At 50.1% G+C, this 138,656-nt stretch overlaps 4 protein-coding genes across 14 annotated transcripts; 1 reads left to right on the top strand and 3 right to left on the bottom strand.

Moving 5' to 3' along the window:
* Positions 1–26,465: 26,465 nt before the first annotated feature.
* LOC122374080 (sorting nexin-6-like) lies at positions 26,466–51,072 on the bottom strand. 8 transcript variants are annotated; one of them, XM_043352616.1, is made up of 12 exons: positions 51,044–51,072; positions 49,706–49,828; positions 49,322–49,423; positions 48,340–48,450; positions 47,864–47,985; positions 47,452–47,575; positions 44,320–44,524; positions 43,426–43,541; positions 32,747–32,929; positions 31,445–31,508; positions 30,084–30,169; positions 26,466–28,759 (listed from the first exon to the last, which is right to left on the bottom strand). In XM_043352616.1, the coding sequence occupies exons 2-12, from the start codon at positions 49,760–49,762 to the stop codon at positions 28,706–28,708; spliced, it is 1,224 nt and encodes a 407-aa protein (XP_043208551.1). In that variant the 5' UTR covers positions 49,763–49,828; positions 51,044–51,072; the 3' UTR covers positions 26,466–28,705. The 8 variants fall into 8 exon arrangements, with proteins under 8 accessions (XP_043208551.1, XP_043208554.1, XP_043208553.1 ...); XM_043352619.1 differs by having other exon boundaries at positions 51,024–51,052; XM_043352618.1 differs by lacking the exon at positions 51,044–51,072 and adding an exon at positions 51,012–51,034.
* Positions 51,073–51,378: 306 nt separating this feature from the next.
* On the top strand, positions 51,379–85,516 carry LOC122374079 (serine/arginine repetitive matrix protein 2-like). 4 transcript variants are annotated; one of them, XM_043352609.1, is made up of 14 exons: positions 51,379–51,444; positions 54,020–57,253; positions 57,628–57,777; positions 58,173–58,381; positions 58,881–59,018; positions 60,495–62,336; positions 62,670–62,789; positions 65,871–65,996; positions 66,416–66,604; positions 67,049–67,250; positions 68,909–69,057; positions 70,634–70,759; positions 71,085–71,195; positions 84,607–85,516. In XM_043352609.1, the coding sequence occupies exons 2-14, from the start codon at positions 54,085–54,087 to the stop codon at positions 84,661–84,663; spliced, it is 6,588 nt and encodes a 2,195-aa protein (XP_043208544.1). In that variant the 5' UTR covers positions 51,379–51,444; positions 54,020–54,084; the 3' UTR covers positions 84,664–85,516. The 4 variants fall into 4 exon arrangements, with proteins under 4 accessions (XP_043208544.1, XP_043208541.1, XP_043208543.1 ...); XM_043352606.1 differs by having other exon boundaries at positions 51,383–51,467; XM_043352608.1 differs by having other exon boundaries at positions 51,389–51,439.
* A 4,682-nt stretch (positions 85,517–90,198) lies between these two features.
* On the bottom strand, positions 90,199–135,189 carry LOC122374082 (globin-like). Its single transcript, XM_043352621.1, has 5 exons — positions 134,829–135,189; positions 106,680–106,784; positions 97,462–97,582; positions 93,269–93,367; positions 90,199–90,819 (listed from the first exon to the last, which is right to left on the bottom strand). Exons 1-5 carry the CDS (start codon positions 135,035–135,037, stop codon positions 90,661–90,663), a joined length of 693 nt encoding a protein of 230 aa, XP_043208556.1. The 5' UTR covers positions 135,038–135,189; the 3' UTR covers positions 90,199–90,660.
* LOC122374081 lies at positions 118,290–121,740 on the bottom strand. The gene is made up of 2 exons (XM_043352620.1): positions 121,616–121,740; positions 118,290–121,495 (listed from the first exon to the last, which is right to left on the bottom strand). Exons 1-2 carry the CDS (start codon positions 121,724–121,726, stop codon positions 118,634–118,636), a joined length of 2,973 nt encoding a protein of 990 aa, XP_043208555.1. The 5' UTR covers positions 121,727–121,740; the 3' UTR covers positions 118,290–118,633.
* Positions 135,190–138,656: the final 3,467 nt, after the last annotated feature.

Raw genomic sequence — 138,656 nt, 5'->3', positions numbered from 1 at the left:
ATTACCACTTAATTGTGCCGCTGACGTCAATAACAAAGTAATCAGTGGGAGATAGCGCAAATAATTCCTTTCCGAGCACCAACGATAGCAATAACGGTCCTTTGACCATCGCATCACGGCGCTACCTGCCTAGAGTAGTTAGGTACATACCTATTTGCTATTCAAGCACTTCTTGTGCGTGCGAAATTAACCAGTGATGAACGAATCTATTCATTGTGGTATGTGTGTAAGTACGGGGACCCGCAGTTGCTATTGTACAGCAACCCTAAGTAAATTGTCCCAGCAGTCAGCACCTTCACAGGAAACGACGATAAGCTGTCAGAGGGCACGCACAGAAAACCTCAGCTGCTCTTGTACAGGGACCGGCAGTCGATATCAATGTTATCGGTTGTTACTGGACAGGACAGACGGCTAGAGTTGGGGTTCGTGTACAGTAGGGTATTTCACATTTTCAAAGTGCCATATTGCGAGTCATATCGATGAACCCCTCAAATGTCATCTGCTCACAAGTTTCTGTGTAAAATTTCACTTCATTCTGATGAAGTTTAGAGGTCGCACATTTCTGCACTTTTCATCTCTGATTTTTTTCTGGCCGTAACATGAGTAGTCTTCCTGCGAGCTGATTTGGTTGAGAAAGCCAGGCAGTGGCGGCGGAATAGGGGTGCAGGGGGTGCAGCTGCACCCCCATCGAAAACATGGGGGTGCAAACATATCTTTTTTGCACCCCCAAAATCCATACAAGGGGCCCGTCGCACCATCCAATACATTTTCTCCTGAAAACCAGTGATCGGGAAACGAACACTGATGTGGAATCATCCGGGGTGTCTATTTATGGTCAGGAGCGCCCCATGCTAGTCGGGGCCTCCACACCGGCTAGAAGTGTCCCGAGCCGCGTTTGGTGCTCCACACGGCATCTGAGGGCCCCCACGACGGCCTCAGAGGGCCCTTTTATGACGATCTCTGAGGGCTCCCACCTGAGGGCTTTGTCCCCTGGGGCCCTACAACGGCCACTAAGGGCCCTCGTGACGACCGCTGAGGGTCCCACAGAGACTCCAGGGGCCACGCTGGCCTCTGAGGGCCCCAATCAATGACGGCCTCTGAGGGCCCTTACGATGATCTCTGTGGGCTCTCACGACGAACTCTGTCCCCTGGGGCCCTATAACGACCACTAAGGGCCCTCATGACGACCGCTGAGGGTCCCACAGGACTCCAGGGGCCCCACTGGCCCCTGAGGGTCTCTACGACGGTCTCTGAGGGCCCTCGTGACGGCCCTAGACCCAACTCAAGTCTGAGGGCCCATTTGGCTTCAGGCGGCTCAGCGACGGCCTCTGAGGGCCCCAACACAACCAGGCTGCGGGGGCTATGCTGGCATCTGAGGGCTCTGCAACGGTCTATTGAGGGCGGCAGGGCCCTAACAACGATGGTCTGCGAGTCGTGGAACTCAACCGGAAGGCGCTGCCCAAGCGCACCAAGGAAGGATGTGCCCCCTTCTCTGTGTAACGAGTTTTGGTGACAAAAGTGTGCGACCCCTAAATATACTTAAATTTGGGTTTCAAGCGTATCAATCGATTCAGTTTTACGGGTAGAGTTGGGGCAAAGTCGATATGGCTGAGTTTTGAACCAACATTATTTTACCATAGTGTAATGAAACACCCTAGTGTACAGTAGCAACTAGCAACTGCGGGTCCCCGTACCTATATGTCGCCTAACATAAATGTCCGTCAAGACAGCCCAGATTCAGCCCAGATTCGGGACACCTCCGATCAAGCTGAAACTTGCACACAACATAGGCCATGGCATGCCCAATCCACAGTCCAAGTCATTCGGCGGCACTCCCAGCCGTTTGACCTACAGAGGTCAGCAAAGGTCACGTGGCCCAAATTTGCACAGCAGATTGTTGTCCACCCAGTTGAGCTACAGCGCTAAAAATGGCACCAATCGACTCGCCAACATCTAATCTTACTTTCCCAACACTCATTTGACCTCTCAAGGTCATGCGATGACCTAAGGTCATTTGTGGGCTATGTCGAAAATACACTTGCACAGCAGTTTTCGAGTAGAGGAATTGACCGAATTCCAAATCAAAGCACATCATCGGGTAGCCCATAGGCCGTAGTAACTTTCCTTAAAAATCGCTTCTCGATATGTGACCCCGTTTGACCTCGGCAGGTCAAAAGGTACAAATAAACGACACTCAGTACGTCGCAGCCCGGATTCAGCCCAGATTCGGGACATCTCCGATCAAGCTGAAACTCGCACACGATGTAGGTCCTGACATGCCCAACCCACAGTCTGAGTCATTCGGCGGCACTCCCAGCCGTTTGACCTAGAGAGGTCAGCAAACGTCACGTGGCCCAAATTTGCACAGCAGATTGTGGCCCACCCAGTAGACCTAGAGCGCTAAAAATGGCACCAATCGACTCGTCAGCATCTAATCTTACTTTCCCAATACTCATTTGACCTCTCAAGATCATGCGATGACCTAAGGTCATTTGTGAGCTATGTCGAAAATACACTTGCATAGCAGTTTTCGAGTAGAGGAATTGACCTTCGGTCAATCTGAAGATCAAACGGGGTCACATATCGAGAAGCGGTTTTAAAGGAAAGTTACTACGGCTTATGGGCTACCCGATGATATGCTTTGATTTGGAATTCGGTCAAACCCTCTACTCGAAAACTGCTGTGCAAGTGTATTTTCGACATAGCCCACAAATGACCTTAGGTCATCGCATGACCTTGAGAGGTCAAATGAGTGTTGGGAAAGTAAGATTAGATGCTGGCGAGTCGATTGATGCCATTTTTAGCGCTCTAGCTCTACTGGGTGGGCCACAATCTGCTTTGCAAATTTAAGCCACGTGACCTTTGCTGCCCTCTGTAGGTCAAACGGCTGGGGGTGCCGCCAAATGATTCGGACTGTGGATTGGGCATGTCAGGAACTACATTGTGTGCGAGTTTCAGCTTGATCGGAGATGTCCCGAATCTGGGCTGAATCCGGGCTGCGACGTATGGAGTGTCATTTGTTTGTACATTTTGACCTGCCGAGGCATAAGCGTAGGAACCATGGGTGCAAGGGTGCAGCTGCACCCACAATATTTATCCAGTGGGTGCAGACAATGTATTCTGCACCCACAATAATCTGAACCAAAAACCCCTTTTTCATCAACACTACTTCCCATGCAGCACGGCAAATTCAGGAAATGTTGCCTACTTACTATCCATCTTTCGAAGCATTTGCTACTGTGATCAGTGATGGTCTTCAAAACTTACATTTGTGCTGAAAAAAGGGAAATGGAGCATGTGATTGAACACATACCGAACCGATGACCCACTGTAAAAATTTTAGCCCGACATCTTCGAAAATGGCTAAGTTGACCGCTTTTACTTTTTGCGGTAGTCAATATTGACAATATTAGCCCTCGAATGTGTGCAGCGTTTTCCAGCTTCTAATGTGTAGGGGGAGGGGGAGGGGGTCGGTCGGACCCCCTGCCGTTCGGCCCCTGATCGAGCTAGAGCTTCGCGGAAAAAACGAGGGTGTTGCCCGTGACGAGAGGAAGCGGATGATACCCAATTTTAAGGTCCTGCTTCATTGGTTGACCTTCCAGGTCAGGTCAATATTCCAAAAGTCGGGAAAATCGGGACCTGCTAGAACTGCGTAAAGTGAAGCTGTTATCGGTTTTTTCGGGGTGCTGATCACAAATATCTGATGTTAGTTTTGATCACAGATGATTTCTTCATGCATTTAGGCCAGATCGGGTCAGGTCAGGTCAGGTCAACCATTAGGCGTCCTACCGGCTATCCATAGTAGGTGTCAACTACCACTGACGGCGTCGTAGAATGTCACGAAAGCACTTAAACTACTTCGTAAACGTTCAAATGGATGCTAAATTCGAAATCAGCCCTATAAACTACCGTAGAAACATGTAAAACTCGAAAAAGTGAACCGAGGTCATCAAAGGTCAATGACCTGACCTGACCTTCAGGTTATCTTCACACCCACCGTGATGCATGGGAAGAACATCATTTCACATGTTTGGACGTCTACAATCACAAAAAGACTGGAAACGCGCGGATAATGTGAGCTGACATACATACGCCAAATCGCGATTCCGGCCGAACATGGTCTCGAGAATCAGGTCACAGGTCAAAGGTCTTTTGGGTCAGGGTCATGAAATTGTTAGAGTAGGTGTAAAACTGATCAACTCGAGGGTACTAAAAGTTTCGTCGCGCTCGGCCGCTTTTTGCGCGAGTTATTTGCGAACAACCATGGGGGGGGGGGGTTCATCCGACCCCCCTACACATGCGAGGATCAATGCTTCCAAATGCACTTATCGGTTGGTACCTTTTCGACATGGTACACCCTCAAAGCTCGTTACGAGCCTTCGCTCGGGTGTCGCCCCCCCCCCCTCACCGGCCATGGCTGGATTTCTGCACCCATGCACCCACAATGTTCCAGCCGTTCCTACGCCCATGTGCCGAGGTCAAACGGGGTCACATATCGAGAAGCGGTTTTTAAGGAGAGTTACTACGGCCTATGGGCTACCCGATGATGTGCTTTGATTTGGAATTCGGTCAATCCCTCTACTCGAAAACTGCTGTGCAAGTGTATTTTCGACATAGCCCACAAATGACCTTAGGTTATCGCATGACCTTGAGAGGTCAAATGAGTGTTGGGAAAGTAAGATTAGATGCTAACGAGCCGATTGGTGCCATTTTTAGCGCTCTAGCTCTACTGGGTGGGCCACAATCTGCTGTGCAAATTTGGGCCACGTGACCTTTGCTGACCTCTGTAGGTCAAACGGCTGGGAGTGCCGCCGAATGACTCGGACTGTGGATTGGGCATGCCATGGCCTACATTGTGTGCGAGTTGTAGCTTGATCGGAGGTGTCCCGAATCTGGGCTGAATCCGGGCTGCGACGTACTGAGTGTCGTTTTTGTACATTTTGACCTGCCGAGGTCAAACAGGGTCACATATCGAGAAGCGGTTTTTAAGGAAAGTTACTAAGGCCTATGGGCTACCCGATGATGTGCTTTGATTTGGAATTCGGTCAATTCCTTTACTCGAAAACTGCTGTGCAAATGTATTTTCGACATAGCCCACAAATGACCTTAGGTCATCGCATGACCATGAAAGGTCAAATGAGTATTGGGAAAGTAAGATGAGATGCTGGCGAGTCGATTGGTGCCATTTTTAGCGCTCTAGCTCTACTGGGTGGGCCACAATCTGCTGTGCAAATTTGGGCCACGTGACCTTTGCTGACCTCTCTAGGTCAAACGGCTGGGGGTGCCGCCAAATGATTCGGACTGTGGATTGGCCATGTCAGGAACTACATTGTGTGCGAGGTTCAGCTTGATCGGAGATGTCCCGAATCTGGGCTGAATCCAGGCTGCGACGTATGGAGTGTCATTTGTTTGTACATTTTGACCTGTCGAGGTCAAACGGGGTCACATATCGAGAAGCGGTTTTTAAGGAAAGTTACTACGGCCTATGGGCTACCTGACGATGTGCTTTGATTTGGAATTCGGTCAATCCCTCTACTCGAAAACTGCTGTGCAAGTGTATTTTCGACATAGCCCACAAATGACCTTAGGTCATCACATGACCTTGAGAGGTCAAATGAGTGTTGGGAAAGTAAGATTAGATGCTGACGAGTCGATTGGTGCTAATTTTAGCGATCTAGCTCTACTGGGTGGGCCACAATCTGCTGTGCAAATTTGGGCCACGTGACCTTTGCTGACCTCTGTAGGTCAAACGGCTGGGAGTGCCGCCGAATGACTCGGACTGTGGATTGGGCATGTCATGGCCTACATTGTGTGCGAGTTTCAGCTTGATCGGAGGTGTCCCGAATCTGGGCTGAATCCGGGCTGAATATGGGCTGTCTTGACAGACATCTAACATAAGCACCTGCACATGCTAGGCATGTCTTCGCCCAAAATTTGGAACGTGATACGGTATTTACCGCATCCTCAAACGCGTCCGCTATACGGTTGATAGGTCCCAAACCTAGGCGCTCTCATCTGACATGGCTTCTCTATTCATGACTATGCAATGTGCCTGATATAAATACAGTCGATCGGGCTGTGTCCGCGCGTGGCACGCGGCTAATGCCCATGTTTAAGCTGCACGATCGGCCGGGCGGCACAGGCGGGATTGTTTATAGGCTTCCCCGGCTTGGCATGTCGGCCGAGCTGGTCATGACAAAACCCGTCAAAGAGGACGTCTTATCCGGCTGGCAGTGGGGCCAGCAAGCTCAGGGCGCTGGACTGTGTAGTACGAGTACGAGTAACTAACAGTAAAACGCCTTTTGGGCGAAGAACGAGCGAGCGAGATAGTGAGCCCTGCACGTGCGCAAGGGCGAGAGGGTACTTCCAACGGGCTTGTACAAAGCACCCTTCTAACCGGTCGCTAGCGGTGTGCCAAATTTGAACGCCATCGGCCAAGCCGTTCCTGAGATCTGGAAGCGGCATTCTGCACGTGTGCACATGCAAGCGGGGTCCAAAATGACTTTTGCACGGCACCCTACTAACTGGTCCCCAACCGTGTACCAAATTTGAGCGCAATCGGCCCAGCCGTTCTCGAGATCTGGGAGCGCTCCCTGCACGTGCGCACGTGCTGTAGCACCCCAACCTTAACACATGCAGATGAATTATCTGATGGAGACCTAACTGTGTACCGAGTTTCAATTCAATCGGCCCAACCGTTGTGCCGTTATTGAGGTTGCAATTTTGGGGGTTCTTAAAAAATGTCCAACTTTACCACGCGCCACGTGCGGTGGTTGGCAAGAACGCATGGTGGCCATCACACCACAGAACTTTTACGTCCAAGTGACATTCAGTAAAGAAGACCGCTTGTCAATCGGATGTCCCGTTCCTAAGATATTAGCTTTTGAAGAGCGTCCCCACGGCCGGCCGGCCGCCGCTCATACTCAGATTTTCCCTTAATTCAGTATGAACTCGCTCGCTCGCTGCGCTCGCTCGCTCGTAATAAGCTAAAGAGTAATACGGTACTGCGAAACCCATAACACCGAGATTTGTAAGGAATGTCTGATTTTCAAATTTATAACCGAAGGTTTGTTGTCAATAGTTAAAACACCAGGGGCGGATCCAGGAAAACTCCAAGGGAGGGTCATGAATCGAAGTGGTGCCCCTACCTACACCCAAAATTAAAAACTCAACGGATTTCGTCCACTTCATTTTGGTGGTGCCCCCATTTTCAGTTTTTTTATTTTTATTTTTTATTTTTAGTCAGTATCTTAACTCTTAGCCACAACCACATTTACCAATTGTAAGCAAGTATATATGAATGTGCTATGTGTATATATGTTGTGGACGCTGAGTAGTGAGTAGAGTACTTACCAGGAACGTTATCAGGTAAGCAAATCGTTGTCAGTCCGACGAACTTGACCCTGGCGTCTAAAGGGTCTGTCCTTGACACTTCAGTTTTGTCAGGGGCACCAAAGTCCTTCCAGGGACACCACAAACCTGTCAGGGGCACCTACGGCCTTGTAGGGGCGCCACAGGCCCGCCAGGGGCACCACAGGCCTGCCAGGAAGCAGGGGCACCACAGGTCTAGCAAGTATACACGACAGGCCTGTCAGGGGCACAACGGGCCTGTTGGGCCCATGAGCACCCCTAGGGGCAGGGGCACCACAGTCCTTCCAGGGGCACCGCAGGCCTGTGAGGGGCACCAGCGGCCTCGCAGGGGCACCAGTCAACACAGGCCTGCCAGGGGCACCACAGACCTGCCAGGGGCACCAGAGGCCTGCCAGGAGCACCACCGACCTCGCAGGGGTAACTTGGGCCTGTCAGGGCCCAGGGGTACCACGGGCCTGTCGAGAGGCACTTCAGGCTTTTCAGGGGCACCATAGTCCTCTCCGGGCGCAGGGGTAGCAGGGGCACCAGAGGCCTGCCAGGGGCACTGCAGGCCTAGCAAGGGCACCACTGGTCTATCAGGGGCACCACGAGCCTGTCATAGCCAGGCATCTCAGGCTTGTCAAGGCCCAGGGGCACCACAGGTCTGTGAGGGGCACCAGCGACCTAGCAGGGGCACCAGTCAACACAGGTTTGCCAGGGCGCCACAGACCTGCCAGGGGCACCACAGACCTGCCAGGGGCACCAGAGGTCTTCCAGGGGCACCACCGGCCTCGCAGGGGCACCTTGGGCCTGTCAGGGGCACCACGGGCCTGCCGAGGGGCACTTCAGACTTTTCAGGGGCACCAGTCCTCTCCGGGCGCAGGGGTACCAGCGGCCTAGCAAGAGCACCAGAGGCCTGCCAGGGGCACCAGCGGCCTAGCAAGGGCACCAGAGGCCTGCCAGGGGCACCACAGGCCTAACAAGGGCACCACGGGCCTGTCAGGGGCACCTCAGGCTTGTCAGGGCCCAGGGACACCACAGTCCTTCCAAGGGCACCGCAAGCCTGTCAGGGGCACCAGAGGCCTGCCAGGGGCACCACAGGCCTAGCAAGGGCACCACTGTCCTGTCAGGGGCACCTCAGGCTTGTCAGGGCCCAGGGGCACCACAGTCCTTCCAGGGGCATTACAAGCCTGTCAGGGGCACCAGAGGCCTAGCAAGGGCACCACAGGCCTGCCACGGACACCACAGGCCTGCCAGGGGCACCACCGGCCTTGCAGGGGCGCCTCAGGCCTGTCAGGGGCACCATGTGCCTGCCGGGGACGCTTCAGGCTTGTCAGGGGCGTTACAGTCCTGTCAGGGCCCAGGGGCACCAGGCCCGTGGTGTCCCTGCTAGGCCTGTGATGCCCCTGGCGGTCCTGTGGTGCCCCTGTCAGGACTGTGATACCCCTGATAGGCCGGTGGTGCCCCTGGCAGGTCTTTGGGCCCCCGGGCCTCAAGGGGGGGGGGGCCATGACCCATGTGACCCCCCCCCCTGGATCCGCCACTGTAAAACACTATTCTTTAGAATTGTGTTTTTCTATTGAAAAACAAATCTGAGTTCCCTGACAATTTGGCATATTCAAGCACTCAGTGTTGATTAGAGTAGGTATCTTCAGAAACTTCAGCTATTATGTTAATCAGTTTTATGTGGTCATCTGGGCGCACAGTATGTGGTTGATGCATGTCGTCGTTCCATCCACATTAATTTAGGATCCCTGTTTAGCTGGTTATTTGTTTGCAAATCTAGGCATACATGGCTAGTTTTATGCTGCATATTGCTACGAATAAAAATAATATACGATCTTCCCTCGATAGTTGCTGGCAAGATACGAAGCTGCGAAGCGCATTTGACAGCAGTGTTGCTTTGATTGATTACGTGATGTGCATCCGCGAGTTCATTCTCACAGTTAATTTCGATCAACTCGCCGATTCTCATGATATACCGCTGTTGGCCAGAGGCGGATCCAGCTCAGAGTTTTTTTTTTTTGGGGGGGGGCAAACCATAGCAATTTATCGATTCTTTCCATGCCTCATCCATAGGCGTAATGTTAAAATTATGCCGTTTGGAGGGGGGGGGCAAATGCCCATTTTGCCCCCCCCCCTGGATCCACCACTGCTGTTCGCACCAGTTAAAGAACAGAAATCAGACTGGTTTCAGCTGCAGGTAAATCAGTAAGTTCCCCATTGGCGGACCATGCACTGAACCGCTCCGCTCTCACCAGCAGCTATATATGTGAATCCGGGTGGATATGGAGCTTCATTTCACGTTAGAATGGATCGTTTGGTTGTAGAGAAATCGGGATTGAACGAAAATGAAGAGATCGCTTCCTTCTCATTCATTGTATTGACTGGGTTGAAACTTGAAAACGGCATGAAGAGATAGGTACTAAAATGAAGGCCAGTCTGTGGATGACGCCGACGGACGACTGTAGACTGATGAGTGATGTCAATGTCGGATGTAGAACTACCATTGACCTCAGTGACCGTATAAGCTGGAGGGTGCGAATTGCGAATTGTGCAGGCTCATCAGCGCCCAAAATGTACCGAAGTCGTAACTTCTACAAAAGGACATCTTGGTAAATATCGTTCTTTTCCTCGACTGCTAGCCGTTTGTAAGCCTGTTCAGAAAAGAATTATGGACGAGTGATTAGAAGCCGAGAAAAGAGACAAAGGACACTCAATATGGTTACTGTCGTTTCTCGGCACAGCTGCCGTTGTGTTTAAATCTCGAATCCTCGCGGTGGTGGGTGGTCCCGTATCGAGGCTGGCCACTTTCTGTCAGGAGCCCAGCAGTCTGTCGCGCTCCGAGCCGATCTTATCGTGTCGGCACGTGTCTCTCTCGGTGTGACAAGACGTCTTGTCGGTGAGATTTGTATGGGAACGGCCACCTGGGCTGGCAGGCGGTCTGTCTTGGGCTGTCCCACGTCCGGCCGATGGGAGTTCAGGCCAGGGAGCTTCGTACTGAACGCGGCGTGACGTGTTATGTGATATTGCAATGGCGACGGAATAAGATGACTTGGTGGTTACTTACCTACAATAAAATAAACGTGATATTATACAGGGACACGTACATATATAAACGCATAAAAACTTTTCAATTAAATGCACATGGGTATCGAATAAAATGTCTGATTTATGACCTTTCAGCTCTTTTAAGTGGCTTAGCAACAATCGGCACGAATTTGAGGATATGCGACCATATTTTTACCTAATAAAAACGTTGAAAAGCTTCATGTGACGTGTCTCATATTCACGAGAATTGAATAAGCTGGTTTCATGACAATGCTTGCTGAATCTTGTAATTCAAATTCATACCAGCAATGCAATCCACCGGTCCAATCGAGCCTGCACTAGTTTGTAGCCCTGCCGAATCTTTTCCAGCGTGCCGCCGCTAACCTATACACCATCCTCTATCGCCTCTGCGCTCCCCGATGAGATTTCCATTTTCCGACCGTCCAATCTGAGCTGTCTCATCGGGAGGAATTTACCGTCCAAGTTGGCACCACACCAGCAGACTGTCTCCAAACACCTTATCATAAATCATACCGGCGAGCGCTCCGGGGTTTGAGCTCAAAGTTTTCGGCTCGGTATTGCTTCCTTTGTCTGCGCTTGTTCACCAGGACGTCCAGCCGTTTTGTCGCAGAGTGCATGGTGATTCGTCCGTGGCGGCACGATGATTTAATTCAGCCTCTGTTCGCCGGATGTTTTGAACATACCAGATCGAATGTCGTACGCCGCGAGTGGTCACTGACGGGTGTGCGGGGGCGTTTTCGGCCATTCACGGGCCCCCGCTACGTGCCGTCGGCCGGTGCCGAGACCCGTGCTGCTGTGGTAACGCTATTGTTTCTGTGCACTCTGCGTTTGTTCTGTACCGGGAACAGGTGGGCAGAGCGAACACTCTGCGAACGAGAGCACGTGCCAGAGGGGAGAGAAGGAAGGACGGACACGTGGAATGTGTGATGGGGAATAACTATGAGCAAGACCGCACTTTGAAGAGAGAGGCTCATTGCCGTTCACGAAATTGAATGCTGATAAACACGTGGCGTGAGAGGAAGGCGGAACGCCAAAATTACATTTTTTTACATGTGTCATAAATATTGCAAAGGAGTTGTGTGTATACTGTATAGCTCTGCTTACATTTTTCTTTTTTAATCTAAAAGCGAAGTTACAGAAGAAAAAGCGAAGTGGCGCGTCCTTGTCCGTAAATGCCAGTTAAAGGTAGTGTGCCACCTTTGAAAGATTTCCCGTTTTATTTTTCCTAGGATAAGCAACTTCTGTTTTTACCTAATATCGCAAAAAAAATCAAAAATGGGCCTGGAATAGTGCTTTTTTTGCCTAAAAGTTTATCGGTTTTTCGATATGTATAACAACTGTAGTGGGCTGACCTGCAAACAGGCGTCGGCAACAATCGCGAATGCGGCGCACATGTGACAATAAGCAAAGGTCATTATAGAGTTACGACGTACGGGAATGAGTTATCAGCTGTCTAATTGTAGACAACACAATGTCGAACTTAAACTGTAAGCCTGTATTGGTATTGTTTCCTTAATTTGGCTGTCGAACATTAATTTATGGTTTGAAATATTATTTTATGTAAAATAATTGACATGAAAAAGCCGTCTCTTAAGTTATGACCTCATTTCACCACACGCAAGTGGCAGAAATGATAATAATCAGCTGAAGCATTTTTCTTGGCCGAAGTCAGAGCGCGCGGCCCGACGCACCACCACCGCACCACAAAGTATGAGCAGAAGCCGCGCCCAAAGCCAGGGCCCCGGTAACGTGAGGTAGCCGAGTCGGGACAGCGTGCGCTGACCCAAGCCGGGGCCGCAGCTTTGGGCGCGGTCTACCGCATCCCCGCGGGCAGCCCCGGGCTATCACATGACACCGGAAGGACGCGCGGCCCCGGCTTGGGTCAGCGCACGCTGCCCCGACTCGGCTACCTCACGTTACCGGGGCCCTGGCTTTGGGCGCGGTCTACCGCACCACCTAACAGGCGTGTTCGAAACCGCAGGAGATGCTGATGAACGGGTTTATCGAAACTTGATTGGATGAGCCTATCGGTAATAGCGATTTCAGTGTGTGCATTTATTGTTCATAGTGGTGTGAAATGTGGCTGGGGTACGACCGACAACTCGTCGGGGCGAATTTCGCACTGGGGTACTCAAAATTTGAAGAATTTAAGACGTTTCCATGAGTTTTGAAGGTATGGATAAGTTCTAAAAATCCGGTTCTCCTTACCTGGGCCATTAACTCCATACGGTCCAGGAAAGCTGGCACACTACCTTTAATGGTAACGCCGCATCCTTGCTCAAACGCGTATCCGCGGTTGGCCTCTAGAGCCACGCCGGCCGGCACTGTCGAGCGGTGACCCGACCTGACCTCGCCGGAGGGTTCGTGACGTCACCAGCGGGCCGCCGTGAGCGGGACGGCTGAGGTCCACTCAACGCGGCCCGGGCGAGTGAAGCGGACCAGCAGCGGTCGCTGCTGTGCACGTTTTCCTCCACCCACCCCTCCAACCATCTGCGTTGGTTTTACTTACCTTCATTTCCTTACCTCGTCGACCGTCTCCTCTCTCTTAACGATCGCCTGGAAGGTGAATAGGATATAAGGGAGAGAGAGACGGCCGGACGATAAACAGCCAACACATGGGTATGGAGCTACGATGCCGCGAAGCGTTACGGGATTAACTAAAGATAACGCCAGTTATCATCCTCCAGAAGGGTGCGACGCGAAGGCCCCGCCCCCTCCCCCGTTCCAATGAAGCACGTCATGACATCAGGGGACAAACTACCCTTTTATCCACATCCGGGGCGAAAGTTGCGACCGCTGCACTGACTGGCATTGTTCAGTGGCAGCATAGTCGCGGGGATTCCTTGGGGATTCCTATGGGTGGTGTCTGTCTCTCCACTCTGCCCCGGCTTCTGTATCCCTTCTGAGTTACACATATCGGTGGGCCACAGCGGATGACGGCTGTTGACGGCTGTTGACAGTGAATGGCGGCTGTTTTCTCAGGGAACCCCGCAGGAGGTTGACGGGTCAGTAGGTACTGGAGACGCCCTCCGTGAACCATAAGGGGCGCTCGGGAAGCACAATCGGACATGCAATCAAACTGACTGAAACATCAAGACGAGTGAAACTCAAGAGGCACCTTTCCGTGTTTCTGTCCTCAGGATACAGAAATCCTTCTCCTCCACGCCGCAACCCCCTTCCGGGCTGGACAGGCAACTTTATCTCATGCGGGCTGCTCCCTTGGAGCGGCACCGCTGCTCCCGAGGGAGCGCACCCCGTAGCCGGGTGCAGTGAGTGCCTTGGGGCTGGGTGGCCTGTCCTCTGGACGGGCTCAGCCCCGGCGACTCACTAGGGTGCCTGCCCAGACCAATGTCTCCCCCCTATATCCTGTCATCCTCCCGGCTCTGAAATGGTCCCATTGGACCGAAAGGGCCTAACCCAATAAAACAAAACAAACAAACAAACTCAAGAGGAGCATTGGTGGAGGAGTATGGTAAAAATGGATGCGTGCAGCCCATTGAAGTTGAATTATACAGACATATAAGTGAAGATTGCGAACTCAGGCATGCATTACTCCTCCCTCTGTTGTACAGTATGTCAATCACATCACCATTAAACGTCACACAGACAAGGAACATATATCGGTTTGTAGCATTACAAGTTGACATTGAAGATGACACGTTGATAAAATGCACACTGAGAGGAGGATTTATCCTTTAATGGTGCACTTTGCCTTATTGCTCAAGTTGCGCTATTGCTTGCAAGGGTGGGCCAGTTAAATCGCCATAATCCAGTTGGGTTGGACGTCAGAGTCCATTTATGTGTGGATAATCCGACACGACTGCCAACTACAGTCGTATGACGCTTGTGAAATAGCGCGGCTATGCGATATTTATCTCGGGTAAAATCGAACATATCAGTTGAGCGCTAGCCTGTCAATGTTAACGGTCGATGTTGTAGGAAAAATTACCCGAAGGACAGATATCTATCGACTTCAAGCTTATTGATTACCGGCTTACGGCTGGCAAAATCGTTACTTGGCGTACCTACTTCTTTCAGAAAAGCAGTTTCGGATGCTGCGGGTTAGGATAGGACATGTCTGAAGGTTTCCTCTAATTGATTAAACTCTAGCATGGCTCTAGCCTCCTGGGATTTTCCCTGTTGTTTTCTTTTTTTACTGTTGGGAATTGCCTGGCAAATTTTTTCTTAGCGCCGGATGCTGCAATGAACTAATGGCGTCCTTCAATCTCCCCTGGATTTGACAGTGATTTACCTGAAGGCTAGATATGAGCATTGAGCATGCATCACTATTCGCCTGGTTATTTGATGCTATGGTGGCACTGGTCTGAGTTCTGACGTTGCAATGCATGCACACATGGCTCCATGGCGAAGGGATAGGCAGGATAGCCACTGTGTAAGCCCAGAAGATAAACACCATAAAGAGTCCGCTTGTCAGGACAATGGGCTATGGCGCGATTCCATGTGAGCTTCACGTTGGATTAGTCGCATGCATGAGCTAAGTCACTAACGGCGAGTGAGACTGAAGATGGATGGCGAGTGACGAGTGACGAATTGCGATGTTTATTTTTCGAAACTATTTTGCAGCTGGCTTTTTAGCAACATCTAAGGGCCATGCATCATCAGTCAAAGATATAAAATTGGGCCTCGTTATAATACATGTTCAAGACTACTATCTTCAGATATGAGGCACCCTTTTTCACACAAATATTGTCCCATACAGTTTGAGGAAGTCTTAAAATTTCATGAGTCTGGCTGACCAGCTTTTTTATATCAACGAATACAAGTGAAGAGGTGGGCGGGTTTTACGCCTCTTTCCCTTCTTACATTACTATATATAAGAGGGTTAGCATTTTCCGTACATGTACGAATTTTAAGGTGAATGAGGATGTGAAGATCATAAAAATGCAAACAAAGTGAGGGAGAGAACAAGCAAATTACACAAATAAAATAGAGAAAGATAGAGGAGTAGGAGAGAGACTCGCTCGTGCTTCTTAGCGAGCGTTTAACGCTCATGCATCGGCCATCGCTAACCTGACCTGTAAATACTAAATCCACACCTCAATTATTTAGTGTTCTCAGCTCTTCGCCTGAAAAAGATTGGTGCTTTTGCAGCCACTTCGCTAGAAATATTGCCGTCAGTCGAGTCCCGACCACGGGCGTATAAATAAACTGGACTGACGATCCCAATGAACCTCCTATGGAAGATAGTGAAGCCGACAAGGCGCCATTTTACGTTGCCAAAAACCCGTGCTCTGAAAGGTCATCGAACTATTACAATTGGAATTGCGTCTAAACGGATGATCGGATCGAGATGCTGGTGGTACCGTTCGATGGGTAATGCTTTGAGGCAGGTGATGATGCATGTCACAGGTCATTCGGTGTCACGTGGCGCGTGCCACGTGCCGACAAAGTCGGGAAGGGCAAAAACCTTTAAGCGACGCTCCAAATTAAACGGTGCGCGGCACAGGTGCCAAATTCACCGGGTCACATGTCCCGGTGTTTGACCATTAACATATGGTATGCTCGGCAGCAGGGGGTGCGGAATGCACGCGCCAGGGGCGAAAAACATGTTTTGAGGATGCATCCTCCGATTCCGGAAAACCTTGACCTAGGCACACCAAATTTGGCACACTGACACTACTGGACGAGCGCTTTAAGGCGCTGTGCAAATAGATGTGCTGGGGTACACGGTGCACGTGCTGTGCACGTGCAAACCTTTTGATGTTGCACTCTGTGTCACATATACGGGCAGAGCGGGTAGCGCTAGCAAGCTCAAAGTGCCAAATTTACACAGGCCACCCAGAATGCATTCCAGCATAGCTATTGAGCATATCTATCTCCTGGTGGACCCCAAAGGTGCGCTCTGCAGTCTGCACGTGCAAAAAATTATCCGCGCCGGGTGGTGGGGATGCTTGGACACCCCATGTATGTTTATGTAAATATCTCGAAAACGGCGTTGTGGAGCGCCGCCGTTTTTAGTACACCCTTTCATGAATCTTTTTCACACATGCTGCATAACTTTCAGACCCCAGTCACTCAAGGTTAGGTCCTCCCCGTTCCGCCACCTATGGTCCATGATGACGACAACAACAACGTTCATCGGTCCCCCTGGTCGGCTCACCATTTAGGTGCTGATCCATTTGAAAATGGGAGATGATATCACTTTTGCCTACTCCAGTAGGTAGTACCCATCACCCTCACGTGAGGCAAAGGACACAAAACATAGACGAGCGGTGTCCCCTGAAGTTCGTTATGTGCTGGTAATAGCTTGGAAGTACCACGGTTTGATAAACAAATCACCAATTATCTCAAAGCAAGAATTGAGAGTAGCCGCAGATTGTTTGATACGGTCTTTAAAACGGCAAACCATTTGTTTTGTCAAATTCGGGCTCCAAAACCTTTAGCTACCCAGCAACGCAAATTTACGCTACCATCGCCCGGTAGCGCAGCATAGGCATCTTCGTTTGCACGTTTGCGCCTGTAGTGATACTGTACCGCAATAACCATTATCTTCATCTTTCACCCATAGATGGCAGTAGCAGAGCGCCTGTATCTATGCTGTGCCGCAGTGCTTTTACAATACGAACGGAGCATTGAGCAAGCGCGGTGTAATACGATTATGTGGTGGCCTGGACCGGTGACCGCGGCCAAGAAGAAATGCTTCTAACTTGACTGAGTAGCGGTAAATCAGCATCTGATATTAAGTTATTATTACGAGACCATGTTTGGCCGGAATAGTGATTCGGCGTACGTCGGCGCGCACTAGCCGCGCGTTTGCTGTCTTTTCTTGGTTTCAAGCGTTCAAACATGTGATATGATGTTGGTCACATACGATATGGTGGGTGTCAAGGTCACGTGAAAATTAGGTCTGAATGACCTTGGTTCACCTTTTCGAGTTTTACATGTTTCTAGGACAGTTTTTGGAGCTGATTTCAAATTTAGCATTCAGTTTAACAACATTTAAGAAGTTATAGTTTTAGTGCCTTCGTAACATGTTACGACGCCATCAGTGGTGGTTGACACCTACTATGGATAAGCTACTTTACTATGGATAATTGATACTTTACTATGGATAAGATACTTTACGTATACCTATATGGTGCTCTTAGTAATCGCCGCCAAAGTTTTAGACCGATTGTTCAGTCTGTGTAGCTATGACAGGCATTATAACTTTTCCTAAGGTAAGGCCACTTGGACGTAACCTGGTGACCAAACCTTGAGTGCCTGGGTCTGAAAGTTATGCAGCATGTGTGAAAAAGGCATGAAAGGGTGTGCTAAAAACGGCGGCGCTCCACAACGCCGTTTTCGAGATATTTACATAAACCTACATGGGGTGTCCAAGTATCCCCACCGCCCGGCGCGGATAATTTTTTGCACGTGCAGAGCGCACCTTTGGGGTCCACCAGGAGATAGATATGCTCAATAACTATGCTGGAATGCATTCTGGATGGCCTGTGTAAATTTGGCACTTTGAGATGGCCAGCGCTACCCGCCCTACCCGCATGTGTGACACAGAGTGCAACATCAAAAGGTTTGCACGTGCACAGCACGTGCACCGTGTACCCAAGCACGCCTATTTGTACAGCACCTTAAAGCGCGTGTCCAGTAGTGTCAGTGTGCCAAATTTGGTGTGCCTAGGTCAAGGTTTTCCGGAATCGGAGGATGCATCCTCAAAACATGTTTTTCGCCCCTGGCGCGTGCATTCCGCACCCCCTGCTGCCGAGCATACCATATGTTAATGGTCAAACATCGGGACATGTGACCTGTGAATTTGGCACCTGTGCCGCGCACCGTTTAATTTGGAGCGTCGCTTAAAGGATTTTGCCCTTCCCGACTTTGTCGGCACGTGGCACGCGCCACGTGACACCGAATGACCTGTGACATGCATCATCACCTGCCTCAAGGCATTACCCATCGAACGGTACCACCATCATCTCGATCCGATCATCTGTTTAGACGTAATTCCAATTGTAATGGTTCGATGACCTTTCAGAGCACGGTTTTTTGGCAACGTTAGATGGCGCCTAGTCGGCTTCACCTGAATGGAGGTGGTTGCGGGTCCAGTTTAATTATACGTCCGTGGTCCCGACGTATTTTTTCGCCATCTCTCTCAGGCCGAAAGCTATTGTGTTCCTCCACGAGGCATACGACATAACTCCCACACACAAGCCCGCGGTCGACAGGCGGGCAGTTAACCTAGACCCACGCTATAATCACGCTTTCATTAGAAATATGATTTCTGATTTGTGACGGAACAAATCTATCTAGCGCTCTCTTCAGATGGTATCGGTAATGACCGCCCCATACGTCGTAAACTGGTCATTCGCCACAATACGTCTTTTCTTGTCTTTTATGCGTGAGTCTCCGGCGTGGCCGTTTCCTCATTCTTCTCGCCACAATCTCGGCTCGCCGTCCACTAAGTGACGCTCCTACGCAGAGCAATCTGGACACACCATCTCGCACTGGGCCCACACGTCTGGAGCAGCGACGGGTCGCTCTGTCGACTAAGACAGTCACAAAAGGCGGCGGCTCGGCGGCTGGCGTGCCGCGCTGTGGCAGCTGCCATTCGGGGCGTAATCGCCGTCCCCGACTCGGCCGCCGCCACCAAAGAGCGATCATATCCACGTGCGGCGCCGGCAGTGACCATTATCGCTGTAAATGGCGCCCTCAGTGCGGACCCGGCCCACCCGGGGTGACGGCAGCCACCCACTTCCTCTCCCCTCCCGTCCGCGGGTCGCTGGCTGACCTCAGCAGAGCAGAGCGGGCTGCAGCAGCGCTGGACGGTTGGACGCCTCAGGACCAGCGCTGGCCGATCGGCGACCTGGGACGAGCGCTGGGTGCCCTAGGGGCAGCGCTGGGTGTCCTCGAACTAGCACTGGATGTTCATTGCTCATCGACCAATGGATCAGTGGCCCAGCGCTGGGCGCCTCTGACCAGCCCAGGGTCTCAACTCTCAGGCCTTCTGACCTGCGCTGGGCGCCGGCCAGCCGTGTCGATTGGCACAGGGAGGCGTTATTGAGACGTACGGCCGGCGCCGGCCCGTCGGCAGCGATGGGGACCGATGGGCGGCCGGCGGGCGGCGCTGATTGCGCGCCACGCTCGTTACGAGCGCGCGCGATTTAGCGCCGCCGGCCGCGCGGTAAAAACGCGCGCGCGCGGCGCGCGCCATTTGTCAAGGCCGTCGAGCGTAGTCGCCGCCGTGACGACGGAGCGATGTCGTCTGCAGAAGAAACCTTGCCGTGATGAATGAAATGAAGGAGAGCCGGCTATTATTCTCAGCGATAGAATGGGATTGAGGCATGACAACACAAACGAGGAATTTCTGGCTCGCGATGTCAGTTCTGTTTCTCTCCTTTGCCCTGTTCCTTTTTTCGATATGTTCTCGGTCTGATGGTGAGCGATGCATTGGTAATTCGCATCAAATCCATTGTTTGACCTTCGGGTTTGACTAGGTATAGGGCTATAGGCGCTGAAATGCGATCCCTGTTCGACAAATCATCGTCAGAATAGGAATGTTTCGCGTTTTTGCAGCGACAGTTGCTCCATCCACAGTTAAGTTCGATACACGTCATTGGTTCCTGCACCCATTTCACTGTCCTTTTGATTTCTAAACCTAATTAATGGTATGCTGCGCGACCGAGCCTCGAGCCGGCAATAACTACCTATGACACGTTGGTATTGTTTTGTAAGGAGCTACGACCTGAAACGATTACCTTGGGAATAAAATACTCGCGAATTATAATATTTTTATTTATTCTAAAGATGGTTAGCGGAGATTGTATGGCTTTGTAGGTTAGGTATAGACACTGCAGTTGTTGAAAATTGCCAGCTGACAGCGAAATCATTTGCCTTGCCAAAAGACATGAATATCTCGGCGGCATGTGACCTCTGAGATCACCGGTATCCTTCAATACACAAGAATGTGAGATAAACATCGAACTGTCATAACTAATCCGACGACAGTGTTCTATTTGTGCTGTCACTCAGTGGGGCTCTGAATTGCTTCAGAGAACTCGGGGCACGAGTTCTACACCTGCGTCACCCAGGGCATCAACATCAGCTTCTTGCTGATAGATCACATCAGCCCCGACTCGGGCTGTCACGACCCTCTCAAATCGCCCCGGGCTACGGACCCATGACCCAGTGATACTGGCCCCGCACCAACTCTGATACCTGGTATAGGGTCGCCTCGGGCGCCAACACCTACCGGGAACTGGAGCCGCGGGACCATGCACGATTATATCGAGCCAAAACGCTACACTGCCAGATACGTGATGCCATCATGATGAACGTTTCCAGGATACGAAGAGGACTGGCAGCCGCGAACTGAGATTAAGCCTGTTGACTGCTCAGCTTAGCTTAAGAACACAACTGCATGGAGACAGAGGGGAAATATTTTCAGCTCTTTTCATTAACACCGTGACAGTTGAAAAACAAAGTTTGCTCGTTTTTTAGCGCCGGAGGTCGTGGCCCGCGGACGGCTGGCGCCGAGACGAAATGCGATGCAAAGCGGGACGACAAACAGCGCCGGTCCGGAACAACAAAGGTGCGGAGACTGGGTGCTGACACCGCCGGCCGACACCGCTGTCCGCGCCCTTTGATCACGTGTCGATTTAATTTTGTTGTCGGCTGGAGCTTCTGAGTTTTTTTCTGGGCGGCGAGACCTGGCGCTCCGACCCCCGCGCGACACAATTCACGATCCTACGCCAAGTCGCACCTAGAGAAAATAAAAAGTAGCTCTCCGACGGTGCTCGTCACTGGAGTTTAATTACACAATGCCAATCACCATTTTATTCCCAGCTCCAAGTTACTAATTGAATAAAGACAGACGAACGCTCATTTAAATGACATGGACTTCCGAAGCTCGAATTATGACGCACATTGGCATTAACTAGTGCATTCAAAAAGCATACCCAACATGCAATACATTCATCTAACCACCTATCCATCATAAAAACAGCCCCATTCACTTTACCGATTTCACACCTGACGTTTATCAGTTTGCGCCGTATACCTACATGTGACAGACATACGCCACGCCAGTCTCCAAGGCACAAATGGCACTTTTTGTTCCACTATCAGCCCGCGCTAACACCGCACGCCGCCACGCTCCGCGAGAATCGGTATGGCGACACGGGCCGGTGTGGTCGCGATAGCGTGACCCCGTGTGACCTCTGGGCCGCTATCAGGAACGGACAGGTGTTACTCGTGGCGTCGGAGTAGACTAGGGTAGACGGGGCGACGACGAGCTAGTGAGAATCGAGGTAGGCTGAACGGGAGGAAATGTGAGCGCTTCAAGCTGTCAGTTTTCTTTGAAGCTGGTGGCATGTCAAGGAAACGGATACTGATTTGTCTAATTGATCTTGATGCCTGATTGAGATAAATTGACATGACCTTTTGAGTTTTGGGTGTCGTCACTGATATCAAAATTCAGAGATACCAATAAGTTGTACTTAAAATGTATACTGTTACCCTTACGAATTGGTGGAAGCTTCAAGGCGATCGTTCAGTCGGTGTAGCTATGGCGAGCACAGAGCAGTAACACCTTCGCTGAGGTTAGGTCACTTGACGTGACTTTGGTGACCTGACTTTGAAAGACCAAGTCTGGAAATTTCGTCACGCTTTGGTATGCAACGCATGGACACAGCGGAAAGTTGAGAAAACACGCAGGCTTTGTTGCCTCAAATCCAGCCGTGCTGTTAACCCGCGGCCTGGTGGGGGGGGGCTATTTTTTGCCCCCCCCTCCAGACTTTTCGATATATCTCCAGAACCGCTGCGCCGATCGTCACCAAACTTTCAGTACCCTCCCGGACATCAATTTTACACATTGTGACCAAAAATTTTTTCCAAAGGCTATGAAATGTTGGCCGGAAATGACGTCAGAGTGACGTCATGTTCTGCCGTTTTCGACCCAAAAAAGGGTTTCGCGGGAAGAGCTATCAGGCCTATAGCTTTGCAAATACAGAAAAATGATAAAGACATAAAAGCTGTAGATTGGACAGGGCTACAAAACTGCTATCTCAGATTTTTGAAATTTTTGGATTTTGACCCCCAAAAATAAAAAAATAGATTTTTTGGATATAATAATCGAAAAATCCAAAAAGTTTTTCGAATTTCGCAAAAACCGGAATATATGTGATAGTCCTTACCGCCTTCCATCCACATACCAAATTTGAGATTGATACCTCTTTTTTTGGCGAAGTTATAGCGAAAAAACTGTTCAAAATTGATGACGTCAAATTTTCAAACTCAATTTTTAGCAATTCTAGACCCCGTAGCGCAAAACAAAGACCACCATTAGACTCCCCGTGACGAGCTGCATCGAATCAATACCCATTTTATGCAAAACTGTCAACTTTAAAATTTGACCTTTTTGGCCTGACCTTGACCTGACCTTGACCTGAACTTCACCAGAAAGTGACCTAAGCCGTACCTGATAGTCTTATAACCACCACCATTGAGTTGGAAATGAAAAATTGGCCATAAAACATGTATCACACAACCTTAGTAAAGTTGGGCTCATGTGACCTGACCTGTGACCCTTGGGCACCTGACCTGTGACCTGACCTGGTACTGCCAGTGACCTCTAATAGCAAAATATCTACTAGGCAACTGACGCCCTACCGCTGATTCTCGACAAAATGCGTTTTCCTCGGTGTTACAGCGCATTCCCTAGAAGACCCAAAAACGGTGAAACATTTCATCTTTGACCTGACCTGTGACGTCATCGGTGACCCCGAGGTCAATGAAATTTGGTTTCCTTCGACAAATTTGACAGGCCTTTCGAACGCCGTTTGAATTTTGCGGATCCGTCCAGTAGTTTCGGAGATACGAGGGGGGGCAAAAAATAGCCCCCCCCCACCAGGTCGCGTTATAAACAGACCCCACCAGGGCGCGGGTTAAAATTAATAAAATTAATTGTCAACCGGATGGATGACAACTCGTTTCACAGTGATCCAGCTAAAATTCAGAGCAAATCAAAACCGGAAATGACCTCATCCGTCCACCGCAGTACTGTGAACGCAAGATGCGCTCACAGTCCATACATCTCCTCCGGCAACTGACTACCGACTGACGAATCCGCCTGCCGCCGCGGCCGGCAGCCGTCCGTGGCGGAGTTACAGCCGGTCTTTATCACCCTCCCAGCTGTCCAGTTCCACGGGCCAGGAACGGGGAGCGCTTCATTGCCACACCTCGTCAACACCTCATTGGGCACCTCATTTACCACCTTCGAGACTACCGGCTGCTCACAACCGGCCGGTACGAACGGGCAGTTTCCACATGGTTCAGAAGCTAAACGCGGTAACGGAAAGGCGTAAGCTAGGTGATTGCAAGTTCAGAACTGAACTTGCAATCAGTTACTTCTCTACTACTTCTCAATCAATCAACTACTTCTCTCCGTAAATGTAGAGAAGTAGTTGCAACTTTGCAACTACTTCTCTACATTTACGGTCAGAAAAAGAGACGGTTACCGCGAGTGAGCAGGCCACTGTCAGGTTTTAAATCGTTAGATAGATTCGAACCGAAATCCACGGTCACTCACGAGCAAGCGGTGAATTTTAGCGGCAGCTCGCCGTTCATTTATTGATGGGCAGACCAGCACAAAAAGACCGCAGTGCTGGGAGTGTTTCTCAACTAACTACGTCGGCATAAACTACGCTCAACAAACCGGCCACATAATAGCAGGGGCGGATCCAGAAAATCTCCAAGGGAGGGGCCATTAGAAACCAGGAGGCCCCCCCCCCATAATCCCACCTGTTGGAGGCCCCATCTTCCCACTTGTTGGCCCCCCCCCCCCCAAAAAAAACTGCGTCTATTGAGCTTATCTAGCTGTTCAGGCAACATCTCAACATCTGTGCAGGCTTGGAGGCCCTCTGTGCAGGTTAGGAGGCCCTGTAAAAGTGGTCATCTCTGTGAGTATAAGAGACCTCCAAGTTATGAAAAGCTTTACCAATCTTCTAACAAAGAAGTCTTCTCAGCTAGTCTTCTAAGAAATAACTAAGTGAGTAGGTTAAAAAAAAAACTCATCGGATTTCGGCCACTTTATTTTCAGGAGGCCCCCTTTTCAGCTTTTTAACTTTTTAACTTTTTATTTTATTTTTGAAAAAAATCGGCCAAGGGGGGGCCATGGCCCCCATGGCCCCCCCCCCCCCTTGTATCCGCGCCTGCATAATAGCAGTACCGCAGTCGCACACGGAACGCTCAATAATTTCCCAAAATTAGAACATCGATCTAACAACCAGCTAGGCGAACTCCTGTCCTCATGTTTAGCACCAAAAACGTCCACCGTAAAATCGTCCTACGTCCTCATAGATAGCCGCATATTGCTAGCCGCAACTTGTCCCGGTGTCAGCGGCCAGGGCTGGTATTTTACCCCAACGTCGCATTGTTTTATCGCCCTCGTCGCGACCCCTGGCGTTGTTTCATGATGTCACCGGGGCCATCCGGCCACCCCGTCGTGGTGCCCACATCCTGTTTGTTGCCGCCATCGACACAGGAAACTCTGTCACCCCCGGTGTGGAGGACATGGGGTCGACAGAGATAACCCCTCTTACGCGGTATGTGAGTCAGGGGTGCAAGTGTCTGATGCGTCAGGAGAGAACGACAGGGAATCAGGATTGTGTCTTCCATAAACAACAGACACATTTCCATGGGGACATGGGTGGAGAACCTACCCCGGCCACCCCGGCCGTGGCCGGGGTAACTTTCAGCCGACCCCGGCGCGGCCGGGGTAACTTTTTCCACTTTTGTAAATCCTAAAAGCTGTCTCCATACGAAAAAAACTGCCATCTATAAAAGTGTCTCTCATTATTCTTATCTACCTTGAAAAGTTCTTGAAAATTTACTTTATTTTCATTTTGGGCCTTTATGTTTTTAAGTCTTTTCATCGCGGAGCCCGACATGTTTCATCAAACAGAAGTAAATCATATTTACGGGCCGCTATCGTAAGATGGCACTGTAATAACATCACAAGACAGGACGAGGGTAATATCAGTGAGATAGAAGGACGAGCTGCTGGGGCTCAAGGCTCCCCCAACTTAACCCGCGCCAGGGTGGTGGCCTAATCGTAACACGTTGAGTCGAGAGGTGGGCTTTTCACACTCCTTCTAACTCGGCTACTGGGCTACGAGGCGAGAAGCGGAACGACGTTTGAAAGAGCGACAAACGTGACCAGAGAAATCTGGTCATGTTTTAGGCAAGCTCAATAATAAAATCACCATAGATCATCAACAGCCAAATTTCTCTGATTTTAGCGTTCTCCGACAACTTTTCTCACAGTTCATGAACATAGCGGAGCTTAAACACTGCAAACAAAACATTCGATTACTCGTTTAAGGCTCGGTCGCGAATAATATTTCAGGTGCGAGCTCAAATCAATAAGAGGGTCAAAACGGTCAAATTTGACATTTTGTTTTGTGTGGGAAGGTTGCAACTTCCACGGAATAAGCTTTGCAAAGGGCATGATGGCATTTTTAGCACGATCATCCAGCAAATTTGACCTGATGACCTGACCTAGCACTAGGTGACATGCATCCGAAATTTTAAGGCGTGTTGCAAAGTTGTTTTTATAATTACGAAATCTTCCGCACCTGCGTGCAGCAGTTTTCCCTAAAAACGTACGCAGACATCCATTATTCTATGCCACAGGTTTGTTGATAACCGTTGACAAATATTTGAGCATCATCGTCTTTCTGACTTTCGGTTGCCGGCCGGGGTAACTTTTTCAAACATTCTCCACCCGTGCATGGGGAGGCTCTAAGAGGGATGTGCACGGCTTCCGAACCAGAAGCAGCGGAAGCTGCGGTGAAGCGTGTGTGGTGTGGTCTGTTCGTGAATCAAACAACGCCAGATGGGGCCGCGGTATCGCGTGGGCCGGTCGCGATTGCACTGCGGTGGGGTCCGATGACACGTCAGTGGTCACCCGTGAGCGAGCGTCTGTTCGGGGTGTTCAGCTCTCCTGTCTCCACGGAGCGGGTTCGAGTGGGTTCGTTAGCGGGAAGACGCAAGGAACGACGGGAGTCGGAGGATATGAAACACACTGCTCACAGCTCGAGTTATATTCTCCGATATACAAGTCAGCTGTCGCACAGCAGTTATGATCATGCACAGCACGGCGCGGCGCAGTTACAAATGTGACGCACGCGACATATCTGGGACGATATCCTCCGTACGAGAAACAGTGTTTTCGAGCGGCCTTAGGCGCTAGCCCAATGGGATACAACTGACGATAGTGACAGCCTCTACGATCAAGGAACGACATATCGGCCAACCAAGAAAGTTTTGCCAGAGTATGCAGTGTTTATATCAAGATAACTGTAAAATAACTGTAATCTGGTAAGAATATGGTTATTTTTAACTTGATATTTGAAGGATGAAAACCCCGTATTGGCTGATATGTCGATACCACTGCGCCAAACTGTTCAGATTTACCGCGTTTCCACGCGACCACACAAAGCCTCCAATCCGCCGTGCGTTAGCCCCACACTGCCATACGCGCCCATTTAGAGTGTAGGACGTACGCGAAGAGCATAGCTCGGCTTCTGGGCAGTGGCCGACGATAGTCCAATATGTCGCCCAATAATGAGAAAACATAGAGTCGCCTGCGCGTTCAAACGCACTGCTTAACGCACCTGTGCAAATCTGGCAAGAAAGAGGCCCTTAGCGGGAGAGGTCATTTCGACAAGCTCTTGTGCACGGCAATTTCCATTGAGCACGTACAGAAGCTGTCAACAGCACACGCATAGCATTAGAAAGAGGATACAGTTCAACAATCAATAACAACATAAGGTAGTGAATAATTGAGCGATACAAAATAAACACACGATTTTGAGACGCATTGCATACAGAAGCATGTAAAGCAAATGACTATCTGCGCAGTACATAATTCAACTAACTCGGAACTTGCCACCAAGCATAGCGTGCGTAACCACCAGCCAGTATCAATAAATATATACGGATATCACATGCAGGATAGTTATCCAAACGCTAACATATATCCCATAAGCAGTCAACACACAGTTGACGCGCAAGCCTCACACACAGGAGTCGCGCATAGAGCTCTTACTGGACATTTGGCAATGCGTGGAACTCCAACCCATAAACGGAAAGCAGCCAACTAAACCAGCCACGAAAATCTTACGAGCTTCTTCGACATGCGTTTGGACACAGGAAGGAAGTAAATCATATGTAACGCCAACTGATTTTTCTGCTCTCGAAAACTGAGAACATCCTGACAGTCTTCAAGTTTGGCTGAATTAACCACAAACCCACTCCACCCGCCCACAAGAATAGCCTCCGCAGTACAGTCGGGTCATCCAGCGGCCACCACCGGAATGCAGCCGATTCCGCCACTCCCGGTGGGCATGACGTCACAGGAGCAAACTGGGCTCGGTCCCACACTCGGCAGACACCCCACCACAGCACGCGTTAGTCCAGTCACAAACCGAACGGGAAATACACCCAGAATCACGCTCTCCGCAGAAGAGACATGATTCGGCACATCAATCACTTCTCCAAACAAACGCAGATGGGCTTCTCGAATGTGGGTCCACCGCAGGGTTCCGTCCGTTCAGCTTCTTGCGATCGTGCGTAGCCACTACCTCTCCCGTGGTTTCAGCCGCATATGACGACCATCCGCTGTGTCAGCGGTGGACGCGCCTCGGCGAATTCCCCCACCCCGCTCGACGGTCTATTCCACGTTAGGGAGGGACGATCCACACATCACCGACCTGACTCAGCCCACAGAGCTCCCCCGTCCGCCCGGCTCACCACCACGGCCGGCCCCCGAGCGTAAGTCAGCGGCTGCTGTGCGTGGGAGAGCCTTCCACGGATCACCGCTCGGTAGGGAAGGCCGATCGAAATCACCAGCAGGGCGTAGCCACGAGTGCGTGTCATGGTTCAACGGAGACGTTAGAGAGTGATGTCATACACAGAGTGACGTCACCGGGAGTAGATCCATGCGTGTTCTCGGTGTGCGGTTTGTGCTGATGCAGTACTTCAGACAGAAAGAGGTCCAGTTGTGTGATACAATCGTCCACAAGTCGATGAGTTGGCGCAGAAATATCAAATAGCTCCTGTTTGCCACGCGCACTGGTACTCGATCCGGTAAATCCGGGCTCGTCAGCGATTTACAAGTCCTGGATTTCCAGCGATCGGTTCCACGTCAGTGTCTGAGGTCCCACGCAGTTCCTCTCACTGAGATACTGCGTCCAGGGCGGTGACCGGGCAGGGAGGTGTCTCTTGGCTGTGTAGGGCCACCCGGCGGTAGGGGCAAGCTCGAGGTCTATGTGGTCGCCTTGAGGGTGGCTATGCAGCCCCGCAGCGTCTCAACTTGTGCCTGGGGATATCCGGCGAGGTGAGATTCGTATTAGTTGGAGATGCCCTGACTGTGCTGATAACGGTAAAGGAGCGTACCTACATGTTTTGAGCAAGACTAGAAATTGCAAAGAATCGTAGTGTTCAAAAAGTCTCCGTGGAACTTTCATTTGTGGCGGACAATGAACATTGGCAGCTACAAGAAGAAAAGTTCGTCACAATTTGCATAAAAAATATGAGTTCAACAGTTGCACCAGTGATATGATTATTGCCTATGGAAACGTGTTGAGACAATTACTTCGTATACGATTGACGCATTTCAATGCGCTCCATTTTGTCACAACAAAAAATTGTTACACACCGAGACGCAAGCGGATTTCAGAGCAAAACGTCCATAAAAAAGCATTTGCGTAAGCCAAAGATAAAAAAGCCATCATTCTAACGAGGTTGGATGCGGGGTCCTGAAAACTGAAGTTGAAGTTGTTTCCTAACTGGATATTTCGGCCATAAGTCTGTGGTTGTAGGCACCTAATTTTGCTATTTTTGCTGCAAACGAAGTCGTTTCAGGTTTTCAACGAATAGCTGAGGGTAGGCGAAACAAATGGAACGCATTTAAATGTTCGTGGATCCATCGACCAAACCAATCCGCTTATTTTCCGAAGTCTGTAATTTATGTAGGTAATTAAGACAACCAATGTATGTGATATTTATACGGGTTGCTTCATCGGCCCGATCGGCCAAGCCCTTCTCAGAGTTTTCGCGTCGCCGCTTTGAAGCCTCAACAGATGGTTCTGTTGTGACACGATGGGATGGATGACACGAGAAATTATGTCTTGGCAGCATCACTAAGGGAGTCGCAAAATTAATCAATTACGGTTGAGACATATGGATGTCGTTACTTTACAGAATCACGTTTAACGTGACTTTCCTGAAGTCAATCTAGGAGAGACAGCACTGGGTTAGCCTGGGAGAAAAACAGCCCCATATAATATTTGCTCAACCCAAACTTTGTTTTTGAAGTTCACTGAGATTACCGGTTGCGATTTCAATACAAAGTTCAACGAACGATGAGCAACAAACAAATTAATAACGAAACACTACACTCAAGAAATTTTAGTGATTCATGCCGCTTTTTCAAAAGTTCCTGATTCTTTCACCAATGGATTCATGAAAAAAGATTGGCTTGTCACTGTTGCCGTTGAGTTACAATAACAAGCACTCATGTTTTTGTCAGCACGGAACTATGGAGAGCGGCGCAGAATTCCAAAGTTGTGTTTGCATACACTTTTACGCATAGATGACCGGTGATACTGCTCTAGTGATAGCGTTCCTTTATGTTGACTTACCTTTGCGTGCTTGATTTCCAGCTCCGAAAGTTCCACTAGGTGCTTCTTAAACGCCTTCACCCTCCGGACTTTGAAGCTTTTCAGCTCTGAAAGCAGACGCCTCCGTCAGTCGTGAAGGAGCTGTTGGCCAGCAAAGTGCGTAAATCAGCGACAACTCTGCGGAAACGGCTCCATCGCCAGCATCCATAACAGCTTTACGGCCGTGTACAAGAACATAAACCACTTCCGACATAATGTGATGACCATTCCGGTTAGCCTGCGAAATGGCGATAACACGCAATACCCACCATTTCACACAAAACACGGGTATCAATCATAAGACACGCCAGCCTGAGAACAATGTACAAAAGCCCTAGCTGTGCCCCCAACCCTGCACTACACCGCTCAGTGTTCGTTCACCCTGGGAAACATTGCTCAACATTCGCCAACAAACTTGACCGCTGCGGTGCCGGGTGCCTTTAAAACTTGCTGCAAACACGACTGCTCTGTGAAAAACAAATACTGCTAGGCAGGGCACGGTCGAGAACAAAGCCTCGCAAATAGCTCCATCGGGCCCGGCGGGAGGGGTCGCGGAGGTAAGTTTAGAGCGCCGCTAAGGGCGGACCAGTGTACCAATGAATCAAAGAGGGGCAGAGAGGGGGTGGGAGCGACTGACCACATAGAAACTGCGCGGTGGAAGACCCCGGAGCGTAATGTTGGCTCTCTGCAGGCCCGGGCACGGCCCGCCCGCCTCGTGTTTAAACATGTGTGTTAGCTTTTACAAGCACTCGTCTCTCACAAGCGTGCACGCCCAAAGACGCAATGTTGGCTCTCGGATGAAATACGCGCGTGCACTATCGGGCATTCTTCCTTCTCAGAGGTGGATGACCTACACGGCAGAGGGCTGAGCCTCCGTGCCGAAATATTTAGGTGTTCGTCAATTCGGGCACAGTTCTGTTTTGCCCCTCTCCAGGCCATTCCGCTTTAGGGCGGAGCTTCGGCATTGTCAGAGCGACCTAATCACTTCTCAGAGGCCTGTCAATGTCCGGTATCTGTCTCATTATCACACAGGAAACCCCGCCCCATTGTAAAATGAGTAAACACCCAGCCCAGTCTACCCAGCGCAACATAGTGATGACGGAAATTTTCCCGCACCGCACTGTAGTGGCGATTGTCCTTCCCTTAAAGTCCCTCTTCATCAACACAGTCTGAGTCCCACCGGTGGCTTCAGTCCCATCTACCGTCCCGAATCTACACTTTGCCCATCAAATATCAAGACAGCGATAACTTTGTTGACCTGTGATCGCATCCCGTCCCATCCTGGCATAGCCTCCTGTCACATCCACTTCCAACCACTGCCACTCTCCGTTCCCAAACCGTACCTTGTTTCGCCCTGGTGGAGATGTGCTCAAACTTCTCACACGCCTGCTGCTGGCCCATTTCAGCCTGCAAACCCAGACACAACACGTCAAAAGTTCGGTAATACAAGCCTCCGAGCAAGCTAGTACCATAAATCATCATAGCAAACGCTCACAATGAATATGTAACACGTGAAAAGTCGCTTACACTTATCCGTCAAACCAAGAAATACAAAGTAACAATCTAAATGCCATTGAAGGTGAAAAGGCTTTGAGCTTGCTGTGCGTTTCGGGAGGCCAACCGAATAACAATTTTCGCAAGAAGGCAGATTAAAATTTGCAAGCACTGACCGCCTGAAGCAGTACATAACCTGCTGCTAGGAGGAATAGTGATCTTGTGGTGCTTGGAGGGAGGGCATAGAACTATGTGGTGCCATGGATACACAGACAGATACAGAACGGGTGGCGACTGGGGTCAGGGAGGAGACAGTGGTCTCTCTGCCAGAGCAAATGCCGGGGGCGCCAGTTGCTGACAGGCTGCAGTGTTGAGGGCCCGGCCGGTCCCGGGGAAAACAATCTGACGAGCCGCCGCAGTCCGGGGGCGGCCTCTGTATGCACAGGTGACCGCCCGGCCGCCGGGCGCTGCCAAATGCCGCCAACGTCATCCCACAGCCACGCCGAGGCCATAGCGAAGAAACACGCCACTGTTTGGCATGGATCGGCCCCAGGTATTTCGTTCAACAATAACACAGCCAATGATTATGCTACGATTCGGACTAACATTCCAGCCTAATTCGGTTTCATCAGAACAATAATTCTCTCAAATGGACAGTTCAAATCACATTGTGACCGAGTTAAGTAAATATAATTCGTTATTCAACTTACGTCCACCACCTCCACAGCCTTGGCAAGCGACGGAAAACAGCCGGCAGCGTTAGCGAAAGAAGCGGCAACAAGACGTGATCATTGTAGTAAAGCAATAACGACGCATTTTATACACGGCACGAGGGACACACAGAAAACACCTGGCCTAAAACAAACGCCTTCATATCTATGTCAGCAGTTGCTCATCAATTCTATACCGACAGTTAGTGTTAAAAGCAAAGTTTGGCCCTCAATAACCCTAAAAGCTTTGCAAAAGCGAACTTAAGCATTTACGGACTAAGCGAAGTTACACAAGCCCCCTCTATAATAGCAAGCAGCTCCCACACGCCCCATGACACTCGACCTCCTCCCCATAGAAGCATCATACACATCCCAAGCCCTCTCCACGCCCCATGCATCACCCCAATACACCTTATCGCCCCTGTTCTATCAAAAACTCACCACCGGCACATCCTTGTTCTTGGCGCGCGCTTTCTCCAGCGCTTTGTTCGCCTGCTCGTAGTCGGCGAGGCAGCGCAGACGGCGGAACAGCAGGCTCTTGACGGCCGTGGCGTCGCGCTGGTAGTAACGCAGCAGGTCGGAGAGCTTCAGGTCCTCGTCAGAGGCCACACGGTTCTCGTTTTTCTGTGGAGAGTGAGGGGGAACATGGGTCAAACGTGGAGGCTAACTCATTACTCATGCACTCTCAGTTTGTTTGTTTGTTTTGTTGGGTTAGGCCCTTTCGGTCGACAAGACCATTGCAGAGCCGGAAGGATGATAGGAATTAGGGGGAGACATTGGTCTGGGCAGGCACCCTAGTGAGTCGCCGGGGCTGAGCCCGTCCGAAGACAGGCCACCCAGCCCCAAGGCACTCACTGCACCCGGCTACGGGGTGCGCTCCCTCGGGAGCAGCGGTGCCGCTCCAAGGGAGCAGCCCGCATGAGATAAAGTTGCCTGTCCAGCCCGGAAGGGGGTTGCGGTGTGGAGGAGAAGGATTTCAGTATCCTGAGGATAGAAGCACGGATAGGTGATGCACTCTCATGGGGCAAATGGGAGATAAGCTATAAGTGACTGGTTCAGTTAGTAAGAAATTGATGGGCTTTTCGATATAATGGAGAGAAGAAATGGACTTTCTCAGATGGCGCTAGACAAGATATCTTGGCTCGCTCCGCGTCGCTTTGGCAATCAAAGTATGAGGGAGAAAATTTGGGGTCGATTGGTGTTCGTCCCGTGTTAATCGGACGTCTAGAAGCTTAGATATTCACGAAAAACTTGTTGAACTTGTCAAAGTACCTGCCAGCTTGCTGTATCACCTGCTACTTGGTAATGTACTGAAAACTTGCTAATATACTGAAAACCAAAGTATTTGGTATTTACTTGCCTAAGTACCGCAAAGAACTTGTTCCTTTCCGACGTTTAAATCCGACGTTTTTAGACGACCAAGGTTGCGAATATGTTTGGTCTCAGTTCGTTTTGATTTGTTTCCAATAAATTATTTGCAATTTGAGTTATGCTTAATTCCAATTCGTAATTCGTTTCACCTACGACGTTTAAATCAGACGTTTTTAGACGACCAATGTTGCGAATATGTTTGGTCTCAGTTCGTTTTGATTTGTTTCCAATTAATTATTTGCAATTTGAGTTATGCTTAATTCCAATTCCTATTTCATTTCACCTACCTATCATTTCTTACGTGCTTTATGCGTCCTACCTCTTTAGCAATTACACATACGTTGAAAGAGCCGGTGGGTGGTTATAATGCAATACCCTGCACGGTGAACAGCTTGCGAGTTTTGCAGCGGTGCGATTGCTGGGGCTTATCGCTGACTGAAAAGGGTAAATACAGTAAATACAGATGGCTGTGTTGGATCCCTTTGCTTTTGCCCAACATTCAGCGTTGGAATTGTGGCTTTACCGTCCCTCTTATTAAAGTTATCTAACTTTTTGTAGCTTCGTCAGGTTAGACACGACGCGCGCGGCGGTATCCATCTGGCGGCCGCTGGCGGAACTACCGCGCACGGCCCGCTTGCCGCACGGGCCTGGCGGCCGCCAGTGGAACTACTGCGCAGGTGGCAGCACCTGCCCGTGGAGAAGCGGCTGGCAATCGGCCGCCCCACTCCCCACCCCGCCCCCACCCAGCTGGCCGCCAGACCGTGGGAACGACTCGGCTCGGCACTGCCGCACGCGCATTCAGCGGCGGCTTGTCGATTTTTCGAGTGTCGGCTGCCGATCTCCCGAGAGCCGGCCACCTGTCAGCCGCCGCTCGGCTCTGTGTTAAGCATATGGGGTATCTCACTTTTCCGAGATCTACGTCAAACTACGTATTTAAAACTACATATTCTACAGCCGAATCTTCAAACTGAGGGTACCTCACTCACAATCGCACGTGAATTCAGCCGCATTCCTGGTCAACGTCTAATGCTGAAGGGATATGTGTGTACGCAGATATCTCGCAGGCCCTAAGAGGAAAAGCTCGCTGCAAAAACTGAGCACTTCAAATAACCCGCAAACCCACGCAAATAGAATAGTTATACAAGATATCTTGGCTCGCTCCGCGTCGCTTTGGCCATAAAAAGATTCGGGAGAAAATTTGGGATCGAATGGTGTTTTTCCGGTGACGATCGGACGTCTAGAAGCTTCGATATTGGCGAAAAACTTGCTGAAGTTGCAAAAGTACTTGGTACTTGCTTGGTACTTGCCAAAGTACTCGGTACTTGCCAAAGTACTTGGTACTTGCTTGGTATTTCCATAAGTACTTGGTACTTGCTTGGTACTTGTAAAAGTACTTGGTACTTGCTTGGTACTTGCGAAAGTACTTGGTACTTGCACTCGCCCCCCCCGTTCCCCCGACTCTACTCCCACACCTACCCCTCGGGATAATTCCGGGTTCGTCGGGTAGGAAAACTTGCCACTCTACTCCCCCCCCCCCCCACAGAGCCATTTGGTATCGATCGGTGTTTATCCCGTGTCAATCGGTCGTCAATAAGCCGAGATATGCACGGCGAATTATTTCAATCGGCGTCGATCAGAATCTTCAGAACGGAGGGACCCACACTCATTTCTGGCCGTATCTCACTTTTCCGAGATGTACGTCAAACTACGTATTTAAAACTACATATTCTACAGCCGAATCTTCCAACTGGGGGTACCTCAGACCGTGGGAACGACTCGGCTCAGCACTGCCGCACGCGCATTCAGCGGCGGCTTGTCGATTTTTCGAGTGTCGGCTGCCGATCTCCCGAGAGCCGGCCACCTGTCAGCCGCCGCTCGGCTCTGTGTTAAGCATATGGGGACGGCGAATTTCTCCCGGAGGGAAGCACCTCGCTCACAAAAGCACGTGAATCAGCCGCATTCCTTGTTATCGTCTAATGCTGAAGAGATATGTGTGTACGCAGCTATCTCGCAAGCCCTAACAGGAAAAGCTCGCTGCAAAAACTGAGCGTTTCAAAAAACCCGAAATCCTACTCAAATGGATATTTAAACAAGATATCTTGGCTCGCTCCGCGTCGCTTTGGCCATAAAAAGATTCGGGAGAAAATTTGGGATCGAATGGTGTTTTTCCGGTGACGATCGGACGTCTAGAAACTTCGATATTGGCGAAAAACTTGCTGAACTTGCAAAAGTACTTGGTACTTGCTTGGTACTTGCCAAAGTACTCGGTACTTGCCAAAGTACTTGGTACTTGCTTGGTATTTGCATAAGTACTCGGTATTTGCCAAAGTACTTGGTACTTGCTTGGTATTTCCATAAGTACTTGGTACGTACTTGTAAAAGTACTTGGTACTTGCTTGGTACTTGCGAAAGTACTTGGTACTTGCACTCGCCCCCCCCCCCCCCGTTCCCCCGACTCTACTCCCACACCTACCCCCTCGGGATAATTCCGGGTTCGTCGGGTAGGAAAACTTGCCACTCTACTCCCCCCCCCCCCACAGAGCCATTTGGTATCGATCGGTGTTTATCCCGTGTCAATCGGTCGTCAATAAGCCGAGATATGCACGGCGAATTATTTCAATCGGCGTCGATCAGAATCTTCAGAACGGAGGGACCCACACTCATTTCTGGCCGTATCTCACTTTTCCGAGATGTACGTCAAACTACGTATTTAAAACTACGTATTCTACAGCCAAATCTTCAAACTGGGGGTACCTCAGACCGTGGGAACGACTCGGCTCAGCACTGCCGCACGCGCATTCAGCGGCGGCTTGTCGATTTTTCGAGTGTCGGCTGCCGATCTCCCGAGAGCCGGCCACCTGTCAGCCGCCGCTCGGCTCTGTGTTAAGCATATGGGGACGGCGAATTTCTCCCGCAGGGAAGCACCTCGCTCACAAAAGCACGTGAATCAGCCGCATTCCTGTGTGGCGCGCAATGCTGAAGAGATATGTGTGTACGCAGCTATCTCGCAGGCCCTAAGAGAAAAAGCTCGCTGCAAAAACTGAGCGTTTCAAAAAACCCGAAATCCTACTCAAATGAATATTTAAACAAGATATCTTGGCTCGCTCCGCGTCGCTTTGACCATAAAAAGATTCGGGAGAAAATTTGGGATCGAATGGTGTTTTTCCGGTGACGATCGGACGTCTAGAAGCTTCGATATTGGCGAAAAACTTGCTGAACTTGCAAAAGTACTTGGTACTTGCCAAAGTACTCGGTACTTGCCAAAGTACTTGGTACTTGCTTGGTATTTGCATAAGTACTCGGTATTTGCCAAAGTACTTGGTACTTGCTTGGTATTTGCATAAGTACTTGGTACTTGCTTGGTACTTGTAAAAGTACTTGGTACTTGCGAAAGTACTTGGTACTTGCTTGGTACTTGTACTCGCCCCCCCCCCCTTGTTCCCCCGACTCTACTCCCACCCCTACACCCTCGGGATAATTCCGGGTTCGTCGGGTAGAAAAACTTGCCACTCTATCCCCCCCCCCCAGAGCCATTTGGTATCGATCGGTGTTTGTCCCGTGTCAATCGGTCGTCAATAAGCCGAGATATGCACGGCGACTTATTTCAATCGGCGCCGATCATAATCTTCAGGACGGAGGTACATACCCACACTCATTTCTGGCCGTATCTCACTTTTCCGAGATCTACGTCAAACTACGTATTTAAAACTACAATTCTACAGCCGAATCTTCCAACTGGGGGTACCTCACTCACAATCGCACGTGATTCAGCCGCATTCCTGTGAGGCGCGCAATGTTGAAGAGATATGTGTGCACGCAGATATCTCGCAAGCCCTAAGAGAAAAAGCTCGCTGCAAAAACTGAGCGTTTCAAAAAACCCGAAATCCTACTCAAATGAATAATTAAACAAGATATCTTGGCTCGCTCCGCGTCGCTTTGGCCATAAAAAGATTCGGGAGAAAATTTGGGATCGAATGGTGTTTTTCCGGTGACGATCGGACGTCTAGAAGCTTCGATATTGGCGAAAAACTTGCTGAACTTGCAAAAGTACTTGGTACTTGCTTGGTACTTGCCAAAGTACTCGGTACTTGCCAAAGTACTTGGTACTTGCTTGGTATTTGCATAAGTACTCGGTATTTGCCAAAGTACTTGGTACTTGCTTGGTATTTCCATAAGTACTTGGTACTTGCTTGGTACTTGTAAAAGTACTTGGTACTTGCTTGGTACTTGCGAAAGTACTTGGTACTTGCACTCGACCCCCCCCCCCCCGTTCCCCCGACTCTACTCCCACACCTACCCCCTCGGGATAATTCCGGGTTCGTCGGGTAGGAAAACTTGCCACTCTACTCCCCCCCCCCCCCCACAGAGCCATTTGGTATCGATCGGTGTTGATCCCGTGTCAATCGGTCGTCAATAAGCCGAGATATGCACGGCGAATTATTTCAATCGGCGTCGATCAGAATCTTCAGAACGGAGGGACCCACACTCATTTCTGGCCGTATCTCACTTTTCCGAGATGTACGTCAAACTACGTATTTAAAACTACATATTCTACAGCCGAATCTTCCAACTGGGGGTACCTCAGACCGTGGGAACGACTCGGCTCAGCACTGCCGCACGCGCATTCAGCGGCGGCTTGTCGATTTTTCGAGTGTCGGCTGCCGATCTCCCGAGAGCCGGCCACCTGTCAGCCGCCGCTCGGCTCTGTGTTAAGCATATGGGGACGGCGAATTTCTCCCGGAGGGAAGCACCTCGCTCACAAAAGCACGTGAATCAGCCGCATTCCTTGTTATCGTCTAATGCTGAAGAGATATGTGTGTACGCAGCTATCTCGCAAGCCCTAAGAGAAAAAGCTCGCTGCAAAAACTCAGCGTTTCAAAAAACCCGAAATCCTACTCAAATGGATAATTAAACAAGATATCTTGGCTCGCTCCGCGTCGCTTTGGCCATAAAAAGATTCGGGAGAAAATTTGGGATCGAATGGTGTTTTTCCGGTGACGATCGGACGTCTAGAAGCTTCGATATTGGCGAAAAACTTGCTGAAGTTGCAAAAGTACTTGGTACTTGCTTGGTACTTGCCAAAGTACTCGGTACTTGCCAAAGTACTTGGTACTTGCTTGGTATTTCCATAAGTACTTGGTACTTGCTTGGTACTTGTAAAAGTACTTGGTACTTGCTTGGTACTTGCGAAAGTACTTGGTACTTGCACTCGCCCCCCCCGTTCCCCCGACTCTACTCCCACACCTACCCCTCGGGATAATTCCGGGTTCGTCGGGTAGGAAAACTTGCCACTCTACTCCCCCCCCCCCCCACAGAGCCATTTGGTATCGATCGGTGTTTATCCCGTGTCAATCGGTCGTCAATAAGCCGAGATATGCACGGCGAATTATTTCAATCGGCGTCGATCAGAATCTTCAGAACGGAGGGACCCACACTCATTTCTGGCCGTATCTCACTTTTCCGAGATGTACGTCAAACTACGTATTTAAAACTACATATTCTACAGCCGAATCTTCCAACTGGGGGTACCTCAGACCGTGGGAACGACTCGGCTCAGCACTGCCGCACGCGCATTCAGCGGCGGCTTGTCGATTTTTCGAGTGTCGGCTGCCGATCTCCCGAGAGCCGGCCACCTGTCAGCCGCCGCTCGGCTCTGTGTTAAGCATATGGGGACGGCGAATTTCTCCCGGAGGGAAGCACCTCGCTCACAAAAGCACGTGAATCAGCCGCATTCCTTGTTATCGTCTAATGCTGAAGAGATATGTGTGTACGCAGCTATCTCGCAAGCCCTAACAGGAAAAGCTCGCTGCAAAAACTGAGCGTTTCAAAAAACCCGAAATCCTACTCAAATGGATATTTAAACAAGATATCTTGGCTCGCTCCGCGTCGCTTTGGCCATAAAAAGATTCGGGAGAAAATTTGGGATCGAATGGTGTTGTTCCGGTGACGATCGGACGTCTAGAAGCTTCGATATTGGCGAAAAACTTGCTGAAGTTGCAAAAGTACTTGGTACTTGCTTGGTACTTGCCAAAGTACTCGGTACTTGCCAAAGTACTTGGTACTTGCTTGGTATTTCCATAAGTACTTGGTACTTGCTTGGTACTTGTAAAAGTACTTGGTACTTGCTTGGTACTTGCGAAAGTACTTGGTACTTGCACTCGCCCCCCCCGTTCCCCCGACTCTACTCCCACACCTACCCCTCGGGATAATTCCGGGTTCGTCGGGTAGGAAAACTTGCCACTCTACTCCCCCCCCCCCCCCACAGAGCCATTTGGTATCGATCGGTGTTTATCCCGTGTCAATCGGTCGTCAATAAGCCGAGATATGCACGGCGAATTATTTCAATCGGCGTCGATCAGAATCTTCAGAACGGAGGGACCCACACTCATTTCTGGCCGTATCTCACTTTTCCGAGATGTACGTCAAACTACGTATTTAAAACTACATATTCTACAGCCGAATCTTCCAACTGGGGGTACCTCAGACCGTGGGAACGACTCGGCTCAGCACTGCCGCACGCGCATTCAGCGGCGGCTTGTCGATTTTTCGAGTGTCGGCTGCCGATCTCCCGAGAGCCGGCCACCTGTCAGCCGCCGCTCGGCTCTGTGTTAAGCATATGGGGACGGCGAATTTCTCCCGGAGGGAAGCACCTCGCTCACAAAAGCACGTGAATCAGCCGCATTCCTTGTTATCGTCTAATGCTGAAGAGATATGTGTGTACGCAGCTATCTCGCAAGCCCTAAGAGAAAAAGCTCGCTGCAAAAACTCAGCGTTTCAAAAAACCCGAAATCCTACTCAAATGGATAATTAAACAAGATATCTTGGCTCGCTCCGCGTCGCTTTGGCCATAAAAAGATTCGGGAGAAAATTTGGGATCGAATGGTGTTTTTCCGGTGACGATCGGACGTCTAGAAGCTTCGATATTGGCGAAAAACTTGCTGAAGTTGCAAAAGTACTTGGTACTTGCTTGGTACTTGCCAAAGTACTCGGTACTTGCCAAAGTACTTGGTACTTGCTTGGTATTTCCATAAGTACTTGGTACTTGCTTGGTACTTGTAAAAGTACTTGGTACTTGCTTGGTACTTGCGAAAGTACTTGGTACTTGCACTCGCCCCCCCCGTTCCCCCGACTCTACTCCCACACCTACCCCTCGGGATAATTCCGGGTTCGTCGGGTAGGAAAACTTGCCACTCTACTCCCCCCCCCCCCCCCCACAGAGCCATTTGGTATCGATCGGTGTTTATCCCGTGTCAATCGGTCGTCAATAAGCCGAGATATGCACGGCGAATTATTTCAATCGGCGTCGATCAGAATCTTCAGAACGGAGGGACCCACACTCATTTCTGGCCGTATCTCACTTTTCCGAGATGTACGTCAAACTACGTATTTAAAACTACATATTCTACAGCCGAATCTTCCAACTGGGGGTACCTCAGACCGTGGGAACGACTCGGCTCAGCACTGCCGCACGCGCATTCAGCGGCGGCTTGTCGATTTTTCGAGTGTCGGCTGCCGATCTCCCGAGAGCCGGCCACCTGTCAGCCGCCGCTCGGCTCTGTGTTAAGCATATGGGGACGGCGAATTTCTCCCGGAGGGAAGCACCTCGCTCACAAAAGCACGTGAATCAGCCGCATTCCTGTGAGGCGCGCAATGTTGAAGAGATATGTGTGCACGCAGCTATCTCGCAAGCCCTAAGAGAAAAAGCTCGCTGCAAAAACTCAGCGTTTCAAAAAACCCGAAATCCTACTCAAATGAATAACTAAACAAGATATCTTGGCTCGCTCCGCGTCGCTTTGGCCATATAAAGATTCGGGAGAAAATTTGGGATCGAATGGTGTTTTTCCGGTGACGATCGGACGTCTAGAAGCTTCGATATTGGCGAAAAACTTGCTGAACTTGCAAAAGTACTTGGTACTTGCTTGGTACTTGCCAAAGTACTCGGTACTTGCCAAAGTACTTGGTACTTGCTTGGTATTTGCATAAGTACTCGGTATTTGCCAAAGTACTTGGTACTTGCTTGGTATTTCCATAAGTACTTGGTACTTGCTTGGTACTGCGAAAGTACTTGGTACTTGCACTCGCCCCCCGTTCCCCCGACTCTACTCCCACACCTACCCCCTCGGGATAATTCCGGGTTCGTCGGGTAGGAAAACTTGCCACTCTACTCCCCCCCCCCCCCCCACACACACACACAGAGCCATTTGGTATCGATCGGTGTTTATCCCGTGTCAATCGGTCGTCAATAAGCCGAGATATGCACGGCGAATTATTTCAATCGGCGTCGATCAGAATCTTCAGAACGGAGGGACCCACACTCATTTCTGGCCGTATCTCACTTTTCCGAGATTTACGTCAAACTACGTATTTAAAACTACATATTCTACAGCCGAATCTTCAAACTGGGGGTACCTCAGACCGTGGGAACGACTCGGCTCAGCACTGCCGCACGCGCATTCAGCGGCGGCTTGTCGATTTTTCGAGTGTCGGCTGCCGATCTCCCGAGAGCCGGCCACCTGTCAGCCGCCGCTCGGCTCTGTGTTAAGCATATGGGGACGGCGAATTTCTCCCGGAGGGAAGCACCTCGCTCACAAAAGCACGTGAATCAGCCGCATTCCTGTGAGGCGCGCAATGTTGAAGAGATATGTGTGCACGCAGCTATCTCGCAAGCCCTAAGAGAAAAAGCTCGCTGCAAAAACTCAACGTTTCAAAAAACCCGCAATCCTACTCAAATGAATAACTAAACAAGATATCTTGGCTCGCTCCGCGTCGCTTTGGCCATAAAAAGATTCGGGAGAAAATTTGGGATCGAATGGTGTTTTCCCGGTGACGATCGGACGTCTAGAAGCTTCGATATTGGCGAAAAACTTGCTGAACTTGCAAAAGTACTTGGTACTTGCTTGGTACTTGCCAAAGTATCGGTACTTGCCAAAGTACTTGGTACTTGTTTGGTATTTTCATAAGCACTCGGTATTTGCCAAAGTACTTGGTACTTGCTTGGTATTTGCATAAGTACTTGGTACTTGATTGGTACTTGTAAAAGTACTTTGTACTTGCTTGGTACTTGCGAAAGTGCTTGGTACTCGCAAATGTACTTGGTACTGCACTTTTGTATGTTTCGACTACCTGGTCTGTTTTGTATGTTTTGAACGTTGTATGTTACGACTTCCATGTATGCTTTGATAAGTGTACGCTGCGGTCTTGTATGCGCTAGACTGCGGTTGTACCGCTAGGTGGCAGCAGCCACCGGTCCGGCCGCCCCAACTGCGGTCCAGGTGGCAGCAGCTGCCGGCAGACTCGGCAGTTTTTCCCGTCGTCGGGCGGTCGGCGGCGAATCTCCGCAACGGAGGGACCGCCACCGAGTTTGTCACGTGAATCAGCCGCATTCCTGTGAGGCGCGCAATGTTGAAGAGTTATGTGTGCACGCAGCTATCTCGCAAGCCCTAAGAGAAAAAGCTCGCTGCAAAAACTCAGCGTTTCAAAAAACCCGAAATCCTACTCAAATGAATAACTAAATGAAGGATAGATCACCAGAGGTCAGGAAAGTCGCTCGACCGGCTACATTATATCCAAATTACAAACATTCCTGTAAAATTACCGTGGAATCAGTAACACCAAATAGAAGAAAAAAATATCAAACCCTACCTTGTTTGTTCGTTTATTGGAACTGCAGGGCGCGCCGACTTCGAAGGTCATTTTGCACACATGCCTAATTTTTCCCAACTTAACGCGCTCCATGCCCGCCAACTCACGCGGACTTTTTCGAAGATGTCAGAGACGACGTGCAGGAAACGGTCGAGCTCGCTGCACTCGAAGGTGCCCAGCTGCGTCAGGCCGCCAGACACCTTGATGTAGCTATCGGCCACGTCTGAAATCATGGACGCAAGGTTCAGTCAGGTCGCTGGATGACGATGCATAGCGCTATAGATATTCATCGGATTACGGTTTTATGTTTAATGCAGGGGATGCATTTTAAAGGGGGATATTCGGCGGGTCACTCGCGGTGCAGACAAAACGCCTAGCATTTCATGAGTTATTGACAAAGATATTCCGCAGGGTTCATGAATGAAATAAGCTGATGTAGCCCTTGATGAACCAATGAAATCCTGTCCCGTAGCTCAGTTGGTAGAGCACCGGACTCCCGGTAGTGAGAGCCCGGGTTCGAGACGCTCCGGCGCACGATATTTGAGACTCCTGACGGGGATGGTCTGCGGTTGGTGGGAGCAGCCGCAGCCAGTTGAAGTCAGTTGAGTGGGACAGACCGTATCCGGCTTTGAAGGGCACGCTAAACTTTGGCATCTAAATTCTCCCGTTACCAGGAATTGCGCGATCGGACGGTAGGGGTCGGGGTCTGCGCAACAAGCTCTGCTTAGCGTGGACTCCGGCTCTGTCAATCCGTCCATTCAAAACATTCGAGCTAAATTTACTTTTTTTTAAATGTAGAAATGAACGAAATTAAGGAGCATAGAACCAATGAATAAACTGACCGCTGACGAGCTCGACGAAATCAAACACCCCATATTTAGCATGTAAAACGATCTATGCATACTGGAAACACACTAAATGATATCAAACGAGAATCGGCCAGCAGGACAGGCTGAGAAGAGGCAGCGGGTAGCCGCCGTGACGGCCGACCGAACACTCACTCTTCCTGGCACGAGTCATACGGTCGGCGCGCTGGGTCGCCTCCTTGATGTGCTCGTGGAAGACGATGACGTAGCTCTTCTCGTGGTCAAAGAACTCATCGACGTCGCGCTGAGTGGCCTGCAGCAGCAGCTCGTCCGTGGTCTTGCTGAAGGACTTCATCAGACCCTCCAGACGCTCCTTGCGGTTACGGCCGCGCACCGACAACTAAACGAACACAGATGGAAGGAGATGTCAGAAGGACGTCGTAGACAGCTTATCATTTTATACGCTACGGCAATTCGAGAGCATATCACACAGTGTTCTAAAATTGGATATTGGTTGGGTGTGCCGATGAAGAAAAAAAAATCCTAGGATGAGAAAAAAGAAGGAAAATAACTGCAGTATTTTTGTAAAATGGTGTAATGCCAATTTTTATGCTAACTGATACACCAGGATTTCATGTCAGGATCTTGACAGGGTGTGGAACAAAAGGATGTGGGTGCATCAACTGTCAAGTGACAAGTGAACTGGCTGTTGGGAATACATGGAACTCTTTTCAGAGATGAAGTAAAGTCGGTCATTCATATTTTAGGGATGAAAATATTTTCCCTATTAGGTAAGATTTGCCATCAAAAAGGCTGAAAAATGAAACACTGTATCACAATCACTTATTTACATTATCCATGACCAAGACTTGTATCAGTATCTAACGTATTCAACCATAGGTATACGAGATGAAGCCGGAGTGCACCCGGCGGGTGCACTCCGGCGGGTGCACTCCGGCGGGTGCACTCGGCAAATAGCACCCGGCGGCGCTAGCATTCACATCATGCTGTTGTTTATTATGGCTACCAGCCGGACGGAAGCTTCGCAGAAAACTTCTGCCATATCATATATCGCTAATCGGCGAGCTGATTAAGAGGGCGTATGTTTACATCTGTGCCTGTGCTCGCGAGCCATATTTAGTATTTACTCCAACTACTATATATAACGGGCACCATGTGAGTAATGGAATCTCATGAATTCTATAAAAATCCAGGTGGAATAAATCCTTCCTTGCCTTATCATATTTCTTGCAATTGTAAATAAATCACTGCAAGGCGAAACTTTGAAAGCACTTAACATCTGGGGCATTCCACGATAGATCGACCAAAGCCGTACACCCTCATATTTTATTTTTTTGCTTAAAATTGGTCTAATGGGTTGTGATGGGCGGGGAAGCCAGCTGTGCCAAGGATTTTTTTCTTCGAACAACGGTTTCCGAGATATAGCCTCAGGCAATTCCTGGAGGTCACGCTGCAACCCTATGTTTGGCGGCTTATAACTCAGAAACTATTGGTTTTCTATGGTAAAAACTTTATATGGTTCAACTCGCAATCAACCAACAAACGTTTTGGCTATCTCGGATTTTCGATTTTTGAAAATTTTGATCACGTGACATCTTGACCTTTTTTTCGAAGAGTGATCTTGATATTTTCCCAACTGAAAGTCACAATTATGTCTGATGACGATTAAAGCCTTATCAATTGTCATTCATATGCGAAAATAAAAAAGTGGCTTTCGCCCTGCGTTGACCTCAGGTCAGGTCATTTTTATGACCTGTCCATTATTACGAGCGGGAGCGACGCGAGATCTCGAGAATAAGGCAAGATAGCGACAAGCGGTAAACGGTACAGGATTCACACGGATAAGGTCTACAATTTTTACGGAGGTCATTTTCAGGTCAGGTTAAAGATGACGTCACAGGGGTAAAAAGGAAGTCAAAATAGTTTTGGCTGTACCTTTTGATCTAATAAAGAAAGAGACGTGAAACAGGCATCATTGTGTTTGCTTTCGCCTAGCGCCAGTTCATTTTGAATTTCAATACCGATGACCTAAGATCAGGTCAATTTCTTGACCACCCCATTATAAGTCAATTGGGAAAAAAATCAGCTCCCTTGTTTTTACACTAAAACGCGTCGGAATTGCCTAATATACCATGAGTGACTTCATATACGACTAACTTTGACTACCTTGAGACCTTTTTTGCTCTTGGTCAATTGTGACGTTGCTCTTGGGTCATGTGACGTCATTAAAAGTCACCAAATGTTTTTTTGCTAATAACTCCTTACAGGTTTGAGATACAGCCGTGCGGATAAGCTCATTGTGTTCAGCTCGTCAAGGCCCATCGAATGATATATATGGTGACCTTAAGGTCACGTGACCTAAGGTCAACTTTTGACCTTGACATTTCGAGGTCAACATACACATGTTTCGATGCGGATCGACGAGAGGATCACGATGGTGCTATTAATTTGTTCCTAGCTGGGATACTTTGAAAGTTATTCGAGAAAAACTTCATATATATGTAGTGCCGCCATTTAGACTTTCTTTTTACCCCTATGACGTCATCTTTGACCCGACCTGAAAATGACCTGAGTAAAAATTGTAGACCTTATCCATGTGTACTTTGTGCCGTTTACCACTTGTCGCTATCTTGCTTTGTTCTCGAGATCTCGCTGTCGCTCCCGCTCGTAATAATGGGAAGGTCATAAAAATGACCTGACCTGAGGTCAACGCAGGCCGAAAGCCACTTTTTTATTATCGCATATGAATGACAATTGATAAGGCTTTAATCGTCATCAGACAAAATTGCGACTTTCAGTTGGGATAATATCAAGGTCACTCTTCGAAAAAAAGGTCAAGACTCAAGATGTCACGTGATCAAAATTTTCAAAAATCGAAAATCCGAGATAGCCAAAACGTTTGTTGGTTGATTGCAAGTTGAACCATATAAAGTTTTCACCATAGAAAACCAATAGTTTCTGAGTTATAAGCCGCCAAACATAGGGTTGCAGTGTGACCTCCAGGAACTGCCCGAGGCTATATCTCGGAAACCGTTGTTCGAAGAAAAAAATCCTTGCCACAGCTGGGTTCCCCGCCCATCACAACCCATTAGACCAATTTTAAGCAAAAAATAAAATATGAGGGTGTAAATTTTATTTATTTTTGGTCGATCTATCGTCGAATGCCCCATCTGCTATAAAACAGGTGCGTGAAAAAATAAATATCCAGAATGTTCGCACCAAGGACGAATATTATAAGTAGGAACAACTGCATGCCATACCAGAAAGTGAGTTGAGTGTTGAAGGCTAGACGGTTCGAGAACTTACATCTTGGTCATACTCCAAGAAGACCTTGAAGTTGTGCTCATCCCTGAACACGTTGTGGTTCGCCAGCCGCGTCAAAAACGTCTCGTGCATGGCCACGGTCTTCTTGAAGGTAGCCAGGTACTCCCTGTTGGTTACATCATTACATGCTGAATTGGTGACAGGATCACATTAAAACATGGAGAAGTTCGAATCGTTAAATACATTCAAATTTTATTTCAAATTCAACTCCAGCCAGACCAGCAAATGTACGAATCAAATACAACAGATTGTGACTTATCTTGATTAACTAATAACTTTCTTGGCCTAAGTCATGGCTGTAGTGTGTATGAAAAATAACCCCCACCACCCTCACAGCCTCAGCCCTCTCGTTATCACACGCGCTTTTCTTCTGCATAAAGTCCACCCGACTCACTGTTCCAATTCCTGCTTCATCTTGTTGAACTCCTCCTTGGTCATGTTACCCTCGCCCTCGCCCAGTTTCTGCAGCTTCTCTCGGGAGGCGTCAAAGTCGGGACGGGGCGGCGCCGGGGGGATCTGGGCGCACGAGACGGGGCGAGTGTCAGCCGGCGAGCAGCGGCGGTGAGCAGAGTGTGTGTAAGAGGCGCGTGAGAGAACGAATACGAAGGAACGCCGTGACACGGCAAGGGGAATTAAAGCGGTTGCTCCAGCTATACCTCTGCGCTACAGTGTTAAAACATACAACTTAACATAAATAACGGTGACAAAGAGCAATTGGGTGAATGATTCAGCTCTCATGGAATTATGGAATATGGAATCAGCTGGGTATCACGCCAATCATTTGTAACCAGCAGCTATGCCGAGTCACGGGATCGTATATTACATATCTTTTAGACCTATGTATATGGGGCCGAGGACCGTTATACTCACGATGAAGCCCGAGTAGCGTTCGTTTTCCTCGAGGCTGTGGTGAAGCCATATGAACTCCTCATGTAGCCGCACTACAGAGAACTCCGGCTTGGCAAAACACGGCAGTGTCGTCTGAAAACGTATGACTCGTCACATCACAAGCGACTGTTTAATGTGGAGCTGTGGCACGCTGACCAGTACCTACCTAAGAAAATCCGTTGAAACAATGCATTTAATTAGTTACGCGATTTGAGGGCATTGCTCAGTGTCCCAAAATTTGTAGATGTGGGTGGGAAGCGACATCCAAATGGAAATCATTTCCACTCTCACCTCCAGTTTTCCAGCCCAATTTTCCACTCCCAATTCCACCGAGAAGGAGCAAATTGTAGATAGATTAATGTTTTTGATCATTTTCCCGCTCTTTTTGGGCCTTACCTGACCGACAATTTTTCACTCTCGTCCTTTTTTTGGTCAGCAATTTTCCCCTCTGACACCCAAGCAAAAATAAAATTTTGGGACACTGGCATTGCTGATGTCAAATTATATCCAAAATACATCCAGGCTCTGGTGGACCGGGAGAAAGAGAGGAGAAGCCAGAACTTAAGTCTTAAAAGTGAACGTTATGGCTTGCCCAGATAAGCAGTGATAAGAAGGGCCCACTGACCAAACGCTCAAACCGTAAGCCATTTCCATCGGAACCAAACCTTATCGCCGGCGATGAACTGACAATGACAATGAGCATTTGTCCTTTGAGAAATCCAACATTTTTCCTACAGCACAGCACCACACCACTGATGGGGACAACCGGCTGCGAAGCCCGATTTCTCATACCTATAAGTTACAATTCGAGAAACTCGTTCCCCGCAGAACAACAGCGGCCTCTAATCACCTCAGCGACCAGATTACAAGCCTTCCCTCACACGCACATACCACTCCAGTTCACAGTTCGACCTCCCATCGACAGTGCGGGGTGAAGTTCCAGCGCCTTCTGACTCTGACTCACCCTCGTGTGGACGGTGAACTTGACCTTGTCACGCTCGCTCAGGGCGTCAGAGATGTCGACCACCAGATCGGCGTCATTCAGGTCCACCGTCTCAGACCGAGTCTGCCACAGCAACGACACCAGTGTGTCAGTCAAAAGACGCAAATAAATAGCATGGAACGGGCAACAAGGGTGCTGATAGCAATTCATCTCAGAAATAAAGCCTATGTCAGTCTAGAAAATTACTGAGTTGTTTTAGACCTAAGCTTCAATGCAACTGTAACAATGATACAAGGTGTTGCCATCGCCCATCAGTATCATACCTCAATTCCATACAGAACTTTAATTACCCATACCATACATATTCCAACAGTTAAAAAATGTCATAAGAAGTTATAACTCTACCTTCAAAGGAACTTCCTTCATGCTGTCAGTCTCCTCATTCACAGTGTCTTCAAGCATTTTGGATGGATTAATTGCAACCACCAGAAGACCAAGAAGTGAAATCAGAAATAACTTTTAAAGTGCCTGGAACATATTCAGAGGTCAGACAATCAACAAAGTATTTTCAGTAGCTTGTGGTGTCATTAGTGGCTGAGACAACCATTTTGTAATGCAACTTGGTGGCAGGAAGTTAGGAGAATCATGTGGAAAATCACTTCAAGAACTTTGCTTCACTTACTCAAATTCCTATGTTATAAGCTGAAATAATTCCACCAAATCTACCATCTGGGTTGGGTCACATTTCCCATCTGTGATCCAATTAACTACAATGAAAACGCTAAGTTATGTCGGCCTATCCAACCACCATCTGAGCTTCACCTATCCCAATGCTCTTTCAACTAGCTTGAGCCAAGCTTGAGCTCAGTTGAAAGAGCATTGAACTCCTGGTGGTGAGAGCTTGGGCTCGGGTTGATCCGATGCTTAGCGTGTGAAACTTGGGGATTGTGAGCAGTTAGTGCCTAGTGAGCACAGCAAAAGCCACTTGAAGTCAGCTGAATAGGAAAGGCTTCATCTGGCTTTGAAGGGCACAGTTGACATTTAACATTGAACTGCATAATTTGTTGGACTCTAAGCCTGCTTTTGTGGAGATTTTCTGGCTGTTTGAATAGCTGGCACAGATTTTGAGATTGAGCCAGTGCACCTCATTGACCTGCAACTTGCAAGCCATACTTTGCAGTATGGGGGACTCAGAGTCAGGACGGGTGGGTTCACACGGTTGGGTTATTACATCATAGACACTGGTTAGTGATTTATGTTTTGAATGTAGAGTATGGTGACTGGTGAGTGAAGTTTTGGTTAGCCCAGGGCCCTGTTCGCTCGCCGTTTTTATATCAGCGTGCTGTCGGTTTTCCCCATATAAGGAAGCTATTGCTGGCGCGGCTTGGCCTCTCACTGGTCTAACGAATAGACCACTTGAATTCGACCAATGAGGAGCCAAGAAGCAGCAGCATGGTCGCAGCCTGCTGATAAATAAACGGGGTGCGAACAGAGCTGGTTAGGTCTTGTCATCTTGGGCCAAAATTTCTTAAATGATCCATTTGAGCCACACTTTATTCATGCATCGGTGCGCCAGCCAAACTTCTACGCACAGAGTTTGGGCACGGAGTTACACCAGACACTTCGGTGCAATCTGCCTGATAATATCACTGACAATGCTTATTTTCAGTCCAGGAAATGCTGGTAAAGCATCAAATCAACCAACACCGACAGCATCACACACACAAACGACACAAAACACACCAAGGCCCTAAAACACATAACACACAAACACATTACGCACAGACACAGGGCCAGTGCAAGGTTCGCATATTGAGATATCAGGATATTACACAAACAGGCTCTGGTTAAAAAAGAATTGACGACTTTTTACCTATTTTGGAATTTATTAGCAACATTCATTTTTAAATATCATATAAATTAATTGTTTATATTATTTTTGTTATTTTTCACATTAAAATAAAGCAAATTTGTAACAAAACTACAAAATTATTAATTATACGTCATTTTATTGGATAAAAAAGATACTTCTTTGCAAAGCATTTGTAGCAGCTGCGTCATATATGTCATGAAAAGCTAAGCATGGTAGGACAAACATTTGGAACATACACAAACATCTCCTCGATTTCGTGCAGAGTTGTTATGTACCGTGCTGTGGAGAAGCAGTGTTGGTATTTGTATTGGGGCGAACATAGAGGATCAGGAGCATTGGGACAATATCTGTGTACCTGCACTCTGCAGGAATCTCATCTTAGAACAAACTTCGATAAATTTAGCGTGGCGTGGGTTCGGCATCCGGAAAATCAATTTTCCGGGATCATTCGGTGTTTTAGGCTGACACCGTGGACATGCCAACGAGTAAAAGAGTTATTACTGAAGCAAAAACAATCTAAAAATATGACTAGTCTGTTCCATATCAAGCTTGCAGTAGGAGTTTCTTTGGCAGATCGCTCCGCTCCAGAACTTGCGTCTTAAAATGTAAGAGCTGTATATACAGAAATCACGCACTGCTTTCAGCAGGGCACTTCGGCTGCAAGCTTGAAACGGACAGAGTATAATTGCATCGATAGTCCCTGCAATACCAAATTATCACCATTGATCCCAGATAATTATCCCTCATGTTCCGTATGTCGAACGTACGCTTGAGCGAAACAAACCACTAAAAAAAATCAAACTTGAACTTGAACTGGGATCTGGCAGGAGTTTGAGGAGCATGAGTTTAGTCTTGGAAGTCAGATTATAGTGGTGGAGTGGTTTTACGTTTAGCATTGGGTGTGCAGTGTGCACTGTGCAGAATGCAGATGGTGGCGGATAAGATTTAATTCCAATATTATATATGGCCCTATTATATATGATATAGGGCCTTGCATTCTAACGCCAGGCTGGAAAACATCCATACACTACAGCGGATGCCTGTGAGACCGTCATGCATCAAAATGTGGCGCAAGAGATTTCGTGCTGAAATAGGGGCATGATTTGTACCAAAAGCTGGGTGCCTTATTCAGCCCAAATTTGGAGAGCATTCTGGTCTAGTCTAACTAGGGGTAAGCTCCTTGCCTCTAGATTCAGCCGTCCGGGCTCAATTCCTGGGCAATGCATGTGGCATTGCAGATGCCTGACCACTTGGAACAGCAAGAGGGTTCCGGTCAGCACCTTGGTCCACTGGATATGGTGCTTAGCCCAAACCAACTAATCGACCAGCACCCAAATCAAGTGACTTATGCAAAATGCATTCATGTTAGATCCCCCATGCTAGAGCATCTGAATTTGTTGATGTTTCCTTGGAAACACAGCTCTAGGGCTGCAGAGTTGATGGATTTTGGTGACTCAGTTTGACTCTGATTCCTGCTTTCAAAAACCAACTCCAAATCCAGGTAGAACTATTGACTCCAACTACTCCATCCCTGACTCTGGGGACCTGGCAGGGCTGCAGAGTTGATGGATTTTTGGTGACATTGACTCTGACTCTGGCTCTGGTTTCCAAAATTGACTCTGACTAGACTCCAGTCACAACTGTCAAATCCGACCGAGTCCAACTCTGCAGCCCTATCCAATACCACAATATGCATAACACACTGTAGCGTTATGCTGTGAAACAGGGCTTGGGCCGGAAATTCCAGGGCCACAAAAATCGGCGGAGTTCGAGGCTGGCTGGCGCCGGCGTGGGCCATGTAGCAGAGCAGTACGTGCTCCAGCACATCAGCCTCTTCTCGGCATACGGTGCAGAGCGCCGCGGGGCACCACTTGTCCGGGCACTGCTGGCACGCCGCGGAGGGGTGACGGCCGATTCGGTGCAGGTGCTGGAGCGAGCGGCCCCAGTAGCCCGCCCTCATCTGGTGCACCGAAACGGCGTCCTCTCGGTCCTCTCCGGGGATGGGGAGCGGCAGAGTACTCCCGAAGATTGGTTTGAACGGTTTGAATAAAGACTCGGGCCAGCACTCGCGCCACTGACGCGAGGTCGCACGATGAACTGCCCCTTTTCCCAGTACCCCTATAACCAAATAGGGCACCTATGGGGGAGCCGATGCAAAGGCTATTCCCCCAAAGACTCATCTGCATCTGCATCTGCCCGGGTCAGCGAGCGGGCGCCCTAAGGCATGGTGTCCTGGGGCAGGGTACCCGCTTGTTTCGCCAGGTAGTCCGCGCGCTCGTTCCCCTCGATCCCACAGTGGTAAGAAGTAAGAACCCACTGTTGGATTACTTCACGGCGCTTGGCGATGTTCAGCAAGGTCTTCCATACCTCCGCACCGATGGGGTAGGTCGGGCGGCTCGCGAGCTGGAGCACGCGACGACTGGGGCTGGGGACGTCTCGTTCTGAGCCCTTTTCAGAGCCGCCCGCAGGTCGAATGTGCTGCTAAATTTACAAGCGTCCCGGAATATTTGGTGGCTGTCATTCGCCGAAAAAATAATGCGGCTGCCATGCACCGAAAAATTCAGCGGCTGCTATGCGCTAAATTCAGCGCATGTGAAGCTACGCCGGATGTCCGCCGAAATTTTCGGCGCAATCCCGCCACTACGCGGGACATATTCGACATAGCGTGTAGGTACCTATTTTTCCAGTCTGGATAAGTACCTAACGTACCTATCTAAGTGGATGACTCACAGGCACAGAGACATGTAATTAATGAAGTATGCATGCAGTAGCTCTTGTGTTTTTTACTGGGGTTCTCGACTGCTGCCGTCTAACAACTAACAGTACCTATTCTGTTTTTGTTTCAGAATGGTATAAATGCTGATGCTCTTGCGTGTGTGAAGTATCCAATGCATGGTTTCTTCATCCAGCAATGTCATCTGAAAATCAAGCTGCAGGTCAGCATTGGAGGCCTCTGCAGTCAACACAAAGTGGTGGCCCTTCATCTGCGCCCGGCAACTCCTTTGGATGGAATAACCAAATGAGAGGTGGCCGTGGACCTGGACCTGGCAGCTGGCAGCGTTTTGCAGGGCCTTCATATCAATTTCCGTTTCGTGGTCATGCTCGACGTGGTCCCGGCCCCGGGAGACCGCCAAAACGGAGACCGCCCCAGTTCTTCAGACCACCCCAAAGCATGTGGGCCCAGCAAATACCTTTTAGGCCGCCTTTCCCAGGGATTCAGTCACACATTGATTTTACTTCTGATTCCATGTGTGATGATTCAGGTTCATTTATGCCTGACAAGCCTCCCAACTGGCAACTGAGACCGCCACAGCCACCACAGAATCATCCACCTCATCAGTCACTGGATGCGCCGTTCTACCGGCGAGAAAAACAGGTGCCCACTACAAGCAACACCAACTCCAAGAAGAAGAAGAAGAAATTATCAACTCCACCAAAAAAAGCATCAAGTGCAATCTTAATCAGGGCCTCCGAACGTCAGAAAGCAAGACATCAGGCCGCTGTCAGGGTGCAAGCAGCACCAAAGGCGTCTCCAGGAAATTCCGCAAAGAAAAATGGGAAAACACCTGCCACCAAGAAGACAAAGAAGGCGCCTGTTAAGTCTGCAGAGCAAGTGGCAGAGGAGACCAGACTGAAGGCCATGAAGACTACTGCCAACAAGATCAAGACGCTGCTGAAGAAGCCCAAGCCGGCAGCGGCTGCAGCCGGCCCTTCCAGCGCCTGGCTGAACGCTCCCGAACAGGAGTCTGCCGCCGGCGCGTCCGGCCCACGATTGTCGCGAAACCTGCTCGGCGAGCTGGAGTTCTCATCGACTGACTGGCAGGCGATCGGATCGGGCGGCCTGGGCGCCAGGGGCGCGGCAGAAGAGGGTGAGGACAGAGAGACGGAAGACGATGATCAGGTGGAGATCATCGAACAGGAGGTGCGGGAGCCGGAGGTCATCTCCATCGCCGGCGAGGAAGAGAGCGATGAAGAAGAGGAGGATGATGGAAAGCAAGATGATGAAGTCGTTGACGAACTGGTTGACGCGGAACAGCCGCGAGAGGAATCTGGTTCAGCAGCGAGCTCAGACGATATTCCATCTGAAATTCAAACGAGGGATGGTCCTTGTGCTGACCAAGCAGAAGACGTGGACTCGTGTAAGGCCTCTGATGCTCTCTCCGCGCCTGGTGGCGATCCTTTGGTGATGCCTTTGGCGAGCGATGCGGGTGCGCTGTCCGCAGCGACGGCGGTGGACTGCGCTCCGAGGGCCTCATCCGACACCTGCGACGGCGCGGCTCAATCGTCAGCAGTCACCGTCAGTAATGAATTAGACGAGTTTGATGCGGCGGATGTCACCATGACGGGCCGGAGCGGCGGCCGGCGGCCGGCAGATCGGCTCAAACACACCAGCTCTGTACCGTCTCCGGCCGTTCCGGCTCTGGACGGAGGCGAGTCGGATAGCTCGGGGCCCGCCCCCTCGCCTCTGCGACTTCCTCGGTTAGAAGAGTCACCGACGCGTGCTCCCGAGGCGGATGTGCCCAGCGGCTCAGCGTCGGCCGCCCCTCGCACGGCTTCCCCACTGTCCAGGTCGTCGCCACGGCTGAGCATAAAGCGCAGACGATATCAGGGCTCTGTGAGGAGAGGCAGAGGTGGTGTCTTAGCGACACAGCGTGGAGGGGCATCGGCGCTGCTATCTGCTGCCGAGTGTGTAACGTCGGCAGAATTTCAGCCAGTGGTGAGGATCAAACGCGAGCCAGGGCTGGATGGTGACGCGATCTCCGGAGCGCGCGGTGCTCTCACGTCGTCCTCTGAGACCGCCACTCCGTCTCGCAACTCGCCAGCCGAGTCGAGGGCCGAGTCCCCCACTGTCGTGGGTGTTCTGTGGACGGAGCAGCCAGCCAGCGGAACGCGCACTCCGCCTCCACAGCCGGCCACCAGAGCACCCACCCCGCCTCCGCAGCCGCCTGTCCAGCCCTCGCCCGTTCGGCGGCCCAGAAAACCACGATCTAAACCGAAAGCTACCCCGCCCTCCAAGAAGACCACCCTTCCTGCCGCCCAACCGGCTCCCAAGGAGCCAGCGAGCAGGACCTCAGAGATGCCAGTCAGTCAGCCCATCGTGGTGGCTTCCGAACCTGATAAAGATGCCGTCGTTTTCATCTCTCCTAGCGCCGACATGTCGTCAGCAGCGACAGTATCATCACCGGCTCATGGCCGCAAACGGCGGGTTTCCGACACGCAGACCTCTCCGAACAGCCAGTGGCGTCTCCCGGTCCCCAGCAAGCGGGTGCGGTCCAACTCTGAATGCTCGGCGCTGGAGGAGCCAGTTTCCTCCCGTCCGCGGCCGGCGCCGACCTCGGGTGCGACCAGTACGCTGATCCGCCGACTAATGCGGATGGGGAAAGAGTCTCTGCGCACTGCGGTGGACGACCCGACCCTGTTACGCTCTCGTCACCTGATTTCCGAGCTGATGCGGACTCACCGCGGGCAGCAGGCGCGGCGGATGGAACAGGAACGGTTTGCTGTCGGTGGTAGCGGAGGCGGTGGATCGCCCGCCCGGAGAGATACGGAGGAAACTCTCCCGGCGGAGGTGCTGTCGGACATACAGAAAATCCTGGAGAAGGGCGCCCCCGGGGAGGACAGTGGGCCGTTACTCACGTCCAGTCCCGTGCCGACTGGCCTGCTGTCCGCCGAGCGGCTGGGTGTCGCCAAGCGAGCCACGGGACGGGAGCCAGTGTCGACCGCGACATCAACTCAGCCGAACCCTACCTTCACCGCTAGCTCAGTAGCTCCGCTGGGCGGCAGTGGACGGGGTCGGGTCGCTCAGTCCGTCGCGGCAGCGTTCGCACGTCGCGCCAGTGAGGCTCAGAAGGAGAAGGCGGCGACAGAAGGTCTGTCGAGACCTGATGAGTCACCTGTAAGGATACGCCCATCCACAGCGGCTGCGGCAGCGCCGGCGCGATCGAGCCCCGTGAGACAGTCGAGTCCTGATGTGGTGGCGGTCTGGGGAGGTTCTCGGACCAGAGCGGACTCTGATCCGGATATCGCGGAGGTGGTGACGGTATCCAGACCTTCCGCCACCAGCACGGCGACTACCAGCGGTGAGTCGAGCAGTTTCTTGCTTTCCCGTGTTCTGCTTTCGTTGTTTCGTGCATTGAGCCACTCATTTTTATGGGTAAACTTTGCTATAAAGTATGTGAAACAATATTTTAGTTGTTAAAGACGAGTTTTTTTTTTCGTTGTTGCCGAGTCACCCGCTTCACCATGAAGCATGGTGACGTTTTCACTGTTCAAAGATGACAACTCTGAAGCCCTTGCTTGGTATGGCGCATCTTTATGCATTTAACCTCCACATCTACATCTTCTGTGTATGCTTCACTATCAGTCCATCACACACTACCCGTCACACAGCTCACCAGGCCATCCCTCCCACCACCACCACCACCACCAACCCACCCCTCTCCGTCTTCAACAGAGGACCGCAGTCGGTTCGCGGCGCTCAACGGCAGCGCGCGGTTCTCGTGTCTGGACGGCAGCTCGAGTCGGCCCGGCTCAGCAGTCAGTGCCAGCGTCCAGGGCCGAGCCCGATCCCCTCCCAGAGTGGTGGTCTCAGCGGCAGCGGCGGGTGAGTGGCATGATACAATGACACGGCACTTTGACACGGATAGTGACGTATGCTATAGTTGGCTAGCGATGCGCAGGTTTATTGGTGTGAACATGCCAAGGCAATCTTGTTTTAGGCTGGATGGTGGATAAGTAAGGGGTATCTGGTTACACAAAAAAAAAGAATGTGTGTCTTACTGATCTAGGTATGGTTGATCCGTTGCGAACTGCCTGAAATTCTGTTGGGCTTGGGAGATTCGAAAATTTTAGTAGGATTGTATGTACCTCACTTTCCACTGCGTTTTTCTTTTTAAATTGTGTTGCTCGCAGGGACACATTTGGATGCACAACGTGCAATGCATTTCCTACTTGCGCTGTGTCTTCAGTCTCACCTCCGATTCTGCCTGCTCCCACCAGGCGCACAGCGCGGCAAGGCTCCGCTGCCGGCCGCCGAGCCATTCTCCGGTCCTCCGCCGTCTCTGGAGCCGCGCAGTATTCGTCCGAACGTCGGCGGCGGGCGGCCCGCCGGAGGAGGCCGAAAGCCTTGGGAGTGTCGCTCGTGCTTCTCGCAGAGCTGGACCAATACGTGTCGCATCTTCAACCGGCATACCACCGTCATTGAGAAGGTAGATAACTTTACTCATGACCAGCTTTTCTACGTTAATGGCAGTTACACATAAATCTAGTATGCTTCACACCAGTATTAACTAACCCACTCTAAGGCAATTCCAGGTGATCGTTGCGGACCCGGAGGCTGAGCCAGTGACCAATGTTGGCTGTCGTATTCCACGACTCTTGTGCCATCTGACGCCCATCGTAGCGTGTGATTTCGAACTGACGGTATGGTTTGATGTTAAGTCAGTCGTGGATCTGTTTCAACAGGCTATTGTTGCAGCAGGATTATTTCAGCCGACGTCTGCATTTTTTGGCCCTCACAGAGCATGCTACTTCTGTCGCATTTGTTGTCCTAGGATGACATGTGATGTCTCAGTTATAGTACATGCAGGTGTTTTCAGACCCAACTGTTTTGTTATTTTGGTGCCCCAAAACAACAGGCCCAAGCTCAGCTGGCTTTCACACCCCCACCTCAGTCGTACCTCACCTCTACCTCACTGCCATTTTCAGGACGTGTACCGCCTGGCCGACGAGCTGTCGTCCCGTGAGCCGGCCTGGGATAACATGCTGCACCTGTCGCTGGTGGAGAACCAGCTGCTGGGGCAGGTGGAGGAGATGGAGGAGCAGATCCTCGCTCTGCAGACCGAGGTTAGTCGCTAGTCTTTCAGGACCTACGGCAAAAATAGTGGTCAGTAGGAACAGGCCATCGCCCGTGCTGGCGGAGGTCAGTCACTCTATGGCATGTCCGGACGTCTTTTTAGAACAGTCATCAGAAGGAACAGATGATCATTGTCCTGCAGACCGAGATCAGTCGCTCTGTGACCTGTCAGGACCTACTGCAAAGATAGTGGTCAGTAGGAGCAGATCATCGTCCTGCAGACGGAGGCTAGTCGCTCTCTGGTCTGTCAGTGTTAAGGATAGGGTTCGGTAGGGACAGATCATCGCCCTCCAGTCCGAGGTTAGTCGCTCTGTCGGGACCTCTGTACAGGATAGTCATGTCAGGTCAGTAGGGATAGATCGTGTCGCTCTATGGCCTGTCCGGACCTCTGTTTAGGTTAGTGGTCAGTAGGAGCAGATCATCGCCCTGCAGACCGAGGTCAGTCGCTTTATGGTATGTCCGGACCGCCGGCTGAAACAGAGTTGGGTGGGTGCGGCGCCATCCAAATTGTAATAGCCATGGATGGGGTGATGGCCGAATAGTTCTGAATGGGAATCTGGTCAGAACGCCTGACTGATGGAGGCATTGTCTATAACCGTCGGTAGGTGAATGGAGAATTGAGAAAAGTTATTTTCCCGAACTCTATAAAAAAAGTCCGTTGAGTCGAGTTTTTGCCCAATTTATCCGTTCGATGGGGCTACGTATCTCGATTGGCGAGTTTTGGGGGCTCCTGATGTAATTGTGCAGTGAATGCAAGCATCTAAAACACCGCAAGCATCTAAATGCTGACATATTTTTAATACGAGACGTTCACGAAGCAACATCACCCCCGATGCGTAGTGCAGACTGCTCATAACCGCATTCTCCGCACTCTAGACCCACCCCCTAATCCCTATTCCAGCTGATGTTATCCGCTAGGCCCTGTCTGACACATGTTACCGGGGCCCGTCTGCCTGCCTTTGTCGGAACAGGTGTGGAATATCGATCGCAATGTTCTGTCATCGACATTATATAAATGACTGTTCACTGGATTCTGAGAAAGATGACGGAGAAAGATTACCGTACTTTGCGTGTTCGGCTACCTTTACCCCTCTGTTGCAAAGGATATTCCTAGTTTTGGGTTACCTAAAATAAATGCAATCCTGCACAATGCACACCATTATGCAATGTTGAGCTCAATCGTGCCTTTATGTAATGTTATTCATCTGTAGCAGGTGTAATCGAATCCACTTAATCTTCGCTTGATGTAATATCATATTCATATTTCAATTATTAAAAGCTTTCACTTACGTAACTTGAAAGTGGATCAGTATGTAATAACGAATATAACGAATATTGTTTATATAAATGGCCATTTCTATCTAGCTATTTCGCTCACTGGTAATATTGCAATTATAACTGATTGCCCTGAATGATACCAGTCTTCACTGAGATGGGTTTTCACACTACCCCTCTCTGCCCCACAGATGCGACGTCTGCGCCAGATTGCCCGCCACATGCGCGACGTTCGCCTCAAATGTATGAGCTCCGGCCGTGACGTACAGCCGGGCCAGTTCGGCCTGCCTCCTGAGGTACAGCAACTGCTGCGGCGACTGGCCGAGCATGCCCCAGGCGCTGCCGAAGGACCGGCGGACGGCGGTCAGGGTGATGGGCCCGGCAGAGGGACGGGGGAGGGGGAAGGAGAGAGTAGAGAGGAGTTGGAGCGCAGACCAGAATCGGGCGACGCGGCGAGGACGACAGATGGTGGTCCTTGTGATCGTGTTGGAGGGGAGGATAGTTGTAATTCGGCTGGGAACGTCGCCTCTGCTGCAGCCGCCGCAGCTCCTACCGCGTCCTCCGCCACAGAAGTGCCACCGCTCCCCGGCGGTGTGCGCGTGAAACAGGAGCCGTCGGAGCCGGCTCCGTCGGATCCCTCCCCGGCGACTGCTCCCACCGAGACGGAGCCACCCTCCTCACCCCCTCGATCGTCCCCGCCGCCGTCTGTTCCACCGACTGCCGCCGTGAAACCGGACCCGGCGGCAGCCGGAGACGATGGTATGGAGGTAGATGAGGACGAGGTCAGTCTGGCACGCGCCATCGTTCGAGTGAGGAACGAATCCGAGCTGAACGAAATGGCTGCTGCGCTTCTCTCGGCTCCTCTTGATCAGGATGAGCCGGAGGATCCTCCGGTGAGTGAGAGACAGACTAGTCAGGAGAGTTACAACTGTCCACCACCGGCTAGCGCTGAAACTGGCGGGCCGGCGGCTATGTCCTACCTGGGACAAATTGACAGCAGCAGTGAGCTATACAAGTCGCTACTGGAGCTGGCGAAACATAACGGTAACACGGTGATGCTGCGAGTGACTCCAGAGGGGACAGCCGTGCCGGCGGGAGAGGGAGAGCGGAGGGAGGAGGAGGGAGAGAGGGATGGAGAAGAGCCGAGGATGAGCGTAGCAGAGATGGCGGCTGTGAAGATGGAGGTGGGAGAGTATGGGGTTGAGACGGCGGAGAGAGGAGAGACGACAGAAGAAAGAGAAACGAACGAGAGAGGAGAGACGTCTGGTGGTAGAGGGACGGAGAAGGATGGAGAGACGACGAAGAGGAGGAAGGGGAGGGAGAATACGACAGAGCGAAAAAATACGAGCAAGAGGAAAGATACTTCGAAGGGAAGAAAGACAACGAACGGCAGAGAGACGACAGATAGAAGAAAAACGGCAGATAATACGGGCATGATTGAAACAACTGACGAAGCTGTAAGAATTGGTGAAGTACAATCTGTTAGTGAGACTAGAGAGACAGAAAGGACTGAGAAAGCTAAAGGAGACCCATGGAAGGACTCTGATACGGTAGTAACATTCAGGGAGAATCAAGGACAAAATGAAGCAGGAAGTAAAAGGAAAAACGAAGATGAAAGCAATCAGACAACGGACAAGTGTCATGACAAAGAGGAATCTCACAAAGATGACACAAGCAATCCCAGCAGTTATCACATCCATAAGAGTAAAAAGAAGAAGAAGAAGCACAAAAAGCACCGACACGCTGAGGGTGATTCCTCCAGCAGCGCCCCATCGGGTGGTTCCACTCCCCACGACCGACGCAGGGCCGTCTCGGTGGAGATCACGGCGGACGTGCGCCGTGCTCCGTCCTCTGGAGGGGATGACGGCAGGAGGGCGGTCTCTGAGTGCGGCGAGGGCGCTCCGCCGCCGCCGGGACACTGCGGCCAGAGGACGATCTCCCAGGAGGAGGGCGCAGAGCTGCCGCCTGAGGCGGACATTGTGGCCACGCGCACCCGGCTGGATGACCTCGGAGTGCCCATTGTCAGCGTTCAGGTGAGGATTACCGCCCAAGGGCTGCTGGCTGTCGTGGTTGGTTTGCAAATGAATGCATTCACTAAGCATCCATTTTTTTTTGTGGTTGTTGGAAGATGACTAAGGAAAATTATGACATTTTTCCGGTTGCTTTGTGTGAGGTAGATTCTTGCAAGTTTATTCTTATTTTTTACTTTGCCAACATTCTGGTATAATATATAAATTAATGAAGCTGTTACTTGCGACTTTAGAATGTATGCAGCTGTATGATTATCCAGATACTGACCGCAGACCTGTTCTCGTTACATTTCCCTCACCATTACCCCGCTGTCCCACTGTGCGCCTCTGTTGCAGCTGCACGCCTCTTACGTGTTCGTGCTGACTTCGGCGATGGTTCTGCACCGGTACACGCTGCCAGCCAGCTTTGTGCGCAGCCAGTGTTCGACGCAGGTGGTCTGTGACACAATCTCGCTCGTAAGTGCCTTCCCTCCCCCTCCCCCCTCCTTATAACTATTCCAATTCAGAACCGCGCACTCGCCTAATTTGCTGTGCTTGCACTGTAGGCTTTCGCAACAACAAAAATATAGCTGTCGTTTTGCTTCCGCTTTGTGCATGACTTTAATTAAGCTTATTTTTTAATTAGGTGCGATATGTGTCACGTAGCTAGAAGGCCTTAGGCACTCATGTATGGTTCCTTTTTTTTCTTTTTTCTTTTTGCTGGTCTGACGCAATGTAGGTATATGTATGTTATGTAATTGATGCTATTTGGATCCCAGCATTACGCTGCTTTGTAAATTATAAGAATATTATGTTTTACTACCTTCTTAGTAATGCATTGAGCTGAACATATATTTGCTCCAATTTGTGGGCTAGAATAGACGGCGCAGCTGGTGGCTAAGAGCAGAGCCTATTGTGGGCTGGCTGGGGCTGCGTTCGCACTAAAGACACCCACCTGTCCTCACGTTTTCCGCAGCTCGCGAGCCCCGAGCCGAGTTCCATCGATACTCCTGTAACTGCGGTGGGTATTACTGGCCTGTCCTCCGTATTCTATGTAAAGTCATCACATTTGTGTCAGCGCTATCGCATAACGTTTGTGGCATCGCATTGCAGATTTGCCATATGGTTCTGGATAGGCTATGGTATGAGAGCGCTGGCCTCAAAAAGACTGGGGCATGGGTTGGGAGAACATTATTGATGCTCTAGGCACAGGATATATAGGCGCTTATATAGTCTGTCGTAGACTATATTCCGTGAGTTGGCTTAGAGGGAGTTTCGTGTATCTCAGGTAGCTTATGCTTTGTCACCCGGATCTTATCCACAGGCTCAAATGACGTCTACGATTGGTGCTGATTTGCATGGATTAAACGAATATTCTTTTTATTTTCGGATATTGTATTTTGTGTAGCTCATTTATAGGTAACAATGACGTGAAATTAAATTCAAAGTGTCAAAGTCACGTTTTAGCAACATCTTCCAGAACATAGCCTAGTCTTTTCGTCCTACCTATCATACGCTAACACCTGCATTTCTTGCTTAAAGGTAGTGTGCCACCTTTGAAAGATTTCCCATTTTATTTTTCCTAGGATAAGAAGCTTCTGTTTTTACCTAATATCGCAAAAAAAATCAAAAATGGGCCTGGAATAGTGCCTTTTTCGCCTAAAAGTTTTTCGGTTTTTAGATATGTATAACAACTGTAGTGGGCTCACCTGCAAACAGGCGTCGGGCAACAATCGCGAATGCGGCGCACTTGTGACAATAAGCAAAGGTCATTATAGTGTTACGACCATACGACGTACGGGAATGAGTTATCAGCTGTCTAATCGTAGACAACACAATGTCGAGCCTTAAACTGTAAGCCCGTATTGGTATTGTTTCTTTTATTTGGCTGTCGAACATTATTTATGGTTTGAAATATGATTTTATGTAAAATAATTGATATGAAAAAGCCGTCTTATAAGTTATGACCCCATTTCACCACACGCAAGTGGCAGAAATGACAATGATCAGCTGACGCATTTTTCTTGGCCGAAGTCAGAGCGCGCGGCCCGACGCACCACGCGTATTTGGAAATTCCGACCTCGACGAGCATCAGAAGCCACCTAACAGGCGTGTTCGAAACCGCAGGAGATGATGATGAACGGGTTTATCGAAACTTGATTGGATGAGCATATCGGTAATAGCGATTTCAGTGTGTGCATTTATTGTTCATAGTGGTGTAAAATGTGGTTGGGGTACGACCGACAACCCGTCGGGGCGAATTTCGCACTGGGGTACTCAAAATTTGAAGAATTTAAGACGTTTCCATGAGTTTTGAAGGTATGGATAAGTTCTAAAAATCCGGTTCTCCTTATCTGGGCCATTAACTCCATACGGTCCAAGAAAGCTGGCACACTACCTTTAATTCCGTATTACACCACATATTATCCGTTTATTCAGTCGCTCACCACCACCTCATTAACCCGCGAGTTGCTGGGGGGGGGGGGCGTTAAACGCCCCCACTTTTTTCGCCGGGCCATAGCACAAAAACGGCGCGCCTGCGGCGCGCAAAATTTTGGGTACTTGTAGGGAATTGATTGAAGTTTATTGTGACAAAGTTTCAAAAAAATCGGTCTGAAAATTTTTGAGTTATCGAGGTTTTAGTGACGTCATGATTTCTGAGTTTTCGACCAAAAACGGCATATGTTCAAAAAATCATATAAAATCACAAAATAGACATACAGACATGCCGTAAACGCCATTAGATTGCCAATACCATGAGCAATCAAATGGCTATCTTCGATTATTGATTATCGTTCCGCATTTTCCAAAATCTTGAACTGAATCTTGGCAATTTCTCGTGACTACTTCACGACCATGATCATGCATTTCTTAAATTGAACTTTTTGAGCCAAACACGTATACACATATGATAAAATGAATGTCACCATCATGTTCTACGCCCCAAATTACCCATAAAACATGTGTCACAGGCTGCGAATATCAGTTTTGATTTTCGGGGATATGTGCCTACCCGGTTGACCTGACCTTGACCCTGACCTATGCTTGACTGACCCCTACATGGAGCTGACACTCTTGTAGGCCTTATATGATGGATTGTGCACCGTTTTGACAGAGTTTATGACGAGAGGCGCCCATTGCGAAGTCCTGAAGTCCATGCTACTGAAAGCCCGATTTCAGGTGTTTAACCTGACCTTGACCCGACCTGTGACCTCAAAATTCAACTTTAAAGTACACATCTGAAGCGTCTCGTCGCGTTCTTTCGTTTGCCGCCTCGTGCGTTTCGCTGCGCCTATTGGTTCTCGAGTTATCAGCTGGGGGCGTTTAACGCCCCCCCCCCCCCCCCAGCAAACGGTGGGTGGCGAAATACCCCAGCAGGCAGCAACTGCCGGGTTAAACCGCCATAATAATTGTCTGCAAGTGTAACATCGGGACAGTTACATGTCCCCTAGTTGGACAGTTTCGTTATCAGCAGTTGGACAGTTTCGTGTCCCCTAGTTGGACAATTTCGTCACCCCGCCCCTGCAGTGACCCCCTCTCTTCTCCTTATGCCCCCAGTGGTCGGCTCCGTCGTCGCTACCTCGCCCTCGGCCCACCTGTATGGCGGTTAAGAAGATCAGCAAGCACGTCTCGGTTCTTATCGGAGACGATACGGGCTCTCTTACTATCCTAGCGCAGGTTAAGGTACGTGTTATGTGCGTTAAGTGTTAGCGGTGTTGGTTGCTCATTATGTAGGAGTTCAGGCACTGCTTGCTATCTTGGAACTGGAAAGTTTGTGTGTGTGATTTGGGGGATAGGGTGGATGTGAGATATTTATCATTTAATTCCGGATGATTGATGAAACTTCGCCACTGGGTTTTACGGTGAATGCCAAAGTGGCGGCTAGTCTGATGACCATCTCATGGGTGAAATTATTGACGATCGTTCGGCTATACTACCAATAACACTTACGGCGGAAAGTCCACTAGGCTAAGAGCTCCGTATTATAGCCCCCTCGATATGTGCGACCGTGCTGTAACTCCGTCGGGGACCCTCACTAGCCCCTCCCTCCTCTCTCCAGCTATCGCCGGGGACCCTCACTAGCCCCTCCCTCCTCTCTCCAGCCGGACCCGCCGCCGCCGCCGCCCGCTCTGCCCGGCTCGGAGAGCTCAGATGCCGCGGCGAATACGTCGACATTCGAGAGCCACTCGGTGCGCCGCGTGCACGTGGGGAGTACCATTAGCTGCCTGTCGCACAAGGCCAACCGGCTCTATATCGGTGGAGACGCCTTCTTCGCTGTGGTCAATGCTGAGGTGAGAGGACTGAGAGGATGAGAGATCAGTGAGTCAGCGAGGAAATCATAAGGGGAAAGGGTGTGGCTTTTACTGTTAGGTTTGCTGTGTTACCCTGATAACCGTGACAAACGATAATCACAATGATAATTTTGTTAGAGGAAATAAGTTTGCGTAAAAGGTGCTGGCAGGAGGTACTGACGGGTGCACAACTGTGCACAATGTCGGGGAGATGAAACGTCCTGTCAACTGTTGTTTTGAAGGGAGTGAATGTGACCTGGGATGACCAAAAGGAATGTTATATTGCCGTTTTTATATTGTTCTTTACTCCGCTTTGATTTTCGAAACGTGGAAGCACAGACAGATTGACATATCTGCCTGCTGTGCCTTTTGTCGGACTGAGACCCGTACAATTACTACACAACCATCTTTCCAGCATTAACGCCCCCCCCCCTCCCCCTGCAGCGTCTGTTGGCGCTGAAGACCCTACCCGAGGAGGAGGGCCGGCCGCTGCCGCTGCGGTTCTGGCCGCCCGGCGACGTGCTGCTCAGCTGGCACCCCGTCCAGGGGGACGTGGGCTGTGTGAGACCGTTCCACCTGGAGGGCTCGTGCCGCGTGGCGCTCACCATCCGCGGCAGGTGCCTCCAGGTCCGGGACGGGCTGGACGGTGAGTGTGGGGGGGGGGGGGGGTAACAGGTGGGGTGAGGAGACAGGGTAACGGGTGGGATGGGCGGGGGGAGGGGTAGCTGAATTAGAAGCTGTTCCCCGTCAGGAAGGAGGAAGGGACAGCTGTGGACAGAAGGGACAGAAGGGACACTGCTTTAGTTTAAAATGGGAAGGATGCTAGATGAGGTAGAGAAATGGAGAATTAATGGGGTCGTGCAAATGTCGGTGTTGAGCGAGAAGAGGTAACTGATTACGGAGCGAGCGAAGCGAGCGGAGTCTTTCCTTAGATTAACGGAAATTTCTGAGTATGAGCGACCGGCCGGCCGTGGTCACGATTCTGCGACGCTTATATCTCAGCAACCACTTGACCGATTTACACGCGGTAATTTTTGTAGGATAGCTTCATTCCTTCTACCAAGTATTGGACTATTGCCGATGCATGTGGGTGACCCCTTATGCACGTGCCATGTGCAAAACGAAGAGGTGTCACTTTTGTAATTGTTGCAATATCTCGGTAACTACTTGGCCGATTGCGCTGAAAGTTGGCATGTAGGTAGGCACCCACTAGGCAATGCATATCCATGTGCCAGAATTGGGGTGCTGCTGCACGTGCGCACGTGCAGGGGTCGATTCCAGATCTCGAGAACGGCTGGACCGATGGCGCTCAAATTTGGCACATGGTTAGGGACCGGTTAGTAGGGTGCCGTGCAAAACTCAGTTGGGACCCATTTTGCACGTGCGCACGTGCAGGGTGCCGCTTCCAGATCTCGAGAACGGCTGGGCCGATTGTGCTCAAATTTGGCACATCGCTAGAGACCGGTTAGTAGGGTGCCGTGCACAAGTCAGCTGGAGGTACCCTCTCGAAATTTCGCACGTGCAAGGCTCACCCTCTCGCTCGCTCCGTTAGTCGCCCCAAAAGGCGTTATACTGGTAGGGAGTTGGTGAGGGAAAGGGTTAGAGGGATAGTAAGTCAGTGTTCGCTGCTCGACGGTGATCGTGGCTTGGGATGATGGTCATGACCGGGAGATGGTGAAGAGGGATATGAAGGAAAATGGAAGTGGAGAGCGGAAATGGAAAAGGTTCTCCGGAACTTAGTTGCTTTAAATATGATGAGCGGTGAAGAGTGTGGATTGATAAGTGGCTATTGGGAACCGAAAATCACGTGTGCTTGGTAAGCAGACCTGGCAATTGCTATATGCATCTTACTTAAATATTGAGCCTTATTTATATATTTATTTATATATTTATTTATTTATTTATTTATTTATTTATGCTATGTCAGCGTCTTTCAGGGAGGCTCGACTATTGTTGTTAACTGAAAATGTATTTGCATGACCTAACAGGCTTTCATCTTTGTGTTTTTGTCCCCAGCGATGAATACTAGCACTCGCGTGTGACCTTCCACTTTGCCGAGACGAGCCTCGGTTGCTAAGGAAATGCTATTATCGCCTTCTTTGTGGCTCCATCGTGCGGAATGAGCTTATTGCGTTGGATCGTCGGGTCACGTCCCGCGTCTGCTGCGCGCGGGACGTGTGACTCCTGACCCTCCCTAATCCCTAGTCTCTACGCTCGTCCAACGCCCACTGTGCCCCCTATCGTCCCCCCCCCCCAACGCTCTCAGCTGCTCAGCTCATTTAACGCCCACAATCTGCCGGTCAGGCGAGCTCCTGTCGACGGTGGGGTCTCAGGTGGCCGACCAGGGCTGTCATCTGGCCGTGCGATGGGGCCACGCGCTGCACACCCTCCGGCCCGGGGCGCCGGCCGTCTCCACAAGACCCTCCTGCTGCCTCAGCGTTGTCGATCTCGAGGTGAGGAGGGGTGTGGCTGGTTTTGTGTGGTATGATAGGATGTGTGGGACTTATGGCTGAAACAGACTCTTTCCGCGTTCAGGAAATCGCAATGCGAGAGCCTATTCAAATACATTATAATTCCTCCCGTATCAATCGCATCCGGGAGGTGCGTACGATTGATGCGAGCGTGCTTCCATGTATTTGAATAGGCTCTCGCATGCGATTTCCTGACCGCGGAAAGAGTCTGTTTCAGGCATTAGGGATTTGAATTATCATTTTGCCTTGTTTTTGGCTTGTGGCGTGATTTTAACTGCCTACATCACACTCGTTTTCATTCGCATTAAAGCCATTCCTCTCCTGGCTGTATTATCGAGGTAGGATTTAGGTCGCGGCGGATAGCTTTGAGTCACAAATCCTATTATCTCATCCGCCAGGTCCGGACTGCCGTATTTATTTATCCCTACGAGTTCATTAAAGTCTGTGATTGTGTGCCGCGTCGGTTAGTAATCTCTCAGATCTGAATAGAACGCTTCAACAGCTATGATGGGAGCTTTGGGCTTTGCTAGTGGTCGATGCTATAAACTGACGTAAAGCCCCCTGCATTCTGCAAAACGGGTTCGCATAAAACAGTGGTTGAAGCGTTTCACTAAATGTCTCCTAGCATGTCCCAGGCCACCTAGGCATAGAAAATTGCGAATAAACCATTTCGGTAAGCCAACGTATCATATATTGAGACGTTCTCAGAAAGTAAAATGAGGAATGCTTCAGATTTTGGCTTCTGCCCAGTTCTCGCAGAAAACGTATTGACAATAATATGAACATTGAGCAATGATTGAACTCCTACAACTGGATCCGGCACCGCCTCGCCGAACTTCTCTTCAAAATATTTCCTAGCACACCAAACACGTTCGCAGCTCATACACAGATCCCAATCTGGTTTAATGCTGCTTTTTCCATGCCGTTGGCGCCGCGCCACCATCCGGTACGGGATTTACTGACTTCCTGGAAGGCCATTCACAGCTCCGTGCTATCGACGTGCCGCTATTTTGGCCGCTCATATCGCGCTCCGTCGGGGCCGCTTGTGTCGCGGCCTCCGTGACTTGTGTGGTCCTCTCGTCGCGGATCTATCCGCGAGGGATTGGACAATGACTGGAACCTCCCTGCCCCTCCCCGTCCCGCCCCGACCCGCACCGCTCCTCCCCCGCTCTGTCCCGCCCGCTCCGTGCCCGGCCGGCCTCACTCAGTGCTCTCAGTCATGGCTTCTGAGTTCTGACAGACAATAATGCAGACATTACCAAATTCTGCCGCCTCGTACTGCGATGAATGCACGAGTCAACGTAAACTGATAATCGTTATTCTTATGGCTGAGTCAGACAACTTCGAGCATTATTATAAAATTGTTGGTGTTATAAAGTTGTAAGGCTGTTATTACCGTGTGCAGTCCATGTTCTAGTAATATTATTTTTATGTCTATCATGTGTTTAATTCAAATTTTAACATTTTCTGCAGTGCTAATAAACTCTGCCTATCTATTCATCTATATTCTATTTGTCGAACTCCATCTATATATTAACCCATCTATCAATCGCGGCAGAAATGCGCGGCTGTCGGCGCCGGCTACTGTCTGAAGCAGGCCATCACTGCCCTGGACGCCGACGGTGACCACCTGTACGTGGGACATCAGGACGGCTCACTGCGAGTGATGATTTGTGCCGAAAAGGTGGGGACCGGGACGGGGGTGGGGATGAGGGATGGAGGATTGTGGGGGGGGGGCGGCTACTTTGGTGGACTTTTCGGTCATTTCGTGGGTGATGGTTGTGGGTTCCTGTGTGTATGTAATTTGGGCTTAATATTTCAGCTTATTTTACTTATTCACTTACACATTTAACTGTGTTATCAGCTTTCTCCTTATCTAGATCCGCCGAGTGGTTTCTGAATATTATGAATTAATAATTATTTCGATCTCCTCCTGTTAAAAAAAATATATCTCACCCACCCCGCCGTGCAGCACCCCGCCCCTCTCACCCCTGCCCGTGTACCCACAGACGGACGAGCCGCTGGGCGGCGAGTCGGGCCGGCTGCGATTGCGCTCGGTGCGGCAGCTGCGCGGCCAGGGCAGCTCTCCTCTGCAGACGGTGGCCGCGCGAGCCGACAAGGTGAGGGTCGGAGCCAGCGGTTCCCCAGAGCCGGGCTGACGGGCCTGTAACCTCCCCGCCGGCCGGCCGAGGCTGCGCCGTCCGCCGGGCCGCCCGCCCGCCGCAGGGACACACGGGTGGTACCGAGAAACACAGACGTCGGCGCGGGTACAGAGTCACAGACACAGTAGCATTGACACAGGCTGACAGGCGGGTTCGGAAGATAATGACACAGAGGCAGCCAGATGCTGCACAAAGGCTTATACATACAGGGTGGAAAGTAATTACGCGAACATACTTTTTCGTCTTATAGCAATGGAAAAAGCGGTGGTAACATGACAATTTCATCTTTTCATATATTCCTATTTATGTGCGATACACTGACAAAGGCGTTCAGGCATAATTGACATGAGCATGTCAAGCACTGTTGGCCAAAGCTTATTCCACGCCTCCTGGAGCTGTCTGGTGAGGCAATCGATGTTGGTGGCTACTAGCAGCTCTTAGACGCTCTCCTGAAGAGTCGCCTGGATATTTTTGATCAAATTGAGGTCTGGGCTATTCCCAGATTGACCATTATATGCCCGGAAGAAGAACAGGTTCTCAAGGCACCATTCTTGCGTCTTTTTGGCCGTGAGAGGAAGGACTTTATCAATCATGAAGAAGAGTTTCTTTGCGTCGGGCACAAAAGTGCGCTCAATCATTTTGCCCCTTTTGGTGCATTGATGGATTAGCTAAAGAGACTCGTCTGGAAGGATGTTCCACTAGTTGTATACTTTATTTTTGGTGGCCTTGTTGGTCACTACATGCAATTCTGACATCATCCGGGCGCTCATAACACGCTGATGTGTGTTCCTTTGCCGGATGTTTGAAGGTTGGGACGGGCGGGACGTCGGACGCATCAGCAGCCCCCAACGCGTTGTTCTGCAGGTTTGACGGATGAAATAGCTTCGAAGATGTCTCACCCAACCACAAAGCCAGCTGCCTGTCCTCCTCTGTTCAGGTTTGGCGGTCTTTAGAAAACTTAAATTGACAATCCTGCTGTTAATTCATTAATTTTGGCCATCTCGATTGTTTGTACGGCTTGATTTTCGAATTTTCACGGATTTATGTATGAATCGTGATATCTTAGATCGGGTACCCGGCCAAAGTAAACCATTTCGCCTGTTTTCGGGTCGACTGTTGTCGTTTGGTCGCGGAAATGGTGACCACCCATTCGGCGCCTCAATTCGCCGAGGTTTTACTGCCGCCAACGGCTTTGCTTTTTAAGTCCTCTTAAGTTTTATTATGCTTCAACCAAAGGTGTAATTGAGTAATGCTGGTGCCGAGACCGTTCCGAGTCCCTTCCGCACCAATCCAGCCAAAATAATCACAAACGCTTTCCCTGGCAACTTCAAATTGAGCTCTTTGCCCATTTTGGTCTTGAGCAGCGTATGGCGTCAGCACCACTCGAAGCCGAGAGGTGTTGTAGACCTTCCAAGTCATTTTTCAAAGTAAGGTCACTTTTGTTAGATGAGGCGACAACAAACACGACCAGTCATGTTCCATAACAGCCCGCGCTCATACAAAATCTCCACTGACGGGCGAAATTGTAAGAAAATACATGTTCGCGTAATTACTTTCCACCCTGTAGAATACACACAGTGGCAAACATGTGCATAAATATACAAAAGATTGACGAAATATGAGCGCCGGTGCATTAGTGCTCACCCTGAATGCCCACAATATTGTGTGTCATCAGGCTTCTAAATGCACCGGCCTATTCAAGCTATATATCATAATTCATTGTGGAAATGTGGAACGTCAAAATATGGCTTTAGAGTCGGTTCAGACTTGACATTTCCACTTTGCGAAATAACTACACTATGCTTCTTTTGAGCCATAACACCACCTGATGCTTCAATCTTTCCATTGAGCTGCCTACATCGCTTTCCTCACACACGTTATCCCGAACATCCAAACACTTCCGCGGATCTTCGCCCTTACAAGTTCAACCATCAGAGACCGGAATAGATCTGCAAGCGACAGACGAGCTAGATCCGAGCGAACGCACACAATTGTCGCCGAAAACAGCGTCAGGCGCCTGTCATTGCCACCCGCGACGACCTATCGAGTCGCAGCAGTCGTTGTCTGAAACCATTTCCGAGTATAAAGCATCAGTGAGCTGAGCTTCCACGCAGCGACAAGACATTGGCACGCACTCTGCGACGCTCTACGCTGTTTTACATCGCTGCGCTTATCTGCATTCCCTACCGAAATATTTAACTATAGGCCACCTCGAGACTCTACATTGTCTACCTCTGTTTGGCAGCGACCATATCTTACTGCCATAATTTGTCGCTTTACTGCCATAATTTGTTGCTTTACATGCCACTCAATCTCTCTCAACACCACCTAATGTTACTCGCCACTATAATACATCACACTACGTCATTCCACTTTTTTACGACACCACGTCGGCGGCGGGCGGGCTCGGCGGTCGGGCAGGCCGGGCCGGCCGGCGCACGAGGGGCTGGGCCATGGTACCGACTAGTGTCTGTTATCCGCATGCTGTGTGCTCGTCTGCCTTCCTCCTGTCCTTCCTTTGGTGTTGGTAAAGAAGCGTTGCCTCCACTTCGCTGCCACCTATCCTCTTCCAATGCCTGCCTGTGTTTCTTTTTCTCACATGCTTCCGCTTTTATTTATCGATCCCGTGTGGATATGTTGCCAGCTAGAAAGCGCACTTTTCCTGAGTGTCGGCGCTTATTTATTCATATACCATACCGCACGTAAGAGCGCTCACTGCCTTATGCATGATAGCTGACTGAAGTTATGTGTCATTTTTTATCCTGTTCTGCTCATTATATGACGGACGCTAACAGCCTGGGGCTACCTTTGGGTCAGTGTGGGATACGCATGGGTCATGTGAGATTCATAACACGGCGCTCATTAACGTGCTTTATATTACTTTACTTGTATTTATTACTTTAATTTCTTTTTATCAGCGTATTTGTTGGTGGTTACATGGACGGACTTTCCCCCTGCCATGCCCCAGAGTGCTCGCATTTTGTCTTGAATGACGCAATAGAGCCGATGGCACGGTAATGCGCGGTTCATGTGGTGCAAATACGCCGGCCAGTGCGGTTATGTGGCCATGGTATGTGTCCCCCGCGGCGTCCGGCCTATGGACCGGTCTCTCCTGGCGTCCCCCGGGCCCTGCTGGCCGTGACAGCTCTAAGGGACGCCTGGAGAGCTCGCCAATCCGGCCTGTCGCAGACAGTGGCGTCCGGGCCACCGCCGGCCGACCGACTGCGGTCGAGCGATGGCTGCGCGGACTCTCAGAGACCCACGTGGACTCTCAGAGAAACCGCCCCGCGGGTGTGGCGACGCGCCGAGTGCCCTCACCTCTGACGTTGTTCAGACGACGCAGAAGTGACGGCGCCGACGTTCTGTCCCCGTCCCGTCGCCGCGATGCGCTGAGAGTTGTGACGGCGATCAGCGCTGTGAGACCGCTCGTTTGTGGGAGTGGTGATCTGACTCCTGTGACGCCACAGTCGCGGCCGGACGCGACGGACACATTAGTGGCAGACTGCGGACCTCTCCAGCGCGAGGTCCCCTGGGTCGGATGCCAGTGGGCCAGACGGCAGCGGCTCTGTGCGGACGCTCTGGCGCATGACGCAAAGCTTTGTGCATGCTTGGAATGTTTGTTTGTTTGGGAATGTTTAGTGCATGCTGCTGTTTATTTTGTGTGCAGGATTACGGTTGTTATTTGTTAATGTACGTACAATTGTTTAGTATGTTCACTTGTTGCTCAAGTGATGCCCAGTAAAATATGTTTGGTGTTTACACTACTGGCTCGGTGATTAATTATCCATTAGACATGCTTTGATCAGGTCTCAGTTCCAGCCTTCCCGAACTAATCGTTATATTACACTAAGGTCGAGCAAATATTGGCTGAGCGGCCGAGTCAATGTCGTTGATGCGAGCCTTTGACCCTTGTGCTCCCCGTGTTAGCTGCCCTGCGCCAGTGATCGATATTAGTGTTTGCTGCAGATAGAGGCTCTTTCGCCATTACCAGATTTATCACGAGTTTTGACCTATAAATATATCAGACAGGGGAAGCTGGGCTAGCACCAATAACGTAGACTGTTTTGTGATTCAGAAAGAATATTCAGAATTTCAGAATTTTTGATTCAAATAATGTAGATAGGTATTTGATCAATTGAACATTGATTACAACAACTCAGTTTTACGCTCCATTGCAATGCATGAACAATGGTATTAAACAATTTGTAATTCTTAAATTGTTTGGTATTAAAGTAAAATTTGGTATTACACAATTTTGTATTTAAAATCTAACTGTCCAAAAAAGGAAAAGAAAAACTTGGTTTTAAGGCAAGAATAGAAAATGAAAATAAAAATAAAGATATAGATATGCACGCATCCGGGGCAGAGATAACAGCAGATCTACCGTACAGCCTGAGGCAGTCGGTGGCAGGCTGTTCAGTTCATTGCGTACTGCGTAGACCGCTCTATCCACTTCCATGAAAAAATTGAATGAGTCGGTTATCGTATATCTACCAGGCTGGACTAAAGTAAATCCCTTTCTAATGAATGAGGCTTCCGGCCCGCCGTCTTTGCCTCGGTCACGGCTTCAACTGCCCTCTGATGTGTTCCCAAATAAGTTCCAAATGACGTATTGCGGCATTCAATTAGAGTCCCATATTCGTTGAAAGTTAAGCATAGACATGAAGTGAGCTGTCAAATTCAGAGCTTTAAGGGGTACCAATAAAACTTAGCTGTAGACTTTCGTAACTTCAAATATACCGAGCGACGGCTGACTATTTCTCAACTGCGGGAGATTAATGAAATAGGGAATAGTTCTGGGCTAATTTAGTTTTGAAAGAGTTTGACGTTAATGATTGAATGGTGTGAAACGTTTTTTTGAGCATGATTATGATTATAATGGAAATCAGATGGAATAGTAACCTTTTGCTCATAACTAAAGTAAGCCAAAAACAAATCCAAAATATATTTTCGGTGCTGGACCTTCTTCAGTGGAAACCATTCCACTCTGGAACCATTCTTCAGTGGACCATTCCACTGAAGAAGGTCCAGCACCGAAAATATATTTTGGATTTGTTTTTGGCTTACTTTAGTTATGAGCAAAAGGTTACTATTCCATCTGATTTCCATTAGAGTTTGACGTTACGGCAATGTGACGTAGTTGGCTCGCAGCGCGAGGAGTGGTTTTCCATATGTTATCCTATTGGAGCCTAACACACTGGCGGATCCAGACCTGCGTTTTGGGGGAGGCCAACTCATGCCAGGAGCCAAACCTAGGGTACCCCCAAATCCTGTTTTCTCATCGGATTTAGGCCACTTATTTTTCGTCACAGCCCTGAAACGATATTTTTTAAACTAAAAATATAATAAAAAATATAGAAATGGTAGCCCACCCGGCTTCAGCTTCGTCTCCTGTAGACAGACCAGGAGAGGACAGTCGCGACGGATCACCGTCTGTAAATCAACAAGGCTACTGCGGAGTCCTCTACAGTTCCACTGTAAGAAACTCTGCATGGAGAAGACAGTAAAAGAGGCGCAGAAGCGCTTTAAAAGCCCGTCCAGACGTAAAACAGCCCAAGAAGGCGATAAAACTGTTTAAAAGATTGAGTAGAAAGACGACTAGAAAATCACCTCCCCAGAGGATTCGTATTGAATCCTCGCGTGGCTAGTTCTCTGTCGGCCGTCGGCAGACTGGGACCGAGGTCCCACAGGGCCTGAAACGGTTCGGTTGCCAAACCGCACCCGGCCAGGGCCCTGCTCTGGTGGCGACGGGGGACCACGCTTGGCCGAAGGCCTGCGTTCGGCCAGCACCGAGCTTGGGGGCTGGGTGCAGGATCCGGCACGCTGAGGGTTCCGGATGCCGCCCCAAGGGACGGCGGAGGGGGCCGCCTCGGGAGAGGCGGGGGAGGGGGAGGGGGCATGGCCGGAGAGCCGGCCGGGGCGTTCACCACTGGGGACGGCCTCCCCTCCTTGGCCTTCTCGGCCAGTCTGGCACGTTTGGCGTCCCTCGCCCGTCGCTCCTCCTCTCCCCGCTTCAGGGTTTCCAGCACTGCTGGGCTGATCGCCCTGTCAGATCCCGGAGATGGTGGTACAGTGGCTGTTGGAGACTGGCGCCTCGACGGGCGGCGCCGTGGGTGAACAACGGTCCAGTCATCCTCAGATTCTGCCCGGCGACGTGCATCAGCAGCAGGCGCTGCTGGCACAGAATCGGCTGCGGGAGCCGGCGGGGTGTCATCCTCAATGAGCCCCGAGAGAAGCTGGATCAGCTCTGCTACAGAAAGCTGGCGAAGATTGCCGGCCTTCCTGAGGGCACCACTCACCCCGGGTCCGAGGGCGACCCGGCTTGCAGCAGGTTGGGGTGGCCGAGCGGCCACATCTCGGTATGAAAGCGAAGGTGCGGGAGTGCGCTGTCGCACCCTGTCCCGCGCCTCGCGAAAGGGGACGTTCTCCTTCGTCATCAATGCGCGCACCTCAGCCTCGAACACAAACTTAGGGCATTTGCGGTGCCATGCCCGGTGCTGGCCACCGCAGTTGGCACATTTGACACTGTCCGATTGGCAAGCGTCAGAGCCATGCCCCTCAGCTGAGCAGACCCCACAGCGCTGTGTTCCCCGACACTTCGAGGAGACGTGCCCGAAGGCCTGGCATTTGAAACACCGGACTGGATCCGGAAGAAAGGCACGAATGGGAACCACAAGATAGCCAACCTTGACCTCCCGCGGGAGGGTGGGGCGGTTCCGAGTTAAAACGATTGAGTCGGTGTTCATAAGAGATCCTTTCACCTTACGGCGGATGCGGCGGGCATGGGTGACACCTTGCCCTTCCATTCCGTCCACGACTTCGTCGTCCGCCACGCCGCGGAGGTCCGGGCATGTGATCACTCCCCGCACTGAATTTTTGAACGGATGTGGCTCAACTTTGACCTCTATTTTGCGAACCTGCTTATCTCGTGCCTTGAATGATATTTCTTTGAGGGCAAGCATATTCCGGATCTCAGTTTGGTTCGTCAGGTGGATTTCCAGGGTCCCGTCTGGGCGTTGGGTTACACGCTGAGGCTGACAGTGAGGCGAGAGTGCCTGCTCTCTTTGAAACGGATTGAGTTTGAGCGGCACGGGCTGGCCAGACTCATCCTGATCAGTTGAGCTCATGAGCAGAAAGTGAGGCAGCGGCCTCCCAAGATCACCGGGTGGTCGAGGGGTTGCCTCAGTCGAGGTCTGGGGGCGAGGACATCCGGGCGGGGCCGGAGTTGAAGTGGTCGCCGAGGTCGAAGTGGTCGCCGAGGTCGAGGTGGTCGTGGTTGAGGTCGAGGTCGAGGTAGGGGTCGGGGGAGGTGTCGGTTGGACCAAGATTCTTGGTTGGACAGTGACACCCCTGCCGTATGGCCTCTGATCAAGCTAGAGCTTCGCGGAAAAACAAGCGTGTCGCCCGTGAGTAACGAGAGGAAGCCGATGGTGCCCGATTTTAGGGTTCTTGGTCATTGGTTGACCGTCCAGTCCAGGTCACACTGCAGTATCCCAAAATTTGTCGATTTGGGTGCGAACTGACATCCAAATGAAAATTATTTTGCACTCTCATCTGACATCTCCATTTTTTAAGAGCTATTTCCCACTTCCAATTTTACTGGCAGTAAGCATTTGCGTCGATGGTCGTTTTACACCTGCAATCTGTCACAATTGTACAGGGTGTCCCAAAAAAGTTTACCTAGGATAAATCACCGACGCTGAAAGTCAGTTGGGCGCACCGACGGGGGGCGAATGACCGTCCCCCCCCCCTGGAGATCTCGAGAACGAAGCAAGATGCGACAAGCGGTAAACGTCATGGGGTACGCACGGACAAGGTCTACAATTTTTACAAAGGTCATTTTCAGGTAAGGTTAACCCTCGCCGGGCGAGGGGGCGGGTGCCGCACCCCCCCCCCCCATAGGGTTTTTTCGCGATAGCTCCAAACACGCTGGCGATAGAGAGCTGTAGTTTGGCATACTTGACGTTTGATTCAAACCGGATCTGTTGACACCAACCGCATTTTCGGGTCAGGTTAAGTCACTGACCTATGACGTCATAAGTGAACCTCTGCACGGTCTTCAGATGTCGCAACTTCGCAACGCCCTCACTGCCAGAGGAGATGTCACAGGGAAATGAAACTTGCAGGATCTAGTATCCATTATGAGTCTCCCAACTTGTATATCTCGGATTTTTTTAAAGGTCATATGAGGTCAGATCATTTTCGTGACCTCACCATTATAAGTCAACGGGAAAAAGAATAAAAACTGCTATCCTGGCGCTGGTAACGATCTCCAACTATCTCAAGCACACATAATCGTGATTTGATGCACTCCTTGCAACTAAGGTTAGATACGTCACTTTTGCAATGTTGACCTTGCGTGATGTCATTTATGACGTCATCAAGGTCATATTAGTTTTTCGTCAATACCTCCCGATCAAATTGAGCTAGCGAGTCGGGAAAGCCACCACTGGGCTCAGGAAGACCTGCCAAATCGAATGATATGCGACATGACCTCTTTCGACCAACTTCGTGACCTGGGGGCGCTGACCTAACCGTGACCTGAGGTCAACACCCTAAGTTGACCTGGCCCAAACAAAAAGTATATCATTTGACGTGCCTGAGCGAGGCAAACACGATGCTGCCAAAGTTGCGGCTCTGCGGCCGTTTTTTTGCTAAGTTACTCGCCAAAAATTGAACCGTACCTTGGGACACTTGACCTGACCTCAGAGGTCACCGGTTGACCAAGGACCTTAAAATCGGGTACCAATCTTTGCGTCTCGTAACGGCGCGCACGCTCGTTTTTCCGCGACGCGCTAGCTCCACCAGTGGCGAAACGGCGAGGGGGTCGTACCCGCCCCCCCCCCCCTCGGCCGGCGCGTATGTAGAAAACCAATAGGTTCGGCGAGGTTTAAGACAATTTTGCCATCCTGAGGCTCTAAATGAGAGCGAAGTGGAGCAAAGTGGAACTTAGAGCGAAATGGAGGCCAGATTCGTGATCAGCGGCTACAAATCATAATCGTACTATAACAGTGTAACGCTTTTTGGGGCGACCAACGGAGCGAGCGAGAGGGTGGGCCTTGCGCGTGCGAAATTGCGAGGGGGTACCTCCAACTAACTTGTGCACTGCATCCTACTAACCGGTCCCTAGCGATGTGCCAAATTTGAGCACAATCGGCCTGGCCGTTCTCGAGATCTGGAAGCGTCACTCTGCACGTTCGCACGTGCAAAATGTGTCCCAACTGACTTTTGCACTGCACCCTATTAACTCGAACATTTACCGGCCGATTTTCAAAATTCAAACGGTGTTCGATAGCCCCACCGGGGGCTATCAAAGGTCGGATTTTCACCGTTCACAGGCATTTCAAGAAATGTGTTGTGAAATCGAGTAAATTGGTAAGTTATCGAACACCATCGATGGTACATTGTTCATCAAACACATACTTTGCTATCTGAGGTCACTGATACCAGATCAGATCACAGAGGTCAGGTCACTGGGGGGTCACAATATAAGAGTTGTGTGATACATGTTTTATGGTCCATTTTACATGACAGATGCGATAATGTGGGTCAGGCAGCCTTTGGGGCCAGCTTAGGTCACGTTTTGGTGAAAGTCAGGTCAAGGTCAGGTCAAATTAGGTCAAATTTCAAAGTTGATATTTTTGCATAAAATGGGTATCGAATTTCGATGCAGCTCGTCACGGGGAGTCTAATGGTGGTCTTTGTTACCCTACGTGGTCTAGAATTGCCAAAAATTGAGTTTGAAAATTTGACGTAATCATTTTTGAACAGTTTTTTTTTTCGCCATAACTTGGCCAAAAAGTGAGATATCGATCTGAAATTTTTGTATGTAGATAGAAGACGGTAGGTACTATCACATATATTCCGGTTTTTTCGAAACTCAAAAAACTTTTTGGAATTTTTGGTTAATATATAACAAAATGCTTTTTTGATTTTGGGGGGTCAAAACTCAAAAATTTCAAAAATCCGAGATAGCAGTTTTGTAGCCCTGTTAATTCTACACATTTTATGTTTTGATCATTTTTCTGCATCTTCAAAGCTGTAGGCCTGACAGCTCTTCTCGCGAAGTTTTTTTTTCGGTCGAAAATGGCAGAACATGACGTCATTTGTGGCCAACCTATCAAAGCTTCTTGAAAAAATTGGTCACAATGTGTAAAACTGATGCCCGGAGGGGTCCTGAAAGTTTGGTGGCAATATCTCCAGCCGTTTAGGAGATATCGACGGAAAGGACAGGGGGGACCGTTTCGCCCCCCTCTCTCCCTACGGGGCGCGGGTTAACCGGCCCCTAACCATGTACCAAATTTCAGCGCAATCGGTTCAGCCATTCTCGAGATCTTGAATCGACCCCTGCACGTGCGCACGTGCAGCAGCACCCCAACTCTGGCACCCCAACTCACGAAAGACTACGCTCGCTTCGCTCGCTCCTTAAAAAATATAATTACGAGCGAGCGAGCGCAGCGAGCGAAGCGAAGTCTTTTCAATATAACGGAAAATCTCAGTATGAGCGGGCCGGCCCGGCCTGTACCTAACGCTTTTGAGAGGCTTATATCTCAGCAACTGCTGGACCGATTGGCCTGCGGTCTTTTTTGCTGGGTAGCCCCATCCCTTCTACCCCGTAATTTACTGCTTTTGATACATCTCAATGAACGTCATGGCACGTGCCACGTGAAAAGTCAAGGGTGTTCAAGCTGTTTTGCAAAAGTAACGCTTTTGGGAGGCCCATATCTCAGCCAGCAACCGCTTAGGCAATTGTCTTGCAGTAATTTTTGAAGGGTAGCTGCATCCCTTCTACCAAACGCCGGATACTCTTGATCCATGTGAGTGACCCCCCACTGCACGTGCAAAATGCAAAAAGAGGGTGTGTGAAATTTGTTCCCATTACAATAACTCGGCAATTACTGGGGCGAATTCGTTGAAACTTGGCATGCAGGTAGGCACCCATTAGACAATGCATTCCTATGTGTAACGGTTAGGGTGCTATTGCACGTGCGCACGTGCAGGGGGCACTTACAGATTTCGAGAATGGCTGGGCCTATTGCGCTCAAATTTGGTACGCGAGTGGGGACAGGTTAGTAGGGTGCAGTGCAAAAGTCAGATGGAGCCCTGTTTGCACGTGCGCACGTGCAGGGTGACGCCTCCAGATCTAAAGAACGGCTGGGCCGATCGCGCTCAAATTTGGCACAATTCTATAGACAGGTTAGTAGAGTGCTGTGCACAAGTCAGTTGAAAGCACCCTCTCGCACTTCTGCAGGTGCAGGGCTCACTCTCTCGCTCGCTCGTTCTTCGCCCAAAAGGCGTTTTACTGGTAATATAATATCATATAATCATGTAACCATACACGATATATAAAACTGTTCGTAATTTGCCTATCCCTAAAACTATTTTTGGCAGCTATTTGAAGTTCACGTCTGTGACGCCGAAGTTCAGGGGTCTATAAAATCGACCCTGTGACGTCATCAAGGGGCTAGGTCCACATTTTTTACACCAGAATGTGTTCAATTGATGGGAAAACAGGTACTAAAAGTTTTGCTTTCGTATTTCTAAGCGTTCGGGAGCTATAGCAAATTTTTGCCGGGGGACCCCCGGACTCGCAAGGGTTAAAGAGGTAGGAGAGCATTTGCTCTGCTTCGCGTATTTGATTGCGAAGATCTAAACAAGCGCAGAGCGTGACATCAAAGAAATTCCAATGTCCGGTAACTCCGCAGTGACTGATCCGACCATATCCTGTGTCCGACCATGTCGTTATTTGGTGTGTGCTATGGCGTTGATCAGATGAAGCACGTGCGCACATGCTCGCCAAGCCCTTTGTTGTTTTCATAACCAGACTACTGATTGTGGGATATGATATATAACTACTCTTGTTTGTTTATATTTTCAAGTACGACTATCTTCATTAAGAGCGAAACTTGACTACCAGTAGCCCAGGCCAGGTTTTTGCCTCTTCATGAATTTTGTCGAGATGTATCGGGGACTACAGAACAGTCGGTGCTGCTCTTTTCTCTGCCGTTTGGCAGGCGATTTGGTGCTGGTCTCCCAGGAGACGGGCCTGGGTAAACACAATCGTGCTCGTAGCTGGGCTCTGCGCTGCGACGACGAAAATACGCCGGCGTTTCCACCGCACTTTGTCATTCATTTTTATCGACATTCTGGTTTCAGCGTGTGGCAGGAGAAAGGAGAGAATTTAGATGAATATTCACGAAGTGATCGCTGTTCTTGGTTGCGCTTTTTATAAGCGACCCCGGAGGTGCTGACAGCAATAACTAATCGTTAAAGCGGTAAATATCGGCCTTCCGCAGCATTTAAACTTATGGCTGTGGCCTTGGCTGTGACTGTAGCGCCGCGATATCACCTAAAACGTAAAAATAGCTCCATTATTGCGCTCCCGGACACAGTCTGGCAGTTTTAGCGAATGAGGAAAGTTAGCATTTGTTTAGAAACGTCTGCACTTGTCACCAAGTGAACAAACATTTAGCATTGGCATTTGATGGTCTCATTTTGAACTTGACCTAGAATATGGTTAGGGTGGCTCGTGGATGATTTTTGACGAGCTTTCGAATTCCGCTCGTCGCTTGTCACTGGGAACCGAGTGGGATGGAAGGCGTTTGAACGTTCCTCCCATTAGCGCACCGGAAATCGGGAGACCCAGTGGAGCGGAGGTCAATCAGGGTCTGATGGGTGGAGGCTGGAGAGACAAACATTTTTGGGGTTCTGATAGAAAACGAATACGGACAGTGATGTTCTCTCAGATCTTTTTCCAACAGCCTTCCTCGTCGCTGGTTCTTGGCTGAGAACTGTTTACTCTGAGCTGTCTGCTGGGAGACGAATTGACTTCGCAATGCAGTTGTTTTCATTACAAAGCTCGTATGTCCGTTCGCGGGACTTCATTCCGTTTCAGTGCCAGTGCCTCAAATCGTTTTCACACGTGTTGTAAGTCTTCTCCGTGCTGGTCACGTCTCAATTATCTTGGGGGGGAAATATGCAAATGGCCCGAGCTTTCTTCCGTTTACCCTGACTGCCAGAGAAAAGTCAAAGCACTGCAGTTGTTTTGGAATTGCTTTTAAGTCTCTCTTTTTATTTTTTTATTTTCTTTGAAGGAAGGCTCTTGCCGTTTTTTGGCTTCTTTTTCACTTTCATTATTCACTCTCACTGAAGTAGTTATCATCCCTTTGCACTATTGAGGCACTAAATGCGCTAACATTTTGTCTTCCTCGCCGTGTTGAAAACGTGAAAACGTGAAAATGGATCTGGACCAATCCTGGATGATCTCCTGAACCGACTTGCATCATCACCGAATATTATCAAATCCGACGAGTGTCGGGCGATCCGTGTTCACTCTGGCCACTGACCCTCGATGACCTGTGTTCCACAGGTGATCACTGGCTCCTCTACTGGTCTGGTTGAGATGTTTGTGGTGCGCTCCAGCTGAGCAGGCGGCGACCCGCGGTACGTCTCTCGCCTCCTGCTATTGGCAGATGGGGGCGTTCGGGGAACGGGGAGGAGGGGCGGGGCGTTGCTTTGGGCGACGGCGCGGCGGCGATGCGGGAATACTCGTGATGCTCTGATCGTGCCTCGATGAGGGCGAGGGGGGTAAGTGATGAAGGTGCGCTGTAACTTGTGCTGTGGCATCAGCAGTGGCAGTTCGTGGCATCTGCTGCATTCCGGGCTGTGTTGTGTCGGTCCTTGGCAGGGTTTGCACGGGGCAAGTTACCAAGATCAGCGGCGCGATTGAGGCCTTCAGCACGCTTCCCGTCTGACGACAATATGTTATTTGATGTTTGCGGCTGTGCGCATTTGCAAGTCTAAAATATTGCATTAGACGCAAATGTGAGATTTGGTTCGCGTGTAAGCCGGGGAAGTGAAATGATTCCTAAAGCACCACTGATGCTCACGTGCTTACAATTTTTGTGTGTGCAAGTTTCGTAACCAGCCGTATACCGTACAAAGTGTGTGTGTGTGTGTGTGTGTGTGGGAGCCTGACGCGAGCGGCTCGGGCGAGCGGGAGGACCTCGCCGCAGTTTCTGGTCTTTCCTCGGCCGTCAGTCGTTGACGCTCCGGGTAAGTATGATTAAAGTGCTGCCGGCGCGACGTGCGGGGCGTGACAGCGAGGGATGACATGGGTCTCAGGTGATACTGCGGACAGGTGTCTCCGCGGCGAGTATGAGAGGTTGGCTACCTCCAACAGGGTCCCAGCAACAGGCCAGCGACCCGTGCCTGTGCCGACGGGTCTCACTGCTTGGTAGTGTGATAACGGCGTTAAATAAACGACGATATTGTGACAATGTGGGTGTTTTAGCTGGCATTTGTACTCGATGGGGGTGGCAGACTTACGACACAGGTGTCGCTGGAAACCTAAAGGCGGGGGAGGTTAATGGGCGGGTGAAATGACGGTAGATGTTACTGCACACTGCGCAGGGTATGCAAGGTGCACTGTTGCACGATTTGAGAACAAGCCGAATGCAAGTTTGATATAGGTTTATGTATGAGGCTCGAAGTTTATAAACGTGAATAAATATAAACTTTGATATAAATTCAACCTTTAAATCAACTTATCATTATGGTTTGTGCAAGGACGAGGGTGAAGACTACTTCGGAAGCGTTAAGTTAGCCTAATACATCGACCGTTCCCAGCAAGGTCATCCTTGGTGCTACTTCTGAAAATTTTACAAGAGGAGCCAAAAAGTTCTGAATTGACTGTGGCACAATATGACGCTAATAGGATTGTTGTACTCGATATGTCAGCACAAGAAGCAGGTAGTGGCACGGTTGTTCGTGCTCCCTTCGCGGCTCGTCGAGCTGATCGACTGGTATACTGGTACCAATTTCGATAAATTTGATGCTAAGGATATTCTTGTTCCGAACCCTCGACATGGCTTCAAGTTTTCCCGACATCTCATGTGCTTCTGCGAATGAGATAGGCCTATAACTTGACATAAGCCGGCCATCTTTTATTGACGCTGTCGGAGATGACAAATATCATCACGAGTTTTCGGTTACCACGACCAAGAAGCATTTAGGAATGGGCTAATCTCTACGAGGCGCGAAGGGAGCACACTTGAAAATACTTCGCAATCAATTTGCTGTGCAAAAGTGGTGATCCCAAGATGGCGTCGCATTACATAATACACCGTCGATAGTGCATCGATGCTGTAACAACACCATCAGCGTTCAGCGCCACCATTGAATGGAATTATTTTATGAGAACTGGGCCTGGGACTATAACAGCAACTCAGCAGCAGACTTATGCAGTATAGTGTCTAATTTTTCACGGGCTTCCTACCCTATTTGCATGAATTGCAAATTCGACATGCCGACCGGCTTTGAGTTTAGACAGCCCCAACAGTGCAGTATAGTAGCACAACTGCGTCCTACGGCGCTTATCCCCAGATGAGTGATCTTTGAAGAACGCAGCCTTGGCGTAACCTTAGCGCGGGCAGGGCGGCCGGCTGAGAGTTACTCGAGCTGTCAAAACCAGAGCTCTGTTCGCCCCCGTTTATTTTCAGCAGGTTGCGACCATGCTGCTACTTCTCGGCTCCTCATTGGTCGAATTCAAGTGGTCTATTTGTTAGACCAATGAGAGGCCAAGAAGCGCCAGCAATAACTTCCTTACATGGGGAAAACCGACAGCACGCTGATATAAAAACAGCGACCGAACAGAGCTCTGGCCTCTTTACACTCCAGTCTGCTTAGCATGCTCCTGGATACGATCCGGGCTCCTGATCTGCGGTGCTGCGGTGAACCGAGAAAGGCATTTATGTAGAAAGGAGTTGTATCGGTCTTAGGGTTTTTGTTCGATATAATTGCATTATTATGTTTGTGTATGCGTAATGGTTTGAAATGCGTTTCGTAACTCCTCATTACCACGTGTTTTTCTTTCCATTCTGCTATTCAAATATTAATTGTATATTTACTCTTTTGTACTTGATTTCATACGATCTTGCCGTGAAGCCTATCTTTACGGGTGTACCTATATGCGAAATTATAGGTAAAAAAAAACTTACGAAATTATAGATTGGACCCCCGCGCACAAGAGAGTGGCTCTGTTTCCTGCGAGGCGCGACGCACAGAGGAGGCTGTCACCTCTATCAATGAGCTGCAGCTATTGATCTACAGTTGAAGCTCCGTCCAAAGCCTGGGCACCTACACGTGAGGCGTTTCTGGGTACGTGTCTATCTTCTTATAAGGTTGCTTGTTTATCGTTCTTACAAGTCGATTTACTCGCTATATGCCACACGGTAGTATTTTGTTTCCTTTGATCAGTCGTTTTAAGGTTTCGAAAAAACTTATGTGGATGGCTTGATGAAAAACTAAGGTGGAATTTGAACGTTTTTTTTTTCGGAAAGGCAAGGCTCTCACCAACCCTAAGAAGCCAATAATGCATCATTTTATTTCTTTCTCATGAGGCGGCTAATAAAACACCAGTATCGTGTTTATCCTTCGGTAATTGTTGATATTTTAGAGCCTATGGACCTCCATCTGGGGCCAGTTTGTCCATTCACTTACCTATAGCTTTGATTACGAACCTTGTCATAGTTAAAAGTTGTAATCATTTAGCTTCAAGCTCATGACGTCTGAATGCGTCTCATGAGACATTAGTATGAACTTAGATCCTATAGAAGATCGTGATTCGTGAGCATAGGCGCGGGAGCCGGGGGGGCAGTGGGGGCAGCTTGCCCCCCCAACTCTGGGGCCGTGGGGGCGGTGCCCCCACAGCTTTGAGACGGAATACCACACTTTTTTTTGCAAATGTTTTCTTTTTTGTTGAAAAAGCCGAGGGGTGAAAAATAAGTGGCCTAAAACCGGTGAGAAAACTAGATTTGGGGGTACCCTAGGTTGATCTCTATTATGGTGTGCCCCCCCCCCAGTCGGAAAGTAGTTCCCGCGCCCCTGTTCGTGAGTATTATGCGGCCCAGTGTCACCGAAACCCAACTAGCGCAGATCGCTCGATCAAGGACAGCATAAATTCGCTGTGTGGCTCCTTACGCAATGCGGACACGTCATGTGAACACGCCACGTCACAGAGAAGCATTTTAGGTGCAACGATCTGGTATATGTATATCGGCTTTGTCACGTTATTGAGTTTTTGAAGCGTTTAGTGCGTGCTCACGAGTCGCGTGCGTATTTTACAAATAGATATGCATCATTTGATTTTGACTCAGACCGAATTTCGCGTAGTTTTTTTCATGATGCAGAAAATAGACATGAATCTTCTGTTTGGCCTACCTTTACTTTTTAGGTGGATGATTAATACAAGCCTGTTACAAATTCATCTTTTCTTGAAACCACTCTTTAGCACGTCGCTTGATAAATGATGGTTAAGAAAAAAGGGGAATAAAATCATTTCTTTTAATATCAGTATCCAGTTACTCAAGAGTCCTGTGGGCTTTACAGTCGCTTAGAGTCCGCTCTACTGACTTTCGACTGCGGGTATATTGGACGCAAGAGCTTGTTGTGGCAGTTCGTGCCTGTTTTCCACTTACAGGTATATTGCGTGAATAGCACTTGTGCTAAACCTGTATTTAACAAAAGTAATTTGGAATCAGGGTTTTATTTTCAATATATCTCTTTTAATTGTGTTGTTGATGAAGTGTATGTGTATTGTGTATGCTTATGTTACATATGGTTCACAACTTTTTCCTTCCACCTAGCCACTTGAACGTGTTTTTTCAGAGAACGATTAAGTTGTTCAGATGAAGTTATGTTGCCTTTACGTAATGGCTACTAATGTGTCAGCACCCTAAGGGTTGAATAGCAGTGTGTACAAAATTTACAAAATTTAAGTGCGGGTCTCAGCAGCCGTAGCCGATCAGAAAAATAGGCATGTACTTTTTAATTTCGATGCAAACTTTCAATTTGTTTTGTATCTCCGATCGGATTGCGTCACAGAAAAAAAAAACGTTTTAGGGAGGTTTCGCATTTATTTTGTGTTCACTGATGTAGGGAGCTGTTCAAAGCAAGTTCTTTTGTTCTCTCAAGCTGATTATAGCGGAATGGAGACACTTTTGGCGCTGTTGGCCCCACGAAGACGCTGACGCCGCATTTTAATAACCCGCCGGGTGTGCAGGGTTTTTACACGCTAAAAGAGGTGAGCCGCCGGGCTCGATGCCGTGATCGCGCGCTTATTTGATGGTTATTTCAGAGCGGCGACGGACAATCGACAGGGCGACAGTGGTGGACTGTGCTTCTGAGCCTCAGCGATACATCTGTGCGCACTAGACGCAAGCAGAGTTAACAAATCTGTCGATAGTGTTTGCCTTTGATAAATAATACCGCTGTCTTTTTTAGCAATGTAATACACTCAGAGGCCGGAGCGTATAATGGCGTAAAGTCCGTGCAATGTTATTGCTAACAGCATACGGGACCCTTGTGTTTGTTCCAAACATAAAACGGCACATTGTTGAGGTACTACAGCATGCCAGCCCAAACTTGGTTGGCAATCAGCTCGCCTGAAAACGCCTCGAGGACGGCAGCATAGCAGAAAACTGCAGAGCGTCTGGGAAGGAAATTACTGATGTTATGCAATATATCCGGGTGCCAGCCGAAAATGTGCGGCATGAAAAGCCTCGCCTGTGGCGGCGAGCGAGCTGCAATTAATGGCATTGTCTGCAAAGCCACTTTATATGATTTCCCTTTAGAACAAGCAGAGCTCTTAACGGAAATGAACTATAATACCCTCATGCTTGTATAGCTTCATGGTATATCGCTGCCAGATTTGCTCTTCCGACCAGGAGTGTTCAGCTGAATGACCGTCCTAGGATATACCTTGAACGTCCCGCTCTGGAGCTGATTGGATAATGGCCTTATAACGTCATCATCATTTGTTCGAAAATGGGCAAATGGGTTCCCGAGAACGTCATAACACTAGCAAACAGGATCTCCGTGTACTGCCAGCCGGCCACCATTCAGCGGTGACCAGGGGAGCATGGATCATCCGAACTGATCGCTGGGGACCATTCACTCGTACTATTATTGTGTTCTTATATTTTCCGTTCAGACATATCACTTTCATGCGAGCTACAATTACCTGGTCCATCTAGTACGATTACCACGACTGATAATCAAAGTCAGTTCTGAAATAAATGTCTGAATCACTAGTAGTTATGCCTATTTTGTCCCGGACGTGAAACGCCCCAGGTCGAGTAACATGCTCATAAAACAATGCCGATATCCAATGACACACACAGCAGAGCACAGTCTGGCTAAACAGCCACCGCACAATCATCCAGCGTCATCACCCAGCCACGGCATCGGACACGCCCCGATATTGAGATCGTTCGCTGAATTCCATAGGCCGCCGCCGCGGCACAATATCTGCACGAGTGGCGCCTCGGGCCAGCCGTATATCCGCCGCGACAGCTCACTGCTGTCACAGATGCGACACCCGATGATGATGACGCCACTGACGTCAATGACGCGCCGATGACGCTCAGTACTCGATGACGTGGGCGCAGCAGGTGCCCGGGGCCGATGACGGACTGCCGAGGCCGTTGACGCGTTCCAGACAGGGATGACGCTGGCTGGCACTCCGCCGCGATGCTGACCGGGACCATTCGCTGTGCATCGCCTCGTATGTGAAGGCCAGTATCTGGAGACAGGCGCGGTGCGGGGTCAGAGGTCAGATCGTGTTGAACCAAGTGGTTATTCGCTAAGAGCAGAGGAGAGGAAGTGATGGGGTTGAGTGCGGTCGTCAATCGTCATAGTAGACGAAACTCAAACGTTATTGTAGACCGGTGGTAATGAATTCATAGCAAATGGGTATTTCTTAACCCGCGCCCTGATGGGGGGGGGCCATTTTGGCCCCCCCTGTGGTTTTTCTTAAATAGCGAGAAAACGGCGGCGCGCAGCGCCGCCAAATTTTGGGTACCTTACCGGGCATCAATTTGACACCTTCACACAAAATTTCAAGTCACAGGTCACGTCAGGTCAGGAGTTATTGAGGTCAAACTGAGGTCATGTTCGAGCAAAAATGAGCAAAAAACATGACATCTTGAAACGCTCACCAATTCTACAGTTAACAAGCAATTTTAAAGTTCTTTATGTGGTTGTGTAGAGAAAAGACGTTGCTACAAAACTGCTATCTCGGATTTTCGAAATTTTGGGATTTTGACCCCCCAAAATAAAAAAAAAATAATTTTTTTAGAGAAACTCAAAAAATTTCCAAAAATTTTTCGAATTTCGAAAAAACCGGAATATATGTGATAGTCCCTGCGCTCTTCGATATACATACCAAATTTTAGATCGATACCTCTTTTTTTGGCCAAGTTATAGCGAAAAAACTGTTAAAAATTGATGACGTCAAATTTTTGAACTCAATTTTTAGCAATTCTAGACCTCGTAGCGCAAAACGGAGACCACCATTGAACTCCCCGTGACGAGCTGCATCGAATCGATACCCATTTTATGCAAAAATATCAACTTTGAAATTTGACCTAATTTGACCTGACCTTGACCTGACCTTGACCTGACCTTGACCAAAACGTGACCTAAGCTGGCCCTAAAGTCTGTCTGACCCACATAATCGCATTTGTCATGTAAAATGGACCATAAAACATGTATCACACGACACTTTCATATTGTGACCCCCCCAGTGACCTGACCTCTGTGACCTGACCTGGTATCAGTGACCTCAAATAGCAAAATATGTGTTTGAAGAACATTTCTCCATCGATGATTTTCAATGAAATGCATTTTACTCGATTTTACAACGCATTTCTTGAAATGCCTTTAAACGGTGAAAATTCGACCTTTGACCTGACCTGTGACGTCATCGGTTTGACAGAGGTCAATGAAATTGGGTCACAAGGTAGTTCCCCGCTGGGGCTATCCAACACCGTTTACCGCTTGTCGCTATGTTGCGTGGTTCTCGAGATCTGAGGGGGGGCCAAAATGCCCCCCCCCCCCATCAGACCGCGTTGCTCGGCAGACCCCATCTGGGCGCGGGTTAATTCATCTTGACCTTAATGACTGGAAATGAGTGATTGACATTTAGCCAAGTTCCCAACACACTTAGCACGCCGCGCCTTCGTAAAAAAAACTGGAAACGCTGACTTATGATAAGCTACCTGCTACCCTGCTCCCAACGCAAATAAGAACGCCTACATGTCAACAGTTTTTCAAAGCACAATCGGTTGAAAGACAAACAGCATTCGCCGACATCCTGTCGCGTCTGAACGTTTGTGGTCTTATAAAAAGATCACTTATTGAAACAAATCTACGGGGAATGTCAAGGCGATAAAAGGATTGTACTGTATCTACATTATTTTTCTCACTGGGATATTATTGTCAAGTCAACCAGTTTCACAAGCAAAGAAAAAAAATAGTAATAGCAATCAGGTTGTGAAGCCGAACCTTTTGTTCTTCCTATTGATATTCATCGGCATTCCGGGGTGCTCGCCCCGCTGTTATATGGTTGCCCCGATTTGGGCTTAGGAGGATAAATGTGTAGCGAAATTATGGCGGTTTAAATCGTCTCCCTTACAGGCAGCAGGTCTCTCGAAATCAGGCGGCATGTCGAGACCAAGGTATTGGTGCCAGACGGCAAAAAGATTTGCAGTTTCTGTTTTGGTCATATTTGTATTAAATTGGATTTTGTATATTTATTTTTAAGAAGTTCTTATTTTCAGAAATTATCAATTTGCAAAAGGCCCTTGGCAAAAATACTTTGCCTAGCAAGTGGCAGCGCCATCGTCTTTCTCCGTTCCACGTTTCTGAAGGTAATGGAGCTGACTTCACGTTGAATATTGAATATTTATATCAGAGCCTAACTATCATCCGTGTCATAAGAGATTCAATTGAAACCATATTTGCGCACTATGCAACAGTGAAGAGCAAGTGATCTGTCTCTGTTCCAATGCATCGCATAAAGCATAAACATACTACACTGCATTCTGCATAGTGCACCTCCCGCTGAGCTCTGAGCTCGCCTCTGAAATCAGTTGTGTGCCTCGTCAGACGCCTTTCCCGTCCGAGGTCGCAGCTGTGGGTCATTCGCGCGGAACCGATTGCGGCAGGGTGTTTTACATGGTGTCACTCACCCGGAACAGTTTCTGCCAGGCCTTTTCCGTTTCGTCGTCCCACGAGCCCTCGTTTTCTAGTGTGGAGCGGAGCACGCTGACAAACTGATCACCAATGATCTGTGAATTAAACATGTGGTCAACATAAGTTTGATCCCAGCCTCCTACGAACAGCATTCGCCTTTGTTAGTGTTGGCGAACGCGCGGCGGTCCAATAACTTGGATAAACAGATATAAACGAGTGTTAAGTGTTTGCACGAGCAATTGAAGCACTTATAGACATTCATGTTGCTTACACCAATTGATCACATAGCTGATGTTTTTTTTTCTAGGTTCTAAAGCGGATACGAAGCTTGACAACAATAGCTTCGGTCCCGCTCCTTTGTGATGGCTTTAAAAAGTTGTCGACGAAAGCACAGAGAGAGAGAGAGAGAGAGAGAGAGAGAGAGAGAGAGAGAGAGAGAGAGAGAGAGAGAGAGAGAGAGAGAGAGAGAGAGAGAGAGAGAAAGAGAGAGAGAGAAGAGAGAGAGAGAGAGAGAGAGAGAGAGAGAGAGAGAGAGAGAGAGAGAGAGAGAGAGAGAGAGAGAGAGAGAGAGAGAGAGAGAGAGAGAGAGAGAGAGAGAGAGAGAGAGAGATATGGAACTGTATTTCCTTGGAGCTTCCAATGCTATGTGCAGGTATGATATTTTCATGATAGACGATTAACGGAGACAATCTTTGCATTTTTTATCCCATTTGCATGTTGAGTAACTGGCTTAACAGGACTCAACTGCAGACACATTAATAATGTAGAAGCCTGCGAGCGCCTCAATCGGTTCACGTGCCACGTTGTCTGACGGAGACGGCCTGGGACGGTTTCAGAACGCTGCGGGCGCTATGATCGTATGGATAAGTCTACCTGGCATCCCCTTTGCTCCCATTTGATTTAAAAAGTGCATTGTATCAATTTACCACCTATATGCATATACTTACATACTTCTGATGCTTCCACACTATTAAAATAATAAAGTCCTTATTTCTTATTTTTCATACATACCTAAATGACAACGTTGGCCGCTCTTTGTGTTTCTGATTGAGAACGCACTACGCTTGAAGTTCTGGGGCCAGCTTTACCAACAGAAAAATAGTCGCCTGCCGGAATTCTTTGCGTAAAGACCACTTCACATTCGGAACGTAAACGCGATGGGCACGTAAGCGGATAGGGCTTTACTGTTTACGCTCCGTATGTGAAACGGTCTTTAGGCAAAACAAAATCCGGCAGGCGGCTATTTTTCTGTTGGTAAAACTGGCCTCTGATGTGCAAACTCAAAATACCTATTTACGAGTATATGTGATGCTCGTATTCGCCAAAGTAGAAGTAAGCAGTGCTCGACGCAAGCCAGATTTTGGTATCTCATCTGCATTACGAGATGCCTAGTTTGCAAACAAATGAGATGTCATAACCACATTAGACTGAATAAATTGAAAAACTGATTTCGTTTTCTCTCGAATCGTAGATGTGCCTTTTCTGCACGCCGTCTACTCAATTTTGAGATCTTACCAGCTCTCACATATCTGCACATGAAGTGCAACTTTTTGCCCAGCTATGCCTCACATATACGTGGAGCGGTGACGGGCGTGCCATCCTTTTTCCCGTCGAATGTGACAATTAGAATGTTCCGTAGGATGTTTCCTAGCCGCGCTGTCTCTAATGCTGTCTGCCAACAGTCCAGGCAATATCGTGAGCCTGGCCAAACAGTAATAGAATGACACAACAAACAGCAATCACGCAGCCATTAGTTCTTCGTGTTTCATTGCGGCCCTCAGTTTGCCGAGCACACATAACAGAGATAAACGGTGGGTCGTGCGTACAAGAACCTTCGTCCGAAGAACCTGTTCTCGCTGAGTGTGTTTACCTTCTTAGCTATGGAGTTTATTTTAATAAGGTACATTAATTGTCGTTTTGAATGTTGAAGTATGTGCTCTAAGTAAACTGTCGTAGTCATTAATTTTAATACGATGCTTTAAGAAACCCATTGAAGCGGTTCTTTTGTAAAGACGAGAAGGAGTGTAGGGGAAGCCGGGGGAAGCCCGGCATAGTAAGCTCTTTTTCATTTTTATTACATACCATACGTGCTGTATAAAATGTTGATATCCTGTTAGCTAGCTAAGTTCATTGGCCGTGTTTTCCCAAAAATTCGGTTTCGTGGAATAAGTATAAGGTTGAGAAAATCGAGTTTTAAAAAAGTGTTGATTTTTCTGGGGTAAGCCCGGCATAGGGGTAACGCCGGCCACCCCCCCCCCCCCCCCAGCGCTTTACAACGAGTTGATGAAACCATTATGTGTCTTCCAAATATTAACGGAAAGTGAAATATTAAGGTACTGATTAGCTCTGGACATCTTAGAGTTTATGTCACTACTGGTATTTTAGCTAGCGTCTACCACATATACAGTACAGGTCGATGAAAATCGTGATGCAAAATTGACAAAAAATGTGTATTTCAAAATTCCTTAAAATTTATTTTTCTTTTTACCCTAATGCATCATATTGCATATCATTCGACTCGGCTGATGAAGAAGAACACAACGACACCATTTTTGAAGCTCTAGCTTCATTGTCTGTCGCGTTATCGGCCAAAACGTAGTTTGACCCTAGTTGACCTTAAGTGACATGACTGGCTTTGTCTATGATAACATGCTTATTTTCGAAATTTATCTTTGATCTAGGTGTAAACCAATTCTGCTCAGTAACTATTATCTCATGGAAAATAGTGGTTTAGTGGCATTGCTCTCGGTTGGGGGTAAGCTTGGCCACTCGCCCGGGGTTACCCCAATGTGCTAATTTTTATTTTAGAACAGCGATATTCGAAAAAATGTCATACTTAAGCCAGCCTGCCTCGTCACCCCTCACTACAAACACTTAAACGGTCCTTACATAACATTCGTATAAATATTAGTACTGTATGGTATAACATTAACAGTGCAACATATCTCACTTTTTAGCTAAAAAGCCTTAAAATATCATTTTTGCGCTATAACTTTAACAATATGCAATTTTTGTTATCCTTAACTTTTTTGCTGGCGTTACCTTAGCTGCCACGCTGAAAGGACAAACAGTTGAGCATTTTATTGTGAATAATTTAGCCGGAAACGGGGTGGCCGGGCTTCCCCCGCGCCCGGGCTTCCCCCGGCTTCCCCTACTGTAAAGCGTTTTGCGATCGTGCAAGTGCCCCTGTTGAAGTTTTATTTGAGACAATTGTTAATAAAGCGTACGAAAGGCCATATTTACTTTAATGCGAAATATTACATTAAACTAAATGAAATTAAAGATAAGCTACCCGACGTTTCGCTTATATTTGCTTAGTCATGGGCGATCTGACAGATCGCCCATGACTAAGCAAATATAAGCGAAACGTCGGGTAGCTTATCTTTAATTTCATTTAGTTTAATGTAATATTTCGCATTAAAGTAAATATGGCCTTTCGTACGCTTTATTAACAAGTGCCCCTGTGTTTCTTTCTCAGTTTCCGTACTGGGTAGAAAAGATAATCTTGTTTTTCTTTCTTGTTTGGATTCACTATGCAATGTTTTGTTCTCGAATTCATTTAAATTCAGCGGAAAAATTTGCCTGTAAAGAAAAACTGAAAGTTTCTTCCTTCTATTTGTATCACAATTTTGCACTGTTGTCTACATGGCTTGGATTTACAACTATACCTATACAACTGCCTATCTTGACCGCTTCTATAACGTTTAGCATTGGCTATTTCTATGACGCTTAGCATTACAGTGCATTGGCGTTGCGCATTTAATTTGTTCATATAGCTCAAATGACCAAAAACTTATGATCGACTTCTTACAACTCAGTGTTCCGTTGAGCATTGATTGGCGTCTTCTGGCCCTGATATTCACGTTAGGATCCTGTCCATACTGCAGTGCATAGGCGGCGGAACGGGGAGGGCACCGTGCCCCCCTTTGATTTTGGCATTTTAACATTAGCCCTATGGGCGTTGCATGAAAAGTGGGACCAAAAGTCGGCAGTGCCCCCCCCCCCTTAATTGAAGGTGTTCCGCCACTACTGCTGCAGTGTCAACAACACCGTACTGTGGCTGGTTGCACTCTGAGCTGCACTATAGGTTGCAATGGGTTGCAATGGTTGCCCTATGGATTGATTGGAATGCATACTGTACTATGGGTTGCACTGTTCGCACCATGAGCTGCTGCACCCAGTCCCTCACCGTCATATGTTGCGGCAGGGCGCCGTAGTCGAGGTGCCGCTGACAGAGCTGCAGTGTCAGCGTGTCCAGCTGCTCGTCCGTTCCCAGCCGGCTGATGAGCTTATTCACGAAACCCATCACCCTGCCGGCACAGTCGTGAGGTTATTCACGAAGAACGTCATCCTGCAGACACGGTCATTTATTCTCGTCATCTCGAATCACATAACTATGGGCGATAACCGTGATGTTATTCATGAATCCCAGCGGACACAGTTCTGAGGCTATTGACAAAACCCATGTCACCCTGAGGACAAAGTCGTGACGTTATTCCTAAACAGCACACCGCCAATAACGACATTGCCCGGAGCGAATCACGAGCTGTGATACCACAGATCCACGCCATTAGTTACAAACCAGTATAACGCCTTTTGGGGCGACTAACGGAGCGAGCGAGAGGGTGACCCTTGCACGTGCGAAATTTCGAGGGGGTACCTCCAGCTGACTTGTGCACGGCACCCTACTAACCGGTCTCTAGCGATGTGCCAAATTTGAGCACAATCGGCCCAGCCGTTCTCGAGATCTGGAAGCGGCACCCTGCACGTGCGCACGTGCAAAATGGGTCCCAACTGACTTTTGCACGGCGCCCTACTAACCGGTCCCTAACCATGTACCAAATTTGAGCGCCATCGGCCCAGCCGTTCTCGAGATCTGGAATCGACCCCTGCACGTGCGCACGTGCAGCAGCACCCCAACTCTGGCACATGGATGTGCATTGCCTAGTGGGTGCCTACCTACATGCCAACTTTCAGCGCAATCGGCCAAGTAGTTACCGAGATATTGCAACAATTACAAAAGTGACACCTCTTCGTTTTGCACGTGGCACGTGCATAAGGGGTCACCCACATGCATCGGGAATAGTCCAATACTTGGTAGAAGGCATGAAGCTACCCTACAAAAATTACCGCATGTAAATCGGTCAAGTGGTTGCTGAGATATAAGCGTCGCAGAATCGTGACCACGGCCGGCCGGCCGGCCGGCCGGCCGCTCATACTCAGAAATTTCCGTTATTCTACGTAAGACTCCGCTCGCTTCGCTCGCTCCGTAACCATAGCACCTGTGGGAAGGCTTATCTGTAAGCCCTACATTCGAGGGAAGACAAATATACCAGCTTATTTGCTTAGACAGACGTAAATATATTCAAAACAAACGTTAGGCAATTCACGAGGATTGATCATACAGCCGTGACCTATTCACGAACATTAAAAGCCCGGCCGTGATCCTATCCATCAGCCCCATCGTGCCAGGGACGCGTCTGTCGCTCGTCTGATGCCAATCATCGTTCGCACGGCGGTTCCATAGCGACAATCGGCCGTCAAACTGGCGTCAATAACACACGGCAGGTCACTGGGTGAATGACGTGCCGGCAGTAGGCGCCCATAACACAGATCATCAGCTCAATATCGAACTGGTAAGGCGCTTAGAGGCGCCGGCGGTTGTCACGTTTCCAGGCGGGTTGACTGGGGCCGGATTAAGGTATTGATTACGGGCGACCTTTTGGAAATGTGTCGTTGATGATGTTGCGCTGCTAGATGCTGGATACTGTGCGGTGTTTAGGTGTGCCAGATTACCTATAAATGTTTTAGAAAGTTATCTTGCCGTCAGCGTTGGCTTGCAATGGAACGACAATATCATGAATCAAATTTTGTCAGCAATAATTTGTATGCTAATCCGTTAAACAGTTTTAAGCCTCTACAAGTCAAAGTCAAAGTCAAAGTCATTTATTAGAGACACGTCCACGATGTGGTTATTATGTGTCCAGTCAATGGAACATAATACAGCATTAAAATTGACACCCACCGCTCAGGTACACATATATGCATTTTATCATGACACGTAAGCTGCGAATAGCTGAGGATGAATGCGATGAAGGGTAAAAAGTTGAGTTTAGAGTGCTGCGCAAATAAAGTTAAAAGCGTGGAAATATATAAAAGTGATTCACTGACAAGGGGCACGCGACAAAGCTCTGGTAAAGGCAGCGCGGCTAGGCGCTTGTCTTGTCTGTGAATCCAATTTGTTCCATGCACTGGCAGCCCGGTAACAAAAACAGTGCTGAGACCGAGCGAGGCGTCGCTTTGGCAGCTCTAGAAGTCCCGCCGTTACCGCTCGCGTCATCCGTTCGGACACACTCCCTCGAGGGACAAACATTGCACGGAGCGACTCGGGACAGACCGTGGAGTTAAGCGCTCTGTACACGTGCATACAGTCATGATCCCTCACCCAGTCGTGCACTCTGCCCCATCCTAGTGATTCGAGGGCTGGTGCGATGTGCTCGTGGCGTCGTACACCAGTGACCAATCTCGCTGCGAAATTTATACATTTCTGGATACGGTGCATGTGGACCTTGGCAGCTCCTCCCCAAACGGATAGGCAGTATTGGATGTGGGGAAATATGTGATGCTGGACGAGGAGTTTCAGGATGTCTCTGGAAAGAAAGTGACGGATTTTGTGTAGGGATGCTGTGATGTGATTGCATCTCTGCACAACCATGGAAATGTGGGATTCCCATGAGAGGCACTGGTCGAGAACAACGCCCAGAACTGTAACGGTCGGACTGGGGGTGATTTTTGAGCCAGAGAAGTCGATATGGAAGTTGGCTGTCTTTTTTATGGAATCTCTGGTACCAAGCAAGATGAAGTGAGTTTTGTCAGCATTCATTTTCAGACTGTTCGCAGAGAACCAATTTTTAAGCTCGTTCAGGGAAACCTCGACCCGTGCCTTCAGAGCAGATAACCCGGTGACGTCAGGAGGGGAGTGGTCAAGGATCTGGGTATCATCGGCGTAGGATAGGATGCGGCCATGAGGAAGGAAGCAAGGGAGATCGTTGATGAAGACAAGGAAGAGGATGGGCCCTAGGATGGACCCTTGGGCCACTCCATGGGCCAAGGAGAGGATGGATGAGCCGCCAGTCACTGTCTGCTTGCGATCGCACAAGTAGCTTCTGAACCACTCAGTTGATCGAACGCCGTACCAACCAAGTTTGGATACGAGGACACCGTGATCGACGCTGTCAAAGGCCTTACTTAAGTCAATCGTCGTTACCGATGCCAGTTGGCCGCGATCTATCTGCTGAGATATCCACTCGACAGCATCGATCACGGCGTCCTCGGTACAATGGTGGGGCCTGTAGGCATACTGCTGTGGTGAGATTATGTAATTGTCTAGCAAGTAAGACATAAGCTGCATTGCGATAACTTTTTCCATGATTTTCGAGAACGCAGACAAAATGGAAATTGGGCGATAGTTGTTCACACTTGAGCGGTCGCCAGACTTAAAAACAGGGGTGACACGAGCTACCTTCCATGCGGACGGAAACGTCTGAGTGGTAATAGAACGGTTTACAACATGGAGAAAATGGGGACCAATGACAGCAAAACACTTTTTGATCGCATGCAAGGGAGCTTCGTCCACGCCGACGGCACCCGACGAGCCCAGCCGACCCATCGCATCGGATAACTCGGCGAGTGTCACCGGGTGAAGGTCGAGCGCGGCCGCACACACTCTGGCCGGCCGGGGCCTGTAGGTGGCGCCCCGGTCGCGTGCCGCCTCAGCCGCGGCCGCTACCTTCGATCCGACCGCCGCGAAATGTTCATTAAACTCGTCGGCTCTCACCATGACATCGCTGCTAGATGATGTTGATGCGCCGGCAGGACGCATGGCATAGGTTTTTAGTCGATTCCAGAACTCTCGCCGATCACTGAGCAGGAGCCCATCTTTCAGGAATTCTCGATGTGCCTGAGTAGTGAGCGTCTTCACTTTGTTGCGGTGGCGCCGATATCGGTTCCGTGCTTCAGGCGTCCGGTCTGCTTCCCAGGCCGCCCGCGCCGCGTCCCGGTCTTCCATGGCAGATGTGAGCTCGGGGTTGTTATGGAGCCAGGGGCAGTGGGGACGCGGCTTCCGCACAGTGACCCGCGGGCAGTGCTTGTCGATTGCGGCGTCCCACACTGTAGTGAAGGCGGCCAGCTTGCTGTCCACGTCTTGAGCATCGTAGAGAGGTCTCCAGTCACTGGCCAGCAGCTCGAGACAGAGGGCGTCCCAGTTCACACGCCGCCAAGGGCGTACAACTGTGGGAGCCGGGCGCTGTCGAGGCTGCCTGTGAACCGGAGCGCTGAGTAGGACCGGCTGGTGATCGGCGACCGGTTCGGGAAGAACCGTCACGGTTAGGCTGGAGTCGTTCATGTTGGTGATTATCAAGTCCAGAAGGGTGGGTGTGGGCTCGACGTGTGTCGCCTGCTGCACCAGTTGACGGAGTCCCAGGTCACTCAGAATGGCGCTGAGGCGGCGGGAGCTCGGTGCTGCAGCGTCAAGCATGTTGATGTTGAGGTCACCCATGACGATGACCGGCTGACATGTCGCCGCCGCTTCCTGGAGCTGTTCTTCAATAAGCTCCAGTCCTCTGGCGAGCGGCGCGGCAGGCGGTCGGTAGATGACTCCCACCATCACCGTTCTCCGGCCGGGGCCGCTCACAGACAGCCAGAGAGACTCCACAGCGGGGTCGGCACCACCCAGTTCCAGCTTGGAGGCCCGCAGATGGTCACCAATCAGTACGGCGACGCCACCCCCTCGCGGTGTAGTGAGTGGTCTGCGTGACGCCGTGCGATCACGTCTGATGATATTATAGCCGGGAAAAACAAGCACTCTATCGGTGATATCTGCCCGGAGCCATGTTTCCGAGATGCAGAGTATGCCGAGCTGATGGCGATCGAGTAGAATATTTACTTCATCCAGTCTAGGTGTGAGCGATCGGACATTGATGTGGCCAAAGTGCAGGTGCCGTCGGATGTTCGGTGCATGGGCCGAGCCGGCGGCCGCACAGCGCGCGGTCCGCGCGAGTGTCAGCCGCGCGGGCGTCACCAGCTCCTGACGGGGCCGACCCGGCACCCGCCGGGCCCGACGCACATCACGGGCGGCTCGGTGTCGTCGCTCCTGCACGCGGCGGCCAGCACGAGCGCCACGTCGTCGCCTCCGCCGATATCGGCAGGGCAGCGCGCCGCCCGCGTGCAGCTTGGGTCCGGTTCCGCCGGTCCGCCGGCCGCCACCGGTCGGCCCGGGCCCGGCCGCTCCCATTGACCAGGGTCTGACGTCACCCTCAGCTCTGTCCAGCCAATCGGGTCGGAGCCGCGGCGGTTGAGAGTGCAGACCCAGTGACAGGTCAGGTGGGGTCGGTAGAATTCGGTGGAGCATGGCTGCTCACTCCGATTGGTGCGGCTTGGGCGTAGGCTCTTCCGAAACCGGTAGAATCTCGGCGGATGCGGCGTGACCCCTCCCCCACCGCGCTCACGGACATCGAGCGGCGGCAGAGGCGACATGAACAGTTGAGTTTCTGACCACATAAATGATAAATGCGGAATGAAAGTCACAAAACTCGGTAGACACCGTCTCAAACTCGGTTTCTGCACGCTCTCAGCACCACGCACTCACCAGGAGCACGGCAAAAAAAGGCTGCAGGTTGCAGACTACAGAGTGTCTAATTCAGCATAAGAACAAATTAGAAACACTTAATATACAGCAACTTTAGACGCAAATGTGCGTTCTGTATAATTAATAATACATGTAGCACAAACCAAATAGGCTCGTGCCGCGTAGGTACCCAATACAATACATATTCATGGGCCATATGGCCTTAATAAAATATCCATGCGTCATTGTTTTCTACCAGGAGCGGCGCAATGCTGCACCCTATCCAGCGAATGGCACACATAATCAAATGATACATGCAATCAGAATGTCCATGTTCCGGGAAAAGGTGTAGGTATCAAATAACACCGCAGCGGATCTGGGTACATTGCTGCTGCAGTGGCGCGCGGTGCTACAGATGAAATACCGCACACCCAGGGACTCTGTGAATGCAGTGCCGTGGTGCTTTATTGGACGGGAACGGCACATGGAAAGCACGTGCAGCGTGACGTGAGTGATAAAGCCATTGATCATATTTTTCATATTCATATACCTGCATGTTTTCTCATTCATGATCATTAATCATGGTGTAGCGCCGGACTGAAGAGATATAACACTATGGCAAAATTATTGCATGTAAAAAGGTGCGAATCTCTGAATAACTTGCCTATACAGATATGAAGAACGCCCTGCATAACAATTGTGAAGGAAAATGAGAGCTCCAATTAGTGCTTGGTCAGGAACATTGCAGGGGATGTTTAATGGTCATCGGTCATGGTTGGAACCGTTGGAACATGGTTGCGAAGAAACCATAGACATATGCGCCCTTCAGCTGCTGTCTTCCACCATTTGCGCAGCTTTAAATTCGCATTTTTAGAAAAGAGTGGTGAGGTTTTTCAGCGCCGCGTAAGCTGCTTTACCTACAACAGAGCCCTTCGATAGCACCTCCTCATTTTGAGTATGTGTACCCGTTTATGTGTGTGTACGCTCGTGTTAAATCTTTTTTAGGATTCTGTTCCGAAGACTGATTAGTCCGACTTCCGTTCCCAATTCCTTGATTGATCGGACTCGGAATCAGCATAGCATGTATATTTCAATAGTCAATATCCATTCGGCCTCAAACGTACAGCCCGGCTCATGATGGAAGGCGATGACCCTCTATTTTAGAGCTATGGAATCTATCTGAACTTCTATTGGCAATATCTTAGTTGACCTAAGTGTGTGCTTTGAAATTACAAATTCTATCGTCGGGCTTTCGTGCGCTTAGTTCCGGGTACCCATTCATCGAATGCAGGGGCTCCGCCACGGTTTTGGGATTGGGGGGTCCGACCCCAAAACACAAAACCTCGCTGGCGGATCCAGGGTGGGTATTTTGGGCGAATTCACCCTCCCCCTCCCCTCTGCAGCAGCTCCCGAAGATGATGAAAAACTGCCGCTTTTTCTAGAGCTCAAAGAAAACTTAATAATTCTATCGGGAGAATTCTGCTTTAAACCGAAAAAACAAGGTTCAATTTGCACAAGGAATCGAAAACCGAAAAGCGGAGCCCATTGACACCGATATGGCGGCCTCTCAAATCAACGTTCTTGAGGAATGGAGGCCGCTGTTGCGCGCTCCAAGGGCGGTGTTAGCCATCAGACAGCGCTAGGCTCTCAGTGACTGGCATGGGCTTGGGAATTCAGGGACCTTCATAGGCGCTCAGATATCTATGTAGGTTCTTAGGTCAGTGCCGGGTTCTCCAAGGCCGTAGTTAAAGGAAAGCGCAGGGCTTTAGGAGTCGTTGAAGGGATTTGAAAGCCTTGCCCTCATACATAAAGCAGTATGGAGTCCTTAGAGACTGACATTCAGTCTCTGTGATCAGAGAGTGACCTAGCCATGGGTGGAGAATGTTTGAAAAAGTTACCCCGGCCGGCGACCGAAAGTCAGAAAGACGATGATGCACAAATATTTGTCAACGGTTATCAACAAACCCCTATTCTGTGGCATGGAACAATGGATGTCTGCCATTACGAGTTATCCAATGTTTTATTTGCAGTGATTTAGCTCGAATTTTTTAATGGACCGATTGACAGAGCCGGGGGCCCACGCTAAGCAGAGCTTGTTGCGTAGGTAGACCCCGAACCCTACCGTCCGATCGCGCAATTCTGGGTAACGGGATAATTTAGATGCCAAAGTTTAACGTGCCCTTCAAAGCCGGACACGGCCTGTCCCACTCAACTGACTTCAGCTGGCTGCGGCTGCTCCCACCAACGGCAGACCATCACCGTCAGGAGTCTCAAATATCGAGCGCCGGAGCGACTCGAACCCGGGCTCTCGGGAGTCCATTGCCTCTACCAACTGAGCTACGGGACAGACTTATGTTATGAACTTTGAGAAAAGTCGTTGGAGAACGCTAAAATCAGAGGAATTTGGCTTTTATTATATATGGTGATTTTATGATTGAGCTTGCCTAAAACTTGACCAGATTTCTCTGATCACGTTTGTCCCTCTTTCAAACGTCGTTCCGCTTTTCGCCTCGTAGCCCAATAGCCGAGTTAGAAGGAGCGTGAAACGCCGACCGCTCGACTCAACGTGTTACGATAGAGCCACCACCCTGGCGCGGGTTAAGTTGGAGGAGCCTTGAGCCCCAGCCCCCAACAGCTCGTCCTTCTATCTCACTGGACACTGATATTACCCTCGTCCTCTCTTGTGATGATATTGCAGTGCCATCTTACGATAACGGCCCTTAAATATGATTTAGGGTTGTTAGATGAAACTTGTCGGGCTGCGCGATGAAAAAAAAATTGAGAGCATAGAAGCTCCAAAATGAAAATAAAGTAAATTTTAAAAAACCTTTCAAGGTAGATAAGAATAATGAGAGACACTTTTATAGGTGGCAGTTTTTCGCATGGAGATAGCTTTTAGGATTTACAAAAGTGGACAAAGTTACCCCGGCCGCGCCGGGGTAGGCTGAAAGTTACCCCGGCCACGGCCGGGGTGGCCGGGGCAGGTTCTCCACCCATGGACCTAGCTTGACCTGAAAATGGATATCAAACTGCTGCAATTGAATCAAAGGTCAAGTTATGCAGGGGATCCTGTAAGAGTTGTGACTTGTAGACGTATCTCTACCGACCTGCATACAGAGTCCTGTGCAGATTATTGCAGATTACCTCAGAACGGTGTGAGGCTGCTTAGACTTGTACGGTGCTCGAAAAAGACCGGCTTAACCCCCTTCCCCCTACACTATCGGTTGACCTCACAAGGAAAAAGGATTCTCAGATCGATTTGAAGCTCATTTAGGGCGGGTATTGTGTCTAGGAGGTGTCCTGCAAGCTGGACCTCTCTCACGAAATTATAGCCGAATTCTGGCATGCTTAGCTAATCCTATAGCAGTCTTAAACGCATTAATTTTATTAAAAAAAATGGTAGAATAATGGCACTCCCGTACATATAGGTCGGCGAGAGTTGAACACTTCGTGTGTCACAGCATTTTAAGGGATCCCTACATTTCGAGATCTTAAATTCCTTAGCTTTGCGACTGTCAACACATTCTAAATTATTCAACACATTCTGTAAATGATTTAGTCATTCTTATGCGAAAACAAGCTTATAGTTATTCGGAATATTGGGGGGTACTGTACCCCCCAGGTAAATTATTGAGGGGGTCCGGACCCCCGCGTACCCCCTGTGGCGGAGCCCCTGATCGAATGCAGAGTCCATTCCAGTCCGTTTCGAAGCGAAAGTAAATTGATAGGGAAAGTGAAATTAATAGATCGTAAATAAGTAAGAAGAGAACGTTTCCAGATACCTGGATGAATGTTGTCGCAACTCCTGTGACATCTTGAGGTCTTCCAGGTCGAGATCACGAAACGACTTGAAGTTGCCCTGCATTTCTGGATGCGCCTCAAATAATCTGTGAATGTAAGAAGGCAGCATATCAGCAGGTCATAGGTCCAATGATTTAACCCTCGCCGCACCTATTGGTTTTCTACATATGCGCCGGCCGAGGGGGGTGGGTCGGTACTAACCCCTCGCCATTTCGCCCCTGATATAGCTAGAGCGTCAAGGAAAAACGAGCGTGTGCGCTGTTACAATACGCAGCGATTGTTATCCGAATTTAAGGTCTCATATCAGCGGTGACCTCTGAGGTCAGGTCAAGTGACCTAAGGTACGGGTACGGTTTTGTCAGATAACTTCGAAAAAACGGCCGCAGAACTGCGAATTTGGCATCATCGTGTTCGTCTCACTCAGGCGAGTCGAATGGTATGCTTTTTTGTTTGGGTGAGGTCAACTTGAGGTGTTAACCTCGGGTCACGGTCAGTTCAGGACCCCCAGGTCACTCACGAACTTGGTCAAAGGAGGTCATGTCGCACATCGTTCGATTTGGCAGGTCTTCCTGAGTCCATTAGTGACTTTACCGACTCGCTAGCGCAATTTGATCAGGAGTTATTGACGAAAATTTACGACCCTAGTGACGTCATTGCATGACGTCATAAATGACGTGTTGAGGATTGCATGAAATCACGATTCCGTGTGGTTAAGATAATTTGATATCGTTCCCGGCGCCAAAATAGCAGTTTTCATTCTCCCCCATTGACTTATAATGGTGAGGTCACTTGACTGACCTGACCTCATGTGACCTTTAGGAAAAATCCGTGATATGCAAGCAAAAGTTGTGAGACCTCTGGAGGATACTAGGTCCTGTAAGTATCACCTCCCTGTGAAAGCTCTTCTGGCACTGAAGGTGTTGCAAAGTTGCGACATCTGAAGACTGTGCAGATGTTTACTTATAACGTCATAGGTCAGTGACATGACCTGAACCGAAAATGCGGTTGGTGTCAAAAGATCCGGCTTGAATCAAAGGTCAATTATGCCAAATTTCAGCTCTATCACCAACGTGTTCGGAGTAATCGCGAAAAAACCGGGGGGGGGGGGGCTGGCCCTTCGGCCGGCGAGGATCATGTCACTTCCCTACACATTCAATGCGCTAACAGAAAAACACGGTGTGCTGTTCGGAGATAGTCATCACGAGAAACAGTCAGGTTCTGAGTTCACGGCGCTGTGTGCTGTTCTGTTATATTTGTTTTCAGATTATTGTCATGTTACAGAGCATCCCGATTCCCGACCCATTCGGTAGTCGGTGCTGACAAATCTGCTAGCTGGTGAAGGGGTGGTTGTCACCCCAATTCCTAACTAACAATTCCTAACTGACACACAGGAAAACTCCGCGGTTCCGTCCTGTGATGGGGTCACGCGTTGCCGGACATTGGTCACGAGATCAAACTGGTGAGCGCGGGGGATCGATCCTAAGTCTCTGTTTTTCATGTGAACGATTGAACGAATACGAATAATAATTTATTGAATATTTGTCGAATATCCTATTGAATATATGCTATCGAATATGCTAATTAATTAAACATATGTACTAAGTTTCATTTCATTTGCCCTGACGAAGACGCCTTGTCGTTGAAACGTCTGGGAAATATAGATATAAAGATTTGAATTGCACTGTTTTGTCGTTTGTGTACTTGAAACAATGTCTTGTTACCAACAATCTCTGATCAATGTCCACAGTGGGATCTCAGCGCAGACGAGGCGACGTCATATCCGTGGTTCAATGGGTAAGGTTTCGAGTCTCGCACGTCGCACATAGTATATCATATCACCCATATAGGCCATATACCTACTGTATGGAAACTTATCTGCATTTGGATAAAGGAATTTGAAAAGTATTTAAGTGTTGAAATATTATATATGAATGTCGTACAAAATTGAAGGAAAGGCTATAAACAAAATAAAAATCAGAGTAAAATCATTCCTATGTTTCCTCTCTCTCTCTCTCTCTCTCTCTCTCTCTCTCTCTCTCTCTCTCTCTCTCTCTCTCTCTCTCTCTCTCTCTCTCTCTCTCTCTCTCTCTCTCTCTCTCTCTCTCTCTCTCTCTCTCTCTCTCTCTCTCTCTCTCTCTCTCTCTCTCTCTCTCTCTCTCTCTCTCTCTCTCTCTCTCTCTCTCTCTCTCTCTCTCTCTCTCTCTCTCTCTCTCTCTCTCTCTCTCTCTCTCTCTCTCTCTCTCTCTCTCTCTCTCTCTCTCTCTCTCTCTCTCTCTCTCTCTCTCTCTCTCTCTCTCTCTCTCTCTCTCTCTCTCTCTCTCTCTCTCTCTCTCTCTCTCTCTCTCTCTCTCTCTCTCTCTCTCTCTCTCTCTCTCTCTCTCTCTCTCTCTCTCTCTCTCTCTCTCTCTCTCTCTCTCTCTCTCTCTCTCTCTCTCTCTCTCTCTCTCTCTCTCTCTCTCTCTCTCTCTCTCTCTCTCTCTCTCTCTCTCTCTTCTCTCTCTCCCTCTCTTCTCTCTCTCTCTCACTCTCTCTCTCTCACTCTCTCTCTCTCTCTCTCTCTCTCTCTCTCTCTCTCTCTCTCTCTCTCTCTCTCTCTCTCTCTCTCTCTCTCTCTCTCTCTCTCTCTCTCTCTCCTTTTTTCCTTTTCATAATATTTCAATGTTGATTAAACATCATGCTGAAGCTTTTGCTGAAATGACGTCAGCTTTTCCAAATGCCATGTTTAAAAAAGGTAAATCTTTTCTTTTTCATCCTAACAATTTTTATCTTATTTCTTGTTAAGAATGGTACAATTTTGCAGCGAATGCATGTGTCATCCAGTAATTTGCAAGCTCGCCGTGGCTCCAGGAATTTAGAAGCTTTGTGTCCTGCAATAAAGTGCGACTCATAGCCTTGTAACAGGGCGTGCTAAGACCAGGCTTGGCTAAGCCGAATACTCCGAGGGACCACAGTGACGTGAAACTACACAGTTGGACTTCGCGAGCCGTGGGCCAATTCTTAGCTTGAGCAAGAGATAAATTAGAAAATAGCATTCCAAATGGAATGGCTACATGAAAAAGCAATTCTTTGCAATGCCAGGACCAGGCCTTTTACTGTTTTAAAATAGAATGTTGAATGAGATGCATGCGATATCAGTTATTTGTTTGGGTTCTATAAGATGCAGAAGAGCGATCAAAGTGCATTTCAATAAGAAGATAAATTGCAATGATCGTAAATTTGAAAAATTAATAACATATAAGCATATTGCTTCGAAGTTCGAAAGAATGGCACAAAACATTTGCTCATCTTCTGTAAAGAACGACCTATGAGCATTCTTAGACTACTGGTACGAGCAGATTCAGCGGGCACCATGAATCCCGTCGAACCACGGCCGCCGGATGTCATTGTTTGTCGCTCGGTCACGGCAAGATCGTGTTCGGCCGCAGCACTGCTGGGCTGACGACGGAAATGCCGGCGGAAATTGACGCTCTGAAAGGCTCTTTCCCGGCGACAGACGGCTGCAATCGGCCGGCAACCCCGTGACCGACGGCCACGACGCGACGACCCGACGTCGGCGAAATTGAGAGTCGGCCAGATTTGCTACAGGCCGGCCGAGCTAGGCGGCGCAGCATGCTTCAGGCGCACGATAGGAGAGCCATCTAGCGCCCGCTGTCGGAACTAGCAGACGGGACGCAGCGCGGCACGAAACATGGTGTGTAATGCCGAATGCGTAAATATTTAACTTTCACTGGCGGATCCAGGATCCAGGATGCCCCCCTCCCCGCATCGCCCAAATTCCACAAAAATTTGCAATTTCCTATAATAAAACGGACACTAAACAACTGGTATAGGTAAGAAAAAACAGCACATATAGCGCGTAAGGAATAGAAATCCGATGAGTGTTTTTATTTGAAAAAAAACTTTTTTTGGGGGGTATGCCCAGCGCGGCGTCCAACTTCCAAGACCACCTCTCTGGATCCGCCAGTGTTAACTTTCATATAATCACTTTCCTCTCGGCTCTCTAATATCAGTTAGAGAACATTGTTAGGGAGTGAGTGTGCCGTTGCCTCCCCTCGGCGCGCTACTGGACGCGCCGCTGCGGACCGCCTCCCGCTGAGCGCGCCGCTGCGGCCGGCGGCGCTGGGTCGCGACCGCAGCCGGGGGCGGCAGGTCACTCAGGGTCCGGGAGCCGCCACGCGAGGTTGTCCGCTGCTGTCGTTGCGGTCGCTGCTGCTGGATCGGTTGGAATACACGACCAACAGAGACACTTGGACGCTGCCTTTGGCCAACAACATTATGGGCTGCTGGTGCGCTTTATTCTTTTAATCCTCGGTATTGAAACATTATAGACTTGCAAAAACCTTTCCATTTGTGTTTCAGCTTCCAACCCTGTGCTAGGCAACTTACGTGCTATTTAAACTGTCGTGGTACAGCCTGACAAAAAAAAAATGACACTAGGAAATAGAGATAATTTATTTGATCATCTTATTATTTGATCATAAGGATTGCACCTGAGTATGATGACATTTTAAATGGTCGTGAAAATTGCAATCAAAACTTAGCTTCAACCGTCCTGTAATTGAGGTATGGAATACGAACGGTCTATTCGTAATGCATTTTCACAGGTATTACAAGCATTGCTATTGCATTTTATAGGTATTGTATGTCAGTGCCTAACTGACAGCAGCAAAATTAATGAGCATCTCTATGTGTAAAGACTGCAAACTGCGAGGGGCTTCTTTGCCTTCAATCCAGCGCGTGGACTGTCGTTAATTTATTTCACTGGCTCGCATAACCCTCTCACTTACCGGCTTTAGAACGAATCCTGAGCGTCAAGACATTTACCAACTGTGACGAGCAGGCTCTCTCCATTCAAGAAGGCACACTGCAATGGTATACAGGTCTGCCTAGCAATAATGGAGTTTCCCTAGCTCAGCTCCGACCGAACAAAGGCCCTCCACTGCGGCCAGGGCTGAAAAAGTGTTTCGGTGGTTGTCGTCCGAAGGAACACGGGCTTATTTGGTTGTCGACTAAAGATGTCTAAGCCGCGGCCCGCTGAGGGTCCTTGATTTCCACGCCCTGCTGGGGGGAGGAGGTCCAACACCCCGCTCTTTTAACTCTGATCCTGGGACAAGTAGTGACAAGCAGTAAACGGCATTCGAAAGAACGTCCAAAATAAGGACGAAAATATGTCATTCATTTTTTAGGTCAAGTCAAAGGTCAGGTCACCAGATGCCATTAAATGAAAAATATTGCCTATTTCAACTTTTTTTCGAAACACCGGCACACAACTCGGGAATCAATTAGGTATAGAGCTACGGCGCCGCGGAAAAGATTTGATAGCTCTTATGACCCTTTCCGTGACCCTTTCACGGTGCCCCTGGTCGACTTTCACTCACCTTTGAACAAAACGTGCTCAAGTTAGCACATGCACTTTGGTCGTGCAGACGCCACGGACCCTGCGTGCGAATACATTCTTATTCCTCTCCTTGAAAGCGCAGGGCTCTCAGCTGTGAGGCTCAAATGTCCGACGATCCTTATTCCTCGACCTAGGAAGTCCCGAGACACCGTATCCTCGTGGGCATGACATGGCGTGCCCTCCCCGCATCAAAATATTATCGGCACTGACGCGGTCCCACTGTGGCCCTACCCTCAGGCGCCGCCGGGGGTGCGTATGACGTCACAAAAGGAGCCCCGGCGGATTGGAGGGGACGCTAACTGACCGCCCGCCGGGGGGCGGCGCTGAAGGGTGCGGGCAGGGGCCGGACGAGTCCTGGAAGGTACTAGATTTGCCAGACACGTGTTGCCAGCGGACAACCACGGCGACCACTTGGTATGTCATTGGTCGCCTTTATAAGGGTCGCCGGTCGGCCGTCCGAACGATGGTCGAACGACGCAGTATATACTAAATAGCTACGGGGATTTGGAATATGTCTGTAGCTACCAGGAAATTTTCCACTGAGATGCCGCCGCGTAGGGTGGTAACGGACTCGAGAACAGCGAGTCGATTTGATGGGGGAAGGGCAGAGAATGGTTTGCGTGGACAGAGGCGATTGGGTTGGGTGGGCAGAGACGAATGAATTGCGCGCTTCAAACCGCACTAGGCGGGAGGTCTGAATCAGTTCAGGCGCTGCGCGTGGTCGCCATAAGATCGTCTTCTCGGTTGTCGTCGACAACGACAAAACGATACAATTTTTCACCCCTGACTGCGGCATATTAATGAAGCGCCAAACGGCGGACGACGTCCAAAATAGTGGAGCGGTGGAGCGGGTGGCGGCTGGCCGGCCGGCCGGGTGCCCCCATTCAGTCTTGGCCACTGAATAACTCGCCGCTCAGCGCCGCCCTCATATTTTACCGCCAGGCTCAGAGGGCCGCCGGCCAACCCTTCTATCTGCCCATAATTAATTCGGTAATGAAGCGGACGCGGATGCTTGAGGGAGACTCCTAGATGAGTCTATTTTTATTGCGTGCCAGCCCAATTGGCTGCCTTATTCAAACTCTTCACAATACTTTTTTTCAAAAATATTGGAACGTAAAATCTTAAAATTGCGCTGCCCCGAGCTTGAGGAGTTAATTGGCAGCATATTTAAACTCGTCACGATGTTTTTGAGAAGCGCAGGGGCGTAGAAAATGTGAAAATTACACAGACCCAGCTTTAAATAGCGAATGCCGCTGAACCAACGAAGCCGGATGTTGAATCCGCTTGCATGGCCCATCAACGTAAATTGATATTGACGCCACTGTCATTCATAATTAACTAGAACTTGCAGCTGTTCACAAAGTCGAAGAGCTTCCGTGGTCCTTCCTTATGCTAGGAATGGCGCTTTTGGTGCTTTTATTGGTGTCCAATACTACACCACCGAATATCGTCCGTAATTTCCATTTAGCGACGGATGTTTCCTTATTTGTCTGCGTCCGTCTATCTGTCTTAGACTTTTCCTTTTTCGAGTTGACTAAATACATCAGTAGTAGTAGTATGTCGATCAGACTGATGTTTGCCGCTAGCGTTCCTGCTGCTCATCTGAGCCTAAACAGCGTTTATTCGAGTCGTCGTTTTGATCACTGATGCAACGTGGAAGGCTGTTAGTATGCGTTCGCCCAAGCACGCAACCCACGGCCCGCGGCACGACGGCTCATGCATATTCGGAAGGTGCCCCACAAGCGCGGCGTGCTAGCGCGGCCATTGCTGGCTTCCCATTCCCATACACATCGCTACATTGCTGGAATAGACTCTCTCGGGGAATCTTCGTTGAGATGATGACACACGCCCGTGGGCATTCGTCTATCATGGCTACTGCATTCTTCTGAAGGAAAACATTTTTGTCTTCTTTTCCTTTTAAACTATTCATCTATTTAAAACCCTATTCCTGGCGGGGGGGGGGCTCAGGAGCCCCCCCCCCCCTGAGGTTTTTTGGTTATTTCTCCCAAACGCTTTGAGCTAGGAAGCTCAAATTTTCTGACTTTTCCTAAAAGGCTTTTACGCAACATTTCTGAAAATTTTGAGTTGATCTGACCTCAGGTCAGGTCACCAGAGGCGGTTTGGTGACCCTACCTCAGAAAAGTTTGCAATCACGCCAGAGCTAGGGTTTTTGACCGATCAATTTCTTCTCTTCAGGCTTTAGTTAGGGTACCAGTATGTGCAATTTGTATATCTCAGAATTTTCATATCTGTGACCTGAGGTCAGGCCAGACTCGTGACCTTTACATTGCAAGCCTATGGGAAAATATTGAAACGCCTCCTGCTTCGTGTAAACGAGTCAAAACCACCCAATTCTTTCAGTATTATGGAAGATTATCTCATCGGTGATGATCCTGGTGCCGCTAATTGACAGGGGCACCGGCAAAGGTCATCTGAGGTCATGTGACGTCATAAATCGTTTTTCTGTCAATAAATCACGACATGATGGTGCTAAAGACTTGTAAGTGGTACCAAACTGCTCGCCTGGGCAAGGCGCGTCGTTTGGTATGCAGCATGACCATACCCCACAACCTCATTGATGAATGACCTGACCTTGACCTCAGGTCAAATTTCAAATTGACCTGTGAAGGTCATCACATACTTATTTCGCATCGCCTCGGCGAGAGCAACAAAAAATGTATTGGTTTTATGTCTCTATGTTTCTTAGTTTAAAAGTTATATAGGTAACTAATTCCAAAACATTTTATCGTTGATGACCTCTGGTGACCTCAATATTGACCTGACCTGAAAATGTTTTATGTAAAAGTTGTAGATCTTTAAACGACCTATCAAACACCGTTCGCCGTTTGTCGCTGCGATGTGTAGTTTTTGAGATCTGAAGGGGGGCCGAATCGCCCCCCCCCCCCACCAGTTTCTTGTCCCGGCGGAGCCCGCCAGGAATAGGGTTAACCGCGGTACTTACACTGCGTTAGTGTGGCTTCTGTAATTGCCTCACACACCACGTCCTGGCTTACCCGAACTGCAGGGGCAAACAGAGCATGCATACTCAGCATAGTGAGCTGCTACATAATACACCTATGTAAACCTGTCTGTCATGCTTTAAAGTTCTAGCTAAAAGATTTACGTGCCTATTACCAAATATTTATTACCGATTCTTCTTAGTTTTGAGGCCATTTTATAGGACTGAACATTTACTGGGTGATTTCAAATACAGCAGCACAAGTGTAGGGAAGCCGATAAAAGTGGAAATTCACTGAACCCCTGAGTCGACTTGAGATCAGAACTAAACACAAGGTCAGTGGCGCCTACCACATTGGACTGATTCTGGAACTGGACCCCCTTCAATAGACCATGCAATCTGCAAACTTCAGGCACAATAATCGTTCAAATGGCCATCAGTATCATGTCTAACTGATATTACTGTCGTTTCATTTCCCTCAAATAGACAAGCTGCTGGGTTTGGGCTTAGTGTAATTGCCGCTGGCATTGGCGGCGCTCTCTTCTCGGACATTTCAGCCCGTGTCGCTGCTAGATAATCCCCGTCTGGAGATATATGCCGGTCATTTCCCCGGGAGCTGCGGCTGGCCGCCGTCCGGCCGGTTAATTACACTCGTCTCCAGACCGCAGCGGCCTGCCTCCCTCTGCTGCGCCGTACTGCAGGCGGGCTCGGCGACTACCTTCTCCAGCGGAGGTCGGACAGCTACCCGAGGTCGGATGTCCGGTAGCAACCAATCTCTTGTCGACAATCTTTCAGAGCACACTTGGGTTATGTAACATGACTCGTCGGCGCGAATTTCACGCTGCACTTCCTCCGCACAATTACTTTTCAGGATTCCTGATATCCCATTGAGCACCACATCAAATCCTCATGATATTCCTGTTGCTAAGCTTGAGCCCGCACCCTACATATGAATCAGAGACAGCGTTATTTTATTGATTTTATTGATACGAATTGAGGAACAGAAAAAAACACATGTGGGTACTTAAGTTTCGGGGCGTGGTGCCTGTGTTTTTCACGTCAACATAAAAAGCCTATTGAATATTCTAGTCACGACAATGTGTGCTTCAACGCTTCACCACCAATAAAAAGGCAAAGTGACGTCGGTAAAATTGTTTAAGAAAAGAGCAGTAAATTATGTGGAGCACCACTGTCAGTGATGGTGAGAGAATTATGTAGTGAAAATGAGGCAGCTCTCTCAGCTCTTCTGGAGAATATGAAACAATCATTGGGCCATTGCGTACCCATATTTTAACTCCAGTCGTTTGATAAACGTTTTACCGTACTCGAGAGGCGTACAAGAGAAGGGTGCTAGAAAGTGACGTAGTGTCTATATAGAGTCGCCAAGTTAGGTCAAGTCTCCATTAAGCTTCGTTATGAAGTATTTTATTTTGCAAGGAAAATGAGCAAAACTGGTAAAGCTGAAAAAACAACATTAACGTTGGCGTCGCCGGTGCCTGCGTGGTGTGATGAGCCTGAACTGAGGGGCCGGACCTACCCGTCTCTTACCTCGGTATCCGGGAGGATTTGGCGTATGTGCGGCCTCGACCTCCGCCAGCTCCTATTGCGTGTGTTCCAGCTCTCCCTAGCTGAAAGACGCCGGAGTTGACGGAAGGAGACAAAGGAAAAATAAGAAAGAAAAAAAACGAAAAACATGAGCGGCCGCCGTCTGACGTGCCACTCACGCACTGGAGGCGCCCGGCGGCCGGCGCAGTGTCCTCGCCAGGCCGGGCGGGCTGTGTTTGCTTACCCGACCGCTGGCGCTTATCTAGCCTCCAATTGGCGCCCGCACCCTCTGTGGCCGGCTCCCTCATATGCCGGGCACCTCCAGGAAACGGGGGGCCGGTTGCACCTCTAACGCCAAGCGTTAATGTATTTTGCACGGAACTGACGTGAAAAGACCATTAACGTTGGCGTCGCCGGTGCCTGCGTGGTGTGATGAGCCTGAACTGAGGGGCCGGACCTACCCGTCTCTTACCTCGGTATCCGGGAGGATTTGGCGTATGTGCGGCCTCGACCTCCGCCAGCTCCTATTGCGTGTGTTCCAGCTCTCCCTAGCTGAAAGACGCCAAAATTTGCCCAAATGTATGGGCACGATGCCGGCAAGGGGCGGCATGAGGTATGCCATGCGGGCGCGGGGGGATCATAAGTACCCCGGGACTTTTGGGGTGGAATAAACGAGCTCGGTGACGGCCGCTGTGAGGTCACGGGATAGCATTAGCAAACGTGTAATGCGTCACCAACCGGCCACGCTGGGTAGAAAGTGAGTGGAAACGGGGCGTAGCAGGGGCGCAGCGCTGGATTTCGCGCCCGGTATCGCTGTACAAACTTCCATAGCTCTCTGGGACTGAGCCTGGTCACTGGGATCCCAGAGACACACGGCGCACATGCCGCCCGGGCAAACCACTGAGCCGCGAGGGCTGCCAAGAGCGGGCGGGAGGCCGGCGGATAACGGCGTCGCCCATACGAGTGCGGGCAGGGAGGAGAGTGGGCGCCTAGCAAACAAGCGCGCGGTTGGCGATCGCCGGCGGTGGCTGGCCGCAGTCCGAGCCCGAGGGACGGCGCGGCCTCCGACAGCGGGTTAGGCGGCGGTGGGAACCACATGGCGAACGGGCGGTGCGGTCAGCGGCGGCACGACTGATGTGTTAGATGGCAAGGCGGCGTGAGTCGGTGCGTTTTCTAGCGGCGGCATGGCGGCTGTCGCTATAGGACTATGTGCGGTGAGCCGGTCAGTGACAGCGCAGGGCATGGTGTCAGTACATACGTGACGGTCGTACGGTAATTGCGAAACGTTACGGTGCGGCTGTTAGCCGCGGCGTGCGTATACCGCTGCGCTGGGCTCAGGGCTGAGGGCTGTCGGCAGGACATGACAGTAGTATAGGCAACGGGTAAGACGCCCGTGTCGGGCACGGCACGGGTTGTCCGGAGAGGCATGACAGCAGCGGTGGGACATTGTTGAGGCGTGTTCGACAATCGACAGTGTAAGTGGAGTTGTTGGACTGACGTGAGATGGGAGGGACGCCTAGTCAGTTTGGCACAGTTATGGGGCAAAGTCAAGTGAGAACCGTCGTCTTTGAAGTGATCCGGCGAGAAGCGCTGTTAATGTAAATGATAATAGAACTGAAATACAGATGCAACAGATGTGCAATGGTGGATAGGATGCGCCACCTAGGTGAAGCGATTTAGAACTCCTGCTTCCACGTAACCAAGAAAACTATATTCCGCTCTCCTCCGAGCCTCTCAGCCAACTGCCCAGCAATCACACTCCCAACCAGACCATAGCTCTCACGCACACGTCATCGCGCATCATCATTAGCCAATCACATTGTCATACGTCATCCCCAGTGCAACTGATCAGGGGGCGTAACCCGGCCGCCCCGACGTCCGGCGGCGGCGGCGGATGACTCACACTGGGTCACCGGGTCACGTCCCGCAGCTCAGTCTCGCCGCGCGCCTGACTCATACGCTACTCACATTCCTTATTGTGTCCATCATGCTACATCACCCCCTGGTTCTAAAGAACCACATCACACATCATGTCATTCACTCAACTCATCAAGTACATCCCCCGTCACAACAATACCATATCTGTCTGGTTCCCGTCGCTCACGTACGCTGCGTCGCAATGTAACGGTCGCGGGTGATTCTCCCTCGGACAATTCGCCGTCTATTGGCTCGCTCCATTCCGTAGACACCTCAGACTGGGTCGGTGGATCGACCCTCGCGGTCTGATCGACGGTCGGCGGCCGCGTGTGTGTCTCCGTTACATCAGTCGGAGGTGTTGCCATATACATGCCATCACATTCATTGTCACTGTCCTCGCACCGCTCCGCCGTCGGGGCGTGCACAGTCACCGGTCTCGGGGCATCAGTCATGGTCAAACGGTGGCGGAGATTGCGCACATGACGCGGCACATTGTCGACTTCGACTGTTTGAGCCGACACGACGCCTGTCACAGTTCCCTCGTCCGATTTCACAAAACATCGGTCGCCCCGCCGCCGGACCCACACTTTGTCCCCCACCTGGTACACACCTGGTGTTTTCAGCGGCAGGGCGTCGCACTGTTGTCCATTTGTTCGTCCGCGGGGCGTCACGTCAACGTCGCGGCCAGGGTGTCGGAACACCTCGTTGATCGGAGCTGTTGCCGGGTCGCTGCCATCTTTAGGTGTCACGTTGTAGCGGTGGACTGCCTCAGCGACGGAGCAGGCCTGCCGGGCCACCATCACTTTGATGGTCCGGTGATGGCGTTCTACAACGCCGTTACCGCCGGGCTCATAGGCGGCGCGGAATCGCATCGCCACGTCCCAGCGGGCCGCGAGCGCCATCATAGCCCGGCCGCGGAACTCCGTCGCATTGTCCGTGAGTATTTCGGCCGGGGCTCCACGCTCTAGAAACACGTCCTCGAGATGCTGGACGATCTCCAGAGCCCCCGACCGGCGCAGCCGGCGCCAGATGGCGTATCGCGACGGCCCGCAGTCCACCAACGTCAGGTACGGGTGGCCGTGCAGGTGGGTGACGTCCATGGCCAGGAGATCCCACGTACGTTCCGTCTCAAGTGACCCACCAAGCCAGCGTTCCGGAGCCGGGTCAATCGACGCGCACGTCTGACACCGCCTGACCACGTCCCGCACGGCCGTCTTCGTGACGCGCCTCACCCCCAGCTCCCGTCGGGCGTACCACAACGTCCTCCTCACGCCCTGGTGGCCAATGTTCTCGTGTATGGCGCGGATGTCGCCCGGCGAGGCACTCGATGTGATGGCTGCGACAGCAGCCGGTGGTGACTTGTCGGGCGAGTCGGCGGCCGGCCGATCGGCGGCCTGTAGCCAGGCGTTGGGCACCCGCGTCATCTCATCGGCGCGGTTGGCAGCTGAGCCGACCAGTTCGATGGTGACCTCAAGTTCGTACTCGGCGACCAGCTGACGGAAAACAGCCACGCGCCGTCGGATAAGCATTTCGGACTGCCCCTTGGTGCGCAGCCTTGCCTTGCCCGACAGCGCATCGCTCAGCCAGCGGTGCACAGTCACCGAGTCCGTCCGGAGCGTCAGGCGACGGAAGCCCCATGCCAGGGCCATATTGACGCCGTTGAGAGCGGCGTCCAACTCCGAGATGTTGATGTGAACGTCCCGCTCAGCTTCGGCCCGTAGCCAGGACGCATCCTCGATGATGGCGTCTGTGACAGGGTCGGCTAGGACGACGCCGCGAGCGATGGAGCTGGCGTCAGTCCACACGGTGACATTTGACCCTGTCACACACCACTGGCCGCATGCCGGGTCACAGGCTATCACCCTTCGCGACACTTCATCCACTTGGCGTTGCAGTTCCTCATTGACGATCGGAGTGTCCCAGTCCGGGCTGAGACGGTTGGCTGTCCGCTTCATCCACGCAGCGGCCGGCCGTAGCCAGCCCGCGACCGGCACGTGAGATGTCAGTTGGCCGGCCCACGCGAAGACAGTTCGTCGCGTCAGCACAGGTGGAGGCTGCGTGGGTGACCCTCCGTCCCTGGTCCACTGGAGCGCCGGCCCGTCACTTTCGGCGACACGGAGGCCCAGCATGCGTGCGCCGCTCGCAACTCGCTCCGGCGGCTTACACTCGAGTCCGAAACGGGCAAAATGCTGGGCCACCTCGTCAGCTGAAACGGCTGCTTCGTTGACCAGCAGATCATCGGCGTAGGGCCGCACCGCCTCAGCCAGCCTCGGGTTCTGCGCGAGCACCTCCCTGACCACCGACTTCATGATCAGAGGCGCTATGGAAAGCCCAAAGCCGACCCTCGTGAGGCAGTATCGTCGCCCCCGCACGATGACCGTCTGGTACGGCCACAGGGCCGGGTCCACACGGAGCTGAAGAAAAGCTTTCTTCAGGTCGAGGACCGCGACCCGGCGGCCGTGGCGTCGCCATCGTCGAAGCTCCTCCACGCAGACGTCCGCGTCAGCCGTGTGAGGCGTCAGGTGTTGATTAAGCTCTCGATAATCAAGCACCGGCCGCACCTTGTTCTTTGCCGCCTGAGTTACCGCCATTAACGGGAGCAGTCCCTGTGCCGGACCGCACACCGTCTCGTCATATTCACGTAGCCAGCCCTCACTTATCCACAATGACAGCTCGGCATCGAATTTCTCTCGCGCACCCCTCGGTATGCCGTACTGAGCCGTGGAGTTGCGAAGCGGTGGCGGGTCCACACCGCCCGCCCACTTCCAGCGAACCGTCCACACCCCGGCATCGAACACTGCCGTGAAGTCGGTCTCGTTGATCCTCAACTCTGGCCCCATGTCGACCGCTCGGCACGCCTCCCGCTCCGGTGGCGCCTCACGCTGCACGCCCGCAGCCGTGCCGACCGCTCGGCACGCCTCCCGCTCCGGCGGGGCCTCACGCTGCACGCCCGCAGCCGTGCCGACCGCTCGGCACACCTCCCGCTCCGGCGGAGCCTCACGCTGCACGCCCACAGCCGTGCCGACCGCTCGGCACACCTCCCGCTCCGGCGGGGCCTCACGCTGCACGCCTGCAGCCGTGCCGACCGCTCGGCACACCTCCCGCTCCGGCGGGGCCTCACGCTGCTCCGTAGCAGCCGGGTCTTCGCTCCCGAAGCGAACAGACCCCCCACTCACACTTACGCCACGCAGAGCGTCGATGCCTGTCATACCTAGCAACACGTCCACGCCTAACAACCGGGCCGCCCTTCCACACCACTGTCTCACTACATCCCGTGTCGACCAGTGCTCGGCACCTGTGCCCATTCACGGTGATGGCGATGATGGGCGTTCCCGGGCTGTTGCGGCGGCTGGCGACGGCGGAGCCCGTGGCGCTGATGTAGCGCCGTCGCCACGTCCGTTTGGGCAGAGCCGGGCGATGTGGCCCATCTGGCCACAGGTCCAGCACCGCAACGGTGGCCGGCGAGCAGTTCCTCTGGTCGCCCGCTGTTGCTGTACCGATGGTGGCGGCAGTTGGACGGCAGCCACCGGTGCAGCCGCTCTCTCCCTGGCAGTTATCGCCAACGTCGACCGGGCGATGGCGACCGCTCGCTCCAGGGTGAGCGTGCCATCTCCAACGCTGTTTCGTACCGTCAGCCGCACTTCCGCTGGCAGGCCTTGTAGGAAATGAGCCGTCATGACCGTGCTGGACACATAGCCGATTAGAGACATCAGACGTTTGATGGAGCCCAGGTAAGCATCAACAGACTCACCCGGCTCCAGACCTCGACGATATAGCTCTGACATTGCGGCGTCCGGTCCCATGGCAAAGGCGCTGTGCAGCTTGTCACGGACGATCTCAGCGTCTCGTTGCTCGGTCTCGGAGAGGCTGGCCCAAACTTCGTACGCCTGGTCCCGCAGGCGCGTCGGCAAAACAGCGGCCAGGGAAACGCGTCTCAGGGCGCACAGCTGTTTCGCCTGCTCCAGCCATTTGACGACGTCACCGGTACCGTCGAACTCTGGTATTGCCCGCAGATCGAAAGCAGGTGCAGGAAGTTCGGGTTCCGCCGCATTGGTATCGACCACCGCGGCACCACTCTCCTCTTCCACGTCAGACATTGTCACAAGCACTGATTGTTCTGAGAATGGCCGAAATAGCTTGAAGCGATTTAGAACTCCTGCTTCCACGTAACCAAGAAAACTATATTCCGCTCTCCTCCGAGCCTCTCAGCCAACTGCCCACCAATCACACTCCCAACCAGACCATAGCTCTCACGCACACGTCATCGCGCATCATCATTAGCCAATCACATTGTCATACGTCATCCCCAGTGCAACTGATCAGGGGGCGTAACCCGGCCGCCCCGACGTCCGGCGGCGGCGGCGGATGACTCACACTGGGTCACCGGGTCACGTCCCGCAGCTCAGTCTCGCCGCGCGCCTGACTCATACGCTACTCACATTCCTTATTGTGTCCATCATGCTACACTAGGTAGCTTGTGACTGTCTCACAAATCATGTGTCGGGAGGGGTCTTGTTTATCTTTATTGTCTCCTAACATTCAGGTAGGCAAAATTATTCCTGGTAGGGACGGATACCTCACGGGCCGGCAACGATGCGTACAAGTCCGCCGATGCCTGGAATCAAGCTGGTCACCGGGCGAGTTAGCCCGAATTGTCACACCGGCGGTTTCCCGCACTCTAACCAACACAACACGAGGCTGCGCTTGTCCGCGGCGAGCGAACGCGGTACAAGAGCGCTGAGGTGGAGGGGGGGGGGGAGGGCGCTGAGCAAACAGGCGCCTACGAGCAACGGCCCGAGACGAGAGGGTTATCAGGCCGGCCGCGGCGGCGGGCGCGGCAGAACGAGTGCTGTCGGCGGGCGGTCTAGGCGGGGTGGCATGACAGCCGGGGTGGCTGGGTAGATGATAGGAGTGCTTGTCGTAACGGCGGGATGGTGGTATGTGACAGAGGGGGTGGGCCTGGCGATTGCCGTGGTAGGTGTGCCCGGTGCCGTTGGCGGCGCGGCGGCGCGGCAGCGGTTAAGACGTACGGGGTGGTCCGGGCGGCGGCCGGGATGGGTAGAACTGGAGTGTCAGCATGGCGGCGGTATGTGGGAGACGTGTCGGTCCGGGCGCTTGGGCTAGACATGATCGTGAACGGTCGGAAGCAGCGTGATAGCAGTACCTACATATATGGCGGACGGACACTCAGTGCGTTAGACATGACAGAAGTGTCAGCGGCGGCGTGGCAGTGGTTCGTGACAGGCGGACAGCCTGTGCGGCGGGGATGATAGATGATTGTCCGCAGCGGCGTGACAGTGCCAGGTTGTCGGCAGCGGCGTGACGGCATCGGCGTGGTAGCGGTATGTGACGGATAGGCAGCTCGTGCGATGAACCTGACAGGTTGGCCGGTGGTGGTGGCTTGACAGCAGCATATGACAGACGCGGTGACCGTGTAACGCGCATGACCGGCAGCAGCGTGACGGCTCGTGACGTATCGGCGTAGGTGGCAACAAAGGCGCGATGCGCAGGCGCGCAGCCCCCTGTGCTGAAGATGCATTGCCTAACGCAGCGCAAAGGTCCGGCGCCACCTAGGATCGAACCGGGACACCCTGGCGATAGTCCTAACGGCACACAAACGGATCCGTCACGCTAACCACCACACAACTATGGACGCAGCGGTCTGCGACAGATGAGCGCAAAACAACGAGCGCTGGTGAGGAGGGCGGCGCTAAGCAAACAGACTTACGGCTGGGGGCCACCGGCCCGATACTGATAGGGTGGCCAGGGGCCGGTCGCGGCGGTGAGCGCGGCGAGACAAGTGCACCAGCTAAGGGGGGACGCCAGCAAACAAACGTGCGGCTGGCGCGGCGGTGGCCGGAGACAGCCCGGTCCCGGTCCAGAGAGGCGCCGCAGTGACTGGCAGGGTGACCAGGGGGATGGGTAGACGGCTCTGACGTCATGGCTGCGTCATGACGTCATGGTGGACGGTCCGCTGTGGCCAGTCCGACCGACCACAGCGGTCGCTGCTGTGCGGTGACGGAAGGCTGACGTGGGGACGCAGTGGGCGGAGCTTGGAGGCTGTGTACGGTCCGACCGCACACAGGGCCCGTGAACAGCCCTCAGGCTTAGGTGGAAAATGGCAAACGGGAGAGACGGCCGGCGGTGATAGCGGTGGTGAAGAGCGCGGCGGGCATGACAGTTTGGTATGACATGAAAGATCAGCTGATCTCGGAAAGGTCATAGCTAGTTAGTGTTGTTAAGATTGCTGGTAGTGGGGTCGCTCGTGACAGCCTGGACACAATGGGGAGACGCCAGCAAGCAAAGGCGTGACTTACCGGATGCCCTTTCGCGTGTGGAGCGTCCCATCTCCGGGAAATGATCGCAGCGGCTGGAGCGCGCACGCACGAAAAACATGAGCGGCCGCCGTCTGACGTGCCACTCACGCACTGGAGGCGCCCGGCGGCCGGCGCAGTGTCCTCGCCAGGCCGGGCGGGCTGTGTTTGCTTACCCGACCGCTGGCGCTTATCTAGCCTCCAATTGGCGCCCGCACCCTCTGTGGCCGGCTCCCTCATATGCCGGGCACCTCCAGGAAACGGGGGGCCGGTTGCACCTCTAACGCCAAGCGTTAATGTATTTTGCACGGAACTGACGTGAAAAGACCATATACTACAAAAGAGCGCACTATCAGGGCGTATTTTAACATGTTAACTGGGTCGGCAATTGCCGACCCAGTCACGGAGAATGCCGACCCAGTGACAGCCGTTTGCCGACCCAGTTGCCGCCCCCTCTAGGATGCAGCACGCACATGCAGGCTAGGTGCCGTCATTCATAGTGAGGCTGCTGCCCTCCGAAATGATAATGCCGCCTCTTAAAGTGAAGCAGCCGTCTATAGAAAGTGATGATCCCACAACTCAATGTGACAGTGCCGCCCCTAAATCTGTTAGTAGTCCCACTCAATGTAATGGTGCCGCCCTTCTAAGCATCTGTGGAGCCCCTCAATGTGATGATACCGCCCCTCAAGAAGATGATGCCGCCCCTTTCAGTATCGGTGGCGCCCCTCAATGTGATGGTGCCGCCCTCAAAGTCCCGGTGGCGCCCCTGAATGTGATGGGCTGCCCGCCAACGAGTCGATGGCGCCCCTCAAAATGATGCTGCCGCCCCTTAAAGTGTTGGCGCCGCCCCTTATAGTGTCAGTGACGCCCTTCGAAGTGTCGGAGGAACCCACCAATATAATGGTGCCGCCCCTCTAGATAACCACATAGCCCCTCATTGTGATGGAGCCGCCCCTCAAGCAGATGATGCCGCCCCTGAATGTGATGGTGCTGCCCGCCAACGAGTTGGTGGCGCCCCTCAAAATGATGCTGCCGCCCCTAAAAGTGTTAGTGCCGCCCCTTATAGTGTCAGTGGCGCTCTTCGAAGTGTCAGAGGAACCCACCAATATAATGGTGCCGCCCCTCTAGGTATCCACATAGCCCCTCATTGTGATGGAGCTGCCCCTCAAGCAGATAATGCCGCCCCTCAAGAAGATGATGCCGCCCCTTTCAGTATCGGTGGCGCCCCTCAATGTGATGGTGCCTCCCTCAAAGCGCCAGTGGCGCCCCTAAATGTGATGGTGTCTCCTGTCAACGAGTCGGTGGCACCCCTCAAAATGATGCTGCCGCCCCTAAAAGTGCTGGTGCCGCCCCTTACAGTGTCAGTGGCGCCCTTCAAAGTTTTGGAGGAACTCATCAATACAATGTTGCCGCCCTCTAACTTTCTGTAGCGCCCCTCCATATACATAATGGTGCCGCTTCTCAAACCATCCGTGGCGCCCCTCAAAGTGATGGTGCCGCCCCTTACAGTGTCGGTGGTGTCTCCTCAAAAGTCAAGGTGCCGCCTCTCAAAGAAATGCTGGTGTCCCTCGAAGTGTCGGAGGCGCTCCTCAATGTCATGTTGCCGCCCCTCAAACCTTCCGTAACGCCCCTCCACGTCATGGTGCCGCCCCCCAATGTGCTCACGGCGCCCATATGTGATAGTAACGCCGGTCAAAGTGCTCCTGGCAGTGTCGGTGGCGCCCCTTATAGTGTCGGTGGCGCCCCGAACAGTATCGGTGGTGGCCCTCAAAGTGATGATGTCACCCTCAAACAAACGGTGGCGCCCTTCGAAGTATCGGAGTCCCTAAATATCATACCTATTGCCGCCCATTAACGATCTGTAGCGCCCCTCCATATGATGGAGCCGCCCCTTGAAGTATCCGTGGCGGTCCTTAAAGTTACAGTGCCGCCCCTTACAATGTGGGTGGCGTCCTCAAAATAAAAGTGATGTTGCCCCCCCCCCCGTGTAATGTTGGCGTCTCTTCTTAAAGTATCGGAGGCGCTCCTCATTGTCATTTTGCCCCACATCACTGCGCACATGGCGCCCTTCAATGTAATGGTGCCACCCCTCAACGCTCAAAGACATAATTGCGCTCCTCACAGTGTCGGTGGTGCCCCTCAAAGTGGTTTAAGTGCCCTAAAAAAAAAATTGGTGGCGCGCCTCAAAAATCAAAATGATGCTGTCGTCCCTTAGCATATCTGCAGCGCCCCCAAAATGATAGTGCCTTCCCTTAACCGGCGCCGGGCTGAGTTTGTTTAACCCCCCCCCCCCTCCCGACCCCTATAACTTGGCTACTTAGGCCACGTAGCGACACGCGGTAAGCGGTATTCGAAAGAGTGTCAAAAACTACTTGGGTTAGTTGGTTAACCGTGCTTTGGTTAGGTCAAGTCAAATGTCAAATATAAGGTGACCAGAGGTCATCAAAGGTGAAATGTGGGTGAAATGTTGTCTGTTTCAACATTTATTGACAAACTGGCGCATAACTCGGGGAAGAATAGAACTACAGCACCGCGAAAAAGCGCATTCGATAGCTCTTCAACGTTCCTATGAAGTCCTCAGACTTGACCTAACATCAACGGCCTAACCTCCAGAGCACAACTTGTTCAACCCGTGCCGGGCCGGGGAGGGTTGGAGGGGACAGTGGACCCCCTCCGCCCCTCTACTGAGCTGTTTTAATGAAGAACCTTTTTACTGTAATAATTATTGACTCACGAAAGTTATGACATTGTTTTTTTTTCTTTTAGTACTGTGCTCCTCTCGTCGAGATGCGTCGAATGAACTATAATTTGACATTCAAACGTCATTTGGGAAATTTGAGCTCAGGTCCAGGTCATGACCTGGCTGGTAAAGGTCATGTTGCATATCAGTCGATTTGTATCGTCAAACTGAAATCATCTATGTAAGGTGTTTTCATCGCTCAGGCATGTCGCATGTCTCTATCAGAAGTTATTGGAAAAAACTGCTGGAGGCCTACCATGACCTGACATGACCTCAAGGACATAACGAGGGGTCGTGGGTGGCAATTTTCCGATTAAGTGTGTCGTTTTTAATTGTTTTCTGATGTTTAAATTCGTTAACTTTGACATTTGTCTACCTATAAAAAGAGGCACATGCCCTGAGTTTCTCCCATTTCCTTATACCTAATGGAAGGGTCGCAAAATTGTCCTTACCTTTGGTCAGAGACATCGCAATTTCGAGACTTACATTTTAACCCTCGCCGGCACAGGGGGGGGGGGGGGGTTGATGCAACCCCCCTAAGGTTTTTCGCGAATAACTCGCGTAAAAAGCGGCCGATCGCAACGAAACTTTCAGTACCCTTGAATTGATCAATTTTACACCTACCCTGCAAATTTCATGACCCTGACTCCAATGACCTTTGACCTGTGACCTCTTTTCCGTGACCATGAGTTTGGCCGAAATCAAGATTCGACGTATGTCGGCTCGCATTAACCGCGCGTTTGCAAGCTTTTCGTGGTTTCAAACGTTCAAACATGTGATTTGATGCTGCTCCCATGCATTAGGGTGGGTGTCAAGGTCACCTGAAGGTCAGGTCAGGTCATTGACCTTTGGTGACCTGGGTTCACTTTTTCGACTTTTACATGTTTCTAGGCTAGTTTTTGGAGCTGAATTCGAATTTAGCAACCATTTAAACATTTACGAAGTAGTTTTGGTGCCTTCGTAACATGTTACGAAGCTGTCAGAGGCGGATGACAGGTACTACGAATACCCGGTACGACCCCTACCGGTTGACCTGACCTGACCTGACCTGACCCGACCTGGTCTAAACGCTTAACGACATCATCTGTGATCAAAACTAACACGATATTTGTGATCAGCACCCCGGAAAACCCCTTAGTAGCAGCCACAATTTACGACTTTCAAACAGGTCCCGATATTCCCGATTTTTGGGTCATTGACCTGACCTGGAAGGTCAACCGATGACCTAGGACCTTGAACTTGGGTATCATTGGCTTCCTCTCGTGACGGGCAACACGCTCGTTTTTTTTTTCTGCGAAGCTCTAGCTCCATCAGGGGCCAAACGCGAGGGGGGTCGTACCAACCAACCCCCCTTGTGCCGTCGAAGGACTCAAAATGGCCTGTGCCGGCGAGGGTTATATATACAGTTACACACTGTTTGTCTTATCAATCGCTGAAGTTATAAAGGGATCGTTCAGTCGGTATATCTATGGTGAGCATTTGCCTGTTCCGTGGCTCAGTTGGTAGAGCACCGGACTCCCCGCATTGTCTTCGCTTGCGTTTTGTCCGCCGGCCGAGCCGGAGAGAAAGTTACCGAGTGAAGGTCATTCAAATTTCAAAAACTCAATGACAATGTCACTGGGGTCACGAAAATGTTTGAGTAGGTAGGTATAACATTCATTAACCTGGGGGGGGGGAGGGATGAACGTATCGTTGCAATACGCTGTTCATTACGCGAGTAACTAATAAATAAAAAATGTATGAGTTAATCCTTACTCCACCCGCTCTCCCTCTCCATAAAAAAGAGAGTTAATTGTGTTGCATTTTATTTATACCTATGCAGAAAAATAGAGGCGTCAAAGGATATGGCCGAATATCAGCGACCCTTGCTGTGTGAGCAATGGGGTATGACAAGTGGGGGTAATGGCCCCGTCCAGCGCCCATAAAGTGGGCACACTCGTGCGACCTGCCGACCACTGTTCTAGATAGAGCCATAAAACGCCGTGAATATTTTAAGCTTGAGGATACGAATCGACTGGTATGTAACATGTTTACCTCAGGTAAAATTTTAAAATTATTTTTGTTAGGTCAAATTATACCTAGTTCATTTATCGCATTATGATGAGAGAAATAGGTACTATATCCCGGAAAAATAAACGTAATACCGCTGAGCTTAGGTTGAATCTGAAATCATTACTTAGGAAGAGTTATAAAAGAACCGTCGAACGTGTCTTTTTTGGTCATTAAATATCAGTAGGTATGCCGCCCCCTCAGATGCCAAGTGCCGCCCCTATGAGTGCAAAATGCCGCCCCTAATTGTGATTGCCGACCCAGTGAAAATCCCTTAAAATACGCCCTGCGCACTATAAATGCTGGTTTTACGTTTTTACCTGGAGAGATGCGAGCTCCAGCAACAAATCACAACAAGTATGAGCCTCTACGTATGCGCACCGCCTGCTGCTGCCTGTAGATTTAGAAAACACGTCATCAACTATTTCTATTTGCTTCTCGGTCCTCATTCTTGCTGACATCTGAATTAGGTACATGCAGTTTGTCAGTATCATACTATATCTGCTATTCAGAGAGTTTTTATCCCACACAAATGCCTCCATATGATTGTTTTAGTACCGTCTGTTAATTTCTTGTACCTACAGGTCTTGCTTCACTCCTTCCGTTTTGCTCAATTGAAATTAGCTTGGTATCAAAGAAGCATGAAGAGACAGCAAAGGAGTGCTATATGAAAATGATGTATATTTTTCCTGGCATAATTTTGTCATATTTATCGTTAGCATGATTCTTGGCATAAGTGAACGCCTGCATTAAGGACTCGTAACTCAATGGGGGTCAAAATTTTGTCATCATTTATACATGCTATGCACTCTTGAAACTCTGAAAAGTATACCATTAATTTATCAACCTGCGTAAAAGTACCTATATAAGATGACTTTAAAGTCCCACTTAACATCTAACTCAATAATGTCGGGACAACGGTGCTTACGTTTTGTCATTCTTCGAGTATCGTCACGTGCGCAACCGGTCAAAAATGAGAGGCACGACATTAGCCGTTTTCACGACGGCCATCTGGTACACATTTGGTGCAGATTAGGTGCAGATTTGGTCAAGCTAGGTTCATTTGCCAGATAACCCGTCGTGAAAACGGTTATTATTGGCGTGTCCCATGCATGCAAATTACATGAGCAAGAGCATGCTAGCTATGCAACTCCATAGAACTTTGCCGCTAGACGTGTTTACCACTAGTGTCCCTTCCCCACCCCCATCCCAATGCATGAAGATAAAATGCCAGTCCAGAAGTTTCTCGAGAATAGCTGTCAGCATGGCTGTCTATCCGTCACGTAGCACTCGTTTATCTTAGTCCACGCCGCCTTAAAACAGCACTCAGCAACTGAGTCGTCTGTTGGAGCAGCCAATGGTCTCACTTTGTTAGACAAGTTCATTGGCATGAGACGACGAGTTTCCGTTTAACTGAGCTCGTAAGCGAGTTACAGCAGAAGGCGTCAAAAGTAAAACATTCCACAGGACGTTTCCGATTATTATGTAGTGCCGGCCTAATTGAACGTCATTGGGAAGGCGATGCAGAAGGGCGTGAAGCTTTGTGCTGCCGTGGATCGTTAGCACGACTACGTGACGTCGCCAATATCTTAACTAGAATTAAAGTTGTAGTACATATACCTCTAGCGTATTCTAGCAAACTTTTTAGTTCTAGAGCCCCCGCCCCCTAAAAAAGAACTTTATATTTCCTAGTTATCAAAACGACACAGGGGAAAGATTGTGTATTAATCCACCTAATCTGCAAATTTGATAAAATATACCAAAGAAGCCAATCGGCAGGGAACTGGAGCTCGCACTAGCCGACCCTGTAGTCGGTCGCCTTATGGCAGAAGGGCTGGCCGGGCACGCGTTCACACTCAGGCTTCTTGCTCTCTGCTGAGTTCGCCGCATCATGCCGGCTTTTGGCGGCCGGCATGATTCCACAGGAGTGTCGCCACGCCTCGCACACTGAAAACAATTTAACCAAGGCCCGCGAGTAAATCGGTGTTTTGCGGGTACCCCTATCCGCAACCATTTTTAACCACCCTCCCAAGAGTACAGTAAGGTCCCATTGCAGTGTAGTCGTCCCTGCTCTCAGCGGACTTGTTCGCTGACAGCGGTTATATCCGCTTAGAGCAAGTACGACTACACCGCAATGGGACCTAGCACTACTCCTGGAAGGGTGGTTAAAAATGGTTGCGGATAGGGGTACCCGTAAAACACCGGTTTACTCGCCGGCCTTGGGGTAAATTGTTTTCAGTGCAGATTGCATACTCTCCTTAGGGATTTCTGTAACCTGTAGCCTGACCAGCTAGTAGAACTCATCTCGGCCGACCATTGGCTGCTATGGGTGTGACGTCATACAGTGTGCAGGCCAATGAGTGAGGGTGGTCCGGCTGTGACGTCATCTACTGAGTAGACCAGCTAGTTAGCGCCGGAAGTGCGATTCCCGTGGAACTGAAGGAACGTTAACTTGCCACCGGACGAGTGTTATTGACATCAGAATATGGGAAAGCATCGTAAACTTTCCAAGTGCGCAGGTCACGACTGAAAGCTGAATTCAGTTGCGAACTGGGTTCCCATGAATTTTATCGGCGAGTGCGCCGAAACGCTGAACTAACTCTTAGTTGAACGGAAGAATAAATCAACGTAAATAGCCCTATCTTCAAAACTTTCAAATAGTGCGGAAAGTTTGCTGTGTGCCAGCAAATGGAACTGACAACTACAGTCAACAGTTAAAAACAGTTGTAGACACAGATAGCTTGCGTAGGTTTTCATTATCTGTGATACCTATTGTTTAGCTTCAGATGCCTACTTACGTCATCATATGTCTGGTGCTACGCTCAAGAATTGCTAGAGCCCTATCTCATTCGGACCGTTTCAAGGCCATGCTTTTATCTAAGGAAAGAAAAGGTAAGACTTATGGGGCGACGAATAATGGCTCTTCACTTCGCGCAGTTGGCAAAGCACTCGACGCTCGTTAATTGGATCGGGATGCAAATGCGCGAAAGCTCAGACTCTTGACAAGCGCTTTATAACACTTCTAGCAAAAATTGCAACCATTGAGCAAGGAGGGCCTCGTCCCGAATTGTTAGCGAAACCCAAGAAGAGGCACTACTGTGCACTATTTCTTCCAAACATCGGTTAACTATGCTAAATAAAAGCAATAATCTTACACCCGCTTTACTTAGAGAAAGAACTTCACCTTTCAAGAGAACTGCGAGTCTTTTCTTTCTCTTCAGCTTGGTCGATGTACACAAAACTTTGAAAATCACATGTGAATGTCATTGAGGTCTGAGGGGAGATAAAAACCAGTAAAACGCCTTTTGGGCGAAGAACGAGCGAGCGAGATAGTGATCCCTGCACGTGCGGAAGGGCGAGAGGATACTTCTAACGGGCTTGTGTAAAGCACCCTTCTAACCGGTCGCTAGCGGTGCACCAAATTGGAACGCAATCGGCCCAGCCGTTCCTGAGATCTGGAAGCGGCATTCTGCACGTGCGCACGTGCAAACTGGGTCCAAACTGACTTTTGCACGGCACCCTACTAACTGGTCCCCAACCGTGTACCAAATTTGAGCGCAATTGGCCCAGCCGTTCTAGAGATCTGGAAGCGCCCCCTGCAGCTGCACGTGCGCACGTGCAGTAGCACCTTAACCGCAACACATGGGAATACATTGCCTGGTGGGTGCCTACCTGTATGCCAAGTTTCAGCGAAATCGCCCCAGTAATTACCGAGCTATTGAAATGGGAACAAATTTGGCACCTCTTCTTTTTGTATTTTGCACGTGCAGTGGGGGTCACTCAAATAGATCAAGAGTACCTATCCGACCTTTGGTAGAAGGGATGCAGCTACCCTACAAAAATTACCGCAAGACAATCGCCCAAGTGGCTGCTGAGATATGGGCCTCTCAAAATCACTACTTTTGCAAAACAGCTTGAACACCCTTGACTTTTCACGTGGCACGTGCCACAACGGTCACTGAGATGTATCAAAAGTAGTCAATTACGGGGTAGAAGGGATGGGGCTACCCAGCAAAAAAGACCGCAGGCCAATAAGTCCAGCGGTTGCTGAGATATAAACCTCTCAAAAGCGTTACAGGCCGGGCCGGGCCGGGCCGCTCATACTGAGATTTTTCCGTTATATTGAAAAGACTCGCTTCGCTCGCTGCGCTCGCTCGCTCGTAACTATCGATTTATCGTTGTAAGTCGTATTGGTCATTAAAGAAGAACGGTTTCATGCCTACAACTTATTTCAGCTGACCGACAGCACGCATTTAAATATGATCGCACAGGTCGCTGATCGTGACATTTCTCATAGCTACGTGCCTTTCAAATATGGGAAACTTTTCATAGAACTGCAATGTCGGCGTTTAGCGCGACGGTTGAAAAATGTCAACCAATATTTGTTATCTAGATATTTTCAAAGTTTTCCCCCAAGGTAAAAATTATCCATTGGGAAAAATTATTGGTTGCTACGTGGACTGGTGGTTAACCACTTGGTGCACTTGTACACTGGCCATCAACAAAAAAGCGCGAATGACATACAGTTGTCGTATAGGTGTTACCCAATCGCCCAACGTCCATTCTAAGGCGATGCATTGAACAATGCTGGGCAACGATGTAAGGATATAGTATTCATCGTAAGGATGTAAGGATAGTATTCATGCGATGAATACTACATCACTATTCATCGCAAATTTAAGAGAATTCCCGCTCTTGGAATATCTGACGAGTGCATTTACTTGAATATTAGGTGTGTAGCAAATTCATCGCTTGTCTATGCTCGTAAAAGCCTTTTCTGTCATGCATGTTATCTCGTTATAAGCGTGCTGTATTCCATAAAAATTGGACGTGATGAATATACGCATAAGTACATATAGCTAAAACTGCTAGGCATAATTGTTAAACTAATATTGGAGTTAAGTTGAGGACTCCACTATATACCGAATTAAAACACATATCAGCACCAGCAGCTGTGTGCTTGAGGCCAGCAGATAGCCAACCACCAGAGGTTAGTATTTATTCGTTAGGCTTTTTCAATCACGACATATAACTTCCTTTTTAGGTTGGTAGCTGACTATCCCATACAGACACAGAAGGTTTTCTGGATTAATCCCAAAAAGACTTAGATTTCATGCACACAGCAGAAGCCTGTTTTAAATTGTATGTCACAGCTCTAGTCTACGAGTGGCACGTCACCAGTTGCTTCACCACCCCGCAGCCACTGACCTTGTGAACATGATGACGCCCACGGTGGTGGGGTCGGCCTCCAGCGCCTTCCACGTGCGCTGCAGCAGCCTCTTGTCGTCGCCGGTGAGTGGCGGCGGCGGCTCCGGCGAGCGCTGCTCAGCAGCCGAGCCGCCGCGAGAGCTCGAGGTGCAGATCGACTTGGTGCTGCCGTGGTACAGACGAGAGGAGCGCGTCTGACTGGCACCCATCACTCGACGGCGGGTCGCGGTGGGTCGCGGTGGGTCGCGGCGGGTCGCGGCGTGTTGCGGAGGGTCTCTGAGGGTCGCTTAGTGTCGCGTCCGGTCGCGTCCTTTCTCGCCGGCACCGCGTCGCCGACTGAGCCGACTAGGTATAGTCGGTCAAATATGTATCTTTCCCGGCCGCCAAGTGGCGCTACGGTCTGGATTCGATAGTTGGCTGAGCCCACACCCCAGCTGCCCTGGCGGCTCTGGCGGCCCTGTGACGTCACGCGCGGGGGGCGGAGCTACACAGCGGCCGGCTGGAGAGTGACCGCAGACCAGCACTGGACGGCCTCGCCGCCGGGTGCTCCGGCGGGTCTGGCCGGGAGAGGCGAGCAAGCGGATGCGTTAGGAATCTAACGAATGTGAGGGCAGCGCGATGGTCTAATGATGGCTGTGCTTTCATGCGCCGTGTAAATTGTAGGCTGAGTGCTATGAGCTATCAAAGGATTATCTGGTGTTTCAACAGGGGTCGCTGACCTAAAAATTAAGATGGTTGCTCTTGATACGATCGAATGCTTGGTGATATGATGATTAGCGCAAGAGAAATATTTAATCGAATTATGACCGGTTATTTACGACCGGCCAATTATTTATTTATGACCGGCCAACTTGATGTGCGATTTCTGCAACCGTTCTACCCTCATCACTCAACTGAATAATTCTCCCCTTTTCAAAAACGGTGCAGTGATACGGCATCTCAAACCTAGAGCGACTACACTCAAGTTCAAGCTAACGGTCTCCACTCTCCAATTCAGATACCTATCGAAACCTTTCCGCGACCCGGTGCTGTGGCTCAATCAGTGGGCCAGCTGGCCGCAGACCATACCCGCAGGGCATGAACCTTTGACCATATTAGGTCAACACGCCGTGGCCCCAGCCCGCTCGCCAGGTCCGCGCTCATTGGCCGACGCGGCAACCGCACAACCTGTCCCCTCCCCTCCGTAGTACTCGCAGCGGCCGGCGGATTCAGCCAAGTTACCGACCTGCCCAGCGTGGGGTGGGCCGGCCGGGAAAGATACATATTTGACCGACTATACAGCGTCGGTCGCGACGGGGAGTTGCGCCGACAGAGCGATCGTCACCGACGATCGTCGCCACAGAGCGATCGTCGTTGGTGACTGTAGGGTCGTCGTCGCCGACGGTAGGGTCGTCGTCACCGATGGTTAGACGTTCTTCACCGACGTGACGGAACCAATGAACAGTGGTGTGATTGGTGACGCGAGCTGAAGGTTTAATTCAAGAAAGGAGAGTCGAGAGAGAGAGAGAGAGAGAGAGAGAGAGAGAGAGAGAGAGAGAGAGAGAGAGAGAGAGAGAGAGAGAGAGAGAGAGAGAGAGAGAGAGAGAGAGAGAAAGAGAGATAGAGAGAGAGAGAGAGAGAGAGAGAGAGAGAGAGAGAGAGAGAGAGAGAGAGAGAGAGAGAGAGAGAGAGAGAGAGAGAGAGAGAGAGAGAGAGAGAACGGACAGGAAAAAATAGTTTGCAATTTGCAGATTGAATTCAGTTCGCTTTAGGCTATTTGCTCAAGAAAATAGATTTAATTAAATCGAGATAATGGCGATGAAAAAATTAAGCCGCATCTCCCAGAGCATGAAATAACTCGAAATGAATCTTTCGAATTCGAGGAGATAAAACGGTTATTGATAACCAGAAACTCATACGATTTATGGATAGGATAAAGGAACCCGATGTAGAGTATGTGTAAGATGGAAATAAGATGCATATGCAGAGGAGTCAGGCAATGGCTCTCTTGAGTCTTTGGTGTAGTCTGCTGGTTTGAGCTCTCTTGAGTCTTTGATGTGGTCTGCTGGTTTGAGGAGTAAGAACAGAGGACTAACATTACATGCGTTCAGTGCCTCTGCGCTGGTTCAACAGCCAAGCTCCATCGCCAAAACATCGCCTCTTGAATGTCTTGCAGGTGCGTCGGAGCGCAACAAGCAGCCGCCTTTGTAGTGCCGGATCAAAGGAAGGTTGGGCTTGAAACAAATGAAATAGATAATTTTACATAAGCCTGTGAATGTCAGGCGATTGGTGACATTTCTTTTTTAGCCTTTTTTGGAAAGGCGCGAAATATTTCGATGATATTTTCATCTTTCTTAAGTTTGTCATCAAAAGTGTTTATTAATTGTCGAATGACTATTGCATGCATATTGCATATTTTTGTCATTTTTGTCATTAGGTTACTTATTTGAGTTTGTATGTGCTTTGATAACTGCGTTACGCCTTTACCGTTTGCGGTTTGATAAAGCTAGACATGATTTGGTTTTCTTTGTCAAAAGAAGATATCAGTGGCAAAACTCGTACTCTCAACTATGCAGATCGTCAAGTATCCATAAAAAACATCAAGACATATTTTTACCCCGCGTAAAGATGCAACAATAAAGTACAAGATTGAAGCATTCGAACTGAATGCAATTTACGGTAAGTTCAATAGTGAGCATGAATGAGGTTATCCAGTGGCGTACCCAGGAATTTGCGAAGGACCAGGGCATTGGACGAGAGGGCGCCAATCAAGGAGGGCGCCAACAGCAAGGAGGGCGCCACATATCTGAAACTTGAATGTGTCAGTTATGTTCGTACACGTGCGGAACGAGCATAACTGACATACTGGACAGAGGGGCGCCACCCACCATCATCTAGGAGCGCGACGCTATCGATTGGAGGGGCGCCAATACTGGACAAAGGGGCGCCACCGGCCCACCATATCGTCTAGGAGGGCGCCACCATCACCAGAGGAGCGCCAATACTGGACAGAGGGGCTTCGCCATCAACTAGAAGCGCGCCGCTATCGACTGGAGGAGCGCCAACACGGGCGCCAGTCACTGAGGGCGCCGGGGACGATGAGCCAAAGGGACAGGGCATGCACGGAATGTCCTGTATGTGCGTACGCCACTGAGGTTACCTTACAAAGTGTGAAATCTGAGTGGAGATTTGCATCTCCTGCACCTGAAAATGGCCTTTTGCTTAATTACCCTGATTGATTGAGTGGACAGAAATAATCCCGCCTTCCAACCAGCTAGAGCTTCTTGTGTAGCGTTAACCGATGTTAATCTACGGGATCAAACGCTAGGCGACTTTGGGAGGCGACCGCCCACTCTCTGGTGCAGTGTGGCCGGCGCGGCGCTCTCAATAATTGTCACCTGACGTACCCTACCCCTCCGCTAGACTTTCAGCGCCTCCTGGAACGCTTTCCACGGCCCACGCCGTTTGAGATTTTGATAACTACATATGCCCCACGCATTGTTCGAAGACTCCTTTCTAGCTGATTATTTAGGGCATATTTGTGTTATGAAACGTCAATAAACGTCAATAAATGTAAGTGCATTTAGTTATTGTTGGCTCCACTCCTTTCTATAGGTCTAAGGTAATCACAAATTAATGGAGTCCTCCAATGTCACATGCGCACTTTGCAACTTAAAGGGGATGCCTGTATGTTAACCCGCGTCCCGTAGGGCTATCGGTGGACGGTGGTGCGGTAACGGTGGATCCATCGAGCCTGACCGAGGAACGGCCTGCTAAATTTGAGTCACCGAAGCAATGGACATCCTCGTCCATTCCCCCGGTCAATTGGTTCGGTGACTTTCAAATTAA

Source organism: Amphibalanus amphitrite, unplaced genomic scaffold (assembly GCF_019059575.1).
Source record: "Amphibalanus amphitrite isolate SeventyFive unplaced genomic scaffold, NRLGWU_Aamphi_draft 001599F_arrow, whole genome shotgun sequence".
NCBI lineage: Eukaryota > Metazoa > Arthropoda > Thecostraca > Balanomorpha > Balanidae > Amphibalanus > Amphibalanus amphitrite.
The sequence above is the reverse complement of the archived record's forward strand: the minus strand, read 5'-3'. Positions and strand labels throughout refer to the sequence as shown.

What these genes read in the sequence shown, in the direction of transcription:
- LOC122374080 (XM_043352611.1), bottom strand. Translation starts at nt 49,762, where the DNA reads ATGCTTGAAGACACTGTGAATGAGGAGACTGACAGCATGAAGGAAGTT. An exon ending in TGAAGGAAGTTCCTTTGAAG is followed by an intron (nt 49,427 to 49,705) that starts GTAGAGTTATAA and finishes TCGTTGCTGTGG; the next exon opens with CAGACTCGGTCTGAGACGGT. An exon ending in TGGAAATCAAGCACGCAAAG is followed by an intron (nt 28,760 to 30,083) that starts GTAAGTCAACAT and finishes GGATATCCCCAG; the next exon opens with GCACAAGTTGAGACGCTGCG.
- LOC122374079 (XM_043352609.1), top strand. Translation starts at nt 54,085, where the DNA reads ATGTCATCTGAAAATCAAGCTGCAGGTCAGCATTGGAGGCCTCTGCAG. An exon ending in TGCCCATTGTCAGCGTTCAG is followed by an intron (nt 62,337 to 62,669) that starts GTGAGGATTACC and finishes CCTCTGTTGCAG; the next exon opens with CTGCACGCCTCTTACGTGTT. An exon ending in TCTGTGACACAATCTCGCTC is followed by an intron (nt 62,790 to 65,870) that starts GTAAGTGCCTTC and finishes TTATGCCCCCAG; the next exon opens with TGGTCGGCTCCGTCGTCGCT.
- LOC122374081 (XM_043352620.1), bottom strand. Translation starts at nt 121,726, where the DNA reads ATGACAGGCATCGACGCTCTGCGTGGCGTAAGTGTGAGTGGGGGGTCT. An exon ending in AGGCCCCGCCGGAGCGGGAG is followed by an intron (nt 121,496 to 121,615) that starts GTGTGCCGAGCG and finishes CCGGAGCGGGAG; the next exon opens with GTGTGCCGAGCGGTCGGCAC.
- LOC122374082 (XM_043352621.1), bottom strand. Translation starts at nt 135,037, where the DNA reads ATGGGTGCCAGTCAGACGCGCTCCTCTCGTCTGTACCACGGCAGCACC. An exon ending in GGCGTCATCATGTTCACAAG is followed by an intron (nt 106,785 to 134,828) that starts GTCAGTGGCTGC and finishes TTACATTCACAG; the next exon opens with ATTATTTGAGGCGCATCCAG. An exon ending in CCTGGCAGAAACTGTTCCGG is followed by an intron (nt 90,820 to 93,268) that starts GTGAGTGACACC and finishes GCCTGTCTCCAG; the next exon opens with ATACTGGCCTTCACATACGA.